Source organism: Schistocerca serialis, chromosome 6, assembly GCF_023864345.2.
Source record: "Schistocerca serialis cubense isolate TAMUIC-IGC-003099 chromosome 6, iqSchSeri2.2, whole genome shotgun sequence".
Lineage (NCBI taxonomy): Eukaryota > Metazoa > Arthropoda > Insecta > Orthoptera > Acrididae > Schistocerca > Schistocerca serialis.
Genome location: NC_064643.1, coordinates 681,788,890 through 681,933,068, shown reverse-complemented (window position 1 = coordinate 681,933,068; position 144,179 = coordinate 681,788,890). Strand labels below are relative to the sequence as shown.

Here is a 144,179-nt window from a genome sequence, read left to right as displayed (position 1 = left end):
AAATATCTGTTGTCTAAATTTGAATTTGCAATGAGTCCAGATATTTTTTGTTCTGTTTTAGGGCACAAAAACCAACTAGGGTCACACACACGAGTCCATATAATGGTAAACCCTTAAAAAGTAATCAGCTCCGTCTAATCAGTAGCTCACTGAAAAAGGAGGCTATATTATGGTATGTGCAAGCAAATTTGACACCACAGAACAACAAGAAAAGAGAAGTGCAACTCCCATGTTCCCAAGAGGGAAACACAGACCAATAGCAGCGCCTCTAGTGGTATGGAGATGAACTGAAACAGGATAAACATTGCAGGTTGCATTCCTCCTAGCTTATGCATGTTGCAGGTGTCTTTTTCTTTTAATTTTCTTATCTCAGATTTCTGGTGTGCTGTGTAATTATTTTGGCTAGCATCATAGTAAAATAATTTAAACACAGCTACAGCACATTGCAATACAGCAGTGACATACAGTACCCATTATTCAATAATATTTACAGTCCAATTTAGCTGCAACAATTTTATTTAGCTTCACTTATTTAAACTACAGGCTTGTTTTGACTTGCTGTCAGTTTCAAATGTTGCGTATAGTTCTTATGGTGCACAAAACATCCTGGAACTTTTATATGTTGACAGAAATCAGTATAAGAGTGTCAGCTTAAAGTCTATTTTTGATGTTTGTGTCTGACAGTCACTGCTGCTGTGATGTTTTCTTGAGAAGCAACTGTCAGATGCAAACGTCAAGAATAGACTTGCAAACTGACACACTTATATTGATTTCTGTCAACATATAAAAGCTCCGGGACGTTTTGTGCATTATAATAACTAGACGTAACACTTGAAATTGACAGCAAGTCAAAACAATCTTGTAATCTATATAACTATCACAGGCTATATAAAAATTGTAGCGACTACAAATATTTCTGAATATCATCATACTTTGACGTCTTACAAGCTGCAGGGTCAATGTAGAAAAAAAAAGACCTATTATTAAGAGAATAATTGGCAGTTAAATCTTTACTAGAGTATTAATTAATGTAGAATTCTAAAATTTGTTGCAACTATGTGTCAGGACTGTAATTTCTTAGTAATTGCCCAATAAACTTGCACTACTGATCATTAATTTCTTGAAAAATGTACCTACATCTTACGACTGTAAATGCTTCAACACAAAAAAGAAGACCTCAATATTAAGAGCCAAAAATAGGAAAGATGGATAAAAACACTGAAATGAAAACAAAACTTACCTAAGCACACAATAAAAATTTCACCATTAACAACAGTTTCACCTGATTCACTGATGACATTAGCAATTTCACAAGGAACACCTGCCACATGTTTTGGAAACACACCCCTGTTTAGCCTATGCCTAGTTTTATTCACAAAATCTTCTTTGAAAGAATGATCTTCACAAACAAAATAAGTAACACAGTTCACATCAGATGACAGTTTACAAACACTTTTCCACTTCAGAAGCAATACTTGAGGTTGTTTTGTAAACCTGTAGAAATGCTTGTTGCTAACTTCCTCTGTTGAACCCATGTAATATCCAGATGAACAGCCAGGCAATTTACAGGAGTATTTCAATGTCAATTTGTTGTGAAACTTCCTGGCAGATTAAAACTGTGTGCCCATCCGAGACTCGAACTCGGGACCTTTGCCTTTCGCGGGCAAGTGCTCTACCATCTGAGCTACCGAAGCACGACTCACGCCCGGTACTCACAGCTTTACTTCTGCCAGTATCTCGTCTCCTACCTTCCAAACTTTACAGAAACTCTCCTGCGAACCTTGCAGAACTAGCACTCCTGAAAGAAAGGATATAGCGGAGACATGGCTTAGCCACAGCCTGGGGGATGTTTCCAGAATGAGATTTTCACTCTGCAGCGGAGTGTGCACTGATATGAAACTTCCTGGCAGATTAAAACTGAAAGGCAAAGGTCCCGAGTTCGAGTCTCGGTCGGGCACACAGTTTTAATCTGCCAGGAAGTTTCATATCAGCGCACACTCCGCTGCAGAGTGAAAATCTCATTCTCAATTTGTTGTGTTGAACATTCAGAAAAAAACATAGCCTAATATTCTTCATTTAATAAAACTACTACTGACAGATCAAAATTATTTAAATAAACAAATGGAAACCACATAGCTTAATTAACGATAGAAGAGAATACATTTCATTTATAGGCTACGAGATTGTCTACTAAAAATTAAATGTCTTACCTTAGGATTAATTGCGGACATTTTTTCAGCAGGAAATCTCTTCAATTCCATGGTGAACTTCATGAAATTTAAAGTAAAAAACCTGTTTTTAATGAAGACCAGTAGTCTGTAAATATGAAATAAATACCAAGACGACTGTAACCGTGTACTTCAGTACAGAGCAAGATGCTAGAATATCAATACAACCACCATTGAACAGCTCTCATTGGTCAATTCCAGCTTTGTTTGATCCCTAGCACCTCTAGTGGCCTGGAAGGAATTACATTGCTTGTTGCCTTTTCTCCCATATAGCTTTCATGGTTTGCACTTGGCGCAGTAGCTGATGGGAGCGACTGCAAAGGCATTTGCTATTTACAGCCACTCCCATCAGCCAGTGCGCCGAGTGTCAATTTTGTTTGTGCGTTTAATATACAATGTAAATACTTTTGTAAATAAGGTCAGGTAAATGTAACGATCCTTCGTATAAGTATTGTGAACAGGTATTCCTCTACAATAAGACTAACGCAATCTGCAGGGAGTCATTGGAAGTACATTTGTGGAATGTAAGTGATAAAATGCTTAAGTGGAAAATCTGTGTCAAAACTGTTGTGAAATCCATTCATATACTTAAAAAAACGATTAAACGCTTGTTAGAAAACTAAATGTTAATGTACTGGGTAATGTACGATTGAAATCCAGTGTCTGGCATCTCGATCTACATCTATACTCTGCAAACAACCGTGAGGTGAGGCATGTGTTATGTGTTGCATATTGCAACCGGACAGCTTTACTGTCGATGCAGTAAAGAGGTGAAAACTTCACTTTTTTCCTTAAGTCGTCTTCTGGCTCATTTTATGTGGTCCACCACAAATTCCTCTTCTGTGACAATATTTTTATCTTGGAGTAACATTTGCAACCTATGTCCTCAATTATTTGCTCAATGTATTCCAATCTCTGTCTCCATATATGGTTTTTACCTCTACAGCTCCATCTAGTACCGTGGAAGTTATTTTCTGAGACATTCTGTCATCCTGTTGCTACTCATTGCCAGTGTTTTCCATATATTCCATTCCTTGTTGGTTCTGTGCTGCTTTTCTCTTCTGCTTCAGTTTTTCCACAGTCCATGTTTCACTATCGTATAATGCTGTGCTCCAAAAATATATTCTCAGAAATTTCCCCCTGAAATTAAGGCCTGTGTTTGATACTAGTAGACTTTTGTTGGGCAGGAATGCCCATTTTGCCAATGATAGTCTCCTTTTTATGACCTCCCCGCTCCATCCGTAATGGGTTATTTTACTGCCTAAGTAGCAGAATTCCTTAGCTTCATCTCCTTCGTCATCACCAATCCTGATGTTAAGTTTCTCACTGTCCCCATATCTGCTACTTCTCATCAGTTTCGTCTTTCTTCGGTTTATTCTCTAAACATATTGTGCACTGATTAGACTGTTCACTCTGTTCAACAGATCCTGCAATTATTCTACATTTACACCGAGCAACAGTGTTATCAGTGAATTTTATCATTGATGTCCTTTCACCTTGAATTTTAATCCCATTCTTGACCCGAAAGGGAATTTTTGTTATTGCTTCTTTAATGTATTAATAGGAGAGTAGGTGTGCACGATTAGGTTCCTGTCTGACACCATTTTTAATTTGAGCACTTGGTCCTTGGTCTTTCAGCCTTATTGTTCCCTCTTGTTTTGTACACATTGTGTATTACCTGTCTTTCCCTATAACTCACACCTATTTTTCTCAGAATTTCGAAAATCTTGCATTTGACATTGTCGAATCCTTATCTTGATTTTCTTTAGTCTTTATTCCATTATCAACGCAACATCAGAACTTCCACTCTAGTCCCTTTACCTTTCTTGAAGCCAAACTGGTCGTCATCTAATGTAACCTCAATTATCTTTTCCATTTTTCTGGGGCTTATTCTTGCCAGCAATTTGTGTGCATGAGCTGTTAAGCTGATTGTGGGATAATTCTCACGTATGTCAGTTCTTGAGGTCTTCCATTCCTTAAGCTCCCTGAAAACTTTTGTACTTCCTTCTTCTGTCGATCAAGTACTCTAACTGAAATCTTCCTGTATCCCCTGGTCTTTTCCAAGCATACCTCCTCCTCTTGTCGTCTTTGAACAGAGTATTCGCTGTTACTAGCTGAAATTTACTGCAGAGGTCGATTAGCCATTCTCTTCTGTCATTCATACTAACAACCTCATTTTCTCTCACAACTGTCTTCTATTTCTACTACAACTGCATTGCAGTTCCCCATGATTCTCCCATTCTACACTGAATTACCTGTTCAATATCCTCATATCCTTTCTCTATCTGTTTATCTTCTGTTTGCGACCTGAAATGTATACCTGAACTATTGTTCCTGGTGTTTGTTTGCTGTCGATTCTGATGAGAAAAACCTTATCACTGAACTTTTCACAGCACCTCACAATGAATGCTACTCGGTATGCCATTTTCTGCTGCTGTTGATATTACCCTATACTCATCTGACGAGAAATCCTTGCAATATTTCATTTCACATTAGTTCACTGACCCCCCCCCCCCCCCAAAATCTGGATTGAGCCTAATTTCTATTTTCAGATTTTCGATACTCCCTACCACATTCAAACTCTCAACATACCAAGCCCCAACTTGTACAATGTTATTCTCTCACTGGTTATTCAATGTTTTCTCTTGGTGACCTCCCCCTCGGCAGTCCCCTTCTGACAAACTGAATGGGAGATAGGTCTGGGATCTTTTGCCAATGGTGACATCATCATGACCTTTTTCAGTTACATGCTGCACACTGTGCAAATATACATTAATGCACTGTTTTCTATTACCTTCTGCATCCTCATGCTGCTGATTGTTGCCGATTCTTCCACCTCTTTGGGCAGTTTCCCACACCAAGGGCAAGAGAGTGTACTTATTATTTATTTAATCGTGTCCAAGCCATAGACAACCCACACATTACATATACACACAAATACAAAAACAATGCACATATGTATAAATAAAACAAAACCAAAATGGGGAGTCACATTACAATATAAAGACAAACATAGTATATATACCATCTCACGTCCCACCAATATTCAGTGCATTTAACTGCCACTGCCGTAGCGTTTGCCAGATCTTCTTTCCTGCACACTTCCCCCATGTTGCTGCATTCCAGGAGGTGGTCCATTATTTGGGTCTGTCCGCACTGGCACGTGTCCGTCCCGTCTCGGTATCCCCATTTACACATGTTTACATTGCATCTGCCCACCCCAGTTCGTAGGCGGTTGAGGGTTCTCCATAATGCCATTTTAGTTCATTTCCAGAGGCCAATTGTTCATTGGGTGAGATTAGAGGAGCCTGGTCTCCTGTAGGCAGTTTTGCTTGCCATTTTGACAATCTGGCCTTTTGGTTTGAGTTTTCGAGTGGTTGAACTGAGGTGAGGAAACTCAGTCTTGATTTTAGACATGTGTGTGGAGGGTTTTGTCTGAAGAGAGGATGGCGCTGGTCACACAGCTGCTTGAGGTGCTCTGCTTTGCTTGCTATAGCTCGTCTGATGTTGGGTGGAGCTATGCCACTAAGCAAATAAAGTTGGCTAACCGGGATGGGTCTTAGGCATCCCGTGATTACGCGACAGGCATTGTTCAGCAGAGGATCCACTCGTTTCGCATCCGCTGATCTTTCCCAAACTGGGGCAGCATGTTCAGCAACTGAGTAGCAGAGTGCAAGTGCTGACGTACGTAAAGTATGTGGATCGGCACCCCATTTTGTGGAGGTGAGCTAACTCAGGAGGTTGTTTCTTGTTGATAGTTTGACCCTGACCTTGTCTACATGATGTCTGTAAGTAAGTTTGCGATCAAGGGTGACACCTAAGTAACAAGGAGTGCTGCTGAACGCGATCCGTTGGGTGTTCCACGTAATGTTTAGGGTATGTTTGGCGTCTCGGTTTCGAAGATGAAATAGGCAGGATAATGTTTTTGCTGCGTTCAAGCGTAGGCAGTTGGCTTCATAGTATGGCGTTAGACCGTTGAGGGCATTCGTAAGGCTAATTTCTATGTCGTTAAAGTTCCGACCCTGCACGGCTATTGCAAAATCGTCCGTGTAAGCAAAGCTCCTAGTCCCTGGTGCAACTGGTTGATCATTCACATGTATGTTGAAAAGAGTGGGTGCGAGGACACTGCCTTGGGGTAGTCCATTTTTCTGGATACGCCATCGGCTTCGCTTCCCTCCTAGGTTTACGATGAACCGTCTGTTGCTGAGAAGAGTTGATGTAATTTGTATCAGCCCGAAATCATTAGTCATAGTGTATATTTTAGTGAGCAGCAGTTTGTGATTTACAGTGTCGAATGCGGATGAGAGGTCGACAAATACGGCTCCAGTAATTAGACGGTTCTCGTACCCATGCTCTATGAACTGGGTAAGATTCAAGACCTGTCCAGTGCAAGTTTGCCCAGGGCGAAACCCCGCCTGTTCCGGAATTATCTGATGATCAATATTAGGCACAAGTTGATTCAGCAGCATGCACTCGAACACCTTGTACAAGCAGCAAAGTAATGTTACCGGCCTGAAATTTTTTGCCTCGTCCAATGGTTTGCCGGGTTTTGGAATGGCTATGACCTTGCCCTTTCTCCAGATTTCTGGGATGTTGCTTAGGTATTGAAAAGTAGGAGCAGCCAGTTTTTCGTGTACTCGCCAAATTTAAGGATCTGTTCATTCCTAAGGTCGTCTAGCCCTGCTGCTTTGCCAGGTTCCAGAGATTTAAGTGTGGACTCTAGCTCTTCGATGGTAAATGGACGGCTGTAGTAGTTCGTGTCACTTTCGCCACTTCTTATTGGGATGGTTTTTGCTGGAGTCTGTTTTCCCATTAAGAACGAGTTGGTGCGCTATTTGGTTGGCTGTTACTCTTGGTGTTTCCGTTTGCTGCTTAGGGTCATTATTTAGCTTCTTAATTGTCTTCCAGGCAATCCGGCTAGAATGTTTCATGTGTACACTTTCAATTAGATGTTGCCATTCTTCTCGGCGCTTCTCGATTAGCTGGTCGGTAAGTGCATTTGCAAGTTCAAGAGTTTCTTCAGAGAATGGGTTCTCCTCATACTTTTCCTTATATGCATCGTGTAGTTGCCGGCTTTCTTTCGTTGGGCCCGGTACAAACTCCGTTCTGCAGCCCCTAGGGATAGACTTTCTTGATACATTCTGGACGATTTCTATGAACTTATTGTAGTTGCTGGGTGTTGGTTCTAGAGTTTGCAGCTTTTCATCGATTCCAATTGTGAAACCTTCCCAGTTTGCCCTCTTGAAATTAAATCTTCGTCGAAATGGAATCCGCACTGGCACCACTGCTGAAGTAACTGAGTTTGATGGGTCTATGTTGGGAGTGTGGAATAGGACCCAGGACATCTTTCACACACTCAGTTACCAAGTTCTGGCTGGCGAAGACGAGGTCAGGGTTGTATCCCCTTTGCCACCTGCTGCTGTTAAAAGATGGGGAGAGATTTGGCGTCGTGTATGAGACAGAGTGATTCAGCATCTGCCCATGTCTCCACCTTGAGTCAGTCTTCATTAGATTCATTGTATCCCCAGCGTGTATGGTGACTATTGAAGTCACCCATTACAATACTGCCCGTGGGAAAGGGATTATTGCGCGGCAGGTCATATTCGAATGGCGTATTTGGAGGCTTATATATTGATGTTATTGTCATATGATTAGTCTCAACTCTGAGACGTTCAATGTTGTTTTTGTCTGAAAGTTGAAACCCGTTGTAGGCTACTCCCTCTCGTATGAAAATTGCACTTCCGTATTGATCGTCAGGCCGTTCGATTGCCAATTTCATGCCCGCAATTTTAGGTCTATTGCTGTTTGGGCCTCGGTGCGTTTCCTGTAGGCATAGGACGTGACATTCGATCGATCTGCACAAATCAGCCAGTATATCCTGTTTGGCAGGTGATAATCCCTCCACATTTATGGAGATGATAGTCAAACAGGGTCTTAAGAAGGACCGATTATGAGAGTCGTCATGCATTTTGTTCTTTCTTGTAATGGCTTGGTGGTAGCAGAATCAGCAGGACTACAAGTAGTCCTCCCAGGGCCGCGACGTGGACGCTTCTGCTGTGGCCCCGAGAGCGTACTGAACACCTGCCTGCTCCTCCAGATGAAGCCTTTGGCACAAAAAAGGTGACTTCTTATGTTGAAGTCTTTAACCACCATTGCTGGTAATTTGCTTATTCAAAATTTAAGCAGTGGTGGGGTTCGAACCAGGGAGTGAGGACTTTTTAGCTGCTAGTCAAAGATGAACATATGATTTGCTCATTGCCTTGGTTTGGTGTTCAGAAGAAAAATCCCTTTGCTTTGTTTGACAAGAAACCTACATAAGAATGCACACACTGTATTGCCAACAGACTGGGAGCCTCAGCTGCGACATGACCAGTGACAATATCAGTCTCGCATAAGGAATTTGATTGTTAGTGCTGTGTCCCATAGGCATTATTAGAACATGTTCAAATGATACAATCACAGTTAATATGAAAATAGGTCTAATGAGGGCACATATTGTGCCTATTACGAACCTTAGTGCAATGTGAAACTGAACGCACGTTGTGGTCCATAATAAATAAAGAATCGATGAATCCCGCAACAAGATAAAATGAAGAGATTGCTATAGAAAATAAACTTTAAATTGGTGCCTCCATAACAGCAATAAAAATCATGCGGGTCTCATTCCCAAACTTGTGTGGTTTAATTATATCTTTTATTTCTGCACAACCATTATGAGTTGTGCAAAGACTTTTCTGATTCCACTGTATTACTGTAACATGGAACCTGGCCCATGCTGGACAACCAATGCTTTTGCAAGTGACAACCTGGTTGGTTCGTGATGCCACACTCCAATTCAACCTCGCAACTCATTGCTTGGGTCCATACAACATGTCCTGGTGACATATGACAGCTACTGACATCTGTCATCTGTCCCTGTGTTCATTTCGATGTGTGTTGAAAATGTATCTACTAAAATGTTTCAGATCCTTTGTAACACCGAGCGAGGTGGCGCAGTGGTTAGCACACTGGACTTGCATTCGGGAGGACGACAGTTCAATCCCGTCTCCGGCCATCCTGATTTAGGTTTTCCGTGATTTCCCTAAATCGTTTCAGGCAAATGCCGGGATGGTTCCTTTGAAAGGGCACGGCCGATTTCCTTCCCAATCCTTCCCTAACCAGAGCTTGCGCTCCGTCTCTAATGACCTCGTTGTCGACGGGACGTTAAACACTAACCACCACCACCTTTGTAACAGATTAGCGACAATAATTCTCAGCCTTCTTCAAATGAAATGTATCTACTAAAATGTTTCAGATCCTTTGTAACAGATTAGCGACAATAATTCTCAGCCTTCTTCAAATGAAAATTGAACAGCTGCTTATGTGTATCTGCTACATAACACAATAATAATGAAATTTATGAACAGTGAAAAGAAAAAAAATGTTTTAACTATGTCAGTATACATATAACATGTAATATATACTTAATGACACTATTTATGGCTGTAAATAAAATATGATGTTAATAGGACATGTAAAGTAATGAATAACTATGTAAGTGTATGTACTGAGTGGTAATTAGTTGAATGGTGTCGTCAAGTCAACTACAGCAAACTCTGCCGATGCCATGAAAGGGGGCTATATAATAGGATAGTAAAGATTGAAAAAATAAATCCACAGTGTCCCGAAACATCAATACTATGGACATTAAGATGACAAAGCCTCTGTAATTTTTTTCTGTATTTTGTCTGAAAACATTTAATACTCGTGACTTTCCTCTTTTAGTATCACTTGTCTCTGTGCCTTATCTGTTTTGCAGCATTTGGTGTAGACCGTCCAGCTTCAGGTCACAGCCACAGATTGTGACACATGATGGCTTACTTTGCAGATTGACTAAGTGTGGACCACATGCACTGGTTCCAGCACCATTCAGGCACATTGTTTTGCATCAAGAACATGTTAACAAATCATGTCAGTCACAGAACAATGGATAGACGAGTTGCAGAGAAATACTGGTGGAAAACTAGGAGACTTGATGTGGAATAATATGTGAAAGATTGTGTACCATTTGTGCAGAGAGCTAAACATAGTTATCAGAAAATTCAGTTACAAAGATTATCAGAGGCATTTAAACCTTTCCAAATGGTTGGACTAGATATTTTAGTACCATTTAAAATACCACCAGTACAGAGTAGGTATATTCTGACAATAACAGATCATTTTCTGTGATACATAGCAATGATCGCAATTTCAGACCAACAACACAGTAGCACAAGCAATGGTAAATAGCTGGATCCTTAAGTTTGGTGTGCAAGATACCACAATTACTAATCAGGGTACAAATTTCATATGAGATTTAACGAAATAATTGTTTGATTTGCTTTGCATTCAAAAACTCTGAACAAGTCATTTTCATCCACAAGCAAATGGATGAATACAGATGGTGCATAAAACCATTCCTAAAAAGTTATGCCACTACATTAACAGTCAATGCAACGATTGAGATATGTACCTTGAATTCACAGTCTCGGCATACAATTCTGAAGTCCAGATAAGTACCAGTCTTCCACCATATGAGGTATTTTAAGTCGTAAAGATGCTGTTTCCCTTTGACATGATAAATCCTAGACCTGGAGCTAATAGTGAGTCGGTAAAGGAAGCTTAAACACATTTATGTGAAATCTTGGCAAAGAGTGAAGTGAGACAACATAAAAGCCTTAGAATGTCAGAAACAGATAGGGCATTGTGTAGAGAAGCTGCCATAGTGCAGAGTTGGTCAACAGATACTTTTAGCAAAACCATATACTCCTAGTTTTTAACCAAATACATACCATACCTACGAGACGGGAAGCCCTAGTCACACAACCAATAGATGGTAAGTCACAATTGATACAGTCATTTTCGAAAGGGCCTCATTCCAAATTTTGATAAAATGAGTCAAGAACAGTACCAGGTTGTGTCTACACAGATAGAACTTTCTGCTTGAAAAGGCAGTATTCTAGACATTGCACATGTGGTTTTGCAACTTTGTTACAGCAACATCACTGACATTTTTGAAAGGGCTTTACTCCTGGAATAATGCCCTTTCAATGGTGATCACCACGTATCAAATACCTCATTCACTATGAGTCAAATTTCGCTTTTTGCAGTTCAGTTGTTATTTTTGAACATTCTTGTGAGATGTAAAATGGTGCCAACTACTGAGCTGGAATCTTACTTCTGGAAGTCTCTGTTTTTAACTTTGAAAAGGCTTACACTGACTAACAGCAACTAACAGGAACAAAATTCTAGACATACAATGTTTATTTGATTATTTTCTGCAAAAATATAGGTATTTCTATTAAGGTATGATGAAATGGTGGCCTGTGCATAACAGTAGTGCTGCTGCTGCTGCTGCTCAGTGAAACTGTTTCATATGTACTTTGATTAGAGTTGCAATACTGTGAAAATGTATGAGAAAAAAAAGAAAGAAAGAAAGAAAGAAAGAAAGAAAGAAACTACTAAAAACGTAATCTGACCATCTGAATGAATTACTTCATCAAAAAGAAAAAAAGGATCTGATTCCATGATTCTTACTTACATTTTTGAATGAGATTGCAAAACTTAGCAACTGCAGTAATGGGATCACTCACAGAATGTTTTCTTTACTTCCTAAAAACTTAGGATTTTGGAGAAAAGTCCGTTCAAAAATGACTGTATGAATTTCTGGCAAAACCATCAAGTGTTCTTGTGAATATGGCCAAGCCATTCAAAGGAGCTACAGATGCACTGCTGCAAATCCCATCAGCTGTGCCAGTAACAAAGAAAGTGTCTAAGAAAGTTAGGAAACAGTTACCTAATGATGATCAGGTGTACTTTATGCACTCAGCTCACAGGGTAGGTAGTTAGTGATCAGGTGTTGTTTCTAGACATTATGTGCATTTGTTGTCTTCATCTTGTTACGTGTTTTTATGAATTTACTAGTATGTTATGTATCATGGGGGTCTGGAAGTTTGTTGTGTCCTTTGTTTTTTAATAAGTAGGGTGAAGGTTACTTTTTTGTGCGTATATGCATTTTTGGAGGGAGGCAATTGATAAAGGTTCCTTTTTCTGAATTTTATACAAGTACAAACTCAGGAACTGTTAATAAACTCTGAACAGAGGGCTTACGTTCTCATGTCACTGGAAGACTTGGGAGAATGTTTGGTACAGAGCATTACAATTTGTCCAGACAGAGTGATACAGACTAATGCACAGGCATCTTAAGTACAGATGTTAGGGAAACAGAAGTGACAAGAGTGCATCAGAGAACCCGAGAGGCTCACTGGATTTATTCAGTTTTCTTGCCAGAAGTCGTGATCAAGAACTGTTGCAAAACCCAACAGTACAACAAAAGTTGAATTACGAAATAATGACTCATTGATAAATGATACAACTTCTAATATAGCAGAGACAGTTTTTCTTCCAGCTACAATCACTGGTATGACTGGAATCAAGTTATCACACAACGAACCACTATATATCTCCACACGAATATGAGCCCCTTGTGAAAAAATTTAGGAATTAGCTACTTCTTGAATAGCAAAGGTCGTTATTTCAGTTCTTCATACAAATGATGAAATTCTCTATGACTATGCCTTTTGAAATATACAATATTAATTTCACAGCTTTGTAGTTGACAATGTTTTTTTCAGTATCTGAAATTTAAAATACAAGCTCCCCATTAAAAAAAAAAGACTCATCTGTCCATAATGAATGTACTGTGCTGACTGAGTGGGTGGGTGGGTGGCCGGGTGTGCTTACCACGAAATAAGGCATCTACTACCACTAACTGTTCAAAACTGAGCTCCTCAGTTAGCATGTTCAGCACCAGTGCTCTCAAATAAAATACTTAAGCTTCTGTTTCTTACATACTGCAGTGAGATAGGTCTTCTGTTTCAATTTTTAAAACAATTTTAATATGTTAGCTGCATTTAATATGCAACAATTATCACCTAAACTGAACCAAATGTTTGTTCACTGTAAATCCTGCAAATTTTTGCAATAGCCTACTTAGAATTTAAGTATCACACTAACTCTGAGTACTATCAAAAAAAGCAGACACTTCATAATCAGGATGTGATACCAGATGATAAGGTAGGAAATAAAACAATTTTGTGTGCCAGTTAGCTTCCTTAGAATTGAATGAGAAGTATTCTTTATTGAAGAAAACTTGCAAATGGTTTTCAATTTTTTAAGGGAAAAGAAGCATCTCTACTGAAAAACTGACTCCAGCAGTTCGTGTCGCTTTCTCTCATTAACAGACAGTATTTTTTACAGGATGAAAATAGGAAAAGCCATTTTTCTTAAGTATTGATATTGGCCATCTTGCATCTGGGCTGTACATGTAAGATATAGTAGCCGCATCGCATCACTCTGCACTGGATATCTTGCCTACTCTCACAGTCCTGCACCGTACTGCGTTTGCATCAGATTGCTCACGCAGGACAACATTATAGGTGTTACTGTTAGCTTCATTGTACCCAATATGCACTACCCAAGCCTTCCCTAGACTTGGACTCATCTGTAAACACCACACACACATGACAGTAAGACAGAAACTCCACTGCTGTTGTATCAGTTGGGTCCTGGTTTTGAAATGTTGAACTGGTCCTGGCATAAATCTGCAGAACTGATGTTTCAAACAGCCCATCGAAGCATGATAATAGAGAACTTTTCCACACCTGATGCTATAATGCTTGCATCTCTCTACATTCAGCTGCGACGGACGGAAACTTCTTGTTTATCCAACATCTTCCACCCATGTAGTAAGTGTGTAATAACCCAAACAATTACGCCTAGATAACATTTTGAAATATTTATGTACATACAACATGTAAGTTACATTGTAACTGCATCCAGGTAGGAGAAAGAGGGGGGAGAGGGGGAGAAAGAGAGAGACTATATATACAGGGTGGCTCACCTAACTCTGCCACCTCAAATATCTCTGGAACAGCAATAGATATTCAGAAACAGTTTTCACCTGCATGAACATACGACAGGGGCTTAGGAAACCAAATACTATGCAAAATTTTAAAATGTAAACAAATACTATTTTCAACACAAACTTGTGTATTTTTAAATGGACATACCCTATTATTTCATACGCAATCAATAGCATGGAACATCAGAAAAATAATGGTGTTGGTTGCATTGCAATATGTCAATTACATCCTAAGAAATTGCGAAGCGTAGTTGACACCTGAAATCAATGAAGCACATGTCCTGCCTGTGTCAAGGGCTCACACAATGGGAAGGTATGCACAACCCACAAAAATAAACAAGTAACACGTCCAATGCAAAGTTGCGCTTTTCCAACTGTAAATGTATGTTTATTCTAGTGGAATGACAACTAGAGCTACAATTGGAGATAACACACTTGAATTCACTTTGCTAAACACATTTACTAGTGCCCTGTCACCTGCAGAAACTGTGTTGTTGTGCTACATCCAGCACAGAAAATATACCCACGTCTTGACCAATGAAACAGCTTCACGTCAACATATGTTTGAAGTCCCCTCCATTTGCATCAATACAACATTTGCAGATGGGTAACGAGAGTGTTGCACATATTGTAGAGTTTCTACAGATATTGCCGAATACGCCACAGTAATACGATGTTGCACATCTTCTACTGTTGTGGGGGTTCTTGATACACTGTCACTCACTGTGCCCTGTAGAACTAAGTCTAATGGCGTCAAGTCAGGGGACTTTGCTGGCCACTGCACAGTACATCCCTGCCCCATCCACCTATTTGAAAATGTTGCATCTAGAACGTCTTTGGCAACTTTTGCATTGTGTGCGGGACATCCATCATGTTAGAACCACATTGATAGACTAGTTTTCAATCCTAGATCCTCCATGAGGAGTGCTAGTGTGTGTTGAAGAAATGATGCGTATCACTGTCCATTCAAAGTTCCACAGTAAAAATTGGGACCTACGATATAGTTAGCAATGATACTGCATCAAAAATTGACACTCCACTGTCGTCGGTGCGCAGCTTGGTGAATCAAGTGGGGATTTTGCATGGACCAGTAGTGGATGTTCTGCAGATTCACATTACCATGGTTTGTAAATGAAGCCTCGTCCGTAAACAACGTATTGCTTAGGAAAACTGTAATATCTTGAAACTGCTGAAGTGCAAAACGACAGAATGCAATGCGGGATTCAAAGTCATTTCTGTACAGTTCTTGGTGCAGCGAGATATGGAATGGATGAAACCAATGCTGATGCAAGATTCTGTGGCTTATTCCTACACCTCATGCAATTTCTCGTACACCCACCTGAGGATTGTGTGCTATAGTAATTACATTTCCACTGCCACTCACTGGCGTTGTACATTGATGTTTTGTGGGAACGCAGTTTCCTGTTTCCACGAGTGTGTTGCAGGTGTTGCCAATGGTTCGACGTGACAGACACCACCAATCTGGGTAGCATTCAGCATACAGTGTCACAGCTGCGGTTGCACCTCTGTGACATTCACCACAAATTAAAATAATATCTAGTTTTTCTTTATTACTGAAGGCCGGCATATCGACTGGATGACGGCAAATGTAACAAGCCACAAGTAAACAGGTTTTAATGTGGCAACATATGTGAATTACATTACAATATGAGAGCAGTTCAGCAGACCAGATAAGGAGACACTTGTACACTGAAGGCAGAGCGTGCCATGGAGGTATTGTTATGTTTACAGCAGGATACAGGCGCCGGTCCAAACAACCTTGCTCTGAGTACAGTACTACATGCGATGAATTACGTCAGAAACTGTGATGCCATCGCTATCCTTTACAAGCCACATATTTCAGAACTTATGAGGTTTAGACCTGAGTCGAAACACGGCCCCAGGAGTAGACAACATTCCATTAGAACTACTGACGGCCTTGGGAGAGCCAGTCCTGACAAAACTCTACCATCTGGTGAGCAAGATGTATGAGACAGGTGAAATACCCTCAGACTTCAAGAAGAATATAATAATTCCAATCCCAAAGAAAGCAGGTGTTGACAGATGTGAAAATTACCGAACTATCAGTTTAATAAGTCACAGCTGCAAAATACTAATGCGAATTCTTTACAGACGAATGGAAAAACTGGTAGAAGCGGACCTCGGGGAAGATCAGTTTGGATTCCGTAGAAAAGTTGGAACACGTGAGGCAATACTAACCTTACGACTTATCTTAGAAGAAAGATTAAGAAAAGGCAAACCTACGTTTCTAGCATTTGTAGACTTCGAGAAAACTTTTGACAATGTTGACTGGAAAACTCTCTTTCACATTCTAAAGGTGGCAGGGGTAAAATACAGGGAGCGAAAGGCTATTTACAATTTGTACAGAAACCAGATGGCAGTTATAAGAGTCGAGGGGCATGAAAGGGAAGCAGTGGTTGGGAAAGGAGTGAGACAGGGTTGTAGCCTCTCCCCGATGTTATTCAATCTGTATATTGAGCAAGCAGTAAAGGAAACAAAAGAAAAATTCGGAGTAGGTATTAAAATCCATGGGGAAGAAGTAAAAACTTTGAGGTTCGCTGATGACATTGTAATTCTGTCAGAGACAGCAAAGGACTTGGAAGAGCAGTTGAATGGAATGGACAGTGTCTTGAATGGAGGATATAAGATGAACATCAACAAAAGCAAAACGAGGATAATGGAATGTAGTGAAATTAAATCGGGTGATGCTGAGGGAATTAGATTAGGAAATGAGACACTTAAAGTAGTAAAGGAGTTTTGCTATTTAGGGAGTAAAATAAGGGATGATGGTCGAAGTAGAGAGGATATAAAATGTAGACTGGCAATGGCAAGAAGAGAAATTTGTTAACATTGAGTAAAGATTTAAGTGTCAGGAAGTCGTTTCTGAAAGTATTTGTACGGAGTGTAGCCATGTATGGAAGTGAAACATGGACAATAAATAGTTTAGACAAGAAGAGAATAGAAGCTTTCGAAATGTGGTGCTACAGAAGAATGTTGAAGATTAGGTGGGTAGATCACGTAACTAATGAGGAGGTATTGAATAGGATTGGGGAGAAGAGAAGTTTGTGGCACAACTTGACTAGAAGACATGATCGGTTGGTAGGACATGTTTTGAGGCACCAAGGGATCACAAATTTAGCATTGGAGGGCAGCGTGGAGGGTAAAAATCGTAGAGGGAGACCAAGAGATCAATACACTAAGCAGATTCAGAAGGATGTAGGTTGCAGTAGGTACTGGGAGATGAAGAAGCTTGCACAGGATAGAGTAGCATGGAGAGCTGCATCAAACCAGTCTCAGGACTGAAGACACCACAACAACAACAACAACAACAACAACATCATCATGAGATTTAGAAATGTGAAACCATGTTACCACTAATTGTACCTCTAGTTGTGACTTCACAACAATAAACATTAAGCGCAGGACATCTGTCATTCTGATACCGCATTATTTGACACATTATAAGAGGTGGAACGGTTAAAGTAAGGTACGGCTCAAGAAGGGGTTAAACTATCCCCCCTTTAGGAGTGCTATCAATGAAATATGGACCAAAGATGTGTTATCATACAATACCACACCATACGTTAACACTCCACTGACATAGATGTCAATCACATCATGATTACCGGTAGTGTGAAGTGCATGCTTGAGTCTCAGGACATGTGCTTCATTTATTTCAAGCGTCTACTTCACTTCACAATTTATTGGATGTCAATTGACTGTTCGAGTGTTATGACTTTTCTGGAGACTAGAAATCTACTCTGTAGGAATCAGCATGGGTTCCGAAAAAGACGATCGTGTGAAACCCAGCTCGCGTTATTTGTCCACGAGACTCAGAGGGCCATAGACACGGGTTCCCAGGTAGATGCCGTGTTTCTTGACTTCCGCAAGGCATTCGATACAGTTCCCCACAGTCATTTAATGAACAAAGTAAGAGCATATGGACTATCAGACCAATTGTGTGATTGGATTGAAGAGTTCCTAGATAACAGAATGCAGCATGTCATTCTCAATGGAGAGAAGTCTTCCAAAGTAAGAGTGATTTCAGGTGTGCCACAAGGGAGTGTTGTAGGAACATTGCTATTCACAATATACGTAAATGACCTTGTGGATGACATTGGAAGTTCACTGAGGCTTTTTGCGGATGATGCTGTGGTATATCGAGAGGTTGTAGCAATGGAAAATTGTACTGAAATGCAGGAGGATCTGCAGCGAATTGACGCATGGTGCAGGGAATGGCAATTGAATCAATTTAGACAAGTGTAATGTGCTGCAAATACATAGAAAGAAAGATTCCTTATCATTTAGCTACAATATAGCAGATCAGCAACTGGAAGCAGTTAATTCCATAAATTATCTGGGAGTACGCATTAGGAGTGATTTAAAATGGAATGATCATATAAAGTTGATCATCAATAAAGCAGATGCCAGACAGATTCATTGGAAGAATCCTAAAGAAATGCAATCCGAAAACAAAGGAAGTAGGTTACAGTACGCTTGTTCACCCACTGCTTGAATACTGCTCAGCAGTGTGGGATCTGTACCAGATAGGGTCGATAGAAGAGAGAGAGAAGATCCAACGGAGAGCAGCGCGCTTCGTTACAGGATCGTTTAGTAATTGCGAAAGCGTTACGGAGATTGTAGATAAACTCCAGGGGAAGACTCTGCAGGAGAGACGCTCAGTAGCTCGGTACGGGCTTTTGGTGAAGTTTCGAGAACATACCTTCACCGAGGATTCAAGCAGTATATTGCTCCCTCCTACGTATATCTCGCGAAGAGACCATGAGGATAAAATCAGAGAGATTAGAGCCCACACAGAGGCATACCGACAACCTTCTTTCCACGAACAATACGAGACTAGAATAGAAGGGAGAACCGATAGAGGTACTTAAGGTACCCTCCGTCACACACCGTCAGGTGGCTTGCGGAGTATGGATGTACATGTAGATATGAAATAATAGGGGGTGTACATTTAAAAATACACAAGTTTGTGTGGAAAATAGTATTTGTTTACATTTTAAAATTTTGCATAGTATTTGGTTTCCTAAGCCCCTGCCGTACGTTCATGCTGGTGGCACAGAAGCGCACTGTGTTACAAACATTGGTACATCATACATGGGTGATACCTGATGCAGACAACATGACCCATGAGATGAGCTACCTACGCAAGGGTTTTAAGAACAGCAGTTACAACATTATGCAAATAAATGAAGTGGTCTCAAGCACGTATCACAATAAGACCATTGAAAAGCACTTTTGGTACATAATAACAGCGATGATCTAGGTAGAGAGAGAGAGAGAGAGAGAGAGAGAGAGAGAGAGAGAGAGAGAGAGAGAGAGAGAGAGAGAGGGACCTTCCCCTGCTCTGCCTACCCAGCCTCAAGGACAAATAGAGCACGCCTTAAAGTGTATACTCATAGCAGACAAAGCATTCTACATCTCTACAACACAGAAATTAAATACTGTTAAAATTTCATAATTTGTTTATAGAATAGTGTGGACTGGTTCATGTAAGAAATACTACATCCAATCGGTGCTTTCCGCACAAATTGCGATTATTCATAATTGTTATAGGCAGCATGAATAAAAGGATGTTCCAAATAACGGAGCAACTACTGAATTTCACACTAGTACAGAACTAACAAAAAGAGACCGCTCAGAGTGTAGAGCCCACTCAAGATTCCACTGAAAAATTCTAACAGCCATATTAAATAGATATGAAAGTAAAATTAAAGGGAAATCATCTGTAAATATAGATTTACTGAAAGAAAAATTACAGAGGCGATATGATCACAAAAGAAGAAATTATTAATCATTTAATATGCAGAGAAGATACTTTTTGATCACTGAGGCAGGAACATGAGCATTTTAGAGGCAAGTATTCCATTTTTTGGTCTGGTTTGGATGACACCCAGGTTTATGCAGGGTGGTCAGAAACAGTCTGAAAAGCAAGAATGTTGAAATGTAAGTCATGCTGAGAAATAATTTTTAAGAAAAAAAGTTCTGTATGTTGCACTGTTTCAGAGTCAATTCGTGTTGAAGTTAGCGAATCCGGCCATTCTGCACGCAAATTCAAGTGGCCTGCCAGAGACAGGAGACAGTGTCACCAAATGTGTTCATTTGATTTTCTAAACCCAGATTAAGAGTGTGATACAAAAATTAGACATTGGACAGTAGTAAGAATTCAACACGAGCCAAAGGCAGTGCAGTCTCGTGCGCTATCATCTATGCTGTGAGAACTGGCACTACTTGTTTCTGGCAGTCCACTTTAATTTGCGCACCCAATGATTGGTTAACTTCAATAGTAATTAATTATCTTGGAAATGGTGCAACATATCCACTTTTTTCTTGACAAGCCCTAATGAGCTTTTAAGACAGTTTCTGACCATCCCGTATAAAGAAGCCCACAGCTGCCTTTTACTTCTTTCACTTTAAATCTTTCGCCAGTAATGTGTGTCACCTCCAACGGCTAGCTATGTAATGAAACTGACTGCAAAATAATATGCAAATCGGTAATGCAAGCTGTCAGATGGTTGTGTAAAGGCACCTCTGAGTTATACCAAGATACTATGATCACACATTTACAGAACTTGTAAAAGCGAACTTTTGTGTGAACTTCAATTTTTGAAAAGCCCTTTCCATTTTGGTCTAACATCATTTGTATGCCGCCTGTTGTATTGTCACTACACGTGGCACGCAAGAGTAAAGATTTACCATTTTTAGGAGAGTGCCTTGAAATATTGGTTTCGAAATTAGAATTAACAGAAATGGAATTTTGAGGAGATTTAGACTCTCAGCTGTGACAAATGATGGGTACAATAGTACAAAATAATATGCTTTATAGAAGGTACTGTGTTTGTAAAAAATAGCTTCTTTTTTTTAAAAAAATTGATTATTTAAAACAGGGAACTTTAAATTTCTTGTTATGCTTTCCTTGCTCCTTTGAAAGTAGTGAGTATGACTTTCCCCAGTCCAGAAAAGCTAAAAAGTCGACAAGTGTAATGTAAGATACAAGTAACAGGTTTCAGGCTGCTTCCTGGATATTCACTGGAGTAATCTATCAGCACTAGTGGCGTAGTTGCAATGAAATTGTGGTGTTGATAGGTCACATTGACCACGTAAAGCATGATCTTTGAACTCTAACTGCTCTGACGAGCCGCCATGTTAATGTTCCAGTCAGCCTTTGTACAGTGTACACATGTATCTTTCTCTGTGCTGAAATATATGTATGAATAAACATTTATGGGAACAGTTTGTTGCGTATACAATTATCCGTATTCCTGTTCCCCATATTGGTGACCCAGAAGTTTCTATGTCTTCCGCAACTTCCGCATCGGCTGTGTGGAATCACCAGGTTTTACGTTCAACGCCATGGCTGCCTCACCCAACGTTTTATGCAAGGATTTGGAGGCTCAGCTGCTGCTGCTACTACTACCAGGCCACTCCAATCCCCTGCCAACAGTTGTTTTGCCACTAACGAACAGTGATTCGCCATATCCAGCGAAGTTAACCTTAAACTTTACAGCTCTACAACGGCCGAGTGTTACGCTGTTATCTCAAACAATGGGATCAGATTTAGTGTCACCGGACTGTGCACGCCAGCATGTGAGAGGTGAAGTGGACAATTTCCAGAATCGTGTAGCGATTGATCGCTTGTGTAGTGTTCAAAGGGACCCAAATTCACGCACGTGCTTTGATCCTCTACATGCTGCAATGTCGGATATAGTAGTGCCGTGTGCAACGCCGCCATTCGCGCAAAACACACACATAGTCAACTGCTATCAAGCTATGCAAGTTTTGCCTTCCTCACAATTTAATAACGGATATTTTTATACATCAAGGTCGCCAGGCTCAACCACCAGATCTGTCGCCCAGTTTCTCGACCATGTGGGTTTGAGCGCACCCGACGGCACTTTGCCATCCAGGAATGTTGTACCATGACAATGTGACCGCCAGCAGGTTTAACCAGTGATTTATGGTCCTACCACACGGGGTGCATTTCCGACGTGCACCGAAAACTCTCGCTATTGCCACACCAAGTACCAAACCAACCTCACCCCCAACCCCCCACACCCCTCACTCACTAGGGGCCCAGATTCTGACCATACAGCCGTTCGCTCCTTCCACATTACCATCTGCGCCTGCCGCGCTGGCCTTCCGCGTCATTTCTGATGTGGACAATTTAACCTTTGGTCCAGTTTAGCAGCCTACCTCACGTGCCGCTCATCCTTTCGCTCCCACAGTACCAACCGTGCCTGCCACATTGTGCTTATGAGACTCATCAGGGACATTGCAACCGGCCATTGTTCGGGATGTGTTGGCTAATAACACGGCCACGCCAGTAGTGCTGGGTTACAGGATAGCCTATCCTACCACGGGACAGCATGCCTTCCAAGATACACCAAAGCCACCATCAACCCCCCTCCCCCAGGTCGTCTGCCAAAGCTACCTCCTTTATACGACAACAACCCCATTTCAGGGTTCGTGCTTTTCAAGTTACATCAGGTGACTGACGACAACTCTAAATTTCTATGTCTTGTCACGCATCTCCATGACCACTCAGATTTAATTTGTGACCTCCTCCTTTCACCACCACCGCGGCCAAAATATGAGTTCACCAAGAAGACAATACTGGACCGACTCGTCTGCTCACCACAGGAATTAATAATCAAGATCCTGTACGAGGAACACCTGGGGGACAGCACTCTGTCTCAACTCTGGCGCCAACTTCGGCTACTTGTGAGTGAACACACGATGCCGGACGTTATCCTGTGGGCAGTGTGGTCTGCCAAGTTACCTACCGACCTGCAGATACACCTGCTACCACACTCCTTTAAGTCTATCGGCTCTCGCCTTCGCATCACAGATCAGCTGTATGCACTACTGCGACAAAAACAACTAGCACACCTATCACCACTGGTTGGCACTACACCGCTTGTTTACCAGGGTCTGCGGGCAGAGGCAGGGCACGTTCCGCCTCCACATCATTTACACCACCAAGCAGTACTCATTAGCTCTCTCCTCTTTCCAAACACTCAAGAATCGCACATGTACCATACGTCCCAGTTTACATTCTGGACCAGATCAATGAGGGCAATCCTCCTCCACTGTCACTGTCGCTATCACCGCCACCGCCACATCCGGCTCATCCGTACTGTTGGTACAAGTGCAGATTACCTTGCCAGCACCCAAACACCGACCGCAGGATCTAAAAGACACCGAGTCCTGCGGGAAACTTTACAGGCGTCCTCAAACATTGCACTCTGTCCACTCGTCCTCTTCGCCAAGTGGTCATTTACACGTGACAGACATTTCGTCGTGGCTTGTTTTTCTAGTTGACACAGGCGCTGACATGTCCACCTGTCGGCAAAATGACGAGTTGAAACAACGCATTGCTCACACTTTCGACGAGCTCACCAAAGCTTGTACCTTGCTGCTGCAACAGCAATCCACAGTTCCTTCACCTGATTGACCTTCATCAGCAGACACCAGCATGGACACTCATCAGGTTAGTTAAAAAACATTCATTGTGTGTGACGATTCGCGTTCCGTGATCTCTGCATGTGCAGTGCCATGTGTTTCAAGCAGTGCTTCTAATGACAGCTGTGTGCGTGATGCGAACATGCTGACCGCGCAGGCAGCCGGCCCGCATGTTGGTAAACATTCTCCCCCTCTCGCGTGCCAACCACGTGATTCGGCAGCCGTCACCGTTCCCCACATGACACCAATGCCTCTCTCACTCGTGCCGGTTACTCAAGGCAAAGCTAACAACTGACAGTTGCTGTGTGTTCCGATCCACTCTGTGCTGCGTGCGCAGCCGACCTCTCCAAACAAGTGCACGCTGTGCTCGTGGAATAGGCATGTGACTTTTGTGCTGCCTTTTCCCACTCACACTAATGTCTACGCCTCATTGTGCCCCACTCATCCCAAAACTTCACATCAGGACGTTACTCAGCCTATTGTGCAGTTCTCAGTCTCTTCTGTCACTGACGTAACAACACACAAGATAATTACCACTGCCAGCCCTCCTATTAGACACAAGGTTAGATGCCTCAACCCCATTAAGTTGCGCACGGCCCGGCAGCAAATTAACGAACTTCTGGAGGCAGGCATTCTACAGCCATCGGACAGCAATTGGTCTTCACCAATTCACCTCATCACCAAGCAGGACTGTTCTTTTCTAATGTGTGGTGATTACAGACACTTAAACGCTCATATCATCATGGTGTCATGGACAATTACCCAGTGCCGAACATAAACGATTGCACTCATATGTTATCAGGCACCACAATCTTCAGTGTGATTGACTGTAAACGTGCCTATCACCAGATTCCTGTAGCATTGGAAGACATTCCAAAGACTGCGATTATCATGCCACTCGGTTTGTTTCAATACAACTTCATGCCATTCGGCTTAAAGAATGCGGCACAAACATGGCAACATTTCGTTGACTCAATCTTAAGACAGTTCGAGTTCTGCTTTGCATACCTGGGTGACATCCTCATTTTCAGCAAGTCGACTGAGGACCAAGACGATCATTTATCCCAGGTCCTCCAGACCTTGAACTCCAATGGTGTCGAGGTCAACAAAGATAAATTCCAATTGCACCAATTTGTGTCACACCGTCTCTGCAGATGGAATATGGCCAACCAAATCCCGTGTGCAGGCTATCACGTCATTGCCACTCCTGGCTACGTACAAAGAACTGACTTTTCCTGGGTACTGTAAATTACTACCGCAGACATCTACCTTCTGCCGTCGTCATGCACGCCCCACTGACGGACTCGCTGTCCGGCAAAGAGACTACGGGCCTTAAGCCAGTCCATTGGACTGAACCTATGCTAGATGCCTTCAGGGCTCTAAAGACAGCATTAGCTCACACTGTCATACTCGCCCACCCTGACCCGTCTGCCGAGTTGTTCATCACTACAGACGCCAGCGACATCGCGGTCGGGGCAGTATTACAGCAATGCAAAGGCGACACTGTTTCACCCCTTCATTTCCTCTCTAAAAAACTGTCAACAGCACAGAAATAGAGAACTTCTGGTGGTCTATGATGCCGTCAAACACTTTCGCCCTGACATTGAGGGTCGTTCTTTCTTCATCCTTATTGACCACAAACCACTGGCGGACACCTTCTGCAACCCTCCCGAGGATCCACCCCCCTCGGTGTTTCCACCACTTCGACCTGGTCTCTCAATTTATAGGGACGTACGCTACATCAAAGGCACAGAAAACATCCGCACTGATTTCTTTTTGCGGATCAATACTGTCTCACACGTCGTCGATTTATCCGACCTCGCCACTTTCCAGGCTTCTGACAAGGAATCTCAAGCTCTCCTCTAGGATCCTCAGACATCGCTTGTGTTTACCAAAGCCAGGTTCCCTGGCGTTTCGGACGAAGTGTGGTGCGACTCTTCTACCTGCACTCTGCAACCGTTCTTCCCTCCCACTTTGCGCCGACAAGCCTTCGACGCTTTGCATAACCTCGCCCACCCTCGGCAACGAGCATTTTTTTTTTTTGGGGAAAATGTTAGGCAGGACTGTTAAACCTGGGCACACAGCTGCATTTCCTGCCACAATCAGAGGGCCACAGATATATCCTCTCCACAATTGACTGCATGTCTCTTTGGGTGCAAGCTGTTCCTTTACCCAACATCACAGAAGGAACCGTGGCCAAGGTATTCATCTCATCATGGATCGCTAGGTTCAGTTGCCCGTCCACAATCACCACCGACCAGGGTCGACAGTTCGAGTCTGCACTTTTCACGATTCTATGTAACCTTAGCGGTATTCAAAAAACTCAAACAACAGCCTACAACCTGCAAAGCAACAGTTTAGTGGAACGATGGCACCGCACCCTTAAAACAGCACTCAGGTGCCATGACTGCCTTTGGGCTGAGGTGCTTCCTTGGTTGTTACTCGGTCTCCGTTCACCCTTTAAACCTGACTTACATGGAGCCATCTCGAATTCGTTTTCGGAGAGAACCTGGTTCTACCTGGGGAACTTATCCTGCCTCAAGCACTTGAGTATTTCCCCACCTCCCCAGACTTTATGAGTAGAATGCACACCCACTTTAGACACACAAGGCTACACCCGCCTGTCAGTCATTCCCCACAGGACAATTACGTGCCAGCCGCACTGAACACATACTCCCATGTTATGCTCAGGGATGATTCTGTTAGACAACCCCCATACCTTGGCCCCTTTGAAGTACTCCGGAGGGGCAGACAACGTTCAACATTATGGTTAAAGATCGTCCGCAGACCGTTTCGCTACACAGGCTCAAGCCTGCTTTCGTGTACTCTGACGCCCCTCTGCCGTCCCAGTCCGACCATCCGGATGAATTTTCCACTGCTGAGCACGATAATGGATTAGCACATCCCATGGTAAGGTCTTCTCCTTCTGATGATTCGTCACTGCAGTTCGCGGGTTTCCCAAGCATGTAGTCGTCAACCCCATGTGCAAGGTTTTGATGACTTTCATCTACTGGAGAGACTTTTGCTGCAATGTGCCACCTAACCGCATCAATGATGTGTCAATTGTCGCTTTCAACGACCGTGTGCTCGTGCTCCTTACAGACACTGCATAGTCGACATTCAACAAGGAACTAGATGTCGAGATAGTGCATAGCCTATCTCTCCTCCGAGAGTGAGATCCATCAAGAGTTTGTACGTTCATCTCCTCGGACGGCTTGATCTGCATTAGGGGCAGGCACGCTCACACACCGCACACCTCTACTCCCGGGCCAGCCGACGCATCGTCCGTCCCCACTGGCTGTCTGATTACGATGTGGACCTGCAGCCCATCATCACCGTGCCTTTGCACGCCGCCCTGACTGAGATGGAGCTTCCAGTCATGCACCTGCTGCCTCACACTACTCACTCCAATGTCGACACCCACACGACCTCCCCTCAGGCCTCTATACTGCGGGGGAGGGGGGTGGGGGGTGCCTTTGTGGCGTCAATAGGTCACATCGACCACATAAAGCATGATCTTTGAACTCCAGCTGCTCTGACGAGCCGCCATGTTCATGTTCCAGTCAGCCTTTGTAACTTGTACAGTGTAAACGTGTATCTTTCTTTGTGCTGAAATATAAGTATTTATAAACATTTATGGGAACAGTGTTGTTGCATATACAGTTATCAGTACTCCCGTCCCCCACAAAATGATGACACAGAAAAACAAACCTGCTGCACCACAACTTGCTGTTTCGGTGTTTTGTGGCTCCACGTCACCCAAGGTAAGCTACCTGCTGAAAAGATACAAAGTCAAATTGGCCTTCAGGCTTTTGACAGTTACTGGAAACAGTTAAAGATTCAGCACATCTCAGAACATCTGTTGTCTAAAATATACCTTGCAAGTGTTTCCAATCTTACATTGGAAAAACAGTGAGCACTACAGAGCAATAAAGGAAGCAGCATGAGAAATTTTATCACCTATGCTCCCTGAAAAATTCGCTTTAGTGGAGCATGTTTTGGAAAATTGTCATCAATTCAAATTTTATGAAACCTCCCATCATCACTCACACTGCATAATTAAAGAAGTCTTCAAAATAAAATCACTAGTAACATCCTTGAAAGAGACAGAGGCGTGCAGCTCAATGTGACTTGGGTTCCAGTGATCATGAGGTTCAAATGGCTCTGAGCACTATGGGACTTAACTTCTATGGTCATCAGTCCCCTAGAACTTAGAACTACTTAAACCTAACTAACCTAAGGACAGCACACAACACCCAGTCATCACGAGGCAGAGAAAATCCCTGACCCCGCCAGATCATGAGGCCCAAGCAGGTGTAACAAATGTGAAGTCAACACATGCCCATATAAGACAATCCCATGAGCACCAGTGACATTATGCTGACAACTACAGTCTGCAAGGACGTACCAGCAGCCAATCTGCAGTCATACCACTTGTCAATGGCCAGGGAGTGATTGGTCAAAAGCTTGTGGTATTTTAACCATTTGGTTGGAAACCCAAGAACATTTTATTCAATGTTACCACTGCAAGACTCTGCATTCTTAAATTAATATTTACTTGATTACATTAGTTTACATTAGTATTTTTAAAGAAAGCCATCTATATTTGTCTCAAATGCCCTCTTGAAATACACTACTAATTGTTTTCAAGTTTTACAATTTTTTTTAAATTTACTCAGGCATTTGCTATGTAGATATTAAGAATTTTACAATCAATGAATTGCATAATTCATTGCTGGAGCAATTAATGAGGCATGTGACAATCCACAGGTTTTACATCAATGAACGTAAAAACATTCACCCTCAGAAATTGACTACAGTACCATCATTGTCATGCCACACTAGCAACCTACAAAGAAAAGCTACTAGTTGCCTGAATACCTTGAAATACTTCACGATTATTCAACTCTCGAATCATACATCCATATTGTAATGTCTTGCAATTGATGCAGTTCTTATGAAATGACATTTTCCTTATTTAGTGTTCGGTGTTACAGGCCTACCAGACTGCAATTACGTTATTTGCTACGACTCTGACTACTAGCCTATTCCACAAGAGTCTGAGCCTATCGTCCTTTGAGTGCTGATGAATTGTGATGTGAGAAGTGAGCTTACATCCTTGAGACTCTTGAGGCATGCTTTACAAGTAATGCACTGAGATATTCTTGACATATGCACTCTCATTTCCTATCCCTAGGCACAACCTCTGCCTGTAACCATTTATTTTTGCGCTCTTAACAACTGTATTTGAGAGGACAATATCCACATGTAGTCAATACTACGGACTGGAAATGAGAGCCCTTGTCTTGGGACACGTGCGAACTTCTTGATGCATTTCTTGTACAACATCTCTGATGTGAGGACGATGGGCACAGACTCTTGCAGAATAGGTCAGTACACAGAGCTATAAATTGAGGTGTAGCCTTCAATTCAGATAGTATATATGAAATATTGTGGACTTGCAACATGAAACAGGACACAAAGAAAACTGTCATTTCATTAAGCTTTTTGGTGGATGTAGGGGAGATCTGTGCAAAACAATAGATAGTGAATCTTGAAGGCCACACAAAAGAAATCATTGGCCTCAAATTACTTCACAGATTTCACTGAAAATAAAGTGAAAAGTCATATTGGTAGGCTGCATCAAACCATTCAGACAACTAATGAGCCAAAACAAAACCAATCACTTCCTTTCTTACTCTGTCTTCATATACACCAAGAGTAAAATGTGTTTGCCCACTTCAGTCTTGGATTTAATCACTCTCTTCTACAAACCCAAAAGGTAAGGGTCCCAGACACATGAGCAATACTCAAAAGTAAGCTGTATGATTGTTGTGTAAGCCACTTCTTTTGTGGCTGAATTACATTTTCTCAAGATTCTTCCACTGAATCTCAGTCGGAACCAGCTTCACCTACAGTTTATTTTATGTTGTTATTCCATTTTAGGTAGTCATGAAAAAACTAAATGTGGCTGGTCAGTTAGAGATTTGACCTTCCTTCACATGAAAGTGTGTCCAGAGTCTTAACCACTGCATGCTTCACTAGATTTTCGAAAACTGATTGATTGAGTAAGTGAATTAAAAGGAGTTAAATTATTTCTTGGCATCAGGAACACCTTAATTTCATGCTGCAAGGAGTAAAAATAATTATCACAAAAGCAACAAAACTTTATTTTTAAAATATGGATACTTAACAGGATATGTTTACAAAAATATATAATGTGTATGTGTGTGTGTATATATCAGTAGTGTCTTATGTACAAAGGATATAAATACAAAAGGCAGAGATCAGCAACATTAACTGCCTAAACACCTATCTTTAACGCTTGCACAGTACACGACTAGACTTGACTGTAATTGAAATTGCATCAGAGTCTTTTAGGCCATAAATGCTAGTATGTACTGCAATATGCAGCAGTACTAGTGTGATCAAATCCATACCATTCAATTTAGAGAAATTACAATTTCTCTAAGTTAGAGAGAGAAAGAGTACACTGATAGATTTTTATTCCCCCTCTTTTGAAGTTTTCTGTGATGGTACAGGCTCTGATGCACTGAGATTGGTCCCATCAAAACTTCGTAAATGTATCTGTAACAAAGCATATATAAAAATTAAACTATTTATTTCAATATTTCTACACACTACAACAAGCAGTTAATATTCTTCAGTACCTGAAGATGGAGGTTGACTTCCTCACTTCGACTCAAGTAAGGAAAATTTCCACCCGACTTTAGATGTGCTAATTTGGCAGTTGGATAGCATTTGTACATTTCTTCTCTTACAGGATTAGAAAGAGCATAATCATCAAAAACATCAATTATCGTTATTGGAATACCTGACAGTTTCTGTGGTTCGACGTAAGAGTGTATGCAATTCATTGTCAGTCTTGAAGCAAGATCTGGCTGTGACAAGCTTTCCAACTGTAATAAGAAACACAAGATTTCAGTCATTCAGCTAATTACATCTGTTGTTCAGGTCAAAAAATATAAAAGGTATATTTTACTGATTTTAAACTGAAACAACTTAATATTTGCTCTTTATGTCCATGAATATTATCAGTTTCTGAAAATATAAGTAAATGGATAGATAAACAATCTACTAACCAAGCAGAGGCAGGAGAACACACATATAAAAGGTTGCACTTCCCTAGCTTTTGGGGCAAGTGCCTCTTTCTTCTGGCACAATGGTTGACGGGGAAGGAAGAGGCGTAAAGGAAAAGGCCAAAACTCCCGATCAGAGGAGGCTTACCACACAGGCTGAGAAGAAAAGACTGATTGTTGGAAACTGCACTGGATGAGATTTAAAAGATGGCAGCTTAAAGGTGGAAGATAGGGTGTATGCAAGAAAGAGTCGACTTCTAAGTGAGGTAAGTGCAGGGTGGGAAAGAAAATGGCTGTGAACTTTGCAATGTCTTTCACTGGTTTGTTTCGAAATTTGACTGCTATTTTCTTTCCCGCCTCTACCGTGGCATCTTTCACTGATTTGTTTGCAAATTTGACAGCTGTTTTCTTTCCCACCCTCCTTGTTCAGCAGTTACCTCTGTCTTGTATGTATCCGATCTTCCACCCTTAAGCTCTCAGCTTTTCAAATCTCATCCAGTGCAATTCTCAACAATCAGTCTTCCCTTCTCATTCCATCTGGTAACTCTCACTTGATGTGGAATTCTGGGTGACTTTTCTGACCTCAACCCCTTTTCCTAAACCTCACCAGTCCTTTACTTTCACCCCTCTTCCTTCCCCTTCAGCCCGTCTGCTAGGAGGAGGGGTCAATGGCTCCAAAAGCTAGCAAATTGTAATACTTTTAGTATTTGCTCTATAATCCAAAGCTTAGCTAACATTTTCTTATAATAAATTAAAGGTTAGATTCATTCAGTCTCAGTCATTGTTCAATATTTCTCAAACGTTAAGCACTACTGGCTCATCAATTATCTGCCAATCCGAAAGTTTGGATTACTTGCATTTTATAATCCATAGTCACTTCACTACCCACTTTCAATTGGGTCATGGCGAACACACTCAGATATAAAGAAAACATTTTACACAATGACATTTTTACCTTCCTCCCCCCATGAACCATGGACCTTGCCGTTTGGTGGGGAGGCTTGCGTGCCTCAACGATACAGATAGCCGTACCGTAGGTGCAACCACAACGGAGGGGTATCTGTTGAAAAGCCAGACAAACATGTGGTTCCTGAAGAGGGGCAGCAGCCTTTTTAGTAGTTGCAGGGGCAACAGTCTGGATGATTGACTGATCTGGCCTTGTAACACTAAACAAAACGGCCTTGCTGTTGTGGTACTGCGAACGGCTGAAAGCAAGGGGAAACTACAGCCATAATTTTTCCCGAGGGCATGCAGATTTACTGTATGGTTAAATGATGATGGTGTCCTCTTGGGTAAAATATTCCGGGGGTAAAATACTCAAGAGGACGTCATTATCAGGAGAAAGAAAACTGGCATTCTATGGATCGGAGCGTGGAATATCAGATCCCTTAATTCACCAAACATGAGCTCCCTGATAAAGAACACAAGTCCAGTTTGTGTGTGCTGCGAAGATCACACAGAGCCATAGGTAAGGCTGTTGTCCAACTAATGTTGTGACACATCATTGCAGCTTGCAAAGGATGGTGCCAATGTTCAATCATGCCATTGCTTGCTGGGGCTAGCTTCTTGTCCTTTGATGAACAACACTGCAGAATTTGCTAAGCTGAATAAATAGCTCTGATTCAAATTGTCAGCCATTCTTTGTGGTGATGAGCAGCATTTTTGGTCATTTAGAATTACTAGACCTAAAATATTGCAATAGTTCTTGGGAAAGTTACAAGACATACTGTGAGTGACACTTAAGTATTTAGATAAACCATTAGAGGAATCACACCTTGTTAAAGTATTGGTACACAGATTGCCACACAATGTAAGGAAGGAAATTTGGTGAACAGCTGTAAGTGATTTGCTGACCTTTGTTGAAAGGCAAGATACTTAAATAAGTAACACAGTGATAATATCCAGTGAGAAAACTGGGGAAATGACAACATGGAGGGTAAGCTTTTCAAAACCAGTATACTAAGAAAAGATTAACTTATGTCATGTTCATAACCAAAACAACAATGAAAGTAATTCAAAAGACATAAGAAAAAAATATACAGTCATGTGTTGTACCAAACACAGTCAACAATCTCATGGATAATAGAATACCAGTAAATGGATCTGTGTCAAAAAATACGGCAGAAGGGGAATTACCCTCTAAATATAAAGGAAAATATCGAACATCCTAGGACAAGGGCCATGAACCAGGACGTGACAATAAAATGAGGAGGAGGAGGAGGAAGAGGATACAGAAGAAAATCAGCCAAAACTCTTAATAGTTGGCAAAATAAAGGGAATAAACAGGCTCTGGTATCGAGATTTCACTGATCTCACAAGATTTATTACAAACAATTAAAAATAAAGACCTGTGGCCCATACTACCTGTTACTGGTGTATATATCATAGGTATTATGGGAAGCTAAGGTAAGTTAAACACGCAACCCATGTACCTATAAGAATGGGAAATTTTCTGCAAACTTTACTAATAGCACATAATGTTAATTTACAAGTATTATTTGGCATAGACTGTTACTGAAATATAGAGCGACTTTAGATTTTGATACAGAATTATTGCCTTGGAAAATTGACAATTATTGGGTAGTAGTTCCTTTTAAAATGAGTGGCAATGGACAAATGAAGTGTATTGGTAAACAGTATATTCTCAGCTGCTAATACATGACTGCCAAGCCATGCAGAATCTGTAACTTACATACAGAACTGTGACGATCAAATATATAGTAAAGCCTATGAATCTATTCTCTTGGGGGAAAATCAGAAGAAGGAATTATGTAATATTTATGGAAATATAAATCAGTATTCTCAGATAAACCAAGAGTAATAGAAGGTTACACTTTCCTATTTAAAATAAATAATGAAAATCCATTCTTCCATAAACCCTATCCTTTATCTTTAAGATTTGTGGTACAAAGGGAAATAAATAAGATGACAGAAAATCAAACCATTCAATGCAGTGCAGATGTTTACAACGATCTGTAATTGGTTGTTGAGAAAGCTACTGGCGGAGTATACCTGGTCTTAGATGTGCTTACCCTCAACAAACGTACCTAAAATGGAAGTTACACTATGTGATCAAAAGTATCCAGACACCTGGCTGAAAATTACTTACAAGTTCGTGGCACCTTCCATCCGTAATGCTGGAATTCAATATGGTGTTGGCCCATTCTTAGCCTTGATGAGAGCTTCCGCTGTCACGGGCATATGTTCAATCAGGTGCTGATAGGTTTCTTGGGAAATGGCAGCCCATTCTTCACAGAGTGCCGCACAGAGGAGAGGTATCGATGTCGGCTGGTGAGGCTTGGCATGAAGTCGGCATTCCAAAACATCCCGAAAGGTGTTCTATAGGATTCAGGTCAGGATTCTGTGCAGGCCAGTCCATTACAGGGATGTTATTGTCGTGTATGTAACCACTCCGCCACAGGCCTTGCATTATGAACATGTGCTCGATCGTGTTTTAAAGATGCAATCGCCATCCACGAATTGCTCTTCAACAGTGGGAAGCAAGAAGGTGCTTCAAACAACAATGTAGACCTGTGCTGCGATAGTGCCACGCAAATGCACACCATAACACCACAACCTCCGAATTTTACTGTTGACACTACACACGTTTGCAGATGGCATTCACCAAACATTCACCATACCCACACCCTGCCATCGGATCACCACATAGTGTACCGTGATTCGTCACTCCACACAACAGTTTTACACTGTTCAATCATCCAATGTTTATGCTCCTTACACCAAGCAAGGCATTGATGGGATTTACTGGCATGATGTGTGGCTTATGAGCAGGCACTCTACCATCAAATCCACGATTTCTCACCTCCCGCCTAACTGTCATAGTACTTGCAGTGGATCCTGATACAATTTGAAATTCCTGCATGATGGTCTGGCTAGATGTCTTTCTATTACACATTCGACCCTCTTCCACTGTCGGGGGTCTGTCAGTTATCAGACGAGGTCAGCCTGTACACTTTTGTGCTGTATGTTTCCTTTCACTTTTCCACTTCTCTATTGTATTATAAACAGTGGATCTAGGGATGTTTAGGAGTGTGAAATCTCTTGTACAGACATATGACAGTAGGGACACCGAAACACCTGACTGCGGTCAAAGTCCGTGAGTTCCGCGGAGTGCCCCATTCTGCTCTCACGATGTCTAATGTCTACTGAGGTTGCTGATGTGGAGTACCTGGCAGTAGGTGGCAGCAATGAACCTAATATGAAAAACTTATGTTTTGGGGGACGTCAGGATCCTTTTGATCACATAGTGTATAGACCAACATGTAATGATAAATTGCTAGCTAGATTTGAACAGCCCAGATATTTCAGTTCAATGGAATTCACAGACAGATATTAGCAAGTGATGTTACATAAACATTCGAAACACTACACAGTGTTCATGTTGCTGGAAAATAATATCAATTCGAAATACTGCCTTTTGGCTTAATATTTCATTTTCAGTATTTATTCATGATTTGGAAAAAGCTTGGGGGAAAGAATTATTACAAGAACTGATTACCTACACAGAAGATGTTTTAATAGTCTCCATGTGATGGGAAGGAACATTGCACTTTATTACCAAAAACTCTGCAGGAGTTTTCTGAGAAAAGTATTACCATTAAACTACACAAACTTCATTTTGGCAGGGACGAACTGTAATTCTTAGGACATATCTTAAGGCTACATGGACTAAACCTGTTCCTGCAAGGATAACAGCTATAAAAGATTGTCCAGAAGCCCAGAATATGAAACAATTACACTCTTTCATGGGACTAGCAGGATTGTATTGTCACTACATGCAGGGCTAAGTAATGAATGGTTCTAGCCTGTAACATTACTAAAACAAAGGTCAAGACATATGGGGTGAAGGGGCATCAGAAGTTTTGAAGAATATTAAGCAAGAATTAGTAAATGCACCTATACTGAGCTATCCTGTGGTGCACGAGTCATGTTAGCAATGGATGCTTCAGAATACAGCATCACTTCAGAACTGTTTTAAGGTGGTTGAAAACCTGCAGTTGGGGATCACAAAACTATCGCTTTCAGAAGTAGAAGCCTTAACAAGTTAAATCACAGCTATGATAAAGGAGTTACTAGCTATTACTTGGAGTATTAGAAAATTCGAAACATTGATTTGGGGATCAAAAATAATTATTTACTTTTACCACTAGTTAGCATTCTTGACGGAGCGTAATTTATTACTCAGCCATCTAATGTGTTGGGCCTTGTTTTTACAAGAATTCCAAATAGAAATTAGTTACATAAATTGTACTCCTTTCACCATTTGGGGGCTTGGGGGCAGGGGGAAGGGGGGGTAGGAAGCTTAAAGACAGAAAGTTTCTTAAATGTTAGAAATTATGTGCAAATTTTGTTGCAAGTTACTAAATGCTCTCATTCTCAAACACCAGACGAATACAGTCTGGGTCTTTGTGTGGGTGAGTAATTCTGCCTGAAGACACATACACAGTTACTAACTATAACACTTGTCTTATTGTGTTAAAGGTTTAACATAATACATTTCAGGAGTAGATTATGATAGCACTGTAAATTTTTAAATCTGATCAACAATTATATAAAATACCTACAACTGGGACTGTGTGTCATGAATTGGTTTAGCTGTTCAGTAATACAGGTACTAAATACAGTCACAAAAATCGAAAGCACAAGCTGCCGCCAATATCTGAAGGCTTTTTCCTAGTCGTAACAACTGTGGGGAAATGCTCTCAGATGTTGGAAAGACATGTACATATAATCTCTGACCATAGGGTGACTCCAGTCTGCCACCAGCAAATGGAGGGTGATTTTGTGAGCCACTCAGGATGACAAAATATCAGAAGAATCATTCAAATCTCCTGAGACGAAAGGTAACATGCAGTATGTCAACAAGTGACAACAAAGGCCTCAACAACTTTGCACATATACTATTTGTATGCAACATACAATTACTTGTTTGTGTGATGAAGTTGGGACTGAAGTCATTTGAAATTTACACCTGCTGCAGAGCATGGTGCTATGACAGCTACAAAGGTAGGTCCAGATTAGCTTTTTATTGACATGGATGTGTGCAGTGGCGTGGTGTGTGATGTGTAATGATCATACAAAAGAGGCTCATGAAGTATGAAGGACATCTGAACAGTACAAAACCATGGCTATAAAATTTAAATGGCCATAAGCTGGATCATTTACAGGTTTGGGGGTGTGATAGTAGCTCTACAAAACCCCAACTGCACAGGATTACATGTAACAGTATTCTGCTGATTTAACCAGGATCTAGTTAGTTTGTGAACTTGGCCAATCATTAAAGTCATATGCTTACTTGATAGTATATTTGAGGTTTAAATAAAAACTCAATTATTGTATACAAGCACAAAATTTTGTTCCAATCTATAATAGCAGTTCCTCTTATTGAACATTAACAATAGTAATAACTGAAGTTATGCGGCTGTTAATTTTTCAATAGCAGAATATTTATCAGCTTTGCTTTAAGACTCTCCAATTATCTAATTTTTTTCCATGCTGCAACACAAAGAAAAACCTTTTTCAGCTTCATTGCACTAAATAAAATATTAAAAAGAGGTGAAAACAGTTACACCTCACAATTTTAGCTAATCTACAATTGTTTGATAGCAATACTATTACAATGTTCTGCAATTTGTATGTTTACATAATATGAATTCTGTGTCATTACACTGACAATTGTACAAGTGAACGCATATCTTTCTTCCACACTAGCATTTTGATCGAGTGCATCTATAAAGAGTCATAATAACAAATGTTAAGAATTACATACTTTTGTTATTATGTACCTTTGTGCTATGGTGCTTTTAAAGTGTTTTATAAGGGTTTCTAAACTATTTTGGAGGAAGTTTTTTTTTTTCTCTCCAGACACTATTTTCAGATTCCCACTGTAGCAGTCACACAGTCATAGCTTCTAGTCATCTAACTGCAACTAATAAAATTAATAGGCAAAATATGTGCAGTGTTAGACTACACTACTGATATGTGGCAATTTGACACTCGTAATAAGAGCCAGTGTATACAGCCTATTGTTTGTATTAGCTGCTCTGCTCTGGAATATGGATTTTTCTTTTTAAAGTGAGGGAAGAAAAATTCAACGGAAATGAGATTGCTACTCATCACAATCTGTCCTTTCATAATATTGCATCTATATAGAGCCACAGTCTGGTTCCTGTCTGCAACTCAGTGCCTCCTGCATGTGGTGAGCAGCAATCTATCCTTTTTCACAATATTGCACCTACACTGAGCCATCCTGTGCTGCATGAGAAATGGATTTTCAACTGAAAGAAAAATTCAAGAATTTAAAGCTCCTAAATGCGTACAATATTTGGAATGGAAGAAAGAATATAAGGCATAGCAGCTTTTTTTTCATAATTTGCTACAATTTTGATAAAGTCTAATACTGTTTCCTACACAGAAAGATGCACTTTGAAAAGAGGTAGAATTGGAGCCCCTGGCCAAGGAAAGTGCTGTAGCTTATAATAGCCCACAGAACTGAGAATGTACACAAGTAGGAACATTGTATTTGTATAGTCCTGCAATAATGTGTGTAAGTGGGTATCAATGCAGCACTGATCCTCCCAGCTCCCATTCATTTACATTTCTCTTATCAGGTAATACTTTGTTGCCAAGTAGTCATCATTACTTGGAAGATTTATTTATTTACTTACTTATACTTCGTAAGCTAATGTGTTAAAATAGGCTATTTTACAACTAAAGTTCTACACCACATTAAATGATTTACCATACTACTGCTAGAACTTAGCTTTGAAACTGTCAAATTGTTGTGGAGCTGGTAAGTAAGACTATACATACTATGTTACACAGATCTGAAGTTTTTGCACACACTTTAAGTTTGAGGAATACACATTAGTGTATTTTTATTTTCTTCTTAGCTTAATTTTTATGATACATGATGGGTTTGAACAATACATGGCAATAAGGAGATTTACCAAGTATATTCAAATTCCTTAATACAATAAACACATTTATCAACCAAACATTTTAGGAAGGTGCTCCTTGACAACATTAGGTAAGTGTCTCACTGATGATGGTAGCTTGTTATATAGCTTCATTCCTGTATGTTTGAAACAACTCTGAATCTTGTACTGTCTTGTAAATGTATGAAACAATTTTGGATTTTGCACTGTCTTGTAAATTCTGTTTTTAGTTTCATGGCAATGGACAGCTATTCTACAATGTAATATATGTTGGCAGAAAGAAGTCATATTTTAATATAAAGGGAAGATACAGTCAAGATGTTTAGATCTTTAAAGTGCTTTGTACATGATTCTTGACTCTTAATTCCTGCAACTGCTCTTGTAGCTTTCTTCTGCCCCATGAACATTGTATGAGCACCAGGAGAATTGCGCCATAGTTTTATTGCATATTGCAGGCGAAACAGGAAGAAGACGTAGTAAGAAGGCAGTATTAGTAGATTCCAGACTAACATTTTAAATTTACTTAACAGAAAGACCACTCTAGAGAGCTGGGTACATAATTGTTTGGTGTGGCTGTTTCAAGTCAGTCTGGGATCCAGGTGCATTCCGAGATGTCTAACAGAGTCAAAAATCATTTAATTTTTCATTTAGCTTGTGCAGGAAGAAGTACATAGTTTCAGTCTTGCTATTGTGGGAGATAAGCTTGTCATTGTAGAACCACATGACAGACTTTTCAAGCACTGCTTTTGTTTTCTTTTTCTCACATCTTCCAAGCTGTTATCCACAGTGATCAGGGTAGTGTCATCAGCTTACATATAATGGACTTGGGAGGCAAGGAAGTAGGCAAACCATTCATGTACACCAGGAAAAGAAAGAGTCCAAGCACTTAGCCTTTGACACACCTCTAACAACTGGTAGGGCATTTCACTGACATTTACCATAACCTCCTGAGTTCTCTTAGTCAGGAATGATCTAATAAGTGCCAGCTCATTATTCTTGATGCCATAGCACTCTAGCTTATTTATGAGTATTTTGTGCGAATCAGTGTCAAATACTTTGCTCAGATCTAGTAAGGCACAAGTGAATGAACTTTTCTCAAAACCATCAAGAATATGTGTAACAAGAGTTTCTACTGCATTTACAGCAGATAAACCAGGCCTAAAATCAGTGAGTGAAGAGGAAGTCTCTGGCAGCTGAAGCCAGACTGCGAGCAGCAGCACATGATGGAAGAGGCAACTGGGTGGTGGGTGTAAGGAGGAGACTGGGCTGGGGACGGGGAGAGAGAGCAGGGTAAGGTTAGCGGACGGAAGGTGCTGATTGTGGGAGCATACAAGGATGAGGTGGAGAGAGGGTAGGGCAGCTAATTGGAGTCCGGAGATCATATGGATGGGGATGGGGGGCACAAGTGTCGAGGAAAACGAGAGAAATAAAAAGACTGAGGGTGCAATGGTGAAAGAGAGGTCTTTGTAGTGCTGGAATGGAAACAGGGAGGGGCTAGACGGGTAAGGACAATGACTAATGAAGGTTGAGGTCAGGAGGATTATGGGAACTTAGGATATTGCAGGGAGAGTTTTTCACCACCAACACTACCAATCAGACTCAACTGAAGCACTATCATTACCCAGATCACTCAACATGCAAACAAACTTTAAATCCGCAGAAAGAACTGCACTCCACCACCTAAAAACTGGTCGTGACTATATAATCCTACCTACTGACAAATGCTCTGCCACGTCGCTTGGAACTGCAAGGAATACCTGACAGAAGGACTCCACCTGCTGTCAGATTCATCTACCAACAAACTCCGCCACAGTGACCCCATTCCAGAAATCCACCAACCACCCAGGACGTCCAATTGTGGGTGGTTACTGTGCCTCTACTGAGAGAATCTCTGTTCTCATAGACCAACACCTTCAGCCTGTTACCCGCAACCTGCCCTCCTGTATAAAAGATACCAAAAAATTTCTCCACCAACTCTCTACAGTTCCTGTACCTTTACTATGTGGTGCCCTGCTCCTCACTATTGATGCCAACTCTCTTTACACTAACATCCCCAATGCCCATGGCCTTCCGACTATTGAACACTACCTTTCCCAAAGCCTGATGGGTTCAAAACTAACAAACTCCTTCCTAGTTGCCACTATATCCTCATTCACAATTTCTTCTCCTGTGAAGGGATCACCTACAAACAAATCCTGGGTGCAGCTAATGGCACCCACATGGCACCATTCTAAGCCAACCTATTCCTGGGCCATTTAGAGAAATTCTTCCTAAGTACCTAGCAACCCAAACCCCTCACCTGGTTTAGATTCACTGATGGCATCTTTGTGATCTGGATTGAGGGTGAGGACACCCTTTCCACATTCCTCCAGAACCTCATCATCATCTCCCCATTCACTTCACCTGGTAACTCAACAAGTTACCTTTCTTGACGTTGACCTTCACCTTAAGATGGCTACATCAGTACCTCTGTACACATCATCCTACCAACCACCAACAGCACCTCCACTTCGACAACTGCCACCTTTTCCACACCAAGAAGTCTCTTCCATACAGCCTAGTCACCCATGGCCATCGCACCTGTAGTGACAAGCGGCCCCTCTTGAAATATACTGAGGGTCTCACTGAGACCCTCACAAACAATAATTACCCTCCCAGCCTTGGGCAAAAACAAATCTCCTGTCACCCACCACCTCCCAAAGACCACAGCCATGAGGCCACAGAGGAGCATTTCCCCCGCGACTCAGGACCACTCAGGATTGGAGCAACTTAATTACATTCTCTGCCAGGGTTTCGACTACCTCTCATCATGTCCTGAAATGAGAAATGTCCTCCTCACTATTCTTCCTATCCCTTCCACAGTGGTGTTCCGCTGCCCACTGAATTTATACAATATCCTTGTCCAACTGTACACAACCCCTGCTCCAATCTCTTACCTCATGGTTCATATCTCTGTAGTAGACCTAGATGAAAGACCTGTCCCATATATCCTCCCACCACCACAACTACGACCACCTACTCCAGTCTGGTCACAAACATCGTCTATCCCATCAAAGGCAGGGCTAGCTGTGAAACCAATAATGTGATCTACAAGCTAAGCTGCAACCACTGTGCTGCATTCTACATGGGCATGACAACCAACAAGCTGTCTGTTCGCATGAATGGCCACTGACGAAGTGTGGCCAAGAAACAAGCTGCACCACACTGTTGCTGACCATGGTTGGTTGGTTGGTTGGTTGGTTGGTTGGTTGGTTGGTTGGTTTAAAAGAGGGGAGGAAGGGACCGAACTGTGAGGTCATCGGTCCCTTGTTCCAGGCAAAATAATTACACAAGGGGAAGAAGAAAAGAAAGGAGACGTACAGCACAATAACAGGAGAGAGGAAGAACCAGAAGAATGACAGAAGGACAACCAAAACTACAATGGACAAAACAGGAAAAGAAAACCACAGAGAGAAGCAAGAAACAGTTATAAGGGGTAAAAACAAGCGAGCAGATAACCGGGGCTGGCCAACCACGAGAATAAAAAGGAAAAGCCAGCCACTCTGCGACATATTAAAACATTCACCCTACAGAGTGGAGAACATAAAGGGACAAAGGACATGCGCTACAACTTATATGGAAAGATAAAACCCACCATCACGTCAAAACGTAGAACTAAATTAGCCGATAAGGTGTTGTCGGCTAAAATTAATGGCAACGAGTCCAGTAACTGAAGAGTCCATCACAGGGCAGCCAACGAAGAACAGCTCACCAAGATATGGGTCGATGTCAGCCGGATGCAGCACAGACACTGAGGTGGGTCATCATGGTGCAGGAGGTAGCTGTGTGTCACGCAAGTGTGGCCAATGTAGAGCCGACAGAACTACTGTGAGGGGCCCACGTGGAGGACTGCCACACATTCATAGTCTCCTTAATGACATGCAGTTTGTTGTGCATGCTGAGGTTATGTCATTTCATCTCCCAAAGCCAAAAACCTTGCAGTGTAGTACTGAACGCAGGTCAGCTGCAGAGAATCTGATCTGCGTAAGTGGCTTGCATGTAGCCTGTTTGGCCAGCTTGTCTGAAAGTTCGTTGGCTGGGCTTCTGACATGACCTGGGGTCCAGACAAACACCACTCAATGACTGGACGATTCCAGGGCATGGATGGACTCCTGGATGGTCACTACCAATGGATGACGAGGGTAGTACTGGTCGATAGCTTGTAGACTGCTTAAGGAGTCCGTACACATCAGAAATGTCTCACCTTGGCATGAGTGGATGTGCTCAAGAGCACGAGATATGGCCACCAGCTCTGCAGTCAAAACACTGCAGCCATCTGGTAAGGAGTGCTGTTCAATATGTCCTCTATAGAGAAACACAAAGCCATCATGACCATCAGCCATCAGGCCGTCAGTGTAAACCACTTCATGGCCTCGGTACATGTCAAGAAACAAGGGGAATTGGCAGTGGAGAACCGCGGGGTTAAGTGAGTCCTTAGGGCCATGTGAAAGCTCCAGGCGAAGCCACAGCCTAGGTGTACACCATGGAGGTGTACGTGAATGGACCTCAAGTATAGGTGGTAAAGGCAAGGACTTCAGTTCGGAAAGACGGGATCGGACACAAACTACAATTAGAAGCCCTGAACTGGGCCGCCGATGCGGAAGGTGAACCGCTGTGGGTCGGTAAAGGGGATGGTGATTCAGATGTGCAGGAGGACTACGAATGTGTGCAACATGACTGACCAGAAGTTGTGCCCGCCTAACCTACAATGGAGGGACTCTGTCCTCCACAAGACGCTGGTCACCAGACTAATCCTAAAAGCTCTTGTTGCTAGGCGAATGTCACATTGGTGCACTGGGTCGAGTAAATGCAATGCTGAGGGCACCACCGAACCATAAACAAGACTCCCACAATCAAGGTGGGATTGAACAAGGGCTCTGTAGAACCGCAGCAGCGTAGAGCGATCTGCACCACAGTTGGTGTTGCTCAGGCAACGAGGGGCATTGAGTTGCTGCCAGCACTTCTGATTAAGCTGATGAAGGCGAGGAAGCCAAGTCAATTGGGCTTCGAAAATCAGTCCTTAGGATCGATATGTCTCCACTATAGTGAGTGGATCATCATTAAGGTAAAGTTCTGGTTCTCGATGACAGTACGATGCCAACAGAAGTGCATAACACACGAATTTGCAGTTGAAAACTGGAGCCCATAACTGCACCTTGTGGATGGCTCCCTGTAGGCACTGCTCAGCAACACCAGTACTGGTGGAGCAATATGAAATGCAGAAGTCGTCTGCATACAGAGAAGGTGGGACGAACGACCCTACAGCTGCTGCTAGACCATTAATGGGCACTAAAAATTGAGAGACACTCAATATAGAGCCCTCCAGGACCCCATTCTCCTGGATAGGGGGGGGGGGGGGGGGGGGGGGAGGGACTATGGGAGGCACCTACTTGGACATGAAAAGTACGAAGAGACATGAAATTTTGGATAAAAATCAGGAGCACGCCTCTGAGACCCCACTCGTATAATGTGGCAAGGATATGATGTCGCCAGGTAACGTCATACACTTTTTGTAAATCAAAAAACGGCAACCAGGTGTTGGTGTCTGGCAAAGGCTGTTCAGATGGCAGACTCGAGGGACACAAGATTATCAGCAGTAGAGTGATCCTGGCGGATGCTGCCCTGACATGGAGCCAGTAGGACACGTGACTCCAGGACACAACCCAACCACCGGCACACCATACGTTCCAGCAGCTTACAAAGAATGTTGGTGAGGCTGATGGGCCAACAGCTATCCACATCAAGCAGGTTTCTACCGGGTTTTAGCACTGGAATGATGGTGCTCTCCTGCCACTGCAATGGAAAGATGCCATCACACCAAATCAGGTTGAAGATGATAAGGAGGTGTTGCTTGTAGTCAGATGAGAGATGTTTAATCATCCGAATCCGATCTGGCCAAAGAGCTGTGTCAGGGCAATGTGCAAGGGCATCAAGGAGCTCCCACTCTGTAAATGGGGTGTTATAGGATTCACTGTGGCCTGTAGAGAATGAGAGGACTTTCCCTTCCAGCCGCCATTTGGGAGTGCAAAACGCAGGGGGTATTTCTCCAACGCAGAGGCTCTAGCATGGTGCTCAGCAAAGTGCTCAACACTTGCGTTTGCGTCTGTAGATAACACGCCATTTATGTTAACACCAGGGACATATGGCACCCAATGGTTGAGATATCTTTCCAAATATTCTGCTTCCGTCATTTGGTAAGTTGGTGAACACGGGCATGGAGCCGTTTAAAGGCTATGAGGTGCTCCAGGGAAGGGTGCCACTTATGCTGATGTAGAGCTCGCCGATGCTCCTTCATTGCTTCAGCGACTTCTGACGACCACCAAGGGACTGCCTTTCGCCGGGGCACCCTAAAGAGTGAGGTATCGTATTTTCTGCCACAGAAACAATTGTTGTTGTCATCTGCTCAACTATCACACTGATGTTACTGTGTGGGGGAGATTCAACGGTGACAGCAGAGGTGAAAGTTTCCCAGTCCGCCTTGTTTAAAGCCCATCTGGGCAGGCATCCGTGGGCCTGACACCAGGGCAGTGACAGGAAGATGGGGAAGGGGTCACTACCACACAGGTCATCATGTGCTCTCCAGTGGATAGATAGGAGAAGTCCTGGGCTGCAAATTGATAAATCAATGGACGAGTAACAACCATAAGCCTCACTGAAAGTGTGATGGCCCCAGTATTTAAGAGACAGAGGTCGAGTTGCGATAGTAAATTTTCGGCATCTCTGCCTTGGCCAGTAAGCACGTTGCCACCCCACAAGCGTTTATGGGCATTAAAATCTCCCAAAAGTGGGAAAGGTTTAGGGAGTTGATCAATCAGTACAGTTAATACATTCAGGGATACTGCACCATCTGGAGGAAGATATACATTGCAGACAGTTTTTCCTGCGTCGTCCCTATTCTGACAGCCACAGCTTCAAGAGGGGTTTGAAGGGGAACAGGTTCACTGCAGACTGAGTTTAGGACATAAACACAAACTCCACCTGATACTCGATTATAGTCGCTATGGTTCTTGTAGTATCCCTTATAGCCGTGGGGGGTAGGAGTCTGCATTGCCGGGAACAAAGTTTCCTGGAGGGCAATGCAGAAAGCAGGTGTAAAACTTGAGTTGCTGTACTTCAGCCAGGTGATGGAAAAAACTGCAGCAATTCCACTGGAGGATGACATTATCGTGAGGCTGGGAAAGCATGAAGCAAGCAAGGAAGCAGGTTACACCTCAGGGTCACCTGCTGCCACCGACTTTTTGCCTGAGCAGTCTATATCCATTGTGTCTGAGGGTCCGGCGAGATCTAGGTCCTTAGCGAATGCCAGAATCTCCACCTCATCCACAGACACAGAGTAGATAGCAGTGGTGTGGGTGCCAGAAATCCACCACGATCTCCAGCCTTTCCTCAAATCCTTATTTCTGTAAAATACTGTAGTCTGGAAAGCTAGGTGAATTGTGCTCTCCACAGCTGACACAGATGGGAGGTGGGGTACATGGCACATTGGGATGTGATGGACGTCCACAGTCTCTACATGTGACACTGGAAGTACAGTGGGAAGACATATGGCCAAACTTCCAGCACTTAAAGCATCAGGGGAGGGATATATGGCTTGATGTCGCAGCAGTAGACCATCAACTTGATCATCTTGGGTAAGGTGTCATCCCAGAAGGCCAAGATGAAGGCACTGGTGGCAACCTGGTTATCCCTCGGACCCCGATGGACAAGCCAGATGAGATGAACACCTTGACCCCTCTATATTGGAATGCAGCTCGTCGTCAGACTGTGAAAGAAGGTCGCTCAGGAATATAATACCCTGGACAATATTTTAGCTCCTATGGGGTGTGATGGTAACAGAAACATCCCCCAACTTGTCACAAGTGAGTAATGCCTGTGACTGAGCAGAGGATGTTTTTATCAGAACTGACTCAAAGCACATTTTGGACAAGCCCTCTACCTCCCCAAACTTTTCCTCCAAATGCTCCACAAAAAATTGAGGCTTCATGGACATGAAAGATTCCCCATCAACTCTCGTACATACGAGGTACTGGGGCGAAAAAACTCCACTGCCATTCTTAGCCTGGTGTTCCTACCATGGTGTGGCCAGGGAGGGTAACGAGTTTAGGTCATATTTCTTAGTGCTGAAGTTAGACTTTGCCCACTGAGAAACTGCTGGTGGCAGACCACCTGCAAGAGATGACGTACTACGCTTCATGGTGTGTCATCCGCCCTGATGCCAACCACTGCCACCAGGGGCCCTCCCCACAGGTGCCACCCAGCCTCAGCAAGGGCCACCTGGCAGGATGGTCATTACTGGGAGTCCCGATGCCCCAGGGAGATGGCCATCAACTCAATGGCATACATTGGGAGTTAACGGTGCAAGCATCAGCGGAGTGATCCCTGTGTTGTCAGGGGGCTACAACTGACAGGGTATATGGCGGCCTCATCACAACGGACTGGCTACCGCACTGGATATGAGGTGCTAAGAAGTCCATGTCATCGTCAGCACAGAAAATGGCACTGCATATTGCATGGTGGAAAACACACTAAGGAAGGTGTCCTCACCCAGGAGATGGAGAATGAACAGGACTGCAATGTGACGATGAAAAAGTGGGCTAAAGATCTCAATGCACGATGGACATGATGCACCATGTAAGGCGCCCTTCCCCAATTGGCTCACTCTTCGGGAAAATTTTGAAAGATTTATGTCAAACCCGACAGGAGAGCGTCAGTCAGTAAAGTAAGAAGGCCATCAATAATGTAAATTATTTGTTCCAGGATGGTGTTTGAGATGCCACAGAGACCTTCACTTTTTGAGCTAAGAGGGCTATTCAGAAAGTAGGGAACGTTTCCATCTGACGTTGCTAGGTGTGCACTGACAGTGTTTATTTTGGTATGTGTGAGCTCGGCAGCTCAGTCGGCATCCATCGATGACAGCGAGAACGTCTCTGCACATTTGGTTTTTTCAATATTTGAATTTGAAATGTACGCTGCAATTGAAAATCCCACCAGTTGTGAGGTGCGGTCTGTGATACAGGTTTTGTTGGCAAAAAACCTGAAACCTATAGACGTTTATTGTGAACTGTGCCAAGTGTACGGAAATAACGTAATGAGTGAATGTTCCATCCAGAAATGGTACATTCGGTTTAAAAAGGGCCGAACTAACGATTGTGATGAAGAGAAGAGTGGACGCCTGAGCATTGTGACAGATGATCTTGTCGCTAAATTGATGAAATGATTCATGAAAATCGTCGCTTCACAATAACGGAGCTTTCACTTTCTTCCATAAGCTTCATGGACTTTGTTGTTTGAAACTGTCACTCAAAAGCTAGGCTACCACCAAATTTTGTGCACAGTGGGTGCCAAAAATGCTCACAGAGCACCATAAAGAACAGCGAATGGGGGCAATGTTGACATTTCTGGAGGCCTATCACAAACATGGTGATTCATTACTGGATCGAACTGTAATCGGTGACAAGACCTGGATTAAACACATCAATTGCGAGAGAAAATTACAGTTCATGGAGTGGGGGGCAAACAAGGAACCCCCCCCCCCCCCCCAAAAAAAAAAAAAAAAAAAAAAAAAAAAAAAAAAAAAACTAAAATGTTTGCAAACCTTGTCAGCAAGGAAGTTGTTGGCACAGTGTTTTGGGATAGGCAAGGTGTGTTTCTTATTGATTTTCTCGAACATGGAGCAACCACGAATTCTGTCTGGTACTGTCAAACTGTGCACAGCCTTAGAACAACAGTTTAAAACAAACACCAAGGAAAGCTGATGTCCAAAATTTTCTTTTTGCACATCAATGTCCGACCTCATAGAGCAAACTGCACTAAAGAACTCCTTAATTCATTCAAATGGGAAATTTTCCCTCATCCACCCTACAGCCCCAGTCTTGCACCAAGCAACTTCCACTTGTTTCCCAAGATGAAGAACTGGCTTGTAATCCAGCACTTTGATGACAACATGGAACTCCAGGCAGGCGTGACTCACTGGCTGAAGTCTCAGGTGGCAGAATTTTACGACGACGGTCTTTCAAAGCTTGTCCACTGCTATGGTAAGTGCCTCAATGTGTTTGGTGACTATGTGGAAAAGTAGTACGTCAGTCGCTCTTTCAGATGTATATAATAAAATGTATTTCTTGTACTTCATTTTTTTTTAAATGCCAAAACGTTCCCTACTTTCAAACAGCCTGCGTTTGTGACCACTTTGTTCACAGTTTTGCAAGTAACCTGTCTCCATTTAAAAGATAAGTTATTTAGGTCAGATATGTTGTGGAAAGTACTTCCACATGATGCATCTTTCGTTGTGGAGATAGTAGGAGCTTCACACTTGGTGTTTATAATTAAATCGTTTAATATTTCTGACCATTTTGGAGTTTGTCTGTTTTTATGTTCTCTTGTTATTGTATTTATTACCTTCCATGCAGTTTTGAATTTGTTGCTGGAATTTTTAATGAAAGCATCATTGCCTCTCTGGTTTGCTCTATGTAACTTAGTCCTGTACTCCTTCCCAACTTTTGTGTGTCTTAGCTTCAGTTCTAGGTCACCAGTTTAATCATTTTATTTGGGGCAACAACAGTGTTTCTCAGGTTATGCAATTCAGGTGTGAACCAGTAATTCTGCTTGTGTTTGGTGCACCTTCTATTTTCACTTTTTTGGTTATTTGTGGGCAACAGTTTTGAACTAAGCTTGTTAGTATGTTAATGTTGTTGTTTTTGTTGTTGTCATCGTCGTCTTCATTCCAGAGACTGGTTTGATGCAGCTCTCCATGCTACTCTATCCTGTGCAAGCCTCTTCATCACTGAATAATTACTGCAACCTACATACTTCTGAATCTGTTTGGTGTATTCATCTCTGTCTCCCTCTACGAGTTTTATCCTCCACACTGCACTCTGCTACTAAATTGGTAATCCTTTGATGCCTCAGAACATGTCTTATCAACTGATCCCTTTTTCTAGTCCAGCTGTGCCACAAATTTCTCTTCTCCCCAATTCTATTCAGTACCTCCTCATTAGTTACGTCATCTACCCATCTACTAAACTTCAGCATTCTTCTGTAGCACCACATTCTGAAAGCTTCTATTCTCTTCTTGTCTACACTGTTTATCATCCATGTTTCACTACCATATATGGCTACACTACATACAAACACTTTCAGAAAATACTGAACTTGAATCTATACTCAAAGTTAACGAACTTATCTTCTTCAGAAATGCTTTCCTTGCACAGTGCCAGTCTACATTTTATATCCTCTCTACTTCGACCCTCATCAGTTATTTTGCTCCCCAGATAGCAAAACTCATCTACTACTTTAAGTGTCTCATTTCCTAATCTAATTCCCTCAGCATCAACCGATTTAATTTGACCACATTCCATTATCCTCATTTTGCATTTGTTGATGTTCATCTTATATCCTCCTTTCAAGACACTGTTCATTCTGTTCAGCTGCTCTTCCAGGTCCTTTAATGTCTCAGAATTACAATGTCGTTGGCAAACCTCAAAGTTTTTATTTCTTCACCGTGGATTTTAATTCCTACTCCAAATTTTTCTTTTATTTCCCTTACTGTTTGCTCAAAATACAGATTGAATAAAATTGGGGATAGGCTACAGCCCTGTGTCACTCCCTTCTCAACCACTGTTTCCCTTTTGTGCCCCCTCGAATCTCATAATTGCCATCTGGTTTCAGTACAAATCGTAAATAGCCTTTTGCTCCCTGTATTTTGTACCTGCCACCTTCAGAATTTGAAAGAGTATTCCTGTCAACATTGTCAAAGCTTTTTTTAAGGCTAGAAATGTAAGTTTGCCTTTCCTTAACATATCTTCTAAGGTAAGTTGTAGGGTCAGTATTGCCTCACACGTTCCAACATTTCTAGGGAATCAAAACTGATGTCCTTCGAGGTTGGCTTCTACTAGTTTTTCCATTAGTTTGTAAAGAATTTGTTGGTTGGTTGGTTGGTTTGGGGAAGGAGACCAGACAGCGTGGTCATCGGTCTCATCGGATTAGGGAAGGATTGGGAAGGAAGTCGGCCGTGCCCTTTCAGAGGAACCATCCCGGCATTTGCCTGGAGTGATTTAGGGAAATCACAGAAAACCTAAATCAGGATGGCCGGACGCGGGATTGAACCGTCGTCCTCCCGAATGCGAGTCCAGTGTCTAACCACTGCGCCACCCCGCTCGGTAAAGAATTTGTGTTACTATTTTGCAACCATGACTTACTAAACTGATAGTTCACCAATTTTCACACCTGTCAATACCTGCTTTCATTGGGGCTGGAATTATTAAATTCTTCTTGAGGTCTGTAGGTATTTACAAAAGTTTAACAGGATGTTTTATGATGCCTTTCACCAACAAAACTAATTTTCCCAATTAAATTTGGAGAAAAGAGAAACACTTGTGTGAACATCAAGTGCTCAGATGGAAAACCAGTTCCAAGCAAAGATGAATATCTTGCATTTGTAAGTGGTGAGACTAATTGTTTGGCTTGTCGTAAGTGTATTGTTGATGGCTAGTGTGCCAGTCTCTCGGGAATGGTACCAGTGTTACAGGAATTGCTTGAGCGCTTAGAATATTGTTGAGGGTTGTTTTGTTTTATGTCGGCTGCCGTGTTGTGCTATTTGTGTGCACCCTTCCCTTGTGTAAAAACAGACAAACAGTGAATATGGCTAAACAGACATTGCTTGTCAAACTTAGAGACTGAAGAACTCTTGAACTATGGCTCAGAACCTGACGATCTTTCAGGCGACATCGGCAATTTTTCAGAAGACGACGATGACTCACGTGAGCTGGAGAGCAAAACCTGTGCTGCTGACAGAAAATATGGTAGTGGGTATGAAGAAGCTAATGCACAAGTTTTTATTAGTCAGGTTTGTCATTCAGTTCAATAGCCTACCCTTCACAATGAATAGTATTATTTTGATGCACTCCCTGAATTACCTCTGTTTAAATGAATGAGTGGAGTTCAGGTACCTTTCAATACATTATCAAAAGAACTAGACTGCTTGTTGCTATTTTTTATCACAGCATGTTTCTAAAAGTAATGTCAGAGACAATTATACATGCTACTATTTCTGGACATTGCTGTCAGAACAGAATCAAACCAAAATCTTCATGGAAGCAAGTACGCAACTGAGTTAAAATTATCTCCGCCCGACAGACGGCAACGCAGAGATCGTCGGATGGAATGTAGGTACTTGCGGGCTGAGGTACAAGGACTGCAGTCTTGGCAGCTGCGTCAGCAGCCTCATTTCCTGGCAGACCCACATGACCAGGGACCCACAGCAACATGACATTGGTTCCACGAAGAGTGAGCAAGTGACTGTTTTCCTGAATCCGCTGCACTAAGGGCTGAGCAGTGTACAGTGCACATAGACTTTGGAGAGCTCTGAGTGAGTCTGAGCAGAGAACACAATTGGAAAGGCTGTGTTGCCGGATGTACTCTGTGGCCTGATACAAGGCGAAGAGCTCGGCTGTAAATACTGAGGGGTGTGCCGGAAGCCGATATCAAAAGACACGGGTGCCAATGACGAAAGCACACCCGACTCCATGATCAGTCCAAGAGCCATCAGTGTAGAAATAGGTACTCTTTCGAAGTTCCATATGTAGGTTGCGAAACTGGAGGAGATAGACTGAGGCTGGAGTAGTGTTCTTAGGAAGCGAATGAAGTCCAAGGTTAACATTGGCCGCTTCACAATGCCAAGGTGGTGAAGGGGTCTCACCCACTGGGTAAGTTGCACATAGTGTGAAGTTAAGCTGCCATAGCAAGTGGTGAAAGCCGAATCCAGGAGATAACAGAGAAGCGGGACGAGCCCCATACTGACGGTCAAAGGAATCATCAAAGAAGGAGGCATAGGAGTAGTGGCCATGCATGGCAGACAAACAGCATGCATACCTGCTGAGGAGAAAGTTATAATGGTAGGGCAGTGGTAGTTCAGCAGCTTCAACATACAGACTCTCAACCGGGCTGGTGTAAAAGGCACCCGTGGCCGAATGGATGCCATGATGGTGGATAGTGTTGAGACAGCGTAAGAGGGATGGACGTACAGACACAAAGAAAGCACCCATAGTCTAGTTTCGAACGGACAAAGGACCAATACAAACAGAGGAGACTAGTTCATTCAGCACCCCAGGAAGTACCATTGAGGACACGTAGGAGATTGAGGGACTGCGTACAGCGGGCTGCCATGTAAGAGACATGGGAGGACCAAGAGAGTTTCCTATTGAGCACGAGTCCCAGAAATTTTGTAGTTTCAATGAACAGAAGGGCAACAGGCTCAAGATGCAGAGATTGTGGGAAAAAACATTTGTGCCGCCAGATATTCATACACATGGTTTTGTCAGGGGAAAAGCGAAAGCCATTGTCAATACTCCAGGAGTACAGACGATCAAGACAGCTCTGAAGATGCCGCTCAGTGAGACAGGTCTGTGGAGAACTGCAATAGATGGCAAAATCGTATACAAAAAGAGAGTTGGAGATGCCTGGCGGGAAACAGGCCAATGTAGGATTAATGGCGATAGCAAAGAGGACGACGCTCAGGATGGAACCATGAGGCACCCAATTTTTCCGGATAAAGGTGTGACAAGGCAGAACCCACACGCACCCTGAAAACTCGGTCTTGTAAAAATGCCCGAAGGAAACAGGGCAGGCACCCAAGGAAGCCCCACATATAAAGAGTACAGAGGATACCAGTTCTCCAGCAGGTGTCGTAGGCCTTTTCCAAATTGAGAGACACGGCCAGTGTGGATTTTCTGCTACCCAAACGTGACTCTCACCCCGTCCTCACAGCTTTAATTCCACCAGTACCTCGTCTCCTACCTTCCAAACTTCGCAGAAGCTCTCCTGCATATCTTGCAGAACTCCTGGAAGAAAGGATATTGTGGATACATGGCTTAGCCACAGCCTAGGGGATGTTTCCAGAATGATGCAAGATATGCAGGAGAGCTTCTGCGAAGTTTGGCAGGTAGGAGATGAGGTACTGGCAGAATTAAAGCTGTGAGGACGGGGTGTGAGTCGTGCTTGGGTAGCTCAGTTGGTAGAGCACTTGCCCGCGAAAGGCAAAGGTCCCGAGTTTGATTCTTGGTCCGGCACACAGTTTTAATCTGCCAGGAAGTTTCATATCAGCACACACTCCGCTGCAGAGTGGAAATTTCATTCATGTTCATAGCTCTATTTTTTTAGATGTCACTAGCTCCAGCACAAATCATTACACTGTCCTTCACCTGACTTAATCATACCTGTTACTGCAAGTGAACTGCTAATGCACTGAAGTTTTTGAGAAAGTCCCTTCGTGTGGCAGTCTCCATGTACTTTGATTTTTTTTTTTTTTTTTCTTCCTCACAGAGTGAAGTTAATTTTTATCTACACCTTTTGTATATTTGCCTGGTTCATTACTCGCAGAGAGGTTTGTAGTAACAGTATTTTTCATTTATCTTCTTTTCAGCCTACTGTTCACATCAAGGATGAGAAAAACTATTTATTGTTCATTTCACTGCAGTTTTCTTCAAGATCAAGAGCATCAAATTTATTTGTGAGATGTAATATGTTCACACTTTTAAATTATAGCATCCTTCTTAAAATTCAGAGTTGTGGCCCACTTGAACCACCAAGAGCATTATTTGATTCATGAAATTCTGCATGAGGTTAAAGAACCCTCAGTCAACCCAACAGAGCTGCTACACACAGCAGACTAAGCCAAGTGGGGTATGCAATATTTTCAAGAGTTTGCCCGTTGATTATACACTTCAACAGCCATTGTCTTGTGGCAACACTTTTCGCCATTCTTACTATCTGGGCAGTTAAGACCTTTACAATCAGACAAACAAAATACTGAAATGCCAATCACAATGATGATTGCTGAGACATGTTCAGGTGTTCTAATTTGTCTAAACTGAAGAATGAATAGTGCTTATGGCGGAGAAAGTTGTCTTTCCAAGAAGAATGTTCCAACTGCCATAAAGGATGATTAAGAATCAGATTCCCATCGAGCAATGCAGTGCAACATGCTATGATTTGTGTAGATACTGTTTGTGTGTGTTCCTTGTGTGAGTTATTAGTTAATAATTTCTGTCTTCCTTATAATGTTGAACAGTTAGGGGAAAATGGGGACTCCCCAGGTCACTCTGGGCTCTGTGTTGTGGCACTGGTTTAAAAGGCACTGTATGGAAGGGTCGGTGTAACTATGAAGCAGCCTGCAGGTGCTGCTTGTGATGTACCACAGTAGAGAGAGTGGCAAGTCATCTGATCACTCTTCAATTTGCACACTGATTATATTACAGCATAGAGAACTGCCAGCAATGGTCAGTCCCCATCAACCTTGGGTATTCCTCAAGTGATGTGAACTGAAATGTCGGTCAATCATTTGCGTATGTTCTTTGATTAGTGTTACCTCAATTTGATAATATATTCCATTAGTTTCATGCTTCTTTACCTACTCAAGCAAATGTAATGAAAATTTCCTGGTGAATTTCTGGGAATATATTTTATATATGATTTAAATTATGGTGGCACTTCATTTATTTCATGTAGTAATAGAACAGACTGTTCCAATTGTGTGACAGTAACAACAGAGAATGATATCTATATCCAACATTCATTGCCACGAATCACACAAATGTTTTATACCAACTTTTAGAGTATGAACAAGTATACAAAAATCTTACCACTGTAATACTTTGAGATAGATTGATGGATGGAACTATACTTACTCTTTCCACCATGAAATCTATAGCATCAGCTATTCTGGAATCCACTTTATTTGTTGAAAAGTTGCCCATCACCATTTTCTTAAGTACAAGAGAAGGAAGCATCCAGAAACTGGAAAAAGCAAATAAGAATTTGATTTGAAAAAGGAACATGTGGTTAAAATTTTGACGAAAATGAATGTGCAGTCCAGTCAGACATTAAAAACTACATACATGATTGCAACAATTTTTTACTATTATAAACCTTCCAAAACTTACTACTATACTCAAGTGTTATACCCAAATCAGGTTGATCAAAGAGATTTTCCACCAAATAAAAATTAGGGTTCTTTATTGTCCCTTTAAATAATGAAAAGTAAGTTTCTATTTCCACAATAGTATTGTAACTGTAAAGCAGTGGATCAGAGTGTAAATTGCAACCACTCCCCTAAATCACCCCCCCCCCCCTTCCTCCTCAGATGCCTGACAATTTTGAACAACATATACTCTCAAATATCTAAAGCAATGTTATGCCCAAATATTGCACAATATTATATAGCTCTTGTACAGCTTTCTTTAAAATACAGATAAATCAGCAATACCCATTTGTTAACTTACATTGTTGCAGAATCACTATAGCTAAAGACTGATGTATCTGTAAATGTGTTGCAAAGTATGAGAGAAGCAACACGTGGGCACTGCACTGTGAATTCTGCAAACTTTTGGGCAAGAAATCCACCTGCAAATGAATAAATCAATTACATTTTTTAAAATGAAAGTCATTAACATGTCAATCTTGCCCTACAGCGTAAGCCTTTTCAAAGAGAATACATCAACCTATGGGATCATGCCAATCACAACAAAGAATATAAGAACAAACACACAGAATTATGGAAACATTATTGAATGGAAAAGTGAGAACAACATGTCAAGTGCCAACATGGTGAATTTGCAAGGAAAAAAGTAATTTTAATAGTGACATATTAATATCTGCTCTAAAGGATGAAAAGGAAGGGGGGGGGGGGGGGGGGGAAGGAAAACAGAAATTAAGAACAATTGACTATAAGTGAAAACTAATAGTACAAGGAAATTCTTACATTTAGAAGGCCTCTACACCATGCTTGTTGCTAAATAAAGCAAAGGAAGGAAATCACACCAGAATCCCTTCAAAAAACAGTAGCAGCAGCTTATACATTTGTAAATAAATACTACAAGTTATTCACTTTGTAATTAATAAATCTCTGTAAAAGACATACCATGAGGGTGAAATAATGTGAAAAAGAAGTATGGGCATGCAACCTGCAAAACCTGTTTTGCTTTGTGCAACAGCCAGATACACAGTCAGCATTAGGATTTTGTCCATCAACCAAACCACAATTTTCACTTTACTCAATAGTATGGCCATTTTTTAGTTATGTTTTGTTGTTGAGAGGTATTCAACATCCTACTGGCAATGCAATAAATACAGGAATTTATGTGCAAATAAAAGATCATCATACAACATCATACAGGCAGTGTAGTTGTTCAGGCACTGACCTTGGGAGGATGGAGTTTGTTCTGTTTGGCCATCCTGATTGAGGTTTCTCAATCATTTCAGGTAAATGCCGGGACTGTTCCTTCAGCAAAGATATGGCTATTTCCTCTCTTTTCGTCATAAAACACACTTATATTGTCTATGTCTATGTGTATTTTCAGCTATTTATGTTCACTATATTATGGCAAATCCTGTGCTAACGTAAGATGATCCCTGGATGAATAATTCAAATCTAATCAGACGTGAAAGGGAACAAAAGAATGCAATTAGAGCTATCAACAACACCATGGTTAAATACAATATTTGTCAACCAATACGAGAAAAACCCTAAGAGGTTTTTGTCTTATGCAGAACCAGTAAGGCCAGTATTACACTATCATATTTCTTTGTCAAAGTTGATATTCAAATATTTATATCAAAGAAATTTGATGGTGTAATAGGGAACTGTATCAAATATCGCCTGTTGTCAAATAAACGTAATCAAATCTAGGGCCTCGCCACAGATTTGATCACAACAGTCATTCATCTTCTGTTCACTGCAATGTGAAACGTAACCACTTGGAGTGCTGGCATCACTAAATCTATTTGACATCTCTGTAGTGTGTGCGTAAACATGCCTTATGAGTTGTGTTCCTTCAACTTTTTTGTAATTAATCTGCTTCAACTAGGGTGGGGGTTGAGCAAGGGTATGTTGATGGGCAGGTGGAATATGCTGTAGGCGACTTCATGTCCACAATCACAGCTACAGCCATCCACCTCTACATCTGGAAACATCCAGGCAGCGTTTCAGCAAGCCAGAAGAGAGGATGTGGTCACACTAAAATAAAAATTCTTTCTTAGCTTTCCAATCTACTTCGTCTATTTTTGAACTCTGGATGTCACAAGTTAAAAAGTGTTTCATCTGTTTTTTACTTTAATTTTGTAGTTGTTGGAACACTAATTCCATTAATTAAATTATTCAAAAATAAAAATAATGCTTATTGCCTGTATAGTGTACTAAACATTTATTTACCTTCACATACTCCCCTTTAGTGCTTTATAAATCACTTAACATGTTTCAGGAATTACTTTGGTTAATATGCAATGTGATATTTGAGTGCTGTGCTGTAAACTAGAGTAGCTCTCTCCTGTATCAAGAAATCACAGTGCCACAGTTTACCTGCCTTCTGCACAAACAGCATTTCTCAAGAGAGTATTCTTTTTTGTAATATGAGAAGTCACTTTACTGAGCAAGTACTGAAATACACTCCTCCATTTGTAAGTAATTTACATATTAGGAGTTGCAGCTCTCTTAACAGATTTTGCTGAATGTTTTTATTATCTTGACATAACACCCATGGCTTCATCCAAGTACACTATGTGATCAAAACTATCTGGACACCCCCAAAAACATACGTTTTTTATATTAGGTGCATTGTACTGCCACCTACTTCCTGGTATTCCATATCAGCAATGTCAGTACTCATTAGACATTGTGAGACAGCAGAATGGGGTGCACTGTGGAACTCACAGACTTCGAATGTGGTCAGGTGAGCGAAGGTCACGAGTTTCATAAGTCTGTATGCGAGATTTCCACACTTCTAAACATCCCTAGGTCCACTGCTTCCAATGTGATAGTGAGGTGGAAATGTTAAAGGACATGTACAGCAAAAAAGCGCACAAGCCAACCTCGTCTGTTTAGTGACAGAGCCCGCCGACAATTGAAAGGGGCTAATAGGCAGACATCTATCCAGACCATCACACAGGAATTCCAAACTGCATCAGGATCCGCTGCAACTACTACGACACTTAGGCGAGAGGTGAGAAAACTTGGCTTTCATGGTCGAGTGGCTGTTCATAAGCCAGACATCACACCAGTAAAAGTCAAACGACTCCTCACTTGGTATAAGGAGCATAAACATTGCAAGACTGAGCAGCGGAAAAACATTGTGCGGGGGTGATGAATCACAGTACACAATGTGGCAATCTGTTGGCAAGGTGTGGGTATCGTGAATGTCAGGTGAAAATTATCTGCCAGCATGTGTGGTGCCAACAGTAAAATTTGGAGGCGGTGGTGTTATGGAGTGGTCGTGTTTTTCATAGAGGGGGCTTGCACCCCTTGTTGTTTTGCATGGCACTATCACAGCACAGGCCTACATTGAATGTTTTAAGCACCTTCTTGCTTCCCACTGCTGAAGAGCAATTTGGGGATGGCAACTGCATCTTTCAACATGATCAAGCACCTGTTCATAAAGTACGGCCTGTGGCGGGGTGATTTCATGACAATAACATCCCTGTAATGGACTGGCCTGCACACAGCCCTGACCTGAATCCTATAATACACCTTTGGGATGTTTTGGGACACCAAATTTGTGCCAGGTCTCACCAAACGACATCGATACCTCTCCTCAGTGCAGCACTCTGTGAAGAATGGGCTGCCATTCCCCAAGAAACTGTCTAGCACCTGACTGAACATATGTCTGCGAGAGTGGAAGCTGTCATCAAGGCTAAGAATGGGCCAACACCATATTGAACTCCAATATTACGGATTGAGTGTGACATGAACTTTTAAGTCATTTTCAGCCAGGTGTCTGGGTACTTTTCCACCACTTTTCTTCCAAATACACCCACTATGCAATTGTGGTATTAGCAACTGGAGCACATAATAACAAGCTGTTGTCCATCATCTTGAAATTTGACGAAAAATATGATGACAGTGTAATACCACTTTTTAGCATCACCTTAAAGATCTTTGTACAACGTTGGCCTAAGTGGTCTGAAATCCTCTATTAATTCACGTAGGGAGCTTTCTGGCAATGAAATTGAAGGTAACAGAAAGAAGGCCGAATTTCTGAATTCAGTCTTCCAAAATATTTTCACTGGATAAAGTGTCTTAACACAGTCCCTCCTTTCAATTATCGTATGAATGTCGAAACGGCAGATACTGAGCTAACTGATTGGGGAACAGAAAAACAATTACACCTGCTCTGTAATGGAAAGGCAGCAGGACCAGATGAGATACCTGTAAGGTTACACACACATTATGCAAGAGAACTTGCTCCCTTTCTAAAAGCAGTTTATTGGAGACTGTTGGAGCAATGAAAGGTACTTAGCAACTGGAAAAAAGCACAGGCCATTCCCATTTCAAAAAGGGACATAGGACAGGCAGATACAATTATATGCATGTATGACTGATGTCATTCTCTTGTAGAATTGTGGAACATTTTATGCTCAAGAATTATGACTTTTTGGAGAATGAAAATCTAATCTATAAAAAATCAGCATGGATTCTGCAAACAGAGATCTTGCAAAACTCAGCTCAACCTATTCCTCCATGAGATCCACAGCACTGTAGACAATGGTGCTCAGGTTGAAGATGTGTTCCATGACTTCAGGAAGGCATTTGACACTGCCCCACACTGCCGTTTGATGAAAAAATTACAGGCTTACCAAGTATCAGACCAGATTTGTGACTGTATTCAAGACTTCCTAGAAGATGCAGTTCAACACCTTGCTCTTAACAGAACAAAATGAAACGCCTTGCTCTTAACAGAACAAAATGAACAGCTGTAAAGGTAATTTCCAAAGTTTGCCAAGGAAGTATGATGCAATCATTACTGATCACAAAGTATATAAATGATTTAGTAAAAAACATGGGAAGCTCTTTAAGACTGTTCACCGATGCGACTGTCTATAAGAAACTACTGATGCCAGAAGAGAGTATTGATTTGCAGAATGACCTACAGAGGATTGATGAATGATGCAGGTTCTGGCAGTTGACCCTGAGTGTAAGTAAATGTAACAATATGCATATATATAAAAAGAAATACACTACTGTACAACTACACTACTGAAGACAAATTGCTGGAAACAGTGAATTGTAAAATACCTAGGAGTAATAATCCAGAGTGACAAGTGGAATGACCACATAAAACAAATAGTAGGACAAGCAGCAGATTCCACACAAATTCATAGGAAGAATCTTAATGAAGTTTAACTCATACACGAAGACAGTGGCTTACAAGGTACTTGTCTGATCGATTCTGAAATACTGTTCATCACTCTGGGATCCTTACCAGGGATTACTGATGTAAGAAAGAGAGAAGATCTGTCAAACAGCAGCATGCATTATCAACATATAATATAGTCAGTGTGAGAGCATTACAGAGATGCTCAACAAACTCCAGTGGCAAACATTAAAAGAGAGTCGTCGTGCATCACAGAGGTGTTTATTATTGAAATTGTGAGTATGTCCTGATTTCTGAAAAGCTTTGACTCAGTACCACACTTCCACTTATTGCCAGAAGTATGATCATATGGGTTATCAAGTGAAATTCATAAATGGAATGAGGACCTTTTGGCAGGGAGGACACAGCATGTTATCTCAGATCACCACCAGATGTAGAAGTAACTTCAAATGTGCCCCTGGGAAGTGTGTTGGAACCCTTGCTGTTCATGTTGTATAGTAATGAGCTTGTGACAATATTAATAACAACCTCAGACTTTTTGCAGGTGATGCAGTTATCTGTAATGAAGTACTATCCGAAAGAAGCCACACAAGTATTCAGTCAGATCTTGATACCATTTCAAAGTGGTGAAAAGATTGGCAACTTACTTTAAATGTTCAGAAATGTAAAATTGTGCACTAAAACCAAGAAAACATTGTGTCCTATGACTATAATATCAATGGATCACTCTTTGAATCACCCAGCCCCTCCAATTACCAGTACCTGGGTGTAATGCACTGTAGGGATATGAAATGGAATGACTACATATGCTCAGTCATTGGTGAAGCAAGTGGCAGACTGTTAGAGTACTGGGGAATTGCAATCAATTTACAAAGGAGACTGCTTACAAATCACTGGTGTGACCAGTTCTAGAACCCTAATAACTGGTACAATGTGAGATGCCCCTGCCACAGACTTCATGATGGATTGCTGAATATAGACATAGATGTAGAAACTGATGTTCACCACTGGAATGTCACAAGATGAATGGAGCACAAACAAAAGTTTCTTCCATGTTGTTGTCGTCAGGGTCCCAGAAAAGGTGGTCCACCATCCTTGTCATTGTTAGACACCCAAAACAGAAGCAAAAGGTAGTGCAATCAAATCCAAACTGCAGTCCAAGGCATCAACAGCTTAACTGCTTGTTCGAAGATGTCACTTGTTTCACATGCCACTAACTGGATCGTCTTTGCATGTATATGCCTCGATCAGCAAGTGACAACAAAAGGCGCTAGTGTGCTACATGCTATCTTGCCAGTGCAAGCAAGATTGTGTGCAGCTAGAAATTAATGGAGGAATGGTAAAATTCCAGTCGAATACAGGTGTCTCCAATTTATGTGGAAACATAACACATTGGCTCTCCACAGCTGTGGTACCCTCAGTACAGAATGATTTGAAACTGCTGTGGCATCAGAGTGTAGTCCAAGCTAATTATAAAAATGTAGCTCAGCAACTAACCCTGCTGGTATTAAACTCTTCAGCAGCAACTAAAATATTTGACTTGGACACTTTTGCCCTTTTTGTTTTTCAAATTCTAGACCAGTGATTCTAGGTGTGACAGCAATTCCATTCAGAGAATTTGATATGTTATATGTGCAATATAAATAATATAACCAACAACAGGTTATACAAAAATCCCATGTATCCTTACAGTAATCAGCAGTGTTTAAGTTTTGTGTGAGTTTCTGTAGAGCGCACATCCAGCGTCTTTCGTCCTTCATGATGAAGTCTAAGTGAAACTTGTGAAGTATGGAAGTAATATCCACAGTGTGGTCTAAATGGAGGGCAACACTCCTAGTAGTAGTTTAGAAGTGTAATTGATCACTTTGAATTTGTGGTGATTTTAAGTTTAACATCAGTGCCCAAGCTAAAGTAGATCTGTAGCCCATTCCTAGGCCAGAAGAATTGTTGGTAAAACTGGTGGTGGTGGTGGTGGTGGTGGTGGTGGTGGTGGTGGTGGTGGTGGGGGGGGGGGGGGGGCAGGTGCATTTTCTCTGAAAGACAGATGCCGCCATCATAGTCTTCAGTCCAAAGACTGGTTTGATGCAACTTTCCGCAATACTCTATCCTGTGCAAGTCTCTTCACCTCTACGAACACATTTTCCTCCAATCGTAAATTCATCATCCCTTGATGTGTCTCAGAATGTGTCCTATCAACCAATCCCTTCCTTTAGTCATGTTGTGCCACAAATCTGTTGTCTCCTCAATTCTATTCAGTGCCTCCTCATTACATGTGTGTTCTACCCGTCCACGTTTCAAAAGCCTCTATTCTCTTCTTGTCTATGTTTCACTTCCATACATAGCTACACTCCAAACAAATACCATCAGAAAAGACTTCCTAGCACTTAAATCTATATTCAACACTAAATTTCTCTTTTTCAGTAACACTTTTCTTGCAATGGACTGTCTACATATTATACCTTCTCAATTTTGGCCATCATCATTTAGTTTTCAGTTCAAATAGCAAACCTCACATACAATTTTTAGTGTCGTATTTCCAAATTTAATTGTCTCAGCAACACTCCATTTAATTCAGCCACATTCCATTATCCTTGTTTTACTTTTCTTGGTGTTCTATAGCCTCCTTTCAACATGCTTTACATTCCATTCATCTGCTCATTCCAAGTCATTTGCCATCTCTGACAGAATTACAATGTCATCAACAAACCTCAATTTTTTATTTCTTGTCCAAGGACTTTAATTCCTACTCAAAATTTTTCTTTGGTTTGCTTTACCGCTTGTTCAATGTACATGCTGAATAACATCAGTGATGGGCTACAACTCTGTCTCACTCCCTTCTCAACCACTGCTTCCCTTTCATCCCCCTGGATTCCAAACTACCATCTTGTTTATGAACAAGTGTAAATAGTCTTTCACTCTGTGTTTTACCCTTGCTACCTTCAAAATTTCAAAGAGTATTCCAAGCAACACTTTCAAAAACTTTCTCTAAGTCTACCTCTAAATGTAAGTTTGCCTTTCCTTAACATTTCTTCAAAGAGAAGTCATAGGTTCTGTATTGTCTCCTGGGTTCTTATATTTCTCTGGAATCCAAATTCATCTTCCCTGAGGTCGGCTTCTACCATTAGGTTAGTATCACTATAATCGGTTGCTATTTGGGGTCGAAAGGACTCCCACAATATTTCAGAGATACCTGGAGCAACTCATCCAAAATAACCTTATGTAATATGGCAACATGGGACCACACATTCTGAATCTATCAATATCATGATCATTTTAGGTCAACAGAAGTTTATGGTACCTATATTGCATACTGAATTTATTCAGAGTACACAACTTCCACATTTATTTGCCTATGCATTAGTTTCAGCATTAATGTTAATACTCCCATTAATTGATATTTATGTAACTGCAAACTGATTTATACATTAATTAATTTCTCTGACTAGGAAACATTTTGTCACTATCAATACATAAGTAACTCAGTATATAAACATTGTTATCTGCAGAGAAAAGTTATTCATTCTATAAATAGCATTTTGTAAGTCACTATCGAATACATGTTAGTAACATTCAGTTCCCTGCAATTTCATAGTAATTTGTGTAGTAATCTAAAAAGCACTGTGAGAGGTTCTAACTTTATGTAATTTTGCGTGTTTCTTTGCATAATGAAGATGATAACCAACTAAAGATACTGTTTATCTCATTCAACAATTTTCAACATGTATAAATTCATAAAAGTTTTACTGTATTTTAGAAAAATATTTTTGTAACAATATTAAATTATGAACGTGATTATTGAAATCTTACATAAGCAGAAACCACTTTAGGTCATTCTTGTCCCAGTTTCTGTAAGGTGTACAGTGTACCTATTTAAGTCAGGAATACATTGGATAATTTAAATCAAATGTGTCTAGTTTTTTGTTACACAGTTAGTCTGCACACAAGAAAAGGCTTTGGAGATGCAGAGACAAAGAATAAAAGGCACCAATTTTATTGAATGACTGACTGATTTCAGAATATCTGATGTATGCCTGCCACTTAATAGCAACTGCACCCTGGAAGTTAAGCACATGTGGCAATGTTTACATTTCATGCAGTGCCTTCAAAATCTGCAGGTGATATTTGAGAGGCTTCAAGCACAGCATTGTCTGCTCAATGCATGTAGTTCATTGAGCCAAATCTAAAGTACATGACACATATTAAGTAAAGATGGGATCACATGGACACAATCAATAAAACACCAACCCTTAAGAACCTGAAAGAACTACAGTTGTTCCTGGAAAAAGTTAATAATTATGCAAAATTCATTCCCAAAGAGGCTCAAAATTCTTATCCACATAGGATAGGAGTTACTTTTGTGCAGCCAAAGGTGTGCCAGAAAATGTTCTTGCAATTTGGCATCTTGTTTAGCAATTTCCAATCCAGGCAAACATTTTGCAATGCTTGCCACCAATGCGTCAGATTGTGGCATTGGTACAATTCGTCCCACAGCCACACCCACACCCACACCACAGAATGGAACCAAACCGCTAACTGAATTTCAATCTCAAAATGTTACCTATGGCATAGCAAAATTACTCACAACTAGAGAAAGAGATATTTGGCTATCATATACAGTGTCAAGAAGTTTCAGGTATCTCTCTATGACTAACAATAAGCCTCATATGATTACCAACACTTGTCCATCATCTGACTAATTGGCACACACTTTAAACTCCCTGTTAAAATGGCACAGTGACTGCAACCATGGGTGTTGTAACTATAACTACAAAATCCATTGTCAGCCCACCATGCAGCATTTTCTGCTTACTGTGTAGTGCAGATGAAAAGGTTAACAGGTAAAAAGCTCTTTGTTTCAACTTAGACACCAATCAGTGTCATACCCTTTACTAATTCCCAATTATGGCGTGAAAAGTGGAAATTTGAACAGGCAAAACTGGTGCAGCATTTCAACTCTTGGATGTGCCACAACCTCCCTCCAACCCACTCCCCCTGGCAAAGCGTACACACTGATTTCTAGAGACCATTCTGAGGAACAATGTGGTTGCTAGCTGTTATTGAGGACCTCTAACTTCCCGTATGTGGCATAGACGGCTACCACCACTACAGCAGCTTCCACATGTACTCTATCCATTGTACTTTGAGTAGAGGGGCATTTTCCACCCTGGTGCGACTTACCAGTCTATCCCCAAAAATGTGTAAAATTTCAGCTGGATTACATCAATCCAGCTGAAATTTTACACACGCACAAATGCACACCCAAATCAGTGGACCAAACATCCATGTGCACAGCCTTATTACTGTATGGACTCCCATGTAAGGGCTTACACTTTTGGCCAGAACTCTAGGTTTAACAATAGGGAGTAACAGATGTTTGAGGTTGTATCCAGCCAGGAGCTCATAATTAGGCACTGCAATCAGCTCTGGACTCAATGAGATGTAGCAACCTCTACTCGCCAGCAGCTGAATGGGCATGACTTGTACAACCACGCCCAGGACAAGCCTGCCCTGCTACAATATCTGCCCTAGTTTTAGGTGCTAACAGGGAGTCAGTAATGGCCAGGAATGAGAAATGATGGAGATTGAACCACTCTCACCACCTAAGCCACTTCTGTCTAACACCAACACCAAACCTCCCCCCCTCCCACACCAAGCAATCAGCAGAGGTTGAGCATTCTCGGGCTGAAGTATCATGGAGGCCAAACTGTTGTCCCCATCTGAATTATGGCTTACACCAACTCGTCAGCTGGCAGGATGCAGAGGCACCCCAGGAACTATTGTTCAGCTGTCAAGGTCACCAACAGGGCAGACATTTGACTTGGCCAATCATGATGAGGAAATAGCAAATGAGTGGCGATTTCCTTTCAGCATCTCCTGTGCCTTCCCCCTCCCTCAACACAGTAGTCACAAGCTGGGCCATTTTTGGCCCCCACTTGCTGGTTAAATGCGGGGGTGGGGGGTTGCTGCTTGCAGGCATGTGACATGAACACCTCCAGTGATGCAACAGTGTCTGTAAATATGGTGGCCCCACACTTTTCTGACAGTTCTCACTGTTCTATAAAGCCTTCCATACACATGACAGAGTGACTGGTCTTGCCTGGGTTTGTAGTTTCCAATTCGGATTGCACCCTGCACCCTGGGCTCTGTGTATACTTCCGAAGACTTTCTTTACACTATGAACTTTTATGCTGGCTAGCCATTAATTTCATGAACTCTGTCACTGACCACAGGAACCACCTGTTTGTTCCATCAGTCTCTGTGCCCAAGGCCTGTGTGACTGATCATTAACTGTGTTCTACCTACGCTGAATAGGATAAAAAACTGAGTTATTGTTAAAAGGACCCTGTCAGAAAGGTGGCTGAGTTTTATGCTGTAAAGCTACCTTCTGAGGGAGGAGGGAAATGGGTCTATAATTAGAGGTCACTTTCACTAACCAATTGCAAAGGTACCTCACTATTAATTAAGTGCAAGATTGCAGCAATTTCTCTGAAATGATACCACAGGTAACTACTTTTCAGTGGCCTAATAATTCTTTCATCTGTAATTGTTTATTTGGGGAAAGTGGTGTGTGCTGGTGGAGTATACAAAGCCTGCCTCAGCAAATTTAAGGGGTCTTCTTTTTTCTGTTACCATGAAGAATAATCCATTGTATTCGTGGCCAAAAATTTGAATTTATCATCCTCTGCCTTGCACATTGTTTTCAAAGAGTTGAATTAAATTTCATTGTTGCATTTATTCATTACATGTCTAACAATGCTTCAAGTTGCCTCTGCTTCTGTCCTTTGAGTTTTATATTTGTTGGTGCACAGTTTTTGCTTTCTTGATGACACAATGAATTTTTGCAAAACAGCTTGTAGTGCATATTTCAGTGTTGATTAGATATAGTTCTCTGCATTAAATACAGCCTTGTCCTCCTGACACAGGATACTTTGATCCTAGATTAATCCTACTGGTCAGATAAAACATTTTATGATGAGACTCAAATCTACTTTGAAGAAGACAATGGAAATTTTCTTTCTGCTGCCCTTGGGAATGTTAGTCCGTGCAACAAACTTAAGCTGGGAATCAGTGCCCTCCATCACTACTATTTAAGATTAATTCACTATTTAATCAATCACATATACAATGACTTCTCCATTATTTCTACTAACTTGAATTTGTAATCTCATTAAAGGGTTGAATAAGTTTACAACACATTCTACTGGGGACTTGTACAGTGCAATAATTACTATCTTTTATGTCTTCAGTTCTATTACCGAAGCAAAGCACTAAGAGCAGTTCAGTGTGTGATACTTGTTAAGTGGTTATGTCTGTGTAACCTTCAATTTTTCAGACAGTGCACGAGTTAGGTAAATTAATATCGTATACTTCTTTATTCTCCAATAAATTCTGATACTTTCTAATTTTACATCTACACCAACATACATATTTCGCAAGCCACCATACAGTGTGTGGCACAGCATATCTTGTACCACTGTTAGTAATTTCCTTTCCTGTTCCACACACAAATGGAGCAATGAAACATCAAATGTCTATGCACATTCAGCTCTAACTTCTCTTTCTTGCCTTTGTAGTCCATATGCAAAATGTACATTGATGTCAGTAGAACCATTCTGCAGTCGTTCAACAATGCTGGCACTCTAAATTTTGTCAACAGCATTTCATTTGAGCTCATGGAGCATCTCCGCAATACTTGCGTGTCAATCAAAACTTGAGTAACAAGTCTAGAGGCATGCCTCTGAATTGTCTTCCTTTAGTCAAACCTCACAGGGATCTCCCAAGAAATTGAGTAGTACTCAAAAATGGGCTGCTCTAGTGTTTTGCATGCAATCTTCTTTACAAATGAACTACACTTTCCTAGATCTTTCCAGACAAACTAAATTTGACCATTTGCTTTCCCTACTATCAATATAAACTGCTTGTTCCATTTTTGATCGCTTTTCAGCTTCATGCCTGGATATTTAACTGATGTGGCTGTGTCAAGCAGCACACCACTAACATTCTAATTGATACTGGAGGATTATTTGTCCTACTCATCCACATCAACTTACTTTTTTCTAGTTTTAGAGCAAGCTCTCATTCATCACTAGAAATTTTGTGCAATTCATCTTGCATCTTCCTACAGTCGCAAAATGACACTTTTCCATGCACTACAACATCATCAGCAATCAATCACAGATGACTGTGCAAGGAAAGGGCAAGTCAAGTTTCACTTGAGTGATATTCATAAATCCATCCTGATATGTGGATTCTGTCTCAAGGAAATTTATTATATTCAGACTTAGAATATGGTCAACAGCAAATCAATGTTAATTTTGTAGGTCATTTCTTTTATCCCTCTTATATACAGGCATTGCCTGTGCTTTGTTTTAGTTGCTTGGGACTTAACACTTGGTGAGTGGTTCACAATAAATACAAGCAATGTTAGGAGCCAGTGCTGTAGAATACTCTGTAGCACCAAAATTTCTTCCAGACCTAGTGATTTATTATTAACTCTTTCAGTAGCTTCTTAATGCCAATATCAATGTCCTCCATAGGGGAGATTGAATGGTGTTGAAACGAGGGTATGCCTGTACACCCCACCTGTGTGAACGATTTCTTAAACACAAAATCTGGAACTTCAGCTTTCTTTTTTAGATCCTCTAGTGCCCCACCAGACCGATGAGTGACTGAACAGAAGCCTTTGACTCAGTTATTTTTTGCAACACCAGAATTTTCTTGGGTTCTGGCAAAATCTTTCACTAAGGTACGACCTGTCACACATCAATCTTTATAAAGATGCACAAATGTCTACTGGCTTTTGCCTGCCAACATTTCCATGTTCTTTTGTAAACTGAAAGTGCTCCGATTTCTGCTTTCTCAGCATTTTCCAAATTTTGTTTTTAAACCACAGTGGGTCTTTTCCATACTTAATCCATTTACTCGTTACATACTTCTGTGGAGTGTATTTAAAATCAGTTTAAATGTCTTAATTCTGCTATGTCCAACACATCAAAATGAAATGGTTTCCATTTATTGTCTAAGTAAGAGGCTAGCAACTGTTTATCTGCTCTTTCCAGAATAAGAATTACTAGCCTTTTTGATGAGTTTATTAACGTTATAGTCACCATCATCACCATGACGACATCATGATCACTAATCCTGTCTCTGTCCGACACCGTTGATAACATCAGACCTGTTTGTAGCAAAAAAGGTCTAAAATATTTTCAGTGTGTGGGTTGTCAAACTAGCTGCTCAAGACAGTTTTTGGAAAATGTGATCAGAACTAATTCAAAGACAGACTGTCCCTTTCACCTGCAATGAGTTCATATATGCCCCAGTCTATACTTTGTAGTTTAAAGTTGCCTCCAACTAATATTGCACGATTGCACCATTTCTGCACAACTGAGCATAGACTTTCTTTGAATGATTCTATAACTGTTATGGTTGAATCCATTAACCAGTAAAAATATATAATGATTAACTTGGGTTCACAAAGGCCAGTTATTCACATCCAAATAAATTCCAGTCCAATTCAAATTTCCCCTCTACAGACAATATTTTTGTTGACCGTAATGAACCCCCCCCCCCCCCCCATCCCTATGGAGTCTAACCTATCTTTCTGATATATGTTCCATGCTTTGTTAAATATTTCAGAGCTTCCTACTTCATCCAGTAGTTGGTTCACAGTATACTTCAAGTGCAATATCTTTTCTGAAGGATGGGGATAGTAAAGTCAGTAATTTGTAATTTGAAGCGTATTGACTGGCAAGTGTTCAGAGGACCTCACACTATCACTTACCCTAAAAAACCTATGTATACTCCATAAGCACTCTGCTAACCATGAAGCTGTTTCCTCTCACCTATCCGTGTGATTCTTAGAATTCTCCACTATGTACAGGTAGTCCAAAATTATATACTGAAAACTGTCAAAGAACTAACAGAGTCTTTGGTTGAGACACTCCACTTGACTTAAAACTGAAAGACCTCAGTCCAATCAAGTCTGGAAGCATCATACTGTAAATTGTTAAGCTCTGCTTACACCCCCATGAGTGAGGCCCACAGTCACCACCTCTCCCACCAGTTGTCCATACAAACTGAGGATGGCCTCAGGATCCAAGCAACAGGAGTCACTGGTGCACACACGAGCCAAAACTTTAGTCATATTGGACTTCTTTTCAACCATGGACACTTTCCCTAAGAGGCTCCATAACACACCTAAAACTAAAGCTCCCAATGTCTACTAAACTCCTCCCTCAGACCCTGCTGAAGAGCAGCCACTTGTCCAACCACAGTGTCAGTGGGGGGAGGCCAAAATGCTAGTCCCCACATTGACACACCGCCATGAAGGGTGCAAACACTTTACAACCAGGCAACCCACTGTGGTGAGTCTGCATGCCCCACGTCAGGCACGCTGTCAGGTACCTCAACAGAAGAGACTTTGGGGGAAACAAGCAACACCTACTGTATCCCCACGTGAAATGCCAGTTTATTTGCCACTGCTACACTCCGAGACTGCAGCCTACATATGGGTGTCCACAGCCAACACTGCCTTCAGCTGTTCACCAACTGTGGCCAACTCATCCTGCATCTGTAGACAACATGCACACTCCTAACTTGCCTCACAACTAAAATTTGAATGATAACGATACGTAAATAAAAAATGAGTTTCTTTCTTGCTTTTTATCATTTTTACTCTCACCTTTTCAGTCGATCATTTGCAATTCATAAGTGACTGAGGATTATCAAATTCTGCACAATTTCTTTAATGTTTGACTATATCATCCCTCTTATGCAAAAACCACAATGTTCAAAAATGGCATTTATGACTGATGTGCGTTGAGAGTTTCAGCATTTGTGTTCTTTATTATAGCAAAACCTCAAATGTGTTTTTGTGACAGAGCAGGAAAGGTCCACTTTCATGAAAGATTAGAAAAAGTGCACTTTGTAATGCCACAAAAAATGTGGACCATTCATAATTTTGAAACTTTTGCGGTTGGTTGGTCAGTTTGGGGGAAGGGACCAAACAGCGAGGTCATGTCTCATTGGATTAGGTAAGGATTGGGGAGGAAATCTGCTGCACCCTTTTAAAGGAACCATCCCAGCATTAGCCTGATGCAGATAACCTAAATCAGGATGGCCGGACACGGGTTTGAAATGTCGCCCTCCCAAACCAAATGCGAGTCCAGTGTTGGAACTTTTATGACATACTGTTTAATGCCAGAACTGTGAATGTTTCGGTGCTTTTGGCATACCACTGAATGCCCACAGTTCATTGAGCAAATATGGATGTTATACATACATACAACAAATTACCTTACATGCTATGACAGTTATGTGTTTCATTACTATTTACATCATTCCACAGGTAACAGTGTGACTGAAAACACTGCACTGAGTTTATTACAGACCTCTATAAAAAGACAACTTCATTAGTAACAGAGTACACCAATTTCATTATTCAGCCATCAAAAATACGACCATGTCTTTGGTTCTCAGTTTTAAACAAGAAATTGTTTGTTTTTTAGAGTGTACCAATCAAAGCATCTCACTTTGTCCCAGATCTTATGGATCCATGTGACAAAGTTGGCCTGCAAGACATACTGAGCCAACCAGCTCCGGTGAGTGTTAATGCTTGTGGTAAAATCAGTACTACAGATACTGTCAATCAATATGAAACAAACCCACATAAAAATGTATTGGAAGAAAAAGTAACAACCTTTCTGAACTCACCTAAGTTGCATCAATACGATTTTTATTATAAAATCGTAAACATTTTCTGTTTTACAGTTGTTATGACACTGAGAATACAAGATGAAAATAAACTGCCAAAATGTTTTAGGGAACAAAAGGAGGCTGAAAGAACTGGATCCTATGTACAGTGTGACCAGGGTGACTCTTACTACCTTTTTCATGGCAGAGTACAGATGACATTTTATTTTAGCTGGTGCACACCACCAAACCAGGATATAAAATGGCAAGAAGTTCAGACCAACAATGTCAATTCATCACCAAATCATATGTAAAAGGGACTGGAAGGTTGAACAACAAGGAATATGCAAAATAGTTGAGGTATTTCATGTTTATTCCTCTGACCCGACTGCTGCGATTTTCTCTCATCTATCTTAAATTTGATAGTAGCTATGGTGAGAGGAGCCCTTACTTATACTGTGATAATACTGTTCAGCAGTAGAAACTTAACGCACACTGACCACATGAATTGTCACAAGTGATGACGATTGCATAAGCCAGCACATTTTGAGTTATATGGGCAATAAATCTGGGTCAAAATAAGTACAATGAAGACAGAAATGCTATACACAGTGGTGCTGTGGATGTAAATTTCTATCTAAAAGCTGTGTTCAACACACACTGTAACAATCCTGCAGCTAATGATTCCACCTGGGAAAAACTGGCAGTGTATAATTTGAGCACACAAAATCTGGGAATTGTAGAAGATACATGTTAGTTGAAGAATGAGGCAGATCATAAAATAGTATGAAATGCTAGACATCATACAGTGAGAATGGTGCTAGATGGATGCGAATGTCACCAGACCTCTACATTTGTTTCTATGCGCACTGTCCTGCGTAACAATTATCCCAACTTGTAATCTATTGACCATGCATTCTTGAAGTAGATTACACAGTAATCAACTGTATTCCTTCTCAAACAGGGATCAAAAGCAGTTATGCGCCACTGGGCACTCCAAAAGTTGCACAAGGGATCTTCATCCTTTCATCATCCACACTATACTGTGAGAGTATTTTCGGAACTTGACAAGTGACTAACACATCTAAAATTTCAAAATTTTAGAAATAATTTAACATCTTTCAGTTTTTCATAATTTTATGGGGATTCTGATATATCAGCATTGGGGGAAAAAAAGGAGTGACATTTTTCGTATGTGTGTATTCCATGGCATACATGAAAAAACCTTCCAATTGCTACAGAAGAAAGGACACGTGCACACTGTGCGAGGAACAGATGGTTCCATGGGGAATCCAAAGACCATTATCAAAATACGTTGATTGATGTAACTGCCCATGACACACTGTCTGAACTAGGCACTGAAGAAGACTCTGATGCAGATTAAAAGGGTTGTATGCAGGAGACTTCTTGCTTACAGTTAGTTTGTACTAAAACTTCTATCAGTAGTATCTCTTCATTCTTTACTCTGTGAAAGGTATATTGAAGCAATAAAATTGGAACTAGATTCAATATACATATTTTACTTGCTGTATGTATGTGAAAACCTAGTCTGTCTTCCTAATGCCAGAACAACAAACGTGCAATACAACCACTGCCCTCCTCCCTTTCCCTGCCAGAAAAGATAGAGTTCCAACTGTAAGTCTGATATCTTAACATTTTGAAGTGTAGTGCCAATAAATCTGAACAAAAAGTTTTGCTTAAAACCGCTCAGGCAAATTTACGGCTCTATGAAACATTAAATTGCCTGTATCCCAAAAGCAGTAAAATGCACATTCGTTGTTTTGCCACACATGGGATCATATAGAGTATATCATTTTTAGTTCTATTTCATTTTTGCAAGTCTATTTTTCAGTTTGTTTTTTCTTCAGGAAGAATGTGTTAAAGGCACTCATGTTGTTCTCATTTAATTATCATTTCTAGAAACTGGTCGTTAGCTTTTGCTCTACGTTCATTTGAACACCTCCCCTGTCATAAGAATACATCTTGCATCATACTTGACTGCTGGGATTATTTATAAGAAATTTCACTGTCTTGTAATATGTATGGCAACATTTCTACCTTCTCTCTCTCTCTCTCTCTCTCTCTCTCTCTCTCTCTCTCTCTCTCTCTCTCTCTCTCTCTGCTACATGAGTTTCAAAAATGGAGAAGGTGTTGGAGAACTTGACAATAATGGAAGTGGCAAAAGAGCTTACCTAATGATGCACCAAATAAATGCACCTTATTGATGCACAGATAATCCAACAATCTTCTGAAACCTTCACACCATTCTTTAACAGACCAATAAACAGGATTCTCTGCCTGAAAAAAGAATCAGAGACAAAGCAAAAATTATTGTAATCTCTTCTTATGTCTGGGGCCAATTCTACAGAAAAGTCTTAATTCACAATGCCACAGTTATCAAATGCCACACTGAATGACTGGCAACATAATTCCCCCTCAACAACATTACTTCCTGAAGAATACACTATATTGATGATTACTGCATTATATCAAACATTGTTGCACTATATCAAACATTGTGTGTCACACGATGGCTGACTATCCTTCCTGTGTTATCGGCAATGGTCACATAGTGGCATTCTTGATATGAAAAATTCATGCTAACTCAACAATTTGATTAAAGGACCACCAAACAATGTTAACTGAATAATCACATAATTCAAATGCTGGTATCTCATTAAAAATAAAACATTCTGTTAAAATATAGCACAACATTACAAGTATGCTGAAAGCTCTTCATGCCAAATGTAGATACAGAACCTGACTACTTTTTTCCTCACATGTTCCATTCCACTTTTCTAATTTTCAGAATACAGAATCAATGATAATCATATCCATTTCCCCATGTGTACTTTGAAATCCACCTTATGATGTGAACCACTACCAATTCTTCCTTCCTTGTTCCATTCACGAATGGTGCATGGGAAGAATGATTGTTCGTAAATCTATTTTTGGCTCTAATTTCTTGGATTTTCTTCTCATCATCACTTTGCAAGATGCGAGAAAGTAATGTTTGCCAAATCTTCCCAGAACATAATCTGTTGGAATTTTAATAGTAAACCCCTGTGTGATGCACATTGCCTCTCTTATAATGACTGCACTGGAATCTGTTGGGTATTCTGTAATGCTGTCATGCCAACTAAATGATCCAGTGATGAAATGTGCCATTCCTTGATGACTATTTGCTATCTGACCTCAGTTATGAGCAATATTCAAGATAAAGTTACTTTAAATTGTTGGCAACAACAGTCAAATTTCCATGTTTTGAAAGAAATAATCTGCACTGACCGTAGAATACTTTTAATAAAAATCACGACTGGTATAGTGCCACTAGAACATGCATACTCGCGTGATAAAGATTCTTTTTAACTAGTCACTGCTGAAAGGTAACTGCCTTAGAGTAAATCACCATAATTCACATCAAGTTGTAAACAAACAGTATGCTAAAAGCACTAGTCAATATTTAAAATGAAAGAGATAGCAGAATCGCACCATATGCAGGAAGGTGGTTGAGTGGCAGCAGACAAGGCAGTAGTGCTGCCTGCTTATGGCGTGGATCTGCTGTCCCCTTCTTTTAAAAATGGACTACCGCTTTTAGCGCATTGTTTTCAATATGATGTGAATTATGGCAAGTGGTTCTAAGGTAGTTACCCTTCGGTGATAACTAGTTAAAAGGAGTCTTAATCACCTGAGGATGCGTCTTCTAATGGCATGAAACAGATTGTGATTTTTTAATAAAAAATATTCTGCAGTCAGTGCAGATTATTTCTTTCAAAATACCCAAGAATCAGTCAAACAAGTGTTTCGTAAGCCAATTCTTCCTCTATGAATTAATTCCCTTAAGATTCTCTGAAAGAACCTGAGCCTGGCATCTGCTTTTCCTATTATTTGTTTTATGTGGTCATTCCACTTTAGATCACTCCATATGATTACTTTTCGGTATTTTGTGGTAGTTAAAGTTTCCAGTGATTTGTTATCAACAGTGTAACCTTGTTATGGTGGGTCTCTCCAGCTATTCATGTGCAATTTGTTACACATGTTTACCTTCAGAGTCAATATCTAGTCCATGCACTAATTATCAATCCTCTGCAGGTCTTTCTGCTTTCTAGCATTACGAACTTCTCAGAGAAAAGTGTACCACCTGTGAACAGTGTTATGCAGCTTCCAACATTATCTGCTGGATGATTTCTGTACACCGTAAATAACAGTCCTATCCCACATGCTTGGCATATCCTGGCATTACCTTAACATCTGTCAATTTTGTTTCATTAAGTGTGGGACGTTAAAGTTCATAGGCAAGGAAGTTCATCCACAATGCTTTTTGTAGAGAAGACTTTCCTTCTCCAAAAACATACTAACAAATGAGCATAAAATATGTTCCATAATTCTGCAATAGATTGATGTCAACGATATAGGCCTATATAGTGTTAGCCATATATGGCCGATGTGGAGCCGGCAAAGGAGAATGCAGCCCTTGCAAGTGGCTTGCATGGATGACCGCCATACATTCATTGTTTCCTTGGTAAAACGTATTTATTTGGTATACTGATGTTGTGCCATTCAGTATCCCAGACTGCGAAAACTTTGTGGTGGAAGGCCGATCAAAATCCAGTCTCCAGCAGGCCAATCTCCAGAGTTGGAGGCGGCCAGGGAGTTCATTGCTTGGGATCCCGACACGTCCTGGGGTCCAAATGAAGGTCACTGAATGTCCAGTGTAGCCGAGGGTGTAAAGAGACTCCTGGATAGTCAGTACCAAAGGATGGTGAGGGAAGCGCTGGTCAAGAGCTTGTAGGCTGCTTAAGGAGTCACTACAGATAACAAAGGACTCCCCAGTGCAGGCGAGGATAGGCTCATAAGCGTGATAGATGGCGGCCAACTCTGCATTGAAAACACTGCAGCCAACCAGCAAGGAGGGCTGTTCCCTATGTCCAACATGAGCATAAGCAAAAGCAACAAGATCGTCAACCATTGATCCATCGGTGTAGACTATTTCTGAGCCCGGAAACACAACGAGAATAGACAAAAATTGGCAGCGGAGGACCTCGGGTGGAACTGAGCTTTTGGGTCCTGCGACAGGTCCAGATGAAGCTGTGGCCGAGGCATGGACCTTGGAGGTGCATGCAAGTGGACCCGCAGAAAAACTGGTAGAGAGAATGTGTCAAGTTCAGTAACAAGTGAACAGACATGGACTAGACTGCCCTGTTCTTGGCCGCATTGCAGGAGATGGATTGCTGTGTTAGGAAAAACGAAATGGCAATTGAGATGGAGAGGTAAACTATGAATGTGGGCAGTATAATTTGCAAGCAGTAGTTTCTGCTTAAGCCACAATGGAGGGACGTCAGATTCCACGAGGCCCATCTGGAAAGCTCTCGTTGCAAGCCGAACTCCACAGTGGTGAATAGTGTCCAGCTGCTGCAATGCAGACGGCAATGCTGAACCATGCACCATGCTCCCATAATCAATACAGGACTGCATGAGGGCTTTGTACAGCTGCAGCAGAGTAGGGGATCACCAACCCATTTGGTGTGACTCAGGCATCAATTGAAATTAAGATACCACCAGCACTTTTCCTTAAGCTGACAAAGATGGGGAAGCCAAGTTAAGTGGGCATCGAAGACCAGTCTAAAAAGCTCTAAGTCTCTTCTATATCAAGAAGTTGGTCAGCGAGGTAAAGCTCTGGATGGGGCGGACAGTACAAGGATGACAGAAGTGCTTGACCCAAAGTCTTGGCAGCTGAAAACAAAGTCATGAATGAGGACCCACGACTGCACATTTTGTATGGCTCCCTGCAACCAGCATTCAGCCACACCAATAGTAGAGCACATGGAAATACAAAAAATGTCAGCATATAGGAGGGGAGTTACCGAGGACCCTACTGCTAGTGTGAAACCATTAACAGCTATTAAAAAGAGAGGGACATTCAGACAGAGCCCTACAGGGTCCCATTCTCTTGGATACGGGGTAAACTGTGGGAAACATTGTTGCAAACTTGGAAAGTGTGGGGTGACAAGAAGTTCTGTATAAAAAGCAGGAGTGGGTCCCAGAGACCCCACTCATGAAGAGTAGTGTAGATGTGGTGTTGCTAAGTTGTATCGTAGGCCTTTCGTCAGGTCAAAAACGACGACAATTAGGTGTAAGGTGATGTTGCCAGAAAAAGGTCAATCAAATGGCAGACTCCAGGTGGACCAAGCTGTCAGTAGTGGAGAGCCCTTGGCGAAAACCATCCCAGGACGGAGCCAGAAGGCCCTGAGACTCAAGAAGCCAACACAAACGCCGGCTCACCATACTTGGGGGCAGCTTGCACAGAACGTTGGTGTGGCTGACAGGATGATAGCTATGTACATCTAGTGGGTTCTAACCAGGCTTTAGCACTGGAATGATCCACCATTGCGACAGGAACTTGTCATCACTCTAGATGCGGTTGAAGATGGCATGGATGTGGTGCTGGTAATCTAACAGATACTTAATCATTTGGGAATGGATACAGTCTAGGCCAGAGGATGTGACAGGACAGCCGGCAATGAAGTCAAATATTCTACAGTGGCGGTATCAAACAAACTAGTCTCTTGTTAGGAGATACATGCTTGTCGCCAGGGTGACTACATTGAAAAGTAAGTATGTAGATATGAAGAATAAAGACACAGAATGTTAATAATGCTTGTTTTACTTAAAAATGCTTTAAAAGGTTTCACATCAATTCAGACATTACTTTTCAGCACACCCTTATCTATGAGAAGCACTTTCTCCAAATTCTCCCAATAAACCTTTCCTACTAAGAACCTGATGTGCTCATTCCCATTCACATCACTTCACAATTTTACACCAAGATATTTAATCACCCTCACTGTCTCAAGCAACACACTACTAATGCTGAATTCAATCATTACAAGATTTCACTATAGAGCATGCTTCTTCATGTATTTAGAGTTATACTCCCCTCTTACAATGCTGGGCCTTATGGGCTACCTTCTGTACAAGATACAGATGCTGAACATTTTAGGATCTGGACCCCGACACAATTTTATCACAAAACTAAGTTCTTATTTAAGCCCATATTCTGAAGATAAAAAACAATGCATTAGTTAAAGAAACACTTCACAGTTCAGAGAAATAGTAGTAGGCCTACAGCCATAGAAGTCTCCTCATTAATAACTTAACTTCTTACTGTTAATTACAGCACTTTTTCAAATATGGAGAGATTTGGTTAAATGAAAACCAGTAATTATGAATTATATACATAAAATAATGCTAGAACTCAACTCACTTCTCTCAGAGACCATCAAATATCTTCTGACCTCAATATTCCCCTCCCAATAGATGCATTACCCAAAAAAGTATGCAGCAAGAGGAATGTTTTATACAAGTTGTTGGCTTTGGCTAGTGACTTAATGTTAATGGCTGCTGTCACATCACCTTTCGCTGCATATACCCACAGTTTTGTTGTTAGCTGGTGAAGCCAACAAATATGAAAGCACAAAAAACTTGTTACGTTGGAATGTGGTTGGCAAAGCCAACAAATGTGACATTAAAGAAACCTGGTTGTAACAAACAGATTTGTAGCTTAACTCATTTGAAAACATTGTCAACATTAACTGCACACTGTTTACGGCATTTGCTGTATGTTTCCTATGCCACTGGCCAAAGTCGACACTCCTCTACATCTGGAGGTATTACAGACTCACTTCAAGGTTTTCAAACAACTTACGTGAATTCAGCAAGGTAATATTTACAGCAACCGCTGATATTTCAGTGGGAATACACCCTACCATTTTCAAGGCACAAAGTCCCTTGAAAATGGAGGAGTGTACTCCCAATGAAATATTGGCGGTTGCTGTAAATATTACCTGGCTAAATCCCCGTAAGTTGTTTGAAAATTGTATACACCAGGAGAAACACTGGTATCTCACTTCAAGGTGCTAATGATGCGTAAAATTGTTTCAAAACACTCATTAGAACTGGAAATACGGAAGCGTCCGATCCCACCCGTCTGCTTTGACCCATGACGTCACAAATATGGCGGAAACCAAAACAAACACACACACTTTCCACACGAAGCCTAATGACACTAACGGGACAAATGCGGGAAATGGGGTGTTTTGGGTGGTGGGCAAACGAAATATAAACAAATTTAGACGCCTTGCGTAGCTACAACGTGTAAGTGAAGACAGCCATGCATGAATACCCACCCACGTCCCCAGGGGTTGTAACCCCTGCAACCCATAGAAGATAAAGATGCTTCAGTAGCTGATTAGTGTTTTTTGCCTTTTAAAAAAAAATCTCACGGGATAGAATGAACAGATCAGAAAGATAAATATAATAAACTAAAACAGAAATTCGAGGAAACATAATTAAAATAAGTAATAAGTGTTTTTAAATAAAAAAAAAAATCTCACGAGATAGAACGAACAGACCAGAAAAGTAAATAAAATAAGATAAAACAGAACTGGAGACAGCCACACTCAAACCAAACTCCGCGCCGTCTTGACGTCACACACAACAACACCCTTACGTCATGGGTCAAAGCCGACGCGTGGGATCGGACGCTTCTGTCGACCCTTAGAACTCTGATGAATACGTAAGAACTAAACATTGTCATTACTCCTCCTTGTGTTAGCTCGATTGAAATCTTGTCTTTTCCTCACCAGGATTTAATTAACACACTCTCACAACTAAAACACTTCAGCCATGATTTCACTACAGTACTAGGGGAATATACTTTTAAGTATTTATATCCCTCAGATGATAAACTACTTACCAATATTTTGGCACCTGTTAACTACAGTAAGAGGAAATCATTTTCAATACTGGAAATTTCTGGAGGGAGCTAGACAAAATAAGGGAATGGCAACCACTCATCTATAGTAGATCAACGTGTGAAGCACAGAAACACGTAAAAGAAAACAGCATTCACACCAGCTTTCAAGTTCTAGCTCTTTTTCTAGCAACAGCACACACACACAACTACAAACACCCAAGCACACACTCCTGTGGCCTTGGCAAGACTAATTATTGATACTCAGTTAATGAAAGTGGTTCCCTGAGTGTGTGTGTGTGTGTGTGTGTGTGTGTGTGTGTGTGTGTGTGTGTGTTTTGCCGGAAAAAGAGCTGGTTCTCAAAAGCTAGTGTGATTGCTATTACGCATTTCTGTGCTCCATACATTGATCCACTACAAGACATAATTCAGATGCACGTCAATAAAAATTCAGTGCCTGACTAAGGTGAAGGGGAGATCACAGTACACTGTGAGTGGGTGATTCTAACAAACAGAATTAACTATTTCAGAACGCTATATTTTATCGCAATCAATTAGACCACTGGTATTCATTCCTCTGAGTATCGACTATTAATTCAAAGGTGTCTAGGTCAAATATTACAGAGAGTAGATATTTATCAGAGGCACAAGCATTGTTACCACCTTCATTTCCACCACCACCATCGTTTCAGTGTAGACAAACTTAATGGACATGAGTGCCAACAAGAGCACCTCAAGCATTGCAAGAGGACATTTACAGAAACCGTGTGCCAAGAGCTTGATCAATTATGTTGATTCCTTTATCCAGTTGAGATCTGGGAGGGAGGTATTAAACTGCCTGAAAGCATGTTCAAAGAAATCACATTTAAGTACAGTGTCACTTTCGAGACAACAGACTGTGCCTTAACAGATTTCACTTAGATTCAGTTATTTTCTAAGCTTTCTCTTCATGTTGGATAGGAAAGAGGTTTGGTTTGAGATTGGGTGGCCCTTATGATACTCATGGAGTATTATGCTGCGGCAATTGTGTACCAAACATTCTCTGTATTACATTCATATAAGGTGCAAGTTTAAACTTTTATTCACAACTGGGAGTGTAGCTGCAAGGTTAGACAATATGATTCAAAAGTACTGAAGTACACAAGAACACAAGGTTCAGTGTCATCCAATAACAAATTTTGAATCTATTGATTACACACAAATTTTGAAGATCCAAGCACTACTTTTGAAAATTGTGTCCTCTAAAGAATATTAAATTATTAGCACAAACTTCCACAGAAAAAAAGTTTAATGGGAGCATTTTACAAGACTAAATCAAATGTTAATAATTATTGTTGTTATTAAGTGTAACAAGTATAAGATAACGGAGTTATGTATAATTGACTGAGTTGGTGCATTTGCTAAATGCTGGCCTCAGATTCAAAAGGTGGGGACTTGAGCTGCATCTGGTCACCCCGAGTTAGGTTTGAGGAATGATGCTTCCTTTACTCAGGCCACGAGTGGCCTATATTGTCCTCTCCTCTTCAGATGTGTGCATTCATATGCCTGTATCACTTATGTATTCTTTGTATTAAGCCAACAGATCATACGTCATTTTAAAACTGCTCTTGGGCAGATAAATTACAGATGATATATTGACACTCACGGTCATGACAGTTTTGTACTAAGGAAGTTTTTGTGATTTTGGTGCAGAGTTATCAGATAATGTGTACTGCAAAGTTATTATACAATAAATGTACAAGTAACTGGAAGTACGACTGTCATATCTGGACTATATGTAAAAGTCAAAGCATCAGAATTAAACCAAAATATGTCTGTAGAATCTGACTGTGAGAAAAGGAACGTTTAAATGTATACTTAGGCTATGTCATAAAAACAGTACACAGTGGTGCTGATGTTTTAAAACGCTGAAATTTAAATAAGTTGACAGTATTAATGGCTACATTCACAGAAGTTGGAAACAAACCAGTGCATTTTATTCAATATTACGCATATACTACAATATTTCGATACACTGGGAACTAATGACACACCATGGCGACACCGAGCGCAGTTCCTTAGGTGATAATATGAGGAGCAGCCTGGTAGGCCCTTACTACTCACCTGCGCAGTACACGCAAAACAAAATGAGTAGAATGATATGGTTCGTATTTTATTAAAACAGGATTATGAAAAGACTCACCGATATTACCCTATACCCCTTGGCATTTAAGGCAAGTATTTGTTTGAAGAAAACATCAGCTGTCCCACTGACAGGTGGCAAGCAAACTAATGGCGTTTTTACATCTTTCGGCCCAGAGTCATACACTTTCCAGCCCTGTAAAAATAAATAGAGTATTTTAAATTCTCCATACTTTGCTGTCTTTATAGCCAGCACACAATTTCACTCGCGTGCTTGCCTTAGACGCGTCCGTGTCAACGACAATTTTACGCAATGGTATACTGCTCCTGAAGCTCAGATATTCCTGTGACTGAGAAAAATCACTGGTGTAACTCATATTTTCATTAGCACAAGGCTCCCGTATAACCAAGCCACTGTCAACAAAATCTTCAACCGAACGCAAGCTTTCGGCGCTCACATTTCAATCCAATCACTTTCCCACACCTCTCGTTTGACATCACACGTCGTCAGAGACGCAACAGATCAAAGGCAACACTTCACAGATATTACAGATGTTCCGATAAACTGAATGCGTCACTTCATGCGGTTTAATATTTTATACCACTTAATGTCATCCATTATTGAACTATTCTTTAGAGCACTCGGACATTGATATCTCCTCCCTTAAATTCTTGAAAAATTTGATTAAAATTTCCCTCGCTGCCGCTAAATTCATTAACATTATCACAGAGCAATTACTTTGGAATGTTTGGGTATATTTTTCCACAAAACACTGTAAAATGTTTGAATTCTTTTTACCTCACACCTCGGGAGCTATTTTTCTCTTCTTTCTTTCACTGTGTGTGTTGCGCATTGATGGAGATTCTGTCTATACCACCTAGACAGTTTCGTCATTAATGTAAAGAACTATTACCTACTCTTTTCAGTTCTGTTGTAGCACTTCATAAACGTATCATACATTATGTATATGAATTTAATTAATTACATTCGAGTGAATTAACGAAGAATTAGTGAGCATACACATATATTTATTTCAGTTATGGATCACAAAATTTTGCTATCTGTAACTGGAGTAAAAATATGTAAATGTCTTCCTGGATCACTGTGGATTTTTAATATGACTAGGTCGCAACTCGTTAGTGAACACTTATTTGTCATAAGTGTTCTCTATCTTGTTAATTTCAGTTCTGAACTTTGGTTACCTGTACTATAAATTTTAATGGTTTTTATTTTCATGTCTGTTATTCTTATATTTGTTTCTTATTTTCCAGTGGATCCTTTTGAAAAAGAACAGCACAGGTTTTTTTTCATTTATTTATTGGCTTTTGTACGAGGGTGGTTTGAAATGTTCTCGGAATCATCAAGAGAGGTCAGCGCTAGCACAACGAGTTGTTCACGTTGATATTAATTGGACTGTCGTCTGTAAACACATGCCACGTCAATGCTCTTGGAGAGAGCTGCAGCGGAGACGAGTCTGTTGTTGTTCCTGCTCAGTAATTTGCGAAGATGGAAAAAATCGAGATGCAAGCAGTCATTAAGTACTTCGTAAAGAAAGGTATGAAAGCAAAGGACATTCATGCTGATTTCCAGAATTCACTGGGGATCTCTGCCCCTTCATATTCAACTGTTGCCAATTGGACGAATGAAATTAAATTTGGTCGGGAGAGCTTAGATGACGATCCGCGCAGTGGTCGGCCAAGATGTGCCACTACTCCAGCAAAATGGTCATGGAGAATCGCTGATTGTAAGTGCGTGAAATTGCTCACGCTTGTCAGATGTCATCTGAAAGGGTACATCGCATTTTAACTGAAGAGTCAGAAATGAAAAAATTATCTGGAAGATGGGTGCCGCGACTCTTGACGCTGGATCGAAAACGCATGAGAACGGAGATATTGGAACAATGTTCGGCCCGTTTTAGGAGAAACGAACAAGATTTTTTATGCCGGTTATGAGCACAGATGAAACTTGGGTGTAATACTATACCTCAGAGCCAAAACAACAGTCAAAGCAGTGGAAACATGCTGATTCTCCGCCACCAAAGAAAGAAAAGACAATTCCTTCAGCGGGGAAGGTCACGGTATCAGTGTTCTGGGATGCGAAGGAGATTCTGTTTGTAGATTATCTGCCCAATGGGCAAACAATTAGTGGAGAATACTATGCTAACCTCTTGGACAAACTGCAACAAAAGATACGCAAAAAAAGGCCAGGTTTAGCAAGGAAGAAAGTCGTCTTCCATCAAGAAAATGCGCACCCGCACACATATGCCATCCCCATGGCAAAATTACATGAACTAAGGCATGAATTGTTGCCACACCCACCTTATTCTCCCGATATGGCTCTGTCAGACTTCCATCTCTTCCCAAAACTGAAAATTTTTCTTGGTGGACGAAGATTCACTTCAAACAAAGAACTGATAGCTACAGTTGACAACTATTCTGCAGGCCTGGAGGGAACTCATTTTCGAGATGGGATCAAGGCACTGGAACATCGTTGCACCAAGTGCATTAATCTACAAGGAGACTACAATGAAAAATAATAAAATGATGTAAGTACGTTTTTTCTGTTCCACTCCGAGAACTTTTCAAACCACCCTCATATATGTAAATTTTAATCAGCAGTAACAACAAATTTTAGTCCAGTCACTTAACAGAATACCAAATCAAGCAGATTTGTTCACCTCAGAAATATTCTATGATCACAATATGTCCAGTTTTTACTGCCTTAATGAGATCAGTCTCATTAACTAGATTAATAATGAAACTGATTACTGTGCCCAAACATGAACATGTTATTTATTTGCTTAGGCCTTTATTTCACCTTGGGGAATTAATGGCCACTTCCAGAGCTAAGTGGTCAGAATGTCTGACTGCCATATGGAGGAATTATGTTTAATTCCTGGTAATATCAAGGATCTGTATTTTGTCAGACAAATGGTACAGGATGCACTCAGCCCTGAGTGGCCAACTTAGCTATGCGAAAGAGAAATAGTGGCTCCAAGGTCTGGAAAGCTAACAACATTTGGGAGAGCAGTGCATTGAATTCATAGTACTCTCTACTGGATCCAAATGATACTGTAGGGCAGTGGATGACATGGGTGATTGGCATCATTTGGTGTTCAGGACCTGATCATGGAATCACTTTTTTATTTGTGGGAGTAGTTCCTTCAGGACTTATCTTACATCTCTGCACAGACTAAATGCCATTGAGTAAATGTGAGAAAACTCTAATAACAACACTATTAAACAGATAGTTTTCTGTATCATACATCATAGTGATAGCAGGGATAATACTGGAAGAGGTAAACATATGTAGATCTACTAGTGGTTATATTGATGGTTATGGTTCTACTATGAGCAGTAGAAAAAAATGATAGCAACAGTAATTTTTACTATAATTTTAAGTATAGAGTCATTATTTTACTTAAAGTGAATGTAGAAAGTGAAATAATATACATAAAATATGACCTATTGGAGAATATTAGGTAATAGACTATAACATAGAGTAAATAAATAAAGGAGTACTCTTATGTCTAAACAGGCATTGTTAAAGAGATAATACTGCAATGTGTACAGTACATGAGCTATGAATAATGAATAATGTTAATAATATTATTAATATCAAGGTTAGTTATGAATATATAGTATTACAGTAATACTAATCATCATAACGCTGAATTAAGTGATTTTTCCATAACATAACATTGCCGTAGAATGAGAACAATGACACTATAACAGAAACGCTTGACAGCAGAACTCAAGGAATGAAAGTTGGAGGATACTTTGATTAGTTTGTAGAAAAGCAAGTAAAAACAGGGCAAACTTAGCACATGAGATGGAGGAACAAAATAATGAGAAGTAAATAAGGATTATGAATGGAAAAGGTGGTGTAGTGTTCACAATGTAAAATAAATAATGGCCTGCTATTGGCCAAAAGAAAGATAGCTGGGATAGGCTGAGAGAGGAGTGACGCTAATGTTAAGAAATACAGTGAAACCTCGCAGAGCGAGTATAATTCTTTCCAGAATCTTATTCATGGTTTGAAACACTTGTAATCTGAAACAATTTATCCCATATAAATTAATGTAAAATAAAATAATGCTTTTCATTGACAAAAGTACAAAAAGTTTCATCATATTCATACCATTTATTCAAAGAAAATGATACATACAGTATTATGTACATTATTATTATTCTTCTTCTTCTTCTGCTTTTACGGCCTCATTGGACCACTTCAGTCAATCATTTCTGGTCCTCTTCTTTGGTATTTTCCCCTTCCGAGTGGCCCAGTATCTCTTCATTCTTTCCGATGCTATTCGTCGTTCCTCATCTGTAAATACCCTTTTCATTGCATGTCGTTTGTCAATTTTTGGTTTAAATCTTATTTCTGTGTCCCTCAGCTTCTTTAAATTTGGCGTTTTGTTCTGCAAATCATCCAGAGTTATTTCCAGTTCTTCCATATCCTCTCTTATTTCCTTAAGCCATCCTCCTTGTTGTTTCAAATTCCAGAGTATTATTCATAATACATAACTAATTCTTTTTCTAGGAAGCTGTCTATAGACATTTGTTTCTGCCAACACTTCAACACTTGGCGAAAATGCGGCACAGCCTTATCTTCAGATAAATTTGTAGCACACCTAGTCACTGCTTTATCGGTGTAATGATTTTCAATGTATGGTGCAACCATTCCCATGCTTTCATAATTTCTCTTATTGTGCCAGAAAATTAGTGGTTTGCTGTTACTGCCAACTCATCTTCTTCTGAAGAGCTCCTCCCACAACTTCCTCCTGTGAAACACTCTGAAACTACATAAGCTCTTTGGTGGTCATTTCTTGGCTGTGATCTTTCACAAGCTCATTGATATCATTGTTATCCACTTCTAGTTCCATACTTTTGGCCAAAGGCACAATCTCATTGATTACAGGGCCCGCAGATACTGACTCAAATGCCACAGAGTCACATTCGACAGTTCACTCTGACCAAAGCTTCTTCCAAACGGAATTGAGAGTTATCGTGCTAATCCCTTCCCAAGCCTTTTCGATAATCTTGATGCTGGCAATGACGCTGAAGTGATATTTCCAAAGCTCTCTGAGAGTGAGATTGGTAGCTTCAGTTAACTCAACGCAGTGCTCGAAGAGTGTTGTAGTGTAGAGCTTGTCGAAGTCAGAAATAATCGGCTGGTCCATATGCTGGAGTAACAGAGTAGTGTTGGGAAGCAGAAAGTGGATATTGATGAACTAAAATTCTTCAGAGAGGTGGTCTTGTACGCCTGGAGAATGGGCAGGAGCGTTGTCCATAACAAACAAGAGATGGAGCGGCAGATTCATCTCAAGCAAATATTTTTTCACCGAAGGACCAAACACTTCATTGATCCAATCACAAAAGGGATCACACGTCACCCAAGCCTTGTTGTTGCACCCCCACATCACATTTAACCTGCTCTTCTGGGCTTTATACTTCCTGAAGGCCCGTGGAGTTTCTGAATGCTACACACAAGAAGCGATTTAATTTTTAAATCGCCGCTTGCAGTGGTACAGAATAGCAGTGAGAGACGGTCTTTCATTGGCTTGTGATTGTGCAATGCGTTCTAATCTGCTCTTATAGAGGTATGCTTAGGCATCTTTTTCCAGAATGGACCCGTCTCGTCACAATTAAAAACCTGTTGCGGCATATAACACTCAGAATACTGCGAGCATCTTGAAGTTGCTGATGAAGTTCTCTACAGCCTCTGTGCTGGAGCTGACTGCTTTGCCGTGCCTCACAACGCTGTGGATGGCGGTTCTTCTCTTAAACTTCTCGAACCACCCACGGCTTTCCTTAAACACTTCTTCGACCGCTGATGATCCTGGCGTTTTCTTAACGAAGTTGGCGAAAATCATTCTCGTCTTCTCACAAATAATGTTCTCGTTAATAGCGTCGCCTTGAAACTACTTTTTATTTATCCATATAACCCTTTCCACTCTGGGCAGCATGATCTTGTTGGTTCGATTTTAAATTTGTTGTGGCTCACCTACGTAACTTTTCTGTATCGCTCCATGCTGCAACGATTGTGCAAGTTCCTAGCTTCCATACAGCAGCAGTTTCGTTTCATATTGTGACCGCCACAGCGCAACAGATCATTTCAAACTTCAACAAGGAGGCAAAGCCATGCATCAAATATATAAATACAGTATGTTTTTCTACATTTCGTAAGTTTAAAGCCATTCCTGTATTATTTTAGACGGCGAATGGTTCATCTAATGTATGTAAGGTGTCTAAACACTTGCATGAAGTGCCTGTTGAATTTTATACATGTTTGTACTTTGAGTAGTACGATAGTACTTGTGACTTCTCGAACACCCTGAGAATTTTTTCAGTATTTTTGTCTCAGTCTACAGCTCATAATGTATTGAAATTTTGTACATATCAGATAAAAGTTCAATAAATTTTCTCTCTGGGAAGAAAGGGATAAGGAGCAACCTTTCGACGTCGTCCAGAATACGAAACCTTTGTTAGATACTCTTGTCACCCCATCTGAAGCATCGGTCTCCTTAATCCTGTCCCTGTTCTTAGGATAGTGCAAATAGTTGATGTAGACCGATTGTAACTGCTTGCTGTATCTGCAACGCACACACCACGTTCGTGATTTTCCATGATTTTAGTTTCATTTCTAAGCTCATTTTCCTTCTCTTATGGTCATCTTCTTGCGGCTTTATCTTCGAGGATATTTCTACGAAGGTTATTAAAATTTGCAAATCAAAAAACACTGTGTAAAAACAAGTTTAGAAAAATGTGTGATCACGCGCTGCACTAAGATGGTCATAGAAAGAGTGCTACACCCGGACTACAGTACTTACTAAAGACATTGTTCATCTGCCGCTGCTGAAATGAATGGTGTTCATACTGTTGAACGTTTCCCCCGCCGCGCCGTCACGTCCGAACGGCTGGTGACGTCACACTAAATGGTCGTCACTGGTTATGCGAAATATTACACGTTAAACGAGCCAGTATTTTACAATTTGTTTGGCTCGTTATGCGAATTGCGCATTGTGGGACAAATTCCACTGTAGAGCTTTCTCTTCTTGGACTCTGGTTGAGGCATAGGTTACTGGGTAGTTTGTGCCAGAAGCATATGGTTAAAATGTAGAAGGTGGTGAAGAAAGATTTAGTGTTTTGTATAGGCAATGCGAAGATGATGGACATGTCAGATGATGACTGGTGTGTGCAGCAATGGTTCGCTATTATACTTTCTGGGTGCTCATAAATTTTTAGTTTCAGACAAATTTGAGAGTGTGAAATTAATAGCATCTTCTGTACAACAGGTTTATACAAGTACAGCTGCTGCCAATAATAATAACAGTAGTAATAATAATAATAATAATAAAACCCGTGGAGGTCTGGGAAAAGAATAGACCTCCGGTATGTTCTGCCAGTCGTAAAAGGCGACGAAAAGAACAAACCACTAATAGGGCTAACCCCCCTTGTAGTGTGATTAGTTGGTTCAGGACAGAACTAATGAAGCCTCGGACAAGAGCTGTCGTGGTCGGGGACGACGCTTGAACTCTATGCCCATCCAAAATGGTAACGACACTGCTAGCCACACGGAAAATGATTTAAATCTAAATAGAGGTGTTTTGCAGGATATGCTTCCTCCAACCACTCTAGAAGGAAAACAAAGACAGAGGATGAGATGGTCAGATGAAGTTAACCGACACCTCATGTTCTGTTATTACCAAGCAACAAACTTAGGAACCAACACAACTGGATACAGATCACAAGTAAACACATTTATTACCAGGTACCCAGAATTAAAATTTTTAACAGAACAACGACTAGCTGATCAGATCCGTGTAATAATCAAAAATAACAGGATACCCCAGTCAGAATTAGAAAACATCAAACAACAAGTACAACAAATACTAGAACAAAATAATGTGCAATTAGAAGAAGAAGAAAATACAGTAATGGACTCAAACATCCCAGAGCAAACAAACAAAGAACAACACACATCAACTAAAAATCAGAGGAAAACGAAATCTTAAGACAGCCACCAAAACAAGCACAAATAGAACACGAAGTGACACACATGTTAGATATAGAAGAAAAATTTCAGCTGACATATATAGAATACAAAAACACAAATACAGACATTAGACCATTCTTGCATAGACCACCAAATAACCCACAAGTCTAAACAACAATAACAATTATTAACACAATCATACACAACAAAATAAATGAAAATACAGCTATGGAAGAGTTACAACTACTGGTTTTATGGGAGCACTCACTACACTAAATATACACACTAGCAGAGATCAGAACCAACGAACACACAGAAGAAACCCACAAAACGGGCATGGCAACACAGGCTACAGATCAGAATAGAAAAACTGAGAAAAGACATCGGACAGCGAACACAATTTATAAGAAATGAAATGTCAGAAAAAAACGAAAAAGGTTAGGTAAAATCTCACAACAAGAAGCGATAGAGCAATTAGATGAAAAGAAGCAGAAATTACAAGCATTGGCCAAACGACTTAGAAGATACAAAAAAAATGAGAATAGAAGGAAACAAAACAATACATTCAACACAAATCAAAAGAAATTGTACCAGACAATAGATAACACACATTAAAATAGACAATCCACCAAACATAACAGACATGGAACACTTCTGGAGCAACATATGGTCAAACCCGGTACAACATAACAGGCATGCACGGTGGATACAAGCAGAAACAGACACATACAAGATGATACCACAAATGCCTGAAGTGATAATTTTGCAACATGAAGTCACCCAAGCAATTAATTCTACTCACAATTGGAAAGCCCATGGAAAAGATAAAATAGCAAATTTCTGGCTAAAGAAGTTCACCTCAACACTTTCACATCTAACTAAATTATTTAACAGTTACATTGCAGACCCATACACATTCCCTGATACACTTACACATGGAATAACTTATCTGAAACCTAAAGATCAAGCAGACACAGCAAATCCAGCAAAATATCGCCCCATAACATGCCTACCAACAATATACAAAATATTAACTTCAGTCATTAAACAGAAATTAATGACACATACAACACTGAACAAAATTATAAATGAAGAACAAAAAGGCTGCTGCAAAGGGGCACGAGGATGTAAAGAGCAACTGATAATAGGTGCAGAGGTGACATATCAAGCTAAAACTAAACAATGGTCGTTACACTACGCATATATTGATTACCAAAAAGCTTTTGATAGTGTACCCCACTCATGGTTACTACAAATATTGGAAATATACAAAGTAGATCCTAAATTGATACAGTTCCTAAACATAGTAATGAAAAATTGGAAAACCACACTTAATATCCAAACAAATTCAAATAATATCACATCACAGCCAATACAGATTAAGCGTGGAATATACCAAGGAGACTCATTAAGTCCTTTCTGGTTCTGCCTTGCTCTGAACCCACTATCCAACATGCTAAATAATACAAATTATGAATACAATATTACTGGAACATACCCACACAAAATCACACTTTGCTATACATAGATGATCTAAAACTACTGGCAGCAACAAATCAACAACTCAACCAATTACTAACGATAACAGAAGTATTCAGCAATGATATAAATATGGCTTTTGGAACAGACAAATGTAAGCAAAATAGCATAGTCAAGGGAAAACACACTAAACAAGAAGATTACATATTGGATAACCACAGCGACTGCATAGAAGCGATGGAAAAAACAGATGCCTATAAATATCTAGGATACAGACAAAATATAGGAATAGATAATGCAAATATTAAAGAAGAACTAAAAGAAAAATATAGACAAAGGCTAACAAAGATACTGAAAACAGAATTGACAGCAAGAAACAAGACAAAAGCTATAAATACTTATGCTATACCAATATTGACCTACTCATTTGGAGTAGTGAAATGGAGTAACACAGACCTAGAAGCACTCAATACACTTACACGATCACAATGCCACAAATATGGAATACATCACATACATTCAGCAACAGAAAGATTCACATTGAGCAGAAAGGAAGGAGGAAGGGTATTTATCGACATAAAAAACCTACATTATGGACAGGTAGACAATTTAAGAAAATTCTTTCTAGAACAATCAGAAACTAGCAAAATACACAAAGCAATCACTCATATAAATACATCGGCTACACCACTGCAATTTCATAACCACTTCTACAACCCTTTGGATCACATAACATCAACAGATACGAAGAAAGTAAATTGGAAAAAGAAAACACTACATGGCAAGCACCCGTATCATCTAACACAGCCACACATCGATCAAGACGCATACAGCACATGGCTAAGAAAAGGCAATATATACAGTGAGATGGAAGGATTCATGATTGCAATACAGGATCAAACAATAAACACCAGATATTACAGCAAGCATATTATTAAAAGATCCCAATACCACAACAGATAAATGCAGATTTTGCAAACAACAAATAGAAACAGTAGATCACATCACAAGCGGATGTACAATACTAGCAAATACAGAATATCCCAAAAGACATGACAATGTAGCAAAAATAATACATCAACAGCTTGCCATACAACATAAACTAATACAACAACACGTTCCCACATACTAGTATGCACTGCAAAATGTACTGGAGAATGATGAATACAAATTATACTGGAACAGAACCATTATAGCAGGTAAAACAACACCACATAACAAACCTGACATCATACTCACCAATAAAAAGAAGAAATTAACACAACTAATCGAAGTATCCATACCCAATACAACAAATATACAGAAGATAACAGGAGAAAAAATTGAAAAATACATCCAACTGGCTGAGGATAAAGTTGACATTTTACCAATTGTACTATCAACTACAGGAGTCATACCACACAATATCCACCAGTACATCAACGCAATACAGCTACATCCAAACGTATATATACAGTTACAGAAATCTGTAATTATTGGTACATGTTCAATTACCCGAAAGTTCCTAAATGCAATGTAACATATACCATACAGTTAAAAGGAAATCACGCTTGACCGAGGTCTGTGTCACTTTCCATTTTTAACCAGATATAACGTCTGAGAAAGGAAAGAAATAATAATAATAATAATAATAATAATAACAATACTAGTAATAAGATGCGTAACTTATCTAACAAAAGAAAGAACTGTTTTGTGGTATTCTGTTCTTTTGTGCATAATTAAGTACTGTTTAGGGCAATAACGAAGTTATGAGTAAGCTTTCGTGACTCTCCATTTCCCATTTTTGAGGAATTGGGAGCTCATGTGCTTTTCTATTTTTCGGACAAATCTTCAAAATCCCTAACACATGTATTAGTTCATGAATTTTCCTCTGGGCGGAAAATCAGATAATCTTATGCTCCAACAAACACAACAGCTTGTGCTAACTGTACACTTCCCTGCTAAATGTTTGCTTGTAGTCACAATCATTTGATTTCGTCACTCTCGCAATGAAATGATCTGTTCTTGGAGGCCCCAGTTCCTTTATGGCAAATTTTTTCTAGTAATCTACTTTTCTGTTCCCAGAATGAGATTTTCATTCTGCAGCAGAGTGTGCGCTGATATGAAACTTCCTGGCAGATTAAATGTGTGTGCTGTACCAAAACTCGAACTCGGACCCTTTGAGAGATTGCACTGCACTCTCACTTCTAATACGGTATTATGCGGCGTAATGTTCTTGTGGAAGTTGGTCTTTATTACCTGGTTGCTATACCTGGACACGATCTGACTTCATACAACATGATGAAATGGTGGACAGTAGTAAACGCTCTTGCTTGTGTGCTCTAGTGAATGAATAGCGGTTAGCTTGACCTGCATTCAAGGGAATAGGGTGCTGATTTTATCGACTGTCGTACAAAAACATACGGCGGCTGAGGGGAGTGTTTTTTCTGCGGGACCTGGGTGAAAACATTTGCAGACCGTCGAGTTCCGCACTCTCATCGTGCAGACACGTTGGATGGCGCCGATCGGTTGGCAGCCGCGTCCAGGTAGGCTGACTAGTGGCGAGAAGTCGCCGTTGCAATGGACAGAGCGTTGAAAACTGGCAGTAAAGCAGAGGATGGGCCCTTCTTAGGGAGGAAGCCGATGAGACAACTGTGAGCTTTCTGCGAATTTCCGTGGGACAGGTCACTGACGCCCAGATGTCCACACTCTTTTACAAAACATATGTGAAGGCACGAGGCTTTTAGCGAGTTTATGGCCGTTCTTTGGGAAGTTCAGAATGGATGCAACAGGGGAGATAACGATCTTTTTATGGAGCGCTGTCGATCCATCTAGGTCATACACGTGGGAAAGAGGCCTTTTCTCCCAATTAACTTTGAAGTCTCTGATTGGTCAAATCTGTGTATGCAGAGCAAGGGGCAGTCTCCCATCTTCGAATGCAGCCTCCAGCTACTGATTGGCTTGTGCTAAAGTGGGAGTAGTCAAAGATGTAAATGCGCTTTTCTGCCGATCTGGCGAGGAAAGCTGAGAGAAAGAGAGGAGGACACTCTTGTACTGGCGCTTCGCTAGTAAAGAACTGCATGTCTACCTAAATGGTGAGACTTGTGTCCTTTGCTAGTGTGCCACTTAGAGCCTGTGCCAGTCACCATCTTAACCGTCAGAGGTACTGCTTCTAGCATCACGAACATAACGACTGATGCGTGGGTGTACTTATTTGTTTTGAGTCGGCCGTCTAAACATTTGACATATTCCGTCAGGCATAGTCATGGCACGGAGTCAAATTGGTTTGGCAGACCAGCGAACGGGTCCAACTGCACACTGGAATCCACTGGGGTTTCAGAGGCCTGTGGGGAAATACCCGCATTCTGAATGAGATGAACGCGAGACTGTGTACTTGCATTTTTCGGGCTCGCGCCATTAATAACAGATCGCTGCCATCCATGACTTCAGTCGCAGAACGCATTGTGGTGTACTGCCCTGACCACCAGGAGAGTCAAGTATTCACTGCTACAGCATAGGGCTTCAATAATTGCTTCTCAGCTCCCTGTTCTTTGGAACCATATTTTTCTTCACGAAACAGTAGAGTATAGATGCTAGATTGTGGCTTAGTTTTTGTGTCATACTCCAGATTCATGTGTATGAAGTCGGATAAAGCAATTAGTGTGTCGGTCGCCAGCTGATGACTTTGTCCACCATAGACCCCATATCAACGAAAGCGTTTGTCAAATAAAAATGTTTGTGTGACGTTTCTTTAGCCATTTTAACTGTCTTGTGATGTTAAGAATGAATAAATCTATTGTTATTTGGATCGCAACTCCTCCCTGTCTTCTGATTAACATAACCTTGCCATTTTTTACTAAAGATCTGATTACAAAAGAAAGTAGGAAGTTTGCACCTTTACCTTTCGTGGGCAAGTGCCCTACTGACTGAAATACCCAAGCACAGCTTTGTGTGTTGTGATCCACAAGGGGCTGAAGCACACGGCCGTCGATCCCACATTTAAGTAAATATAAGAGAAATCAGTGAGTCGGCTTTTCGTGAATTTTCATATATGCAATGTGGGCCTACAGCACAGATAAACCTGACTCAGCACCAGATCAACAGATTTCAGAAACATGAATAAATACTACAGTCGTATAATCAACAGTGATGTGCTTTAGCCGCTTGTGATTCTCTCGCTTGAAATGGATTACTATATGATAAAATACATAACTTAATGTACTATAACTCATTCAGAAACCCACAAAATAGGTTTACTGTCAGTACAAGTTTAACATATACTGTCGTCCGATCTAATTTTACTACAGTGTATAGTGAGTGAATTAGCCCTTGTGAGGTGTGTGCTATCATCTAGCAGGACTTAAACAAGAGTAGAAGAATGAACTAAAGCAGAAACAGGAGTTGGAGCAGCCATAGCAGCAGGAAGTCAAGAACGCTGAGCGAACGGGGTTTAAGTCTGCCGCAGTGTGCTACCGTCTGGTGGCAGTGACGTAAACTTGAAGTGGTAAGGGCTAGCTGTGCACATCGCCATCCGTGCACGCTGTTTATTAAATTCATATGCATTTGGCCCATAAGGCAATTACGTCACGCGAGTTGCGTATGCGCAAAAGCTTCTTAAAACTTGCACAACTCGAGGTTTGCTTACGACCCTGACGCCAAGTTTCACGGTGTCTAGAGGAGCAGTAATGCGGTAGATTTAAGTGCCATATCTTTCAGAGTGCACCTATATGTTACATTTAAAAGACTTCAAAGAAAAATAACCAATAAACCCACAAGGTGTCGAAAGTAAGGGTGTTCATGTGTTCTTGTGTTCTTACATAGCAGCCACTGGGTGATTACAAAACTGGTGAAGGAAACATAGCATATGAAAATCATATTCCCTATGCAGTCACATCCATCTCAACTGAAAACAGAAAGTGCTGACATAATTAACAATACAATGACACACACACCTTTCCCAAGCATTCTTCACTAGCTCGAGTCACCTGGAGTTTTCACTTGTTGTGTTGCGTTGAACTACATACATAAGAAAAGATTCAATTTGACACCCGTTATTGATTTTCCTACTCGGGTGGTAAAGGATAGCAGCTCACTGATAGATAACTTCTTTATAGACCAAGATAAGTTTAACCAGATAAATGCTCAGCCTGTTGAGAATGGTCTTTCTGATCCTGGTGCACAGCTAGTTACAATATATGACATAGCTCCATTCAGCAATACTAAACAGTCCTCCAAAGTAGTACGTTCAGTCAACGATTTAACAATTGCAAATTTCAGGGAAAGCCTACAGCAGTTAGACTGGGATGAGGTGTACCGTGAACCTGATGCCAGTTTAAGATATAATTTATTTCATGACATTTTTGTAAATGCATTTGAAAACTGCTTCCCCAAGAAAATAGTTAAATATACTCGTAAGAAACCTTGTAACAAACCATGGCTTACTAAGGGTATAAAAATATCTTGTAACCGGAAAAGGGAAATGTATCTGACAGCAAGAAAGAGTAGTGACCCAGAAACAATCAAAAATTATAAAAACTACTGTGTTATATTAAGAAAAGTTATTAAAAAATCCAGGAGTATGTGTATCATGTCTGAAATCAGCAACTCTGATAATAAAATTAAAACAATTTGGAATATTATTAAAAGAGAAACAGGTCAACCAAGAGCAGAGGAAGACAGTATTACCATCAAATTGAATGAAAACTTTACGAACAAAAAGTCAGAAGTTGAAAATATTTTTAATAATCATTTTCTAAATGTTGTGGATATAGTAGGATCCAGGTGTTCATTAGAAGATGCTAGGCTGCTAATGGAAGAGGCCATACCTATGCAATTTGATACAATTGAAATCTCACCCACTTCTCCCTCTGAAATTAGGAAAATAATAAACTTGCTTAAAAGCAAAAACTCACATGGAATTGATGGCATTTCCAGCAAAATACTAAAAGCTTGTTCTTAACAGATAAGTAAGATTCTCAGCCACCTGTGTAATAGCTCTCTGGAACAGGGCATTTTCCCTGATAGACTGAAATATGCTATTGGTATACCTTTGCATAAAAAGGGGGATAGATCTGATGTCAACAATTACCGTCCAATCTCCCTTCTAACAGCTTTATCCAAAATTTTTGAGAAAGTAATGTATTCAAGAGTAGCTTCACATATCTGTAAAAATGAAGTACTAACAAAATGTCAGTTTGGTTTCCAGAAAGGTTTTTCAACAGAAAATGCCATATATGCTTTCACCAGTCAAATTTTAAATGATCTGAATAACCGAACACCTCCCATTGGGATTTTTTGTGATCTCTCAAAGGCTTTTGATTGTGTAAATCATGAAATTCTGCTAGACAAGCTCAAGTATTGTGGCATGAGTGGGACAGTGCACAAATGGTTTAATTCATACCTAACTGGAAGAGTGCAGAAAGTTGAAATAAGTAGTTCTCGTAACATGCAAAGATCAGCACATTGCTCAAACTGCGGAACTATCAAGAATGGGGTTCCACAAGGGTCAGTCTTGGGTCCTTTGTTGTTCTTATTATATATTAATGACTTGCCATTCTATATTCATGAAGAGGCAAAGTTAGTTCTCTTTGCTGATGATACAAGTATAGTAATCACACCTGAGAAACAAGAATTAACTGATGAAATTGTCAATACTGTCTTTCAGAAAATTACTAAGTGGTTCCTTGTAAACGGACTCTCACTGAATTTTGATAAGACACAGTACATACAGTTCCGTACAGTGAATGGTATGATGCCATTAATAAATATAGACCTTAATCAGAAGCATATAGCTAAGGTAGAATATTCCAAATTTTTAGGTATGTCCATTGATGAGAGATTAAATTGGAAGAAACACATTGATGATCTGCTGAAACGTTTGAGTTCAGCTACTTATGCGATAAGGGTCACTGCAAATTTTGGTGATAAACATCTTAGTAAATTAGCTTACTACGCCTATTTTCACTCATTGCTTTCATATGGCATCATATTTTGGGGTAATTCATCACTGAGGAATAAAGTATTTATTGCACAGAAGCGTGTAATCAGAATAATAGCTGGAGTCCACCCATGATCATCCTGCAGACATTTATTTAAGGATCTAGGGATATTCACAGTAGCTTCTCAGTATATATACTCTCTTATGAAATTTGTTATTAACAACCAAACCCAATTCAAAAGTAATAGCAGTGTGCATAACTACACTAGGAGAAAGGACGATCTTCACTATTCAAGATTAAATCTAACTTTGGCAGAGAAAGGGGTGAATTATACTGGCACTAAAGTCTTTGGTCACTTACCAAATAGTATCAAAAGTCTGACAGATAACCAACAAGTATTTAAGAAGAAATTAAAAGAATTTCTGAATGACAACTCCTTCTACTCCATAGAGGAATTTTTAGATATAAATTAAGAAAAAAAATTAAAAAAATAAAAAAAAATAAAAAAATAAAAATAAAAAAACACACAAAAAAATAAAGTTGTTATATTAACTTAAGTATGTTGTTAAATTAACCTAATTATGTCATGCATTGGAAAATTCGACTCGTTCCACATCATTACGAAATATCATATTCATGATCCATGGAACTAGTATTAATCTAATCTAATCTAATCTAATGGCTAGATTAGTTTTAGGTATATTTTAGGTGAAAATATTTTTCTAAATCGTTGAATTATTTGTAAGTAAGTGCTATTTCTTGCATGTTTTGACAGTTTATTCTTACCAGTTCAGGTGTTATCCAAGAACATACAGGGGTTTTCTTAAAATAGTGTAGCTAGATTAACAAATGAACAGGAATGAAAATGTTCAATAAAAATCTTCAAACCAATAAAAGGACCACCTGTGACTTCTTGGGGTTTAGTTTAAGATTAAGTTTTGTTCCTACCATGATAATGAAAAATGTCAGTCATGTTGGATATGACAGAAGCAATGTTCTTAAGGCATGTATTTAGATGCAGGTAGGTAGAGGCCTTTGGAGAAAAAAGAACCACCTACATTGATATCAAGGACTCAGATGGAAAACCAGTCCTTAGCAAAGAAGGGAAAGCAGAAAGGTGGAAAGAGTATGTAGAAGGTCTATACAAGGGAGACGTACTTGAATGCAACATTACGAATGGAAGAGGACGTAGAGGAAGATGTGAGGGTCGATATGAGACTGCGTGAAGAATTCGACAAAGCATTGAAAGACTTACGTCGAAACAAGGCCTCAGGAGTAGACAACATTCCCTTAGTTACTGAGAGCCTTCGGAGAGCCATCCATAACAAAACTCTTCATCCTGGCGAACAAAATGTATGAGAGAGGCGAAATTCCCTCAGACTTCAAGAAGAATATAATAATCCCAGTTCCAAAGAAAGCAGGTGCTGACAGGCGTGAGAATTACAGAACTATCAGTTTAATAAGTCACAGCTTCAAAATACTAACACGAATCCTTTACAGAAGAATGGAAAAAATGTTAGAAGCCGACCTGGGGGAAGATCAGTTCGGATTCCAGAGAAGTCTAGGAACAGGCGAAGCAATACTGACCCATGACTTCTCATAGAATATAGGTTAAGAAAAGGCAAACCTAGGGTAATTGCATTTGTAGACTTAGAGAAAGCTTTTGACAATATTGACTGGACTGCTCTCTTTCAAATTCTAAAGGTGGCGGAGTAAAATACAGGGAGCAAAAGGCTATTTACAATTTGTACAGAAACCAAAGGGACACGAAAGGGAAGCAATGGTTGAGAGGGGAATGAGACAGGGTTGTAGTCTATCCACGATGTTATTCAATCTACACATTGAGCAAGCAGTAAAGGAAACAAAGCCACGGGTCGTAACACATCTGAAATGTAGCGTCCACTGTTCAAAGTTCCGTCAATGTGAACAAGAGCTGACCGCGACGTGTAACCAATGGCACCCCATACCATCACGCCGGGTGATACGCCAGTATGGCGACGACGAATATACGCTCGAATGTGCGTTCACCGCTATGTCGGCAAACACGTATGCGACCATCATGATGCTGTAAACAGAACCTGGATTCATCCGAAAAAATGACGTTTTGCCATTCGTTCACCCAGGTTCGTCGTTGAGTACACCATCGCAGGCGCTCCTGTCTGTGATGCAGCGTCAAGGGTAACCGCAGCCATAGTCTCCGAGCTGATAGTCCATGCTGCTTCAAACGTCGTCGAACTGTTCGTGCAGATGGTTGTTGTCTTGCAAACGTCCCCATCTGTTGACTCAGGGATCGTGACGTGGCTGCTCGATCCGTTACAGCCATGCGGATAAGATGTCTGTCATCTCGACTGCTAGTGATACGAGGCCGTTTGGATGCAGCACGGCGTTCCGTATTACCCTCCTGAACCCACCGATTCCATATTCTGCTAACAGTCATTGGATCTCGACCAACTCAAGCAGCAATGTCGCGATGCGATAAACCGCAATCGCGATAGGCTACAATCCGACCTTAATCAAAGACGGAAACGTGATGGTACGCATTTCTCCTCCTTACACGAGGCATCACAATAACGTTTCACCAGTCAACGCCGGTCAATTGCTGTTTGTGTAAGAGAAATCGGTTGGAAACTTTCCTCATGTCAGCACGTTGTAGGTGTCGCCACCGGTGCCAACGTTGTGTGAATGCTCTGAAAAGCTAATCATTTGCATATCATAGCATCTTCTTCCTTTCGGTTAAATTTCGCGTCTGTAGCACGTCATCTTCGTGGTGTAGCAATTTTAATGGCCAGTAGTGTACATATTGCTATGCGGTTGATCCATGACTCCCTATCTAATTAAGTTGCATAGTTTTGATTAAAGTACACGAGCCTATGGAAGGAAACAAACACAAACGAGCACTAGCAAACAGCTACCAGCGTGTAACAGAGATGAAATCTCGCTGTTGTACAGAGAGAAAGCAGCAGATCCAAGCCTGAACCGTGAGGCGCTCTTGATAGCATACATTCCCAGGACTACTTTCGAAATCCACAAACAACACTGATATTTTTAAGGTAGATTTTGAACCACAGTGTTCCAATACTTGAGAAATTCGACTGTTTCGTTATCACAAGTAATATTTAGAAATCAACAGTATCAAAAGCATTCCTGAAATCAGAATTTTCATTTCAGACCTGTCCGCGATTTATTTGATGTTACCACTCTCTTTGATTAATGCATTTGTATGCGATGGTATTTTCGGAAGTCTGATTGAAAATTAATGTATACGTTTTACGTTTTAACATTGTCCAGTAACCTTTCATAAACAATATACTTAAAGGCTAAACAGCCGTCTAACGTCTGCTCATTGCTTAATTTTGCCATCCCTTATTTGTCCTTTTGTAGTGGAGCACTGTTTACCTGTTTTAAGTTTCATTGCGTTATTAAGCTAGAGTTTTCTTTGGCGATCAGCACAGAATACATCAGAAATATCATAAGATGTACAAGAAGACCAGAACTAGAAGTCTGACTTGGGCCAAAAATCTGTTCTCCTCGTTGTTACTGTATGTATGAGAGTGGGGCTTTGTGGCATATAATGGGTTGGATCTAGAGGAATAATAACATCATTAGAGTGAAACAGTCTCTTTGAGTTCTCTACGGAGCGATGTTTTACCAGCGGAACTATATTTGTGTCTCCAATAACAATAAAGTGCTCATATTGCGAAATGAGTGAGGGCAACTTTAACTGGAAGAATAATAACAAGTCGATTTTGGGTGGCACCGATTAATCCGATTAAAAAATTTTGATTCGACTCATGTATTTCGAGAAAAAATGGCCCAACTTCACTTTAACCATTAACATCCAATATTAAAAAGCAGCAAGCCATTCGGCTTGTCTCTTTTCATTCAACATGATAATTACATCTACATCCACATTTATACTCCGCAAGCCACCCAACGGTGTGTGGCGGAGGACACTTTACGTGCCACTGTCATTACCTCCCTTTTCTGTTCCAGTCGCGTATGGTTCGCGGGAAGAACGACTGTCTGAAAGCCTCCGTGCGCGCTCGAATCTCTCTAATTTTACATTCGTGATCTCCTCGGAAGGTATAAGTAGGGGGAAGCAATATATTCGATACCTCATTCAGAAACGCACCCTCTCGAAACCTGGCGAGCAAGCTACACCGCGGTGCAGAGCGCCTCTCTTGCAGAGTCTGCCACTTGAGTTTGCTAAACATCTCCGTAACGCTATCACGGTTACCAAATAACCCTGTGACGAAACGCGCCGCTCTTCTTTGGATCTTCTCTGTCTCCTCCGTCAACCCGATCTGGTACGGATCCCACACTGATGAGCAATACTCAAGTATGGGTCGAACGAGTGTTTTGTAAGCCACCTCCTTTGTTGATGGACTACATTTTCTAAGGACTCTCCCAATGAATCTCAACCTGGTACCCGCCTTACCAACAATTAATTTTATATGATCATTCCACTACAAATCGTTCCGCACGCATACTCCCAGATATTTTACAGAAGTAACTGCTACCAGTGTTTGTTCCGCTATCATATAATCATACAATAAAGGATCCTTCTTTCTGTGTATTCGCAATACATTACATTTGTCTATGTTAAGGGTCAGTTGCCACTCCCTGCACCAAGTGCCTATCCGCTGCAGATCTTCCTGCATTTCGCTACAATTTTCTAATGCTGCAACTTCTCTGTATACTACAGCATCATCCGCGAAAAGCCGCATGGAACTTCCGACACTATCTACTAAGTCATTTATATATATTGTGAACAGCAATGGTCCCATAACACTCCCCTGTGGCACGCCAGAGGTTACCTTAACGTCTGTAGACGTCTCTCCATTGATAACAACATGCTGTGTTCTGTTTGCTAAAAACTCTTCAATCCATCCACACAGCTGGTATGATATTCCGTAGGCTCTTACTTTGTTTATCAGGCGACAGTGCGGAACTGTATCGAACGCCTTATGGAAGTCAAGGAAAATAGCATCTACCTGGGAGCCTGTATCTAATATTTTCCGGGTCTCATGAACAAATAAAGCGAGTTGGCTCTCACACTATCGCTGTTTCCGGAATCCATGTTGATTCCTACAGAGTAGATTCTGGGTTTCCAAAAACGACATGATACGCGAGCAAAAAACATGTTCTAAAATTCTACAACAGATCGACGTCAGAGATATAGGTCTATAGTTTTGCGCATCTGCTCGACGACCCTTCTTGAGGACTGGGACTACCTGTGCTCTTTTCCAATCATTTGGAACCTTCCATTCCTCTAGATACTTGCGGTACACGGCTGTTAGAAGGGGGGTAAGTTCTTTCACGTACTCTGTGTAGAATCGAATTGGTATCCCGTCAGGTCCAGTGGACTTTCCTCTGTTGAGTGATTCCAGTTGCTTTTCTGTTCCTTGGACACTTATTTCGATGTCAGCCAGTTTTTCGTTTGTGCGAGGATTTAGAGAAGGAACTGCAGTGCGGTCTTGCTCTGTGAAACAGCTTTGGAAAAACTAACTAGAGGATAATGAGGTGTCAGGATTTAACAAAAATAGCTTTGTGGCATATATATGATTGCACTGACTGTATGTCCTAACTTCTTGATGACTTCTCGTTTTAACTAGCGTTTTCACATTGAACCTGGTGCTGGGTCTTTTCTTTGCTTTCGTGAGACAGCTTGGGAATCACATGCATGGTGGGTTCACGATAGGCGATGCAGAGCTTGACAGGAGAAAGGCAAGGCTTGATATGCCGCTGGAACCCACGAGTGCGGAAACAGAGTCAGACAATGTAGACATTAGTCATTAGAGAGAGAAGCGTTTTCAGGGTGGGAATTGCAATGTCGAGCGGCTGTGTAGTGAATCGCAGCTATTGTTCGGTTTTGTGGCACGTTTTCATTCTGACTGGCCAAGCAAAGAGTTATAGGTTGGGAGGAAGACTTTGTATCAGTAGGAGGTCGACACATTGCCAATGCTAAGAATAGTGACTTTAGCAGATAAGAATCACCCGCTTTCGAAAAAACGGTTGGCGCCGGGCACATCTGGGAAGTGAGACTAGCTGCTGGATGGAAAATGCCGAATGGTGAAATCCGTGTGACATCATGAGGTCGGATGGTGTAGAAAAAAGTTTTTTAGAGAAAAACGAAGGACAGAAAGTCATTGGAGTTTCTTTAACATGATGCTCTTTCTTGGTGGGATATTTTGCTGAAGAAGCATTTACGACATTGGCAGACAGAGAGTACTTGTAAAATGACTGGTGGTCATTTTTTATTTGCAGAAAGTATATAGAGCAGGCTGTTCGATTCAGATAGCCGAGAGATGACGTCGACATTGTGGCGCTGAGCACATCTCGACAGGCTTCAGTTTCTCCTTGAGCAGTCGATTGGGGGTCCAAGTTCAAGTATGCGGAAATGCGATCCTAACGTCTTACATCTGACAACTACGGACGAAGGCAACTTTCTGCTCTTGTTCCAGTAATAATTCATGGTGAGCAATAGTTTCAGCATTTGCACATTATACCTGATCAGAATTCAATCTGAGAGTTGCAGTTAACTGTCCCATGTTCATCAGTGATTTGGCAGATACGTGCGTTTTTTCAAATTTAAATTTCAGCCAAGCACTCACTGAAATCGATCAGTAGGAAAATCGTGAGTTATTTCAGAATATAAGCTACTGTTGTAGGTTCCCATTTCATACCTTTAAAATAACTTTCCCAATTGTAAGATTCACTTTGTTGAAGCTCATGTTACATTTTTGTATTTTTAACTTTGTTTATTGTCAGATAGATGCATTTCCATATTTGTGCTTCCTTTCAGTAACTTAATGTGTTCATTCAAATTTTGTTTTTGTTAGCTTCTTAAATATTTGCATTTTTGTTATTAGACAATTCCTACCCTTAATGATCCACAGCTAGGGCCTTAACATTTCGTGTACAGTAATTTCCCTTGGGTCTTCAGGGTGTGCCTGTCTCACAATTAATTTTATGTTTCAGATTATTACATTCTACACACATGAGGTCTTGCATAAACTGGCAGACTCTGATTGGACCTTATCAACATAGGATATTCATTGACGCAATCAGTCCTCATTTCCTTGTTCGCTGTAAATGACCTGGCAACAGTAGACATTTAGAACCATGATAATTTATAGTTCAAAAATAAATAACAAATGTATTTTATATTCAGCTTCATATCCACGGTTTCATGGATTCTGTTCTATATCTGATTGGTTATCAGAGTCGTTGAATCAGCAATGTAAAATTTTGGATGGGTTGTGTCTTATACTGATGTGATTTGTGATTTGTTATGACGAGGGAAAGTATTAGTAGTAGTGTGGTTCAGTTGGTTGGGTTAAGCATCATACTCAGTATCCAATTTTGAATGAGAATAAAAAGTAATATGTGACTTCAACTAGAGAAGTCTAAAAGTAAAGTATTTAGCATCATGGGACAGGATCAGGTTGCGGCTGATTGTGATTCAGACGAAGAACAGCTGATTTTTCCCACAGAAAAGTCGATTCAAGTTGGTAGTGATTGTGAAAATAGTGTGGTGGATAGTGCGAGGGTTGAAAATATTGAGAATAACAATGAAGGGGAAGGCGAAACTGCATCATAACACATCGCAGTGATAGTAACGATACGACACGCGGAGAAGAAGAGAGCAACAGGCCGAACACGCCAGTGAGAACAGATACCCCGTTGGGTTTGCGTGCATCTTCACGAGGCATATGTAGTGAGACAGGAAATGTTGGTTTTGGTGTCATAGAATTTGTTTAAAACAAGAGGAAAATAGCGAAGGATACGAGAGAAATCGTATGAATGAAGTTAAGGAAAAAAAGATATGCAAAGGAAAGTTGGTGTAGGCTCTGATATTACTAACCTGACACCAGTAGCAGAAACTCAAGGAGTACAGTTACTTCTTGCATTCAAGAACCAACAAGAAAATATAATTGCATGGCAGCTGAAAAGAAATGAAGAGGCAGTTACGAATCACAGCAATCTATGAAGGAAAGTCAGAGTTGCATTAGGAGAGATATCTTCTTGTCAAGTTGTGCCACAAACTCCTCTTCTCCCCAACTCTATTCAATACCTCCTCATTAGTTATGTGATCTACCCATCTAATCTTCAGCATTCTTCTGTAGCACCACATTTCGAAAGCTTCTACTCTCTTCTTGTCCAAACTAGTTATCGTCCATGTTTCACTTCCATACATGGCTACACTCCATACAAATACTTTCAGAGACGACTTCCTGACACTTAAATCTATACTCGATGTTAACAAATTTCTCTTCTTCAGAAACGCTTTCCTTCCCATTGCCGGTCTACATTTTATACCCTCTCTACTTCGACCATCATCAGTTATTTTGCTCCCCAAATAGCAAAACTCCTTTACTACTTTAAGTGTCTCATTTCCTAATCTAATACCCTCAGCATCACCAGACTTAATTCGACTACATTCCATTATCCTCGTTTTCCTTTTGCTGATGTTCATCTTATATCCTCCTTTCAAGACACTATCCATTCCGTTCAACTGCTCTTCCAAGTCCTTTGCTGTCTCTGACAGAATTACAATGTCATCGGCGAACCTCAAAGTTTTTATTTCTTCTCCATGGATTTTAATACCTACTCCTAATTTTTCTTTTGTTTCCTTCACTGCTTGCTCAATATACAGATTGAATAACATTGGGGAGAGGCTACAACCCTGTCTCACTCCCTTCCCAACCACTGCTTCCCTTTCATGTCCCTCGACTCTTATAACTGCCATCTGATTTCTGTACAAATTGTAAATAGCATTTTGCTCCCTGTATTTTACCCCTGCCACCTTCAGAATTTGAAAGAGAGTATTCCAGTCAACATTGTCAAAAGCTTTCTCTAAGTCTACAAATGCTATAAACGTAGGTTTGTCTTTCCTTAATCTAGCTTCTGAGATAAGTCGTAGGGTCAGTATTGCCTCACACGTTACAATATTTCTACGGAATCCAAACTGATCTTCCCCTACGTCGGCATCTACTAGTTTTTCCATTCGTTTGTAAAGAACTCGCGTTAGTATTTTGCAGCTGTGACTTATTAAACTGATAGTTTGGTAATTTTCACACCTGTCAACACCTGCTTTCTTTGGGATTGGAATTATTATATTCTTCTTGAAGTCTGAGGGTATTTCGCCTGTCTCATACATCTTGCTCACCAGATAGTAGAGTTTTGTCAGGACTGGCTCTCCCAAGGCCGTCAGTAGTTCTAATGCAATGTTGTCTACTCCCGGGGCCTTGTTTCGACTCAGGTCTTTCAGTGCTCTCTCAAACTCTTCACGCAGTACCGTATCTCCCATTTCATCTTCATCTACATCCTCTTCCATTTCCATAATATTGTCCTGAAGTACATCGCCCTTGTATAGACCTTCTATATACTCCTTCCACCTTTCTACTTTACCTTCTTTGCTTAGAACTGGGTTTCCATCTGAGCTCTTGATGTTCATGCAAGTGGTTCTCTTATCTCCAAAGGTCTGTTTAATTTTCCTGTAGGCAGTATCTATCTTACCCCTAGTGAGATAAGCCTCTACGTCCTTACATTTGTCCTCTAACCATCCCTGCTTAGCCATTTTGCACTTCCTGTCGATCTCATTTTTGAGACGTTTGTATTCCCTTTTGCCTGCTTCATTTACTGCGTTTTATATTTTCTCCTTTCATCAATTAAGTTCAATATTTCTTCTGTTACCCAAGGATTTCTACTAGCCCTCGTCTTTTTACCTACTTGATCGTCTGCTGCCTTCACTACTTCATCCTTCAAAGCTACCCATTCTTCTTCTACTGTATTTCTTTCCCCCATTCCTGCCATTTGTTCCCTTACGCTCTCCCTGAAACTCTGTACAACCTCTGGTTTAGTCAGTTTATCCAGGTCCCATCTCCTTAAATTTCCACCTTTTTGCAGTTTCTTCAGTTTTAATCTACAGTTTATAACCGATAGACTGTGGTCAGAGTCCACATCTGCCCCTGGAGACGTCTTACAATTTAAAACCTAGTTCCTAAATCTCTGTCTTACCATTATATAATCTATCTAAAATCTGTCAGTATCTCCAGGCTTCTTCCATGTATACAACCTTCTTTTATGATTCTTGAACCAAGTGTTAGCTATGATTAAGTTGTGCTTTGTGCAAAATTCTACCAGGCGGCTTCCTCTTTCATTTCTTAGCCCCAATCCATATTCACCTACTACGTTTCCTTCTCTCCCTTTTCCTACTACCGAATTCCAGTCACCCATGACTATTAAATTTTCGTCTTCCTTCACTATCTGAATAATTTCTTTTATTTCGTCATACATTTCTTCAATTTCTTCGTCATCTGCATAGCTAGTTGGCATATAAACTAGTACTACTGTAGTAGGCATGGGCTTCGTGTCTATCGTGGCCACAATAATGCGTTCACTATGCTGTTTGTAGTAGCTTACCCGCATTCCTATTTTTTTATTCGTTATTAAACCTAATCCTGCATTACCCCTATTTGACTTTGTATTTATTATCCTGTATTCGCCTGACCAAAAGTCTTGTTCCTCCTGCCACCGAACTTCACTAATTCCCACTATATATATCTTTAACCTATCCATTTCCCTTTTTAAATTTTCTAACCTACCTGCCCGATTAAGGGATCTGACATTCCACGCTCCGATCCGTAGAACGCCCGTTTTCTTTCTCCTGATAACGACGTCCTCCTGAGTAGTCCCCGCCCGGATATCAGAATGGGGGACTATTTTACCTCCGGAATATTTTACCCAAGAGGACGCCATCTTCATTAACCAGACAGTAGAGCTGCATGCCCTCGGGGAAAAATTACGGCTGTAGTTTCCCCTTGCTTTCAGCCGTTCGCAGTACCACAACAGCAAGGCCGTTTTGGTTAATGTTACAAGGCCAGATCAGTCAATCATCCAGACTGTTGCCCCTGCAACTACTGAAAAGGCTGCTGCCCCTCTTCAGGAACCAAGCGTTTGTCTGGCCTCTCAACAGATACCCCTCCGTTGTGATTGCACCTACGGTACGGCTATCTGTATCTTTGAGGCACGCAAGCCTCCCCACCAACGGCAAGGTCCATGGTTCATGGGGGGAGGATACCTGCCATACAAGTCGGAATCAACCAAATAAATGAACTAAAATACAAAGACATGTCTGAAGTGCTATTAAAGGAGAAAGATGTAAAATGCCAAAGGATGTCCACCCAGAAGCTAAAGTGATGATAGGTGACACAAAACTGAGAGGGATTCTCGACAGTGGAAACCAGATTTCAGTGATAGCTGAGACAGCATTTTAAAGGTGGGCAGAAAATTTCGATTGGCCAGTGCTGTCATTAAGAAAATAAAAATTTACATGAGACTTAGAAAGAAAATGTACTGTCAGCGCAAACTATAACTGGACTGTCAACGACACACTCTGATGGTAAATTTCTTGGTGCTGCCTGAACTAGCCATAAATTTGATTATTTGCATGGAGTCTCTCAGTGGCTACCGTGCAACGTTAGATTCGTACAAGATGGTGACATTCTACAAAAGGGAGCGAAAATCGACATTCATTTCGAAGAGAAAGCTATTCACACGAAAAACATAGTGAACTGCTTGAAGCTTTGCCTTCAACAAGAGAATGTGTAGAAACGTGAGCGAACTGGAATGGGAATGAAGAAAGATATATAAAGAAAGTGAGGACTTGATAAAACAGGAGATTTGTTGATGTGCACCACATTAGTCACATCAAACCCTCCCCAGAACAGAAAAGGAAGTTACGAAAACAAGTGGAGTAGCAAAATAATACAAAAGAAGATTTTTGTTGAAGAGACCAGCTCAAACAGAAACGTTTCCAATAGGATCCTGTACGAAATAACTGTGTTTTGGCTCGAATTACAAGGAAATACGACTATGGAAAGTATTACAATGAAATGAATACCCTTAGCTGCATACAGTCTTTGATATATGTCAACGGGAACAGTTGAAAATGTGTGCCCCGACCGAGACTCGAAACTGGGATCTCCTGCTTACGTGGCAGACGCTCTAACCATCTGAGCCACAGAGGACACAGAGGATAGTGCGACTGCGGCAACTTGTCTCTGGCACTCCTCCCGTGAGATCCACATTCCCCACTTTATTGTCCCGTACTATATTCATAGTGCCCCTGCCCATTATACTCATTACTCGCGGCGTGTTGCTGATTCCCGTAAGAGTTCAGGCACTGTTCGTGCATCCGCACAGAAGAAGATGGTCAAATGGCTGGTGAGCCTTAACTATACATGTGAAAAATACGTTTGTCATCTTTCAAAATGCCGTTGTTCTTAAAAAAAGACTTACGTGTGATTGGGAGGGAGGTATGCAAACTTGATGAGATGCAACGACACATACTTTGTGTAGGTAAGTATCACAGATGTCACAGGAATGTGATTACTTGGACGTAGCGATGTTATAGATGCATCGTAGTGGGTTGACTGTTGCGCGGAGATTGGTTGCTGGTCCTTAATAAGAGGGTATCTTATTTTTAAGATTATTATGGTTTTCCTTTATTGGTAGGTAGTGATAGGTTAGGTATTCATGTGATTTTGTCCACTCCAACAGAGCGCTTGGAGATAACTGTTTGAAATATGTGCATGTAGGTTCTTGCCAGAGATGTGGCTGGACTTTGATCTCGGTTGAAAGTTGTGAGGTTATAGTTGTTCAATGTCAGAGAACGTCTGAATGAGTGATTTCTCAATGGGAACATATTTTTAATTTATTCTAGAGCACAAAAGGTGCGGGTTGCATGACTTACGAGGAATGACAAGGATGACCTACAACTACAGGAATATGTGTTGCACTGCAGTACACTCACAATCCTACCTTCAGTAGCGGTATATGACTGGACATGGAGCATACTGTATGTTTTTTGCTGTGTAATAGCATTCAGCAGAGCAATGAGGTACAATTGGTGGTAATTTATGTGACCAGAGGGATGACTGGATAACTGGATGTTTCCCATAGTATCGACCCTATAAAAAAAACCAAACATGTATATTTGGGCAGGGACAAGTCGACCGTGTTTTATTGAGGAAGACATGCCTGTATTATCCTTCGTCTGTCTTCCTCTGGGAGAATCTAGCTGACTCTCTTCTAACCCACTGGTCCCACACTCATCCTTCAGTCGACAGCGAAAATGCTCAGCATACTGTAGCTGGACGACCTTGGCAACTTCCGCCTCCAAATGGGGTGCTCATTCACTGTACGTTTTCTCTGGTCCCCCTCGCAGTCGGTGCTCTCCATTGTCACATCCCCATCCCTTCCTTATGACTCTGCACAGTCCTCGAGATCAGACTCAGTACGAAAACCTTATCCTACTACAACATTACACACAACATGTAAATATCTTTCCATGATAACACTACACATTTACAAATTTATGCATGGGGTAATTTTATGATATAAAAAATGAAGAAAAATATCCACAAATTTCGTCCCAAGTGTAATGATGAAATAAATAAAGTTCCTTGTCACAGATTATTAATGATTATATGAAGAGAATTAATGTCCCCTGTCTAAGTTCTTATTTGTAGTATTGTCATATGTACCTTTATGACAGTCAGTGCATCTTAAAGCAACAAAGTTATTATTTTATCTTGGCGATATGAATGTTTAGTATATAAATGTTAAGACTAGTACAACGTTAGTATGTTCTGTTAGATGATTATTATCAATCTAAATCTTCTGCTCATGCCATGCCTTTAGACCAATCAACCTTAATTATTTGCAAACTCATCAAACACCGTTAGTTACGCAAATCGTGCATTTTTGAACCATAAATATTGCTTTATCGAAAAGACATCAGTCGTGATTACTGAATACAAGCTAAGGTGTGTGTCTTTAGTTACGCTGTCTTTTGTATCTGGGTGTCATCACTGTTTATTCTTACTTCACACTCTGTTCCTCTTTCTCAAGTGCTTCTGACACTGCATACGTTATCTGTGATCAAAATCTCACAACACAAAAATAAAAATTTTATGATATACATTATGCATGTCAATTTACTATCACTCTGAGATTTGCAGGTGAAATCGAGGAGTGTTGCTCACTGTGTTATTCTGTATACCACATTAAGGGCATACCTTTGTGTGAGTGTACTCACTTCTTTAGTTATGTTCTCTTTACTATATTTGAAAATCCAGCACGCTCAGTAGCCTGGATCTGTCATCCCTCTCACCTTGCATCATTGACTCAGTTTCTGGACCATGCCTAGGTAGATGGTCTACCTACTTTCTGCCGTCAATGGTGAACTTGCCAGATATGTCACTTCCACACTGCAAGCCATGACCAGATAGAGGGGCACCGAACTGACCCATGACCCTCCTCCCCCCATATGTTGTGCATTGATGCATCCCCCCCACCACACTCATGAGACAAAGTGATCGCCCCATAGTTCTTGAGTGACGATAGAGTGATTTCAGCCTCATATTGGTTGACATTCAGTTTTCTTACATGTTTTCCTTCAGTGGACCTTTATATTTGATGACTATAGTTTTTAAATCATGTATTCTATTCCAAGATGTATTATTGTGTATTATGAACACTTCATAATTTTGACATTTTACCATTAGATGAACACACTTATTTTATAGGGACTTTTGGACCAACATGAATAAGAATGGGCATAGTTTATTTTATCTTTTGTTAATATTTGAACTTAATAATATACTAGATGAAATTTTGAATTATCAAGAACACAAAAAGATCTTTTTACAAATTCCATGACACACTTTAAGCTTAGATTTTTTTGTTTCCATTATCATATTAAAATAATTACACATACCATATTTTCACAGACTACACAATTATTTTAGTTAGTTGAAACACTCTTGCATTATGTTTAGCATTCCTTATAGTACGGTAATAACACCTCTCTCTTACGAGAAAACATGGGTAGCTTTTTTTCTTTTTGTTTTGGTCATCAGTCTACTGACTGGTTTGATGCGGCCCGCCACGAATTCCTTTCCTGTGCTAACCTCTTCATCTCAGAGTAGCACTTGCAACCTACATCCTCAATTATTTGCTTGACGTATTCCAATCTCTGTCTTCCTCTACAGTTTTTGCCCTCTACAGCTCCCTCTAGTACCATGGAAGTCATTCCCTCATGTCTTAGCAGATGTCCTATCATCCTGTCCCTTCTCCTTATCAGTGTTTTCCACATATTCCTTTCCTCTCCGATTCTGCGTAGAACCTCCTCATTCCTTACCTTATCAGTCCACCTAATTTTCAACATTCGTCTATAGCACCACATCTCAAATGCTTCGATTCTCTTCTGTTCCGGTTTTCCCACAGTCCATGTTTCACTACCATACAATGCTGTACTCCAGACGTACATCCTCAGAAATTTCTTCCTCAAATTAAGGCCGGTATTTGATATTAGTAGACTTCTCTTGGCCAGAAATGCCTTTTTTTGCCATAGCGAGTCTGCTTTTGATGTCCACCTTGCTCCGTCCGTCATCGGTTATTTTACTGCCTAGGTAGCAGAATTCCTTAACTTCATTGACTTCGTGACCATCAATCCTGATGTTAAGTTTCTCGCTGTTCTCATTTCTACTACTTCTCATTACCTTCGTCTTTCTCCGATTTACTCTCAAACCATACTGTGTACTCATTAGACTGTTCATTCCGTTCAGCAGATCATTTAATTCTTCTTCACTTTCACTCAGGATAGCAATGTCATCAGCGAATCGTATCATTGATATCCTTTCACCTTGTATTTTAATTCCACTCCTGAACCTTTCTTTTATTTCCACCATTGCTTCCTCGATGTACAGATTGAGGAGTAGGGCGAAAGGCTACAGCCTTGCCTTACACCCTTCTTAATACGAGCACTTCGTTCTTGATCGTCCACTCTTATTACTCCCTCTTGGTTGTTGTACATATTGTATATGACCCGTCTCTCCCTATAGCTAACCCCAATTTTTTTCAGAATCTCGAACAGCTTGCACCATTTTCTATTGTCGAACGCTTTTTCCAGGTCGACAAATCCTATGAAAGTGTCTTGATTTTCCTTTAGCCTTGCTTCCATTATTAGCCGTAATGTCAGAATTGCCTCTCTCGTCCCTTTACTTTTCCTAAAGCCAAACTGATCGTCATCTAGCGCATTCTCAATTTTCTTTTCCATTCTTCTGTATATTATTTTTGTAAGCAGCTTCGATGCATGAACTGTTAAGCTGATTGTGCGATAATTCTCGCACTTGTCAGCTCTTGCCGTCTTCGGAATTGTGTGGATGATGCTTTTCCGAAAGTCAGATGGTATGTCGCCAGACTCATATATTCTACACACCAACGTGAATAGTCGTTTTGTTGCCACTTCCCCCAATGATTTTAGAAATTCTGATGGAATGTTATCTATCCCTTCTGCCTTATTTGACCGTAAGTCCTCCAAAGCTCTTTTAAATTCAGATTCTAATACTGGATCCCCTATCTCTTCTAAATCGACTCCTGTTTCTTCTTCTATCACATCAGACAAATCTTCACCCTCATAGAGGCTTTCAATGTATTCTTTCCACCTATCTGCTCTCTCCTCTGCATTTAACAGTGGAATTCCCGTTACACTCTTAATGTTACCACCGTTGCTTTTAATGTCACCAAAGGTTGTTTTGACTTTCCTGAATGCTGAGTCTGTCCTTCCGACAATCATATTTTTTTCGATGTCTTCTCATTTTTCTTGCAGCCATTTCGTCTTAGCTTCCCTGCACTTCCTATTTATTTCATTCCTCAGCGACTTGTATTTCTGTATTCCTGATTTTCCCGAAACATGTTTGTACTTCCTCCTTTCATCAATCAACTGAAGTATTTCTTCTGTTACCCATGGTTTCTTCGCAGCTACCTTCTTTGTACCTATGTTTTCCTTCCCAACTTCTGTGATGGCCCTTTTTAGAGATGTCCATTCCTCTTCAACTGTACTGCCAACTGCGCTACTCCTTATTGCTGTGTCTATAGCGTTAGAGAACTTCAAACGTATCTCGTCATTCCTTAGTACTTCCGTATTCCACCTCTTTGCGTATTGATTCTTCCTGACTAATGTCTTGAACTTCAGCCTACTCTTCATCACTACTATACTGTGATCTGAGTCTATATCTGCTCCTGGGTACGCCTTACAATCCAGTATCTGATTTCGGAATCTCTGTCTGACCATATGTAATCTCACTGAAATCTTCCCGTATCTCCCGGCCTTTTCCAAGTATACCTCCTCCTCTTGTGATTCTTGAACAGGGTATTCGCTATTACTAGCTGAAACTTGTTACAGAACTCAATTAGTCTTTCTCCTCTTTCATTCCTTGTCCCAAGCCCATATTCTCCTGTAACCTTTTCTTCTACTCCTTCCCCTACAACTGCATTCCAGTCGCCCATGACCCTTTCAATATCCTCATACAATTTCTCTATCTGTTCATCTTCAGCTTGCGACGTCGGCATGTATACCTGAACTATCGTTGTCGATGTTGGTCTGCTGTCGATTCTGATTAGAACAACCCGGTCACTGAATGGTTCACAGTAACACACCCTCTGCCCTACCTTCCTATTCATAACGAATCCCACACCTGTTATACCATTTTCTGCTGCTGTTGATATTACCCGATACTCATCTGACCAGAAATCCTTGTCTTCCTTCCACTTCACTTCACTGACCCCTACTATATCTAGATTGAGCCTTTGCATTTCCATTTTCAGATTTTCTAGTTTCCCTACCACGTTCAAGCTTCTGATATTCCACGCCCCGACTCGTAGAACGTTATCCTTTCGTTGATTATTCAATCTTTTTCTCATGGTAACCTCCCCCTTGGCAGTCCCCTCCCGGAGATCCGAATGGGGGACTATTCCGGAATCTTTTGTCAATGGAGAGATCATCATGATACTTCTTCAATTACAGACCACATGTCCTGTGGATACACGTTACGTGTCTTTAATGCAGTGGTTTCCATTGCCTTCTGCATCCTCATGTCGTTGATCATTGCTGATTCTTCCCACCCCTAGGACAAGAGAGTGCCCTGAACCTCTATCCGCTCCTCCGCCCTCTTTGACAAGGTCGTTGGCAGAATGAAGCTGACTTCTTATGCCGGAAGTCTTCGGCCGCCAATGCTGATTATTTATCAAAATTTAGGCAGTGGCGGGGATCGAATCCGGGACCGAAGACGTTTTTGATTATGAATCAAAGACGCTACCCTAGACCACGGGTACTTAGATATAAGTACTTAGCCATAAGGATATATAGTTCTGGGCTTGCTATGTATACGAGCATAGTGTTTTGTGTCTGTTTTAAACGTTACTTTCCATGCGCTTATATTTAGTTGTGTACAACCTTGCTAAATTTTCGTATGTATCTATTGTTGCATTTGTCGATGAATTTATCTTCAGGATATCTCTGCATTATTCGAAGGAAGAGGCCTATTTGGATAATAACTTGTATGTTTTGTGACATTACTGTATAGATGTACTTGGCAGGCACTTGGTATGAGTGGACCTTCAGTCACTGAATATTTTTAACCTGTCACTCAGTGAATGTGCAAGAACCACACTTTGTGAAGGGCAGAATAAGAAAAATAATTATTATAATTTAACTTCAAATCTGGCGTTGATAAAGGGGTGAAAGATTTTTGAACAGCTGGTAATGGAATCCTTATCTGTGTCCTGCACATTCATTGGTCATCAAGATTTTTCCTTTGGCAACCAGACCAACATTAAATGCGAATATGTCATGGTGATTTCCTTGTGGCTGTAGGCGTTTTGCTGTAGATGCTTGAACCTCATTTAGAGTATGTGTTTGGAAGAATTACCTTTTTTTTTACCATGTTGGCAGCCGTTGGCGTTGGTTGCCATACAGATAAGCTTGACGTTCTCCACAAATACAGCTCATTGTTGTTTGTAATTTTGCTTCATGCTGTCACAATGCAAATGTTAAGAGGGCCACTTCCGTTGCGAAATTTTTATGAGAGTGGGGTGCTATGAAGAGTGCCAAGCCATTCACTATGATAGTTAATTCAACTAGAGGTTAATGAGTTAGGCTCCAAAAATAATAACTTTGAAGAGTAAATATGACTGCATTGGCTTTATGTGCTAGCTTCTTGGTGACTTATTGTCTTTATACACGTTTTTGCATTCAGTCTGGTGCTGGGTATATTCTTTGTTTTTCTGAAAGAGCCCGTTAATTGCATACCCAGTGGACTCAGGATAGACGATGCATCGTCCAGCGGAAAAAAGGGGGGCTCGGTATGCATCTGGGACCCATCCATTAGCGGAAACAGAGCGAGGTCATACCGCAGGTAGAGAGAGAAGCGATGTCAGGTTGGGAACTGCATTGCTGAGCGGCTGCATAGTGGACCGCTTTATTCAGTTTTATGGCTGTTTCTGCTCAGGACAGCCAAGCAGAACGCTGTCGAATGGGAAAAAGACTTTGTATCAGCAGGAGACCGGCATACTGCCACTGCTAAGAATAGTACCTTCAGCAGATAACAATCTCCAGCTTTGCAAAAAACGGCTCACCTCGGGCACAGCTCTTAAACTTTCGCAGGACCCGGGAAGCGAGACTAGCTGCTGGACGCAAACACGCCAATCAGTAAGGTTCGTGTGACGTCATAAGGTCGGATTACGTAGAGGGAAATTTTTTAGAGAAGAGGGGAGGATAGAGCAGTCATTGGAGCTTTGTAACATTGTGCACTTTCTTCACGGAATATTTTGAAGCAGTTACGACATTGTCAGGCAGAAAGTACTTTTAAAATGACTAGTGTTTATGTTTTCTTGGCGGGAAGGAAAGAGTGGGCTGTTCGGATCAGAAGACAACAGGGGACGTCGACGCTGGTAGTGGCGCTGATCGCATTTCGGCAGGCTGCGGCCTCTGCTGGACCAGCCTTTGTGGGTCCTAAGTTCAAGTCTACAGACTCCCATACTTCTGAGAGGCAGAGACGACGGCAACTCTCTGCTCATCTTGCACTGATAATTCATGATGAACAGTAGTGGCAGCATTTGCACGTTATGACAATCCCTGATCAAAATTCAGTCTGAGCATTTCATGTAACTGTTCCATGTCCATCAATGCATTGGCAGATACATACGGTTCCCCCAATTTAACATTTATCCAAGCAGTCACTGTAACCGATCAGTAGGAAAATCGTGAGTTATTTCAGAACATAAGCTGCTGTTATAGGTACCCATTTCAACCTTTTGAAGTAACTTTCCCAATTGGAAGGTTCACTTTGTTTGAAGCTCACGGTACGTTTTTGTATTTTTAACTTTGTTTATTGTCAGATGGACAGGTTTCCGTATTTGTGCTTTGTCTGAATAAATTAATGTGTTAACTGAAATTTTGTTTTTGTTAGCTCCTTAAACATTTTCGTTTTTGATACTAGGCAACTCTTCCCCTTAAGGATACACAGTTAGGGTTTTAACACTTCGTAGCATTAATTGATCCATTTCTGTGCAATGATTTAACTTGGGTCTTAAGGGTGTGTCTGTCTCATAATTAACTTTCTGATTCAGGTTATTACATTCTACACACGAGGTGTAATTGATAAGAGCACCAGTCAGAAACTTAGTCATCCACAACAGACATCACACTAATATCATTAACATTGTCTCTAGCCTTCCTTGATAATGGCCTCATTTCGGCGATGAACAGAGTCCATGTTTATCTTCACAGATGCTATGTCCATTTGAAGCAATTGTTGTAGCTGGGTGGATCTTGGCTCCTACGATTCGCCTGCTATGCGAGATAGTCTCTGACATTTTCTATGGCATTAAAGTCGGGTGATTTAGTGAACCAGTGGAGATATGACAGGTGTCTGAGTGTTAGCCAAACCAGGAGCATATACGTGCAGGCCCATGACTGTGGCTGTTCTTATTTTGAAAGATGTTGGTGTTAACGTCGCAATAAGAAGACTTGAAATAGAAAAGGCTTTAAGTGCCAAAGTCACGAATTTGAGCTGTAAGTATACTAGCTTATTAATGACCATAATTGCACTGTTAATTTGTTTCATTTGAAAGATAAGCATGGTATGGATCTAGCTTCCATAAGAAATTAGAAAAATTATGTTGTGATAGCACGAAAACTTACTGAAAGCGGAAATAGAATGAAAAGCTATAAGTAACACAGTTTAATACCCAGCAAAAAGTTAGTAAAAGTCCAGTCTGCTTTTGTAAAACTGTTTGTGGTCATTTTTTGTCAGTTACTGTATGACATCAAATCTTCCTTCTTTTCTTCATAAATGTGGTTTGTAACTGTCAGAGCAAGTAGTTGGATTTCCTTGAAGTCCTGCAGTCGTACATGTTTTCTCAAAATGGGGATACTTCCCCCGGCCTCAGTTTCATTTAATTATCCTGATCTTATGCTTATATTTGGTCTAACCATAGCAATTGTACTTCTAATATGTTTAGATTTGCTGTGTTTATACGACATACTTCCATGAAATCTAAGAAGTCAAATGCTTTCATGTTACTGACGATAAATGGCTCTCAATAAACGGCTTTTTTTTGTCTTGATTGCTGTATAGTGTCCTTTACATTTTCTAGAACAATACATCTAGTAATTCAAGCTGCTGCTTATGGTGTAGACTCGCAATGTTTGCTTACCAGATTTCGATGCCATCAGAAGGCTTCAAAAAGAGGTTCTCACATTCTCGGTCCAAATTCACATTACTTTCTTTTGAAACTATGAAAAGGCGGGTGGTCAGCGTTTTTGCGGGTCGTACCCGAGGACAAGAAACATTTCGTGGCCAAAGAGATGGCAGAGGTACAGCTGTGGAACGTACATGGCTTTTGACGTAGGAAGAACTTTGTGCGTAGATTTTCAGATCTTGTTGTGTTGAATGATTCTGAGTTAATACTTAGAGGACAATTTTAAATCCTGGAGAATTCTGTTGACTTCTCTGTCGTGTATATTACGTGAAGAGTTTCCGCTCATTTTGTCTGAATGGTGTAAAAAAGAACGTTGTTGAAAGCATTTTCTTACAGGTTACCACTATTCTAATTATTTTCTGTCATAATAATGAGTTACTATTTTCAGTTAAGAAGATACACATATGTGAAACAGTAAAATAAAAACAAAAAAATCATGAATGAAAAATATGAAATAACCATTTAAAACATAAAAGAAATATAAGGAAAATAAACAATTAGAACAGTGATGAATGTTTAGATATTTTAATTAGGTATGTTGAAAATACACTGACAGCACATTTTGTACAGCGTATTTTACAAAATTAGTATTTCGGAAACTAGCTTTATTACACAGAGATGTATGTGGCCTGAAAACTTCTGTAATTAATACTGTAACGAAGTGGTCATTTTACAACATTAATTAATTGTGGTGGAGTATTTTGAAAAATTTCAGAGTATTACAAAAGCTGATTATACAGTTTTCAACAACATTAATTACATATTAACTTTTACATGAAAAATATTTTTCATATATAATTGTTTCGAATATATTCCCGCTAAACCTAAAATACCAAATTACCTTTTGGCGTGTGTTTTACCCCTTGAAAGTGAAATTTGGCACAAAAATGTAAATATTTCACTAGTTTGCCGCCTCTGCGCATCTGACAACTTTCGTCAAAGTCGTTTATTGACATTTGGGAATGCTCCCTTGTCAGTATTGTTTGGTACGCTGAAGATGTGCAGCGTTTTGGTCGCTGTGAGCAATGGTCTTTCGTGAGGCACCTAACCCAAAATGTCCATTATATGCAGTTCCTTCACAATGCTCACGAATAGGACTGAGACAGTCTACATTCACTGACAATTCCCTGTCGGGTTTGAAACCAGTTCTCATTGACAAGCTGTGACACTTGTCTCCAGTTTCTGACTGTTAGGACGTTTGTAAGGACCGTTTTTCTTATGTCATGTTACACTGGTGCGGGTAGTACACTATTCTGTATTGGACAGTCTTCGTTGACACATCGACAGATTGAGTAATTTCATTCACTGTGTGATCCTGGGAACGCCCAAACACGGCAGGTCCTTTCTGTCGTGTCTCCACATCGACCTATCTTATAGGAAGTCTGAGGAACATTCAGTCTTCTTAAAGACACGGTTTTATAGAAGTCATTGTAGGCGCACAACCATTAAAAAACCTGATTAAATTATGTTTCCGCTTTGATTTTTCACCCCAACGTAATGGGCCTTAAAGTCACCACATAGCAGGTACAGTGTTTCTAATTGGTCCATTGAGGTATGTTGATTACAGCGTTAGGGAACGAGACTGATGCTGATACACTGCGTTCCCCCTCGGTTTCATGTCAAAACAGCTTAAAATTAGTGAATCTTAGAAAGGTCACCGTGTTGTTCTGAAAAGCTTACTACTGGCCATTAAAATTACAAGACCAGGGACGAGAGCAAGTAACGAAATTTTACTGATTGTGTGTTTATGGCGTAGTAGGAAAAATAAGTGATTAAATTTGTTGGTGATTCGAAGGTATACAAGGTTTGAAACTGAATACACAGAGCTGCCAGCTCTGCAGAAACAACAGCTCTAATCTGGCTTGGCATTAAGTCGATGGCAGATATCACAGAGACGGCGAATATGGAGCGCAGCTTCCGGCCCCAACACGTCAGACTTGTACCGCCTGCTGTCCAAATTACTGGTTATACGCTCCAGAGGTGATCGTGGCTGGACCTGTATGGCGACGATGACTTAAATCTGACAACCTTCGCTTTCCCTGGAACCTCCACATACGCATATTTATAACTGCGCCGTCACACGACGTCACGCAGCCGCTACACGTTAAAAACTGAGTCAAGGAATCAACGATCAACTTGAACGGATGTCTTGTGAACATACATGGTTGAGCAATTCGGTGGCGGAACTGCAGCGGGTTCATCGCGACGCAGGCGCCACCGAGCGAACTTTCACTGGACAGCAGTACGAGGAGACAGGTTTTGGACGGCGAGCTCAGTAGTGGAAGCGACCATTGGATTTAAATGCACAGCGTGGCTGTCGTGGTGGTTGGCAACAACAAGCAAGAGGGTGCTGCCGGGGACCTGCGATACGGCGAGGCTGGGCGCAGTTTGATTACATTAGATTGGACTAGATTAGATTCAGTTTTCGTTCCATAGAGCCAAAAAAGAGATAATTCTCGTTGGTGTGGAACAAATCAGAAAGTATAACACAGAAAATACAAAACATTTGAATGTAACACTCACTATCCTGATCGTTTGTCGGAGCTATCTGGCTGGCTGTTACAGAAACAGAACCTGGAGACAGCGGATTTTCCTATGTTCGTGCGTGCGTGTGTGTGTGTGTGTGTGTGTGTGTTACTACACAGGGCCGTTCTCTTGTGGTTGGAGGGCTGCAGATGTTATTAAGTGGTGTGCGCTGGTCTGTGCACTGAGTGAGTTCAGCCTGATAAGCACACATCATAAAACCAGTACTTACCTTCTAATTATGCTTCACATCTGTCAATTCTTGATTCCGTAAGTGTTCCAGATGTGTATCTTTTCAGCTACTAGATTTGATGTTATTTGATTTTTCGTTGTGTTCTATGCAACCATGCCAATTCTTATTTAACTGTCACGTTGCAGGTGATGCTTATTTGGATTGTATTTTTACTGTAAAAATTCCCTTAAAGATATGAAGTAGAATTTGCTCTGTGCATAATGGTTTTATGTGTAACTTTTAATACCTGTGTATCTGAAATCAGTTTTTTTAGTGAAGCAGCATTGATACTTCGTGTGTTTCCACTGTTGCACAGTTACGTGAGCATTTTGGTGTTAAGTAAATTCTTCTCTTTGAGTGACTACCCTTACAGCCTACAAAGGTGATTTGTTTGCCCATATTTTAATAGTTTTGATCTGAGAAAAGTAATTGCCTTTAAATTTCTTAATTGTGCTATTTTTATGACAAAATAAACATTCAGAAATTGTTCAAATAAAATAAAAATTATTTTAGCAAGGGGCAAGCACACAACTTAACCCAGTCCTACCACTTCTAGTAGCATAATAATGAGACAAGATGTGTGTAATTTATTTTTTATCCAACTATACCATTAAAACTTAGCCAATGGAATGCAAGTTCTGCAGTACCAAGTGAATAGCACTTACAGTACTAATAACATAATAAAGACATGCAGTACTTGCAAAATGAGTGAGTATTGTTTAAACCAGATGTGATAATGGAGTAAAATTTGTGACTTTATTCATCAGGCATTAGATCTACACTGCTGGAAATTAAAACTAGAACATCATGAAGACAGCTTACAAACATTAAATTTCTATGTAGTTTTTCTTGGATATGAAAATGAGTAACACTTCAGTGCAAGCTAAAAACGAGGTAGGAGCAAACCCACCAACATTCTGTACAGAAAGAAAGATTGCACCTCGGGTTCCCCATTCACAAATCCGATTCGAATGGTGGTTGTTTGTGAGATCATTTTATGCCTCGAGGAAGAAGGAGAGAGTCTGACATCATGTTCCAGAACTCGACATCGGAAGGATCACGGCCTATTGAGACTGCAGTTCATGATTCCTAGGTACTGTTTGTCAAAAGTACGATCATGTGGGGTATAAAGGGAAATTTGCTAGTGGACAGAGGACTATTTGGTAGGGAAAACGCAACATCTCGTCTTGGATGAAGAGTCATCGCCATGTAGAAGTAACTTCGCTTGTGCTCCAAGGAAGTGTTTTTGGACCCTTGCTCTTCATGTTGTATACTAATGACCTTGTGGAGAATATTAACAGCAACCTCAAACAAGAAGCTGCATAAATATTCAGTCAGATTTTCATAGGACTTCAAAGTGGTGTAAAATTGGCAACTTAATTTAAATGTTCGGAATATAAAACTGTGCGCTTCACAAAGGGAAAAACGTCGTATCCTGTGACTGTAATATCAATACATCACGTTACATCTCTAGCATGTTAAGACCAGTGGCTGTGCTCTACTTTCGACGCCTCCACTAAGTTACCTTCGTACAAAACAACGCAAGACTGCAAGTTCCTGTATTGTCCTGACGTACCCCTATAGGGAGGGTGTACGACTACTGCAATGACCAATATATTCTCCTTTTCTCTAACTCGTTGAAAATAGCTGGTCACGAGTTGCCGAGAGACTGACATACCACCACTCGCCAACCATTATGATTGATGAAATATTGCAAAAAGTTGGAGCAGCCTGGAGTAAAGTAACTGCATGTGTTACCCAAGTCCAATTTGACTCAATGCCCATCTGGGTTGGCCCCACAGTTACTGTCAGAGGTGACAGCTCTGTGTACTAAACTTTGCCTCTTGTATGCATCCAGTTTCCTTAAGTAGTACATATATGGCAGGCCTGACGACTTGGATCTCTGCCTTTCAGGTTGACTATATTCCAGGAGCAAATGCACAATGTTACAAGCTCTGCCTCACTAATCGATAACATCATCATGACCTGACAAGCCACGCGCCCTTTGTCTACAAAATCATTTACATTCCAAGAAGCCTTTCTCATTTCTTGGAATCCTGAAGTCGATTAAAATGAAACAGTCAGTCACAATGCAGCCCCAAAGCAGACATCTTGGCTGTGGTCAAAAGTATATGAATGATCCGTATTTTCTGCTCCATGTTCAAAAGCATTTAGCTAAAACATTATGTAAAGAGTGTAATTTGCAATATTTCCAACCTAAAATATTTCAGTAAAACACACACACACACACACACACACACACACACACACACAAACTTACAGGTTAATCAGCATTAGTGAACGTACAAAATTCGATATGATCTCTGTACTATTCATGGTGTAATGCTTAGCAGACTCTCAAATTAAATATTTTCCCCATCTTAATTGTTCGTTGATGGTTATCAAGTGTCAAAATGTTATTTTAATGTCTAAAAGTCTGCAAAAATATGACAGCAGTATAAAAAACGCAATGTTAACATTATGTGTCACATTATTATTTTTCGCAAGCACATATTCATTAAACTGCTACCTAAAACGTGATTGTGAACTATCAAATCAAGCATGCTATTGTCATATCTAAATATTTACAAATAACGTACTAAACAGGCAGTTGACATTTAATATCTGGGACTAAGTGAGGTAATGTAGAAACACTTCACCTGACAATGCCTGTGACTGCAGAAAACACATGCTGGCTGAAATACTGCGTGTAGCAAGCACACAAACAAATAGGCGATCTGAACTACTGCTGGCTACTGGAAGAATGTGATTGATTCCATTTCTGAGGCAGACATTACAAAAAGAATTCCAGAGCACATACTATATGTTGTGACAGAGGAGAAGAACGGAACAGAAAATGACAAAGAAGATGAAAATGTTAAAGCCAAAGAAAACGAATTATGTATGAAAGCAGAAGGTGGAGATATTGGAGGAGAGGAAGAAGACACAGATTACAATGAGAATGGTAATGGTGATAATAATGAAGAATAAAAAGAAGAAATGATTAAAATCATGATGATGACAAAGAGGATGATTATGATGAGCAACATGATAGTGACTGTTGGAGGATGGTATCCGATAAATAGTCAGCAGATACCATCCACGTCCATTGGAATATCCCGAATGCACTAGTAGAGCGGTTAATTTTCTTGCTAGCATCCAAAGCTGTAGACAGTAATCCACATAATACTGAAATAACGTCTATTACAGAGGAACTTTGAGAAACATCGATTATTGCTTGAAGTTCACAATGATTGCGGAAAATAAAGCGAAAGACTCATTTGCAGAATGGGAAGTTGCACATGAGAACATTTAGTTGGTTGGAAGACAACAAGAAAATGTGCATTTCGTAAATTCGGAAGATTCGGAAACAGTTCACATAATTAGTGGGTGGGATTTCACACACCGAACAACACAGTTTGCAAGTTGAAAACAAATGGTGAGAGACTGTGTTCGATTTCGCGAAGGAGAGTTAACTTTATATAGACAGGATTATACTGTCAGTATTACAAAGTGGACGCGGTGTCAGCTTCTGAGGTTACAATGCGGTTTTAAGGATTAGGAGCTGACACATCCTGTCAGCTTATGGCACATACACTATACGTTATGGCTCATACAATGACATCTACCGGTTTTAGGATGCTATTTAAGTTCTGAACGCCTATTTGTTAGTGTCAACTGCCACTGTCTTGCCTACTTAGCATTATCAGCAGAAGATGGTATGCGTTTTGCACTGCAAAATAAAATAACACCTTATCATAGAGCAGCTATAACATTTGGGTGACTCTGAAAGTGGGTAGTTGAAGGACAAGCAACCCTTGTTTCTAACCTATATGAATGTGTATTACTAATGTTCAGTTCGCTGTTTCATGAAAGTATCATGCAGTCTCCACTGTACGACAGCATGTAGGTAGAAAATAGTAAAAATTTTGTATTGCAAGTGGATACTCTAGTGTGAACCTTACTGTAATAGTTGGCAGTATCAAGAGAAGATGGAAAATGTTTGGCACTGCAAAATAAAGTATGAAGTCACTATAACGTTTGGGACACTTCGAAAACATAGTAAGCCTCATGTCTTATCTACAGGAATGTGTGTTACAACTCTTCAGAATTAACCAGCCATTGTGGTGAGCAGTGGTGATGGGCAGCTTGAAGTCAGGATGTAGGTGAATTAGCAAGCCAGAGTAAGGATAAGTAGTAGTGTGGTGTGTGGGTACCAGTTAAATGCTTGAAGGGACGTCAGAGAAACATCATGAAAAACGATACATTTCTCATTTATGATACAACAGTAGCTGTGATGTCGATCCAGATAGCCAGCGCCTACGGAATGCTGGCAGCACATGCCCACCGGGGTGGGCACTGACCAGCATGTGGTTCGTAGCTGCAGGCAAGTGAGAACATGGGATGCAGTGGCGTCAGCACTGGCAATGCACCAAGGCCACTGATTTCGCCGAGCTGTCATGCTACATAACCTGGGCTGCCTGGTGGCTGCTAACAACCTCGGAAGCAGATGGCCTGGATGGGCATGATCTCGATGTTGACTGCGTCCGGAAAGAGAGCAGTATCTAGCGTCAGACTCTACTCATGTGAGTAACCTGGCAGCAGGCAGCTTTCCCGTCCAAGTTGGAGCGAAAACACTGCTGTACGCAATCAGTCACAAAGTAGAGGCCATCAGGAGACCCAGCGCTTGCAGAGTGTCAAGTCCATGGCATTGGACTCTAAGAGCACCACACCACGGCTAACTGCATCTAAGCCCACAGGAGAAGATTTGTAGATCAATGGAACTCTTAGATCAGTAGATGTGAACCCTGCAAAGTGCCGTAGGTCCCTCATTGCACCTCGTTGCAGGCAGACAGAGACACCTCTAACTGAAAGTGAGAAATATTTATACAGGCTTGGTCCATGCTTGTTTCGCTACAGCACTGGTTTCTTCCACTCAAGTCATAACAGAACCATGGGATGGGCTAAAGTAATCAGGCCACCCACGCCATGGCTGCTCTGTCTGTCTGTCTGTTGTCCTGGTACCCTGGCACCTCTGGTCAGCTGGCTTGATGACAACGTGAAGTAACTGCCTCAGTACCTGGACAGCAGCCGGCCGCTGTGACCGAGCGATTCTAGGGGCGTCAGTCCGGAACCCTCGCGACTGCTACGGTCGTAGGTTCGAATCCTACCTCGGGCATGGATGTGTGTGATGTCCTTAGGTTAGTTAGGTTTAAGTAGTTCTAAGTAGTAGTTCTAAGGAAGTCCGACACGATATTAGGAGGCATTCCATGCCGCTGCCTCTGTGACCGAGCGGTTCTAGGCGCTTTAGTCCGGAACCCCGCTGCTGCTACGGTCGCAGGTTCGAATCCTGCCTCGGCCATGGATGTGTGTGATGTCCTTAGGTTAGTTAGGTTTCAGTAGTTCTAAGTCTAGGGGACTGATGACCTCAGATGTTAAGTCCCATAGTGATTAGAGCCATTTGAACCATTTTGGTATCCCATGATTTTTGTCACCTCCATGTATAAGGGGCAGTTAAATGAAAATAAGGCTGATGTAAAAAGGTAAGTGATCTGTTTATTATTTCAAATATAATCTCCATAATGTACAGGAGCAAGAGGAAAGGCCCCCAGAATGCCGCTGAGTTAGTATTTAATTGCGACAAAACAAGGATTAAATACCTATTAAACGTAAAAGTGCAGAGACTTAAAATATGAAGGCGCAGACAAAAGAAGACATTTTTTCCCATTCATTTTTCACTATATTTCTTAGTGGAGACGGTCGAGCTTTTTTTCTCGTAAGAGAAGGATGTGCATTTGTAGAGCAAAAGTACTGCAGTCTAAGTGTATTTAAATGTGCGTGAATAATACAATATAGAAGACCAATATAAAGCATTTTTATTTATGGAAGTGTGCGAAGTGAATTTTTGTGTAATTACGACAAGCGCCAGTGCCCACGGAGTCCTTTAGCTGCCTACAACTTCACCAAAATTGTAAGGAAGCCCGATGCACAAGCAGACATTTTAAACAAATTCAATTCATATTCAGTAACTAATATTCAATCAATTAATTATTAATTCATTTATTTTTAAATGTATTACAATAACTGTTAACGCATTTATACCACTGTGAGAAAAGGAATATCTTAATGCAAAGATGTTTGTGATTATCTAAGGAACTATGATTCTACCTAGGCCCGCACCTCTTCGTCTGAGGCAAATCAGCGGCCATGTATGTCTTTCTTCGGAAAAATCGCATGGGGAGAGATTGGGACTGTATGGACGATCTGTAAGACCTTCCAAATGAGACTTCTGTAGCACAGTCAAAACAGCCTTGGGAACATGTCGTCCTGTTTCACGCATTCTTCATCTAAACCTGATCAAAAGGCGAAACCACCAGTGGTGTCTTACCTTGCACCTTTATCTCCTATTATCCCACTGAAATAGCGAGAGCTTCTGCAGTTGATCTGTTTTCTTTTCCTCTTTCAAGAACTGGTGAAGGTCACTATTATCTTTAGGTGGCAGTTGATTTCACTTTCAATTTTGTATCTATATGTGATTGAGGAGGGCTACTCGTCAGTCTATTGTACAAGCATTTCCGATCCCAGAGTTTATGTAAAATTTTTCGTGTTATTAATGTAATTTCTGATAAAGGTCCACAGCTCAGATCAGTCGTTTGGAACCGTGCTCTGCATAGTACAAGGATAAAGAGGTTTTACATTTCATTGTACCATCCAGCATGTAATCCATCTGAATGTGTCATGATACAGATCGATAAATTATGTAGACTTTACTGCTCATACACACGTGTAGTTGATGAAATCATAACTGAACCGCCAAACAATTCGATATCCTTACAACTAGTTTTAGTTCTAAAAGATGAGGTTCCATCAGATAAGATGCAGGTGACTGCACTGCTACCAGCTTCCAGTAGGTTAAGACACGTTTATATAGTACGATTAGCAGAGGAAAACATCAGAAAGGCTGTCGAGAGATGCAGGAAAAGTGATAAAAGAAAGAGGTCAGCAAACCCGTTCAGAGTAGCAGTGAATGTACTAATAAAGCCACATAAACGATTCAGCAAATGGTACTCACTTGCATAGAAATTCTTTCCAATGTACTTAAATCCTTCTAGAGTGAAACATGTAGTGCATATGAACGCAGCAGAAGTCCAGACTCTTAGGAGCAAGACGTCTTGTGGACCTCATCACATCAGAAAAGACAAGAGACTCAGGGACTAAAGCTGTAGAGAACCATATCTTGCCTTACATAGAAGTTTTGGATTATATTTATTGTGTTATGGATTTTTCCTAATGTGACATTTTCAGATCAATGAAACTATGGAAATAATTTGGTTGCCGTATCTTTATGATCAAGTAAGGAATTCTGGAGATACTTGTGGAAGTGTGGGGGATGAAAATAGGATAGAAGAAGATGAAACGAAATGGAGAAAATATTGGGACAATGTAAAGTGGTATCAAGAGAACCTTGAATGATGGTGAAATAAGAGTAAGATTGATTATTATTAAATTTTTTAACCTGAGTAATTTTCCTTCTATATTTATGAATGATTATATATATGATTTTACTCCGGCACTTGCGGTCTTTGAGATTTTCCATGTTGATTTGCTGCATGTTCCTCTGAACCTCCTTCAGCTACTCCGTGCTGCATTTACTCTTTGTTACAATGTCGAGTAGTTTCTTTGCTGTTCTTGTGTTCTCCATCCTGTAGGTGTGTGTGTGGAACTTTGCTCGTCGTTTCCTAATTTCTGCGATTATTGTGTTGGTGTTATGTAGAGTTCGTTCCTAGGTCTTCATCCAAATGCCGTTTTTGTTGATTGCTCCATAAATCTTCCTAAGAATTTTTCGTTCCTATTTTTCTTTTTCCCTAATTTTGGAGTGACCGCCAATTACCATTGTTTCAGCTGCGTATGTTGCTTCCGGAAGAATCACAGTCTTGTAATTTCTCAATTTTGCGTCTGTCGAAATACATTTGTTGTAATTTATATGCCTTTTGCAGCTTGCTGATCCTTTGTTCATTGGCGATTCTGTTTGGTCCTGATGACTGTGTAGTTTCGCCAAGATATTTAAAGTGGCAGACCTGTGTGATGTTACCGTGTTTCGCGATTAGTGGGGACTTATTTTCTGGCCGTCTTTCCGTATGCTGCTTTTTTTTTTCATACGAAATTGGATTATATTTATTGTGTTATGGATTTTTCCTAATGTGACGTTTTCAGATCAATGAAACTATGGAAATAATTTGGTTGCCGTGCAGTTTCATGAATCGCTTCTGTACTGTTCTTCGTGATAATCGCAATATCGTCGCGAAAGCAAGGCATATTAGTTTAATAGGGTTTTATTTTCTGATAGCAATTTGGATGATCTTTATTAACTTCAATGGCTTCCGATATATCACCCATGAATTTTATTTTGAAAGTTGTTCTTGTAAGTGTCCGTTCTATTATTTTCCGGGTCTTTCTGTCGATTCAGAATTCTTCCATGGTTTTAAAGAGGATTTCGCGGTCTATTGAGCCATAAGCTTTCCTGTAATCAATGAATGTAATTACTGCATTCCTGTATTTTCTCATTTGTAGTGTAGCCTTAAGGCTCCAGATCTGTTCCGCACATGACCGCCCCTTTCTGAAATCGGCCTGGTTTTCATCAAGTAGTGGATTCGCCTGGGGTTCTATTCTGTTTAGAAGTGTCTTGGAGATGATTTTGTACGCCACTGGGAGCAGGGAGATTCGTCTGCAGTTGTTGATGTCGGTCTTGTCACCGTTTTTATGTAACGGGTGGATCAGAGCGCATTTCCAGTCTTCTGGTATTTCCTCCGTCTCACATATGTCTGAGATTGGGCGATGAAGTTTCTGTGTCAGTGTGGGATCGTTCAGTTTCCAGAGTGCTGCCATAATCCCATCTTCTCCTGGTGCTTTGCTGTTCTTGAGCTGCTTGATTATCGCGGTTATTTCTGCGGGATCCAGGGTTTTTGAGTCCGGGTGTATGAGTACCGGGACTGTGAAGTTAAGTTTTTCCTGTGGTGGTTCACAGTTAAGAAGGGAGTAGAAATACTAGGCTAATTTTGCAGTTGTTTTTCGAGTTGATTTCCAACGAGCAGTCCGCTCTTTTGAAGCACAGACTGGGTGCTTGGTATCCCTAGAGATTTTCTCTAAACGTGTCGTAGAAATTTCTTGTATTATTTTTGTCGAAATCCTGTTGGAATTAGCGGAGTCCATTGTTTTCATACCCTCGTTTTTCTTTTCGAATCACCTTCGCAGTCTGTTTTCCTCGGTTTTGTGGTTGTTGAATTTTTTCCAGGCTGTTATTCGGTTGTCTATTGCCTGATCACAGACTGTGTTCCACCAGCGGTGTTTTCTGATGTGAGGGAGTTGTCCTAGTTTCATGGTTTCGTGAATTTTCCATGTCAGTTTCTTCCAGTCTGTCGATTTTTTCTGATTAATTTGTTTGATGATTCGTGCTTTGTAGAGTTTCAGGTATTCCGGATCTGGCTTCATGTTCTTGGTAGGATATTTTTTCTTTCCATTGGGTTGAAAATTTGTCTTTATTTGTAGGAGATGATGGACTGATTCGAAAGCGCCTTTGCGAGGTCTGACGTTTAGAATTTCTTTCATAATAGCGACATGGTCAATTTGGTATTCTCCCTGCCTCACACTGAGCGATCTCCATGTGGTTAGTTTGCGTGTAGGTTTTTGAAATTGGATGCTCATAACTTTAAGTCCAAAGTTCCTGCAGAAGTTAATAAGTTTCCCACCGTTCTTGTTGGTACGTTTGTGTTTGGTATAAGGGCCCGCTATATCTCTGAATTTTCTCCTTTTTCCTAGCTGAGCGTTAAAATCGCCCAATAGGATTTTCACATGGTACCTAGGTAATTTGTTGGTTTCTTCTTCTCGAGTTTCCCAGAAATTATCCACGGCTTCAGGATCGGTTTTGTTATGTTGATTTGTAAGGGCATGTACATTGATTAATGTGTAAGTTTTATTAGCTGATTTTACTGACAGTAATGAGATTCTTTCATTGGGAGAAGTGAAACTGATCACTGAGTCGAGTGCTGAGTTGTGTACAACGAATCCGGTTCCCAGGAGTGGTAGTTTGTCTCTAACGTTTACTTCAGGTTTGCTCGTGTAGATTCTGAATTTCTCTGTGTTGAAGTGTCCTTCGTTAGTAAATCTGGTCTTTTGGAGTGCGGTGATTTTTATGTCAAATTTTTCCCGGGTATTGGTGACATCTTTTAATTTGCCTGTTTTGGTAAGAATGTTCACATTAACCATGCCATTAAAATTCTTACGTTTAGTCTTGAGAGTTTTAAGAGTTCTTGAGAAGCTCCTATTCTTTCCCGCATGGTGTCCCTAATCCCCCAGAATCCGTGACCAGGTAAGTCCAGTCTATCGACTGGTGCCAGGGGTGGTGATACAATGATCGCCTTTTCTATCATCCTTGAATTTCAGTTTCACGTGTGTACGACTCGATCTTTGAGTTCGAGAAGACTTGAGTGCAGCCACCTTAGTTAGTGGAATAGACGCTGACCAGTGGCTCTTGGATCCCAGACAGACGCAAGTGGGTTTGTGATGTTTATTAGTCTTTGGTCCACCCTGGGTATTTCATTTCTCTAGTACCACCTATGTTTAGGAGGTTTCCCCTATCCGCCACCTGGGGAAGCGCCCGATGTGGTATGCCATTTATTTCATTTTGTATGTAGTCTTATGTTTGCTCCACCAATGAATACTACATTGTGACTTATTGTTTTTCTTGGTAATACATTACAGAGGGAAACACGTAATGATTATAATTTCAGGAATGGAGGAGAATTTTGGATGGGAGAAATAATAAATGTAAAAAGTTTACTAACCTGACTTTCTTTTACAGTGCAGTAATATCGAGAGGGGAGCGCTATCTTGAAGTTAAAAGAAGAATCTGTGCAAATCTGTCTATATCCTATCTAATTTTGTGATGGTGCATTGTTTGTTTCACTTTTGGAATTATCCTGTCCGTGAAAAAGATTTAATAGGGAGATGAGGTGTCCAATGGATTAAAGTAAAAGAACTGTAGATGATAATGTAAATATGTGTACCCAGAATGAGATTTTCACTCTGAACTGTGCGCTGATATGAAACTTCCTGGGAGATTAAAACTATGTGCCAGTCCGAGACTCGAACTCGGGACCTTTGCCTTTCTCGGGCAAGTGCTCTACCACAAGGTAGGAGACGCGGTACTGGCAGAAGTAAAGCTATGAGGACGGGGCGTGAGTCGTGCTTGGGTAGCTCAGTTGGTAGAGCACTTGCCCGCGGAAGGCAAAGGTCCCGAGTTCGAGTCTCGGCCCGGCACACAGTTTTAATCTGCCAGGAAGTTTCGTTAAATATGTGTTGCTTGAGGCTTTCCCGACGGACTAGTTGTAAATATGGTTTTCGGTCGAGATGTCGAATGTTGTTGTGAAACTTCCTCAATACTTCATCGATGCAACTGACCGACATCTTCAGGTTTGGCGAACACATTACTGAGGCTGTTACCGAAGTCTCCTATTTATGGCAGTCTGAGAAGAAAGTGCACTGGCGCGAACACGCCGAATTCGATGACCAATAGCGCGGAACTCCTGATCGGTAGCGTCAGCCTGTTCAACGTATTGGTCACTGAATGAAAGGTAAGTCGAGGTGAGCACGTGTTGAAACAGATCGACAAGTTCCTGTTACAGTTTCTCACCAATGAGCAACAGCGAATCCTGCAATGGTGCTAGAGTGAAAAGTGAGAACACGTCGAAACTAAAGAGAATATCTGATCGTGCAAGTCGCAAGTTCTTGAGCCATCGAACAAAATGTTCTGATTTGCGAACGTGGTGCTCAAATTTTTCTACTAAAGAGCTCAACTGCGCTACTAGACGTTTGGCCAGATTATATGTTGGTGCCCCAACATTACTAATAATTGGTCGAAGAGACGCCGTATCTTTATGAATGTTAGTTAATCTGTATAATCTGTGAGGAACAGCTGCATGTGTACGAAGTCTCTTGTCCACAACATTAGAGATCGAGCTTTTCTTAAAAAGCTCTAAAGTTCTACGTTGTATTTTGGTTGACGGGTCCTTGTTTAGAAGGCGATATGCAGAGTCGTCCAATAAATGGATCATCTTGCTTGTAAATAGTTGCAAGTAACCATATTTGGTATTATTGTAGAAATGAAGTCTGAATTGTGGTTAATTCAGATTTTATGTGACAGTAATGAGCTATGTGTAGTGGGCAGAAAAGTAAGTAAAGAACGCATGGATGGATGACTAACGACTTGTCAAAGGAATTTTGTGTCATGTTTCTATGTGATACGATGCCTATGTACCAGCTACTCATGGATTTTGTTTATCTTTATCTTGGCTTTAGTATGTACAAAAAACATTGTGTTTTACTGTTGAGGTATTCGTCAAATACAAAAAGTGGGATAACTAGTTGTGTCTAAAATAGGACATCAAAGGTTGGGAGTCGATGATGAAAACATACAGATTCCTTAGTATGTACGCACATCATTGTGTTGGTTGTTCTTTCTCTGCGTTGAACAGTCTTCTCTCAAACACGTCACATAATTTTCTACCTGACGTTTTCTGCGTGGTCGTATAGCTGTTGTTAATAGTCTGCAAATGACTTAAATACTGATGTAATATTGTTCAGCACACCATCTTCAATCACCAATAGAAATATCAGCATTTATACCCGTTACATCCCATATATATGCCTAGATGTGGCAATTGGATCAGGCCACGTAAGACTGACCTTCATGGAGTCTGCAGAGGACAATGACACTGCCGAGCAAAATGGCACTCATCAAATACCAGTACTGTGAGCATTTGACTATCCTGATAAGGTGCTAGCTGCATGATGGGCAAGGAAGATGAGACCCTGGATCCCTCTAACTACTTCAGCAAGTTTGCAGTACTTACGACATGTCAAGAGCTGTAAGCAAACAGTGGTATGGGAAAAAAGTTCCGCACTTCAAAAGCTTTTCCTGATTTATTCTAGACCACTACAGCTAACACATATCCGACATAAGGGGAAACAGCTGTGTGTGTTTGTCCCTGTGTGCGTAGAACTGAGACAAGACATGGTGCAGCCGCAATGTGAAACATTTTTTTATCCAATCCAGTCCTCAGAACGAGATGTTTTGTTTATTAAAGATTTTTGAGTTAATTTTAGAGAACACTCATGTAGGAAATGTAAAAATAACTTGGCGTTTACGGTGCGAATTTAAATAAATTAGAACAAAAAAAATGAAATAAACTTTAGAAAAACTACTTTTCCAGAGACAGGAAGAGAGCTTTCATATTTCATGTTGAGAATTTATGTAAAAATCTGTATAACAAATTTGCTTAAGCATTTCTGCTCATACTTTCCCAAAGTTTATGGGGCAGGAATTAAATAAATATCATACAATCACCATTACTGACATAAAGCGATAATTTCAGACATTCCTTATTATTAAGTGATGTGAGAATAGTGAGGGAAGCTAACTCAGAAAACAACAAGTGGTAAGGAATATACAGTACTGGATTGTATGTCAGATAAGTGACAGTGAAAACGATTTCTGCATTCCACTTGCAGCCCTAAAGTCTTTATTTCTTGACGAGCACTACTGAGGACATTGAATGAATGTAGATTGCTGTAACGCACCCTGCAAACCACTGGAATTGCAGTCCAAGCGATTCTTTACACAGAACGCCCAGGTGTAACAAATATTCTCGAACACCCCTGCAATTTCCCGTAGCTAAGTTATCCCAGGATAACACTGGAATCTAGCTCTTTTCAAACTTGCGTTACAAACTGTTACTAAATTCCTTAGTGTATGGTAAATTTTACACATGGTAAGGAACTGAGAAAATGGAAACAAATGTCGTCCAAACAGTTCAGAACAATTGTTTTCTTGAGAAAGTATATGCAGATAAAGACATAAAATAATATCAGAAGGGATTATGTAGAACTTTTTTATTTTACCCACTGTCTTTTGTTTTCTTTCTGTGTACCAAATGAAGTCAAAACGATTATTTTTTCTCCTTTAATAGAGCTGAAATTTTTGCTGTTGTAAATGTTTCTTAATTGAAATGGTTCCCTATACATATCTTATTATTTATGCACACCGTAGTTTTTTCTTCTTTTAACAGGCATTATAAAATCTAAATTATCTTTAGCTTTCATGTATTTGACCTCTTGTGTGAAAGAAACATTGTTAGGGAAAATTTCCAAATCTTCAAGCGTCCTTCGCAGTATGAAGTTTGCACTCTGCAACGGAGTGTGCGCTGATATGAAACGTCCTGGCAAATGAAAACTGAGTGCCGGATCGAGACTCGAACTCGGGATCTTTGCCTTTCGCGGGCAAATGCTCTAACAACTGAGCTATCCAAGCACGACTCCCCATCCGTCCTCACAGCTTTACGTCCGCCAGTACCTCGTTTGGAGTGTAGGAGTCTAGGTATAGGCGGAAGTAAAGCTGTGAGGATTGGTCGAGAGTCGTGCTTGGGCAGCTCAGTTGCAGAGCACTTGCCAGCGAAAGGCAAAGATCCTGAGTTCGAGTCTCGGTCCGCCACACAATTTTAGTCTGTGGGTGAGTTTCATCCTTCGCAGTCTCTCACGAAACCAAGGCCAACATTAAAATAACGATGGACTCACAAACGCACAAAATCTACTACTACAGCGTGTAAACGCGGCGAGAACAGGTTAACTTCCGAAGCCACTCTCCCCGCAGCAGCTGTAGCCGCAGAAATATCCTTCTGGTTATCCTTGATGTTGACAGTCTATTCCGCTCCGTTCCATTTCCTTGAAGGTCTGTGGGTATGCCGCATTTGATATGCACTGTGGAATGTTTTGGCGTTCTGTGGCGTCGCGAGCGAATCGACCTTGAGTCCTCCATTCAGTTCAACGTCTGCGTTCATCTGTCGAGCAGCATACAAAACGTCTCCAGAAACGTTCATTGTCTACACTTAGAATGTCATGAATGGAAATATAATAAAGTCTAGTGAACTCATGTTCGCACTTTTCCTTACTGGGGAAAGTGGGTCTCTCCGCCCATTGGGCTGTGATTCAATGTCTTTATCCCCGATTTAATCAATAACATTTACATTCAATATCTATTTATTGTCAAGGGCGAATGTTTGTTCGAGCAAGGTTGCTATGTCCCGTCGCTCCTGTTTCTGTCCAGGACTTAAAACACGGAGTGCCTCCACCACAAAGAAATTCTTAAATAAATTGTTAGAATTCGGAATGCTAAGAGAAATAGAATCTCTGTGGTTTCAGTAACTTCTTCGCATTTCACATGATGGGGTTATTTAAGAGAACCTGTCATAAGTTTTTACATTTTGGTCATTTATTGATATCTTTCTGCCTTGCTGGTTGAACCATCATTCGACTACCACGAAAATAATTAAACCAACAAGAAAGTGCACTATGGTACATGTTAACTTCACTTAAAGCACTGCAGATCTTTGTACCCCAAAGTGATACCAGTGCCAAGTTCAAGCACGCAGAACTTAAAAAAGCGAGCTCACTATGAGTGAAACAAAACTCTCCCAATTCGACTAGAACAATTTACATAGATTTCGCTTTCGCTGTGTCGTGTTGTGAACTTCCAGATTATAAGAGCCTCATAGTTTGGACACATAAGGTGTGTGTACGCTGTATTGCAGCAGCATTCGTATTCTCCTGGCCCTCTCCTGGTTCCTAACATGTAGCACCATTTAGCTTTGTGCTATTTGAGCAAAAGAATCCGGACACACCTACTAGATATCAAGACAGCCAGACCCGCCAGTATGAAAGGACCCAGAGAGTATCGTGTTGTCAATAGATCAAGCAAAATGGGTAGGCCTGGAGAGCTCAATGACTTCGTATGTGAACCAGTCACTGGATGTCACGTGAGTAACAAATCAATCACGGGCATTCCGAGCCTTTTTAAGCTGTCCAGGTCGACTGTTGGTGATGTGGTTTTGAAGCCGAAACCAAGAGTAGGCATTTTTCAAATAACTTCCGGGAATTCAGCCAGGTAACACTTTCAGCGACCGCCGATGTTTCGGCGGGAGAACACCCCGCCATTTTCAAGGCAAACTGCAACGGACAGGCGACGTACATGCAAATTTAAAACCTCGGTTCTCGGACTGAAGCAGGAAAGATAAAACACACACTGAACACTAGTGCCACCAACGATGACCAAAGTCAGAGCTATCGATAGTGAGACAACGAATTCGCAGGTGAGGTAGCTGACTTTGGTCATCTTTGGTGGCACTAGTGCCCAGTGCGTGTGTTATCTTTCCTGCTCGAGTCCGAGAACCGAGGTTTTAAATTTGCATGTACGTCGCCTGTCCGTTGCAGTTTGCCTTGAAAATGGCGGGGCGTTCTCCCGTCGAAATATCGTCTGTCACTGAAAGTGTTACCTGGCTGAATTCCCGGAAGTTATTTGAAAGTTCTATACGCCAGGAGAAACTCAGATCTCACAAGACTAGGCAGACTGCTTATGTTGACAGACAGACAGGGACGTCTAGCATTGCTGTGGGTGGTTGTCAACAAATCGCATAAAATCAGCAGAAGGTATCACTCGTGTGCTCAAACTGCTATCAGCAGTCAAGCTAGCACGATGACTGAGTCTATGGAGCTAAAAAGAAAGGGCTGTAATGGTCGAACAGCTCCGTATAAGCGACAAATTTCTAAAGGCACTGTCAAAGGATGCTTGTTGTGTTGTAAAGAGTGACGCCACTCGACAGTGGATGTTTGGAAACAAGTGATTTGTGAATGATGAATCACGCTATACACTGTGGGATTCCGACGGAGGTACGAGGGTGGGTTAAATGAAAACCTTAAATCTGTAATAACAAATAGAAATTTCTCCCCGTTATCCTGTAAGTTGATAAGCAGAATGGCCTGTAGGTGGCAGCATAGTGCAGATACACACATACCGTCACGGTATCAGTATAAAGATGGCCGCCCCACTTGCGACTTACATCAGGGAAGAACAGCGTTCTGTTATCCGGTTTTTGCGTAGTGAAGGTGTGAAACCCATTGAAATTCATCGACGAATGAAGGTTCAGTACGGTGATGCATGTTTGTCACAGCAGCAAGTCTACGAATGGAGTAGGAAGTTCGCAAGTGGTGTGACTTCAGTGGAAGATGCTCCTCGCCCAGGTCAGGCACAACGAGTTGTGACTCCACAGAACATTGCAGCAGTTGAAGCCATAGTGAAGGCAAACCGCCGAGTGACATTGAATGACACTGCAGAATGTTTACAGATTAGTCATGGGTCAGCACAGCACATTGTGCATGATGTGCTCCAGTTTCACAAAGTGTCTGCAAGATGGGTGCCACGGCAGCTGACTCCCGAAGTGAGAGAACGACGTGTTGATGCTTGCGAAGAACTTCTTCGGGGCTTTGAACGTGAAAGTAATAGCTTCCTTGCAAGAATCGTTACTGGGGACGAAACCTGGGTTCACTTCCACCAACCGCAAACGAAGAGAGCGAGCAAGTAATGGCGCCATTCCTCATCACCAAAACCAAGGAAGTTTCGAACAGAACCATCAGCAGCCAAGGTTATGCTGACTCTCTTTTGGGACGAAAAAGGCGTCATTTTGGAGCATTACATGCCTCGAGGGACCACTATCACCAGTGCATCATACACAGATCTCTTAAAAGATCATCTGTGGCCTGCAATCAAATCAAAACGACGTGGATTGCTGTCAGCAGGTGTCCTTTTGCAACATGACAATGCAAGGCCCCATACTGCGCGTACAACAGTTGCAACAATCACAGACCCTCATTTTGAGTGTCTTCCTCATCCACCATACTCACCAGACCTTACCCCAAGTGATTTTCATATGTCTGGACCACTCAAAGACGCAATGGGAGGAAAGAAATTCCGTTCTGATGAAGAGATACGCCACACGGTGCATGAGTATTTGCGCTGACTAGCAAAAGAATTTTTTTCTAAAGGAATTTATGCACTTTGTAAGCGCTGGAGGACTTGCATTGAGCGTGGGGGAGATTATGTTGAAAAGTGATACAGTTTTGTACCACTTCTGCACAGTAAAAATATTTAAGGTTTTCATTTGACTCACCCTTGTATGTGTGTTTGGCGAAAACCTGGAGAACGTTACCTGCCGTCACTTGCAGAGCCAACAGCAAGTACGGAAGAGGTGGTGTTCAGGTTCAAATGGCTTTGAGCACTATGCGACGGCGACCTGCGCGTCGATGGGGATGAAATGATGATGATTAGGACAACACAACACCCAGTCCCTGAGCGGAGAATATCTCCGACCCAGCCGGGAATCGAACCCGGGCCCTGAGGATTGACATTCCGTCACGCTGACTACTCAGCTACCGGAGGCGGACAACTTAGAACTAATTAAACCTAACTAACCTAAGGACATCACACACATCCATGCCCGAGGCAGGATTCGAACTTGCGACCGTAGCGGTCGCTCGGCTCCAGACTGTAGCACCTAGAACCGCACGGCCAGGTGTTCAGGTATGAAGGTGTGTTTCGTGGTTAGGCTCTGGTTCCCTTACTGTGTTTAAGAAAATGTTAGGTGCAGAAATATGTGAACACACGCACGGTAGAGAAACAGTTCGGAGATGATGATTGTTTCATAACGACAATGCACCCTGACGTAAAGCAGCGTCTCTGAGGGGATGGTTTGCGGACAAAAACATTCCTGAGATGGAGTGATCTGTCAAGAGTCCCGACCGGGACATCTTTGACATGAGCTAGAACGTCGACATTGCTCCGGACAGCAGCGTCCAAAATCACTACTTTCACTGGCTTCGGCTCTTGAGGGAGTATGGGCTACTATTCCCCCTTCAGCCATTCTGACACTTCATTGAACGTTTCCTCAGGCAGACTTGAAGACGTCATAAAGGCGATTGGTGGACAAGCCCCGTATTAATGTCTATCAGGAGGAACTCAAACACTTTTGATGAGACAGATTGTAATCAGACAGCCAGCAGAGCTCCCTGGAGTTGTCAGTGGAGAGCAGGGGTCAGCCTGGGGCGCCTCACGCCTCCGGCTTCTGCTGCTTGATATTTTATATTTTCGGGACTCAGCGAGGAGAAGGCCGGCAGGTGTGTCTCAACCCAGTACCTGTTTTTCTCGTTTCACGTGTCTCCGAAGTGACGCAGTTCCTGCCCTACCTCTCTGAGTGAGTGCAGCACGCAACTCTCATTTCACAGCAGCAGTAGCAGCGAACAAATGAGACGCTCTGGTATTTCAAAGATACATTTGATTTGAAGTAATTCGACTCACGGGATATTACCTTTCTGTGCGAAGTAGCGCGGCATATTGGTCACAGCCCTTTTTGTCCTAAGAGTATTGGTTATTTAAAACTAAAATGGAAGGTTTTCACAACAACGGCACCAGCTACTAACAGAGACTGTATGTGTAAATAAATTTATATTTACATCAGCCTACATTTGAAGCTAATGTAGAGAAAAAGTAAACTGTTGACCATGTGTGAGTGCAGCACACAACTCTCATTTCACAACAGCAGTAGCAGGGAACAAATGAGACTCTCTGGTATTTCAAAGATACATTTGATTTGAAGTAATTCGACTCACGGGATATTACCTTTCTGTGCGAAGTAGTGCGGCATGTTGGTCACAGCCCTGTCTGTCCTAAGCGTATTGGTTATCTAAAACTAAAACGGATGGTTTTCACAATAACGGTACCAGCCACTAACAGAGACTGTATGTGTAAATAAATTTATATTTACATCGGCCTACATTTGAAGCTAATATAAAGAAAAAGTAAACTGTTGGCCATGGTTCAGCTTAATGCCACATCGACATACTAGTACAAACGCTCACATTTCATTTTCTTCTATCTGTATGCCCTAGTCTGATCTCGCTTCATATCCTACTGCAAAAAAATTCGTTTACAAGCAAAGAATGATCCTGTTCCTTTACACCTATACTCCCGCATCCAACTTTCTTCGTCAGATTCCTAATCCATTCTCA

The 144,179-nt window shown here is 40.8% G+C and overlaps 1 protein-coding gene and 1 non-coding gene across 2 annotated transcripts; one reads left to right on the top strand and one right to left on the bottom strand.

Moving 5' to 3' along the window:
* Positions 1-29,816: 29,816 nt before the first annotated feature.
* LOC126484506 (maspardin-like) lies at positions 29,817-83,990 on the bottom strand. Its single transcript, XM_050108042.1, has 7 exons — positions 83,746-83,990; positions 83,529-83,663; positions 74,787-74,892; positions 56,041-56,161; positions 55,447-55,555; positions 30,342-30,590; positions 29,817-30,258 (listed from the first exon to the last, which is right to left on the bottom strand). The coding sequence occupies exons 1-7, from the start codon at positions 83,842-83,844 to the stop codon at positions 30,175-30,177; spliced, it is 903 nt and encodes a 300-aa protein (XP_049963999.1). The 5' UTR covers positions 83,845-83,990; the 3' UTR covers positions 29,817-30,174.
* Positions 83,991-135,474: 51,484 nt separating this feature from the next.
* Positions 135,475-135,549, top strand: Trnap-cgg (transfer RNA proline (anticodon CGG)). The gene has a single exon. It is a non-coding gene; the product is annotated as a tRNA-Pro (tRNA).
* Positions 135,550-144,179: the final 8,630 nt, after the last annotated feature.

Coding starts and splice junctions, on each gene's coding strand:
- LOC126484506 (XM_050108042.1), bottom strand. CDS start 83,844: ATGAGTTACACCAGTGATTTTTCTCAGTCACAGGAATATCTGAGCTTC. Junction 30,591..55,446: donor TAGATTTCATGGTGGAAAGA/GTAAGTATAGTT, acceptor TTCTTATTACAG/TTGGAAAGCTTGTCACAGCC. Junction 30,259..30,341: donor AAGTCAACCTCCATCTTCAG/GTACTGAAGAAT, acceptor GCTTTGTTACAG/ATACATTTACGAAGTTTTGA.